At 53.3% G+C, this 129,836-nt stretch overlaps 1 protein-coding gene and 2 long non-coding RNA genes across 6 annotated transcripts; 1 reads left to right on the top strand and 2 right to left on the bottom strand.

Annotated features, from left to right (window-relative positions):
• Positions 1 to 16,129: 16,129 nt before the first annotated feature.
• On the bottom strand, positions 16,130 to 20,452 carry LOC144298843 (uncharacterized). The gene is made up of 4 exons (XR_013365720.1): positions 19,944 to 20,452; positions 18,911 to 18,977; positions 17,239 to 17,333; positions 16,130 to 16,484 (listed from the first exon to the last, which is right to left on the bottom strand). It is a non-coding gene; the product is annotated as an uncharacterized LOC144298843 (long non-coding RNA).
• Positions 20,453 to 60,320: 39,868 nt separating this feature from the next.
• CDH22 (cadherin 22) lies at positions 60,321 to 127,695 on the top strand. Of its 4 annotated transcripts, none has more exons than XM_077873435.1 (11): positions 60,321 to 60,590; positions 69,031 to 69,325; positions 82,488 to 82,607; positions 90,657 to 90,824; positions 94,358 to 94,551; positions 96,945 to 97,198; positions 106,042 to 106,178; positions 116,835 to 116,956; positions 117,073 to 117,190; positions 123,161 to 123,412; positions 126,361 to 127,695. In XM_077873435.1, exons 1-11 carry the CDS (start codon positions 60,336 to 60,338, stop codon positions 126,945 to 126,947), a joined length of 2,502 nt encoding a protein of 833 aa, XP_077729561.1. In that variant the 5' UTR covers positions 60,321 to 60,335; the 3' UTR covers positions 126,948 to 127,695. The 4 variants fall into 4 exon arrangements, with proteins under 4 accessions (XP_077729561.1, XP_077729563.1, XP_077729564.1 ...); XM_077873437.1 differs by lacking the exon at positions 126,361 to 127,695 and adding an exon at positions 123,528 to 124,493; XM_077873438.1 differs by lacking the exon at positions 126,361 to 127,695 and adding an exon at positions 123,511 to 124,493.
• LOC144298454 (uncharacterized) lies at positions 121,907 to 126,563 on the bottom strand. The gene is made up of 3 exons (XR_013365398.1): positions 126,383 to 126,563; positions 125,757 to 125,874; positions 121,907 to 123,326 (listed from the first exon to the last, which is right to left on the bottom strand). It is a non-coding gene; the product is annotated as an uncharacterized LOC144298454 (long non-coding RNA).
• Positions 127,696 to 129,836: the final 2,141 nt, after the last annotated feature.

Below are 129,836 nucleotides of genomic sequence, written 5' to 3'. Positions count from 1 at the left end.
GTGAGGTGTCCAGTGACCAGGTCAGAGAAGCCCTTGCCCTCACCAACTTTACAGGCTAGAGGGAGAGTGAGCGATGGACAAGGTAACCAATAAATGTCAGGGGCACCTGGGTGGCTCAGTGGGATGAGTGTCTGCCTTTGGCTCAGGTCATGATCTCGGGTCCTAGGATCAAGCCCCGCTTTGGTCTCCCTGTTCAGTGGGGAGACTGCTTCTCCTTCTCCCTCTGCTCCTCTCCCTGTTCGTGCTCTCTCTCACTTTCAAATAAATAAAATCTTAAAAAAAAAAAAAAGTCAGTGTCAGGAAGGGACAAGAGCTCAGAAGATAAACCAAAATGAAAAGCTAGAGAGTAATGGGAGAGTGGGGTGAGGGGATGCTACTTTACTTGAGTGATCAGGGAAGTCCTCTATAAGGAGGAACCTGAGCAGAAACCCCTTCCATAAACCTTGTGTGCACAGGGCAGGGCCAGGGTTTCCACTCACATCTGCACCAAAGTGTGTGTCCTTCCCCAAACTGTGGTGCCACTAAGAATGAGCATTCACAGGGGTGCCTGGCTGGCTCAGTTGGAAGAGCATGAGACTCTTGATCTTGGGGTCGTGAGTTCTAGCCCCATGTTGGATGTAGAGATTACTTAAATAAAAACTTTTTTAAAAATGAAAAAGAGGGCAGCCCGGGTGGCTCAGTGGTTTAGTGCCTCCTTCAGCCCAGGGTGTGATACTGGAGACCTGGGATAGAGTCCCACGTCGGGCTCCCTGCATGGAACCTGCTTCTCCCTCTGCCTGTGTCTCTGCCTCTCTCTGTGTCTCTCATGAATAAATAAATAAAATCTTAAAAAAAAGGGGGGGGGAGGAAAAGAGCATTCAGGGAGGAGTGAGGTGACAGGGAGAAGTCTGTAAAATAAAACAAGAAACCCTCACTCTGAGTGGGACATCAAAGTTGGAACCCGGCACCTGGGTGGGAAATAACCAATAACCAGGGATGGAGCAGGGATTTCTCAAATAGGGGAAACCAGAGGAGTAAAAGCCTGGAGGTGGGAGGGTGGGTTTCAGACAGAGGTTAACTGGCTCTGGGCAAAGACTTCAGGGAAGCTCTAATTTGCCGTGTTTGCCAATTTTCATGGTATAAATACTCTGGACATGGCCAAATTCAAGGGCTCGCAAAACTGGCTTGCAAAATTCCTGAAAAACCTAACAATTGGCTTTAATGAGCCAGTATGAGCCAGCTCCAGCCCAGCACTGTTTCAGGTATCAATAAGGAAGCTGGCCAGGCCGCATCCATGTGGGGGAAGAGCAAGAAATGGCTTGAAAAAGTGTGTGTGCAGCAGAGAATTCTGGACTCTGATAACTGGAAGGGCCCTTAGCCATTGTGAAATTAGCCCCTGCCAGTCCTCTTTTACTTTACAGAACAGAAAACCAAGGCCAAAAGAGAGCCAAGGGCTTGCCCAAAAACACAGAGAGAGAGTTGGGGCCAGAGCCAGGACTAGGAAGAAATCTCAGACTTTTCAGGGTAACCAGCTCCCTTTCCACTGCTTCTTACAGGGATATGATTGGTGACAGCCCAAACGGGGCCTGATAGCCAAGGATTCCACCATCCCTGTGGGGTGGGACGAAGACAGCAACTCCAGGTGCAAGGGGAGTACCCAGGTGGGAGAGCCTATGCCAGCTGGTGGGGTGATGGTTCAGCTGGGTTTTGAAGGATAAATAGGAGTTTTACAGCCAGCCGAAGGAAGAAAAGAGATATCCTAGGGGCAGGAACGGCATTATCAAAGCTCTGAGTGTGTGATAAGAAAAGTAAAAGCCGCTGGCATTACCAGGATGTGAAGTACAAAAAGGAAGGAGTAAGAGGTGAAGCTTGAGAGGCAATGCCCAGCCTCTCATGCCCAAGCAGTAATGGGGGGCTTTCAGGCCACTGCAGAGAAGCTATTTTTAGACGGGTCCCCTTTGTCTCCTCAGCACCAAGGGAATGAGCTGCTATGCGGAGGTCCGCTGCTGCCTCGGGGATGAGGGCCCGCAGGTGAGGGAGGGCTCAGGTTCTCTGGCTTCTGGGCCTTTCCCTACTGGTGCTCAGGCAGTCACCCCACAGCTCCCTGCTGATTCCCCTTCCCCTCCTGCTGGCTGCTCTTCTCCTGGCCAGGAATAGAACCTCACATCTGACAATCCTCAGCGGTGTTTAAATTTAATGGGCCTTCCTGCTTTTTTTCCTCCTCAGCACCTGGGCTGGGCGCTCTGCAGCAGCCCTGGGGAGAGGCAGGTGAATAATTCAGGGAGAGTCGGTGTTTGAAGTGTGGGGGTGGGGGTGGAGGTTGTGTGTGGTGGGGCTGTCTCACTTTCCCACCCCAGGGAAGGGGCTTCAGGAGGGATGGTTCAGGTGTTCAGGCCCTGTTCTCCCTGAAATGCAGCTTTAGGGCTTTCAGGAAAGCTCAGAGGCATCCTAGCTCCCTGTCCTCACAGCCACCTGCAGCGCTAGGCCGCAGGGCCAGGAGGCTTCCAGGGGCCGGCAGGATGGAGAAGGAGGAGGCCTGCCTTTCCCGGTGGGCTGCCCTGGCTTTGGATCTGGGTCCAGATAGAGAGGAGGGGGATACAGTGTGGAGGGGAAGGCAGAAGGTGGGGACCTCGTCCCAGGCTGAGGTTCCATGAGCAGGGGCAGGGTGTTGGGGAGCTGTCAGGGCTGGAGGTGCAGCCGGATAACTCCTGGTGTGACACTGGGCTGGGGGGGTGGGCTGGGGCTGTGTCTGCAGCCCCAGACATGCGGCAGCTCAGGTCCTAGATGCACAGCTCTCCTGGCCCAGGAGTTCCCTAAGCTCCAGGCTCCTTTTTCCACCTCAGCTCACTGCGCCCCTGCAAACAGCACCCTTTCAGTGTTCTGGCTTTGGCACCTTTCCAGTCATTTCCCTCGTCTCTCCCTTCCTCCCTCCTTCATTCACGAACAAGTATTTACTGAACATCTACTATGTGCTGAACCCACGGGATACAGCACCAAACAAAACCTACTCAGCCCTTAACCCCCCGGAGCTGTGCTGCCTCCTGGTGCCCACCCCCTTGCACAGGGGAGAGGGGAGAGGGACCCCAGGCTTGGTCCTTGCTCGGGGCACTTGTTCTGAGTCCTCTGGCGAGTCACTTCGCCCTCTGAACCTGGGTTTCCCCGGCTGGAGCACCTGGCTAATCCCACTTTGCCGACTGGCTGTTATTAATTACAGCAAACACTTATTCTAAGTGTCTTACACGGATCCGCTCCTGCAGTCTTCACCCAGCCCTTTGACTGGGTGGCTGGCGGCTACGAGGACGCTGGGACCTGGAGGGGTGAAGTCACCTGCCCAGAACGTCGGCGCTGCTGAGTGGGTGACGGGATTGGAACCCAGACAACCTGGCTGCGTGGTGCGCGGGAGGAGGTGTCTAAGCGCGGCGGGGGGAGGGGGGAGGAGGGCTGGGTGCGTGCGGCTGCCCTGCAGTTGTGCACCCCCCTCCCCGCCCCTCGGTGAGTCGCCCCGCCCCGCCCTGCGCCCTGCGGGGTGGGGGAGGGGGGAGCCGGCTCCGCAGACACGGAATGCGGGGAGCCCCTGGAGGGGGGCGGGAGCCCTCCAACCCCGTCCCGGTCCTCGGCCCTTCCCGGGAGGAGCTGGGGTGCACCCTGACCCCCCCAGCCGTCCCCCCAGCGGGCAGGCGGCCCCAGTCGCCGCGCTGACATTTCTTTGGTTGTTCATGTCACGGCCCTTCAGTCTGCGCAGTTTTACAAATGTGCTGGCGAGATGAAAGGCGCCGGGAACAGCGACTGGAGAGCAAGTTCGGAAAAGCTTTTAACTTCCAGCTCCCACAGACAAAGGGGAGGAGGAGGAGGGAAGGAGGGAGAGGAGGGGAGAATAGAGGGAGCAGAGTAGAAGGATGGAGCGAGGAAAGGGGAAGGAAGGAGGGAGGGAGGGAAGAGAGGAGGAAAGAGGGAGGAAAGGAGGGAAAGGAGGAAGGGAAGAGGGAAGGGAAGAAGGAAGAGAGGAAGGAAGGGAGGAAGGCAAGGAGGAGGAAGAAAGGAGGAAGAAAGGGAGGAGAAAAGGAAGGTGGGGAGGGAGGAGGAAGAAGGGAGGAAGGAAGGGAAAAGGGGGGAAGGGAAGGGAGAAGGGATGAGGGAGGGAAGGAAGGAAGGGTGGGGAGAAGAAGGTAGAATGGGGGAAGGGAGGGTGGGAGAGAGCAGGAGGGGAGGGGAGGGGAGGGAGGATGGGGACAGAGTCCCAGTAGGCCAGGCAAAGGGGAGCCAGAGGCTGAGCGCCAGAGGTGACCAGACAAAGGAAAGGGATAGAGAAAGACACACACACACACACACACACACAGCCTGGGCTAGGGGGAGAGGGGGAGAGGAAGGGGGTGAGAGGGAGAGGGGAAAGCCAGCCCGAGAGAAGAAGACAGGGACAGGCAGAAAGAGACAAATAAGGAGACTGAGAGAAAGAGGCAGAAAGACCCAGAAAGGAAGGCTTACGGAGAGGAGGAAACCGCGACAGCAGTGGAGGGTGTTGAGGAGACAGTGGCCTGTGTGTAAGAGACTACAGACAGATGTAAGGAGATGAACAGGGGGACAGAGACACAGGCTGAGGTGAGGACAGGGAACGGAGCAGGTGTAGACAAGGAGGGAAGAGGGAGGGAGAAGGCAGAGCCAGGAGCCTACAGCAGCCTGCCCCCCCCACCCCATCCAAGCCCTCCCCTGACACCTGCTCCAACTCCCCAGGTGCCCTGGGGCAGGCCCTGCTCTTAGGGCTTCAGACTAGAGCAGTTGTTCTCAACTGGGAGTGATTTTGCCCCCAGGGGACGTTTGACAATGCCAGGACACATTTCTGGTTGTCACAAGGGGGTCACACTACTGGCATCTAGTGGGTAGAGGCCAGAGATGCCACCGAACTTCCTCCTGGGTATACCACAGCCCCCACAACCAAGACTCCTTCTGACCCCAGATGCTAATGGTGCCGGTTCAGTGCAGACCCTGGCCCCAGCCTGCCTCCATTTGAACCTCAGCTCTGCCACAAACTACTTGTGTGAGCTTGGGCAACTTTTATAGTTTCTCCATGCCTTGGTTTCCCCAACTATCCATGTATAAGTTGGTTGCTATGAGAATCAAATGAAGTAATCAGTGTGAAACACTTGGCACAGGTCTGACACATGGCATGTGCTCTCTAGATGTTAACTACTGCTATTATCGGCTCATTTTCCCTGCACAGCAATGCCGAGGAGGTGACTTGTCCCACATCACACAGCCTGCGTGATGGCTGAGCCCAGTGCTCCTACACAGGCTCTTGCCGCCCCTGTCACACTACAGGAGACGTCCGGGCTCACCGTCTCCCAGCCCAGAGTGTACAACCTGATTTCACTGCTTGCCGGCTGTGTGACCTTAATGTTTCAACACCCTGTGCCTCAGTTTCCTCATTTGTAAAAGGGGGCTCGTCCTAGAATCTGTTGAGGGAACTTAAAAGCAAAATCACAGCCCACAGCAAGTGTTCAATAATGACTGACGTAGACCTCAACGTGTGCCCAGAGACTAGCATAGTGCCTGGCACAGGGTGGGCACTCAGAGACTTGTGCAGGAAGGAGGAATTAGAGAGAATGGTGGGAGTCTGAGAAGAGGAGCCTCTGAGAGAGGAAAAGCAGTGGGAGATCTAACAAAGAGTCACAGGGAGAAGAGAGGAGAGAGATCCAAGGGAAAGATGTGTGAGTAGTTCATCCTACAAACATTTATTGAGCATCTACTGTATGTATGCAGATGTGAAAGTCACGGGAGTCCCAGGCCAGAAACACGGGCCACCTGCGGACTGTGCATTAAGTAGGTGTGACTCCGGTGTGAACAACACACACCAGGCAGGGTCCTGGGGAGGAGGAGACAGGGAGGGAGGGCAGCTGGAGCAGATGGCCAGAGCGAGGCCAAAGTGGGTCCGAGGGGAGAGAGAGAATGGAAAGTGAGGAGAAGCTTCTGGAAGGGCCAGCCTCCAGTCTCAGAAAGCCTGAAAGAATGGAGGCTAAGAATAGAGAGGAGAGAGGAGGAGAGAGTAGAGGCGATGGAGGGCCTGACAAAGCAAGGCTGGGAGAGATCAAGGAAGGGGAATAAACCAAGAGACACGGAATGACGCGAGGAAACGAGCTGGCACGATGGAGAAGAAATCTCAAAATAAATAAAAGTGTGATGGAGCTTAGAGGGAGGGGCAGCCAGGGGACGAGGAGATTCCAGTCACCAGTCACCGGGGAGGAGAGGGAGGCGGGGAGAGGGACGGGGCTGGGGCTGGAGAGGAAAATTAGAGGGAGCGGGATGGGAGCAGGATGGGAGTGAGGTAGAGCCTGGTGGGGGAGGACCCACAGGGGCCCCAGCAGGTCCTGCTCCTTCTTTGCCCTGAACTTCAGCAGCTGATCAGACCTCGTTGTGTGTCTGGTTGGTGACAGCACGGCAGGACAGAGGTAGATGGTGGTCATGTCCCCTGTTACCCTGCGCCCACCTACCCCACAGCCCTCAGGAATCCCCCCAACTCAAGACAGAGGGTGCATCTATAGAAGTTGCTGGTCCCAGCGGACTTCATGCTGAAACAACCTCACACAGAGGACAGGGTGTGTGCGTGTGGAGGAGGGGGTCTCCTCGATTAGGCTGCGCCCTAGAGAGATGGGACTGAAGAGGAAGCCCGAGTAGCCGGGAGAAAAGAAGCTGGGGGGGGCAGGAAAGACCTCCGGCAGCGGCAGCTCGAATTTCAAGAGATGGGCAATCAGGCCTGCCCCGAGTTCCGGGGCAGTGGGGAAGGTGGGGGTGGTTATTGGGAGGCTCAGGGGGCCAAGGGGGCACTAAACTTAGGGCTGTCTTGCCTGCTTACTTCGTTGGTTGCAGGTAGGTCCAGCATGGCCCCCCTTCCCCCCGCCGCAGGAAAAGCCTCAGGGGTCCTCCTGGGAGACCCGACCTGGCACCTCCCTGGGGACAGGCCCCCGGCCTCTGTCCACGTCAAAGCACAGTGGTTGCATCTGAAACTGGCGGCTCTGTGCAGGGGCCTTTCCGGGCGGCCACTGGAGGAGCCTGCCCCCACCCTGCCTGCGCCCCCTCTCTCTGAAGCCGGGCTCCCGTAGCAGTGGGAGGGACATGGGGAACCCTAGACGCAGGAAAGTCAGGTGAGGGGGAAGGGTCGGGTCTCCCACCGGGACCTCCCGGGAGCTGCCTGGCGGGGAGGGAGACGGTCCCCCCTCCTGGGGGCGCTCCCTCCGCGCGGATCCGGCGCCGAACGAAGGAGGGGCGCCGCCCCCCCGGGGTTTCCTGCGTCTGGGCCGCCCCGGCGCGGGCGAGGCCGGCCCCTCTCGGCGGGGGAGGGGCGCGATCGGGGCGGGGGGGCGCGGGCGGGGGGCGCGGCTCGCGGGCTGCGGGGTCCGGGCCCGGTGGCCGCCTGCGGCGCGGCGCGGCGCTCCTGCCCGGCGGGCGCTGCATTCTCCGAGTCTCCACCAGAGGCTGCGGGAGGAAGGAAGGGATCCGTCCCTTGCACACTTCCCCCCTAGTCAGACACGCACACTCCCTCGCTCCCGCTCGCTCACTCCCTCGCTCCCTCGCTCTCTCGCTCACACACACGCGCGCACACGCCGCCGCGGCTCCCCCTCTCGCGCCCGCTCTCCCTCCGGCTCCTCCGGGCGGCCGCCGGGCTCCGGACTCGCCCGCCCGCCCGCCGCACGCAGCGTCCCGAGGCGGCAGGACCGGGGGCAGCCCCGGGCCGCTCCCCGAGGTAAGGGCGCAGGGGTGCCGCGGGAGGGGCGGCCGATCGCCGCCGGGGGGAGGCTGGCGGGCCGGGAGGGAGCCCCCTGGCCGGCGGGAGCGGCCCGGCAGGCGGCGCAGGGGGCGAGCCTCCCCGCCGCAGGGGGAGCCCGGGTGCCCGCGCCCGGCCCCCGCGCGCCCCCTCCTCTCGGCGGGGCGGGCGGGAGGGAGTTTCCCACGTCCAAACTTTCCCCGGCGCGGAGCCGAGCCGCCTGTCGGCCCGGAGCCCGCGGCCCTCCGCTCCCACCCCCGCCCCGCCCGCCGCGCGCCCGGAGCCGCCGGGACCCCCGCGGGCGGCAGGGGGGCGGCGCGGGGGGCCGAGCGCGCGCGTCCAGAGGGGCTGGGGCGGGGGCGCGCGGTCCCCCCGGGCGCCGGGCCCCAGGCGCTGCCCGCGCCCCCACCCCCTGCGGCCGGGGCTCGGCTCCGGGCCCCTCCCAGAGGCGGGGTCCGGGGCCGGGAAATACCGCACGGCGCGAGCGCGAGCGCGCGGTGTGTGTGTGCGAGGTCGTGCCGCGTCCGGGGCACCCGGAGGCCGACCCAAGGCGCGGCGACACGCACGGCTGCGGCCACCCCGTGGGGCGGGGCGAGCCGGCCCCCCCGCGCGACCCCGCTGCCCTCGGGCCGTCGGACCGGCCGGCGGACCCGCGCTGCCCCCTTCCCTCCCCGGGACCCGGCTCGGGGAACGCGTCCCCCTGCTCGGGACACGGATCCGGCCCGACGGCCTCACGTCCAAACGGAGCGCCACTGGGGACTGACCCCCGGGGGCCGGGCGCTGAAGGGCGAGTTGGGGATTTTGTGGGCGCGCTCGATGCCCGGCCACCGGCCACCGGCGATCGGCGCGGCCCGGACCCGAGACTTGACCTCCCCTCGTCCTCCTCTCTGGCACCGTCAGGCCCCTGCCCCAGCCGGGGGCGGCTGGAGACTTCCAGGCCGGCCGGGCTGCGACCGGAGGAGCTAACCCGGAGTCCCCCGAGGTCTCCCCAGCTGCAGGGCACCCCCTGGTGGCGGGCAAGGACGCCGCCGTTGAAGCCGCCCGAAGGCTTCCTACCCTCGCGCTGCTGGGAGGGTTCCTGCTTCCCAGTCGGCCCTCCCAGCCCTTTAGGCCTGGCGGAGGTTGCGCGTGGCAACTCCGTTCTCTTTGGGTCTGATTCCAGCTCTGTCTGGGTCCCTGGGGCTGGCCAAGGTGCACAGGACAGGCCGAGGCCCATTCGAAGGCTCAGCCTGCTGCCAGCCCTCCCGTGGGCCCCTCCAGCCGGGTTCTGGATCTTAGCCTCTTTCCCCTCTAGTCAGTGCCCCTGCGCATATCAGCATGACCATGGCCTTGGAACCCATAGGCTCCCCACTAACCATCGTGCCCCTCCGTTCCTCATTAGTGCTTGTCTGTGAGTGCCCCCAATCCTACTTACTCCTATTCTACAGCCCTATTTAGAATTTGGCCTCTAACACCTATACTGACATCCTTTGGTCCTTGCTCATCTATGACCATATCTCTTCCACTCATCTTCCATCCTGCGTGCCCCAGTTTCTCTCTGTAGCAGTCACCTGTTCCCTAACCCCCTGCCTGCGCCAGCTACTCTCCACTCCACCCCTACTCCTCTTCCTTTCCGGGTGTCTGGGACGCTCCTCTTCCACTCCTCCTGGCAGGGAAGGCCACTGTCAACATTTGAGCACTGCTTCCTGAGGGTGTCTGTGTGCCCTTCTGGGACCATCTCTGCCAGCGCCTCCGGGGAATGTACTTTGCAAAGCCAGCCAGGTCTCTCTCAGCCAAGGGGCAGCTGAAGGGCCCTCTTAGCTGACTCCTGGAGAAGAGAAACCCCTTCTGCCATCACAGTGTGATCCTGCCATCACACTGGGGTTAGGTTGGGAACTTCTTGCTTCCTCATTCTTTATGACTGTAAGCACCCCCCACCCTGGGCTCTCCTCTTTCCCATTTTAAGGTCTGGCAAACAGAGGCCTGGGTCACACAGTAAGCTCCAATTGGAGCCAGAGTGGGTACCCAGGAGCCGTGACTTCCAGCCCTCACCAGCTCTCCTTATATGTTGGGCAGGTCTGCAGGACTGGGCTGGGCTGGGGTTGGGGAGAAGTGGGGCAGTTTCTTGCCTTCGAATTGCAAGCAGAACAAGAAGATATCTTGCTTAAAAACAAGAGGTAAAAAAAAAAAAAAAAAAAAAAGCAAGAGGTATTTAAGTTAGACCCGCAGTGCTCCTGGGCCAGTACCCAGGGAAAGCTGTCAGAGTGCCTTTGGTGGAGAAGCCTAAGGAACAGACATGGAGGACACAGCCCAGCCCCTAAAGATGTGTGTGGCCCTGTGCCAGTCACAGCCTTTCTATGAAGTGTGTGATCTCAAGCGTTTCTGGTGGTCTGGAATAATTGTGCCTAGAGGCAGGACTTCCACTCCCCTGGCCACTTCTTTGCTTTTCCAGAAGCCTCTGCAGGAGCACTGGAATCGCAAAGCTGTCAGAGGGGGGTGGGCAGGGACCCCAGGAGGGCCTATCTCCTCCCAGTAAGCAAAGTTTGGAGCAGCTACTTTATTTAGGAGTCAGCCAATTAAATTTCCTGTCCTCTCTCTGTTCTCCCCCCCCCCCCTTTTTTTTTCTTCCATCAGGAAGCTCCATTCGGAAATGCAGCCTCAGGTATTCTGAGAGAGAGAATGATTCCTGTTTATATAACTCGGGCAGCAGCCGGCTCTCAGCTCGGCCTGGGAGGGGGTGGGGGCTGAGGATGGAGTCAGGCGCTTCTTCGGGGAAGAGGAGACCCTAAGGAGGTTGCTTGAGCTGGGGGCTTCCCCATCCTGCCTGGGAATTGGCCCAAAGAGGGCGCTAGGGGTCAGGGACGAGCCTGGAAATCCACTCCCATCAGGCTGAAAGAAGACCCAGGCCTCAGGCCAGACAGGAGAGAGAAGCCTTGTGCTCCCAGTGAGGGTGGGCATACCCTCCACCTCCCTGGAGGCCTCAGAGCGCCCTTAAGATGGAGCTCTTGAGTAGAGGCCTCTGCTTCCTGGAACCTTGTGTTTTGATAAAAGCCTCTCTAAAGAAGGCCTTGTGTGGTTTGTTGTTGTTGTTTTTCACTGTCCGGACAGTCTCCTGCCTCAACTTTTTCATCAGGGCAGTGGGTATAATCAGACTTTGTCTTTTCTCCTATGGAGGAGGCAAGAACTAACAAGAAGCTTGTCTGTAGAATGGTCCAAGCTCTACATATCTGCCAGAAGGAAGGTTTTCTCATTGAGGATGGTGCAGAGTGGCTGCTGGGAAATGGATACAGGACAGAGTGGTTGGAGGTACAGCTGTCATGTACAGTTGGGCAGGTTGCTGAGTGTCCGAAGGCACTCAAAGCAGGAGGAGAAAAGAGGCTGAAATCCATCGTAAGCTCTACTCAACAAATCAGGGGCTGTAAAGGCAGACTGGGTCCTCCTGGAGAAAGGAACACTTTCCCTAATTTGCAAGGCAGTCTTCATATACTAACCAGCCTTGGGGCTGTAAGGCTACAGGCCTCGCAAGGAAGTTGCCTTTCTTTAATTCCCACTAAGGTGGCCCAGCTGGAGGTTAAGCGGCTCACTCCTCTCACACTCAGTGCTCACGATTCTCCCACTGGCGGGGACACACCTTTCTCAATGTGTGAGTCTGGGTCGGAACATTTGCAGGGCAGGGACCTGGGCAATTCCTTTACCCGCTCTGTTCCTTTCATGCCTGGCCAGCAGGCCCCTTCCTGCCATCACACTGGGGTTAGGCTGGGAACTTCTTGCTTCCTCATCAGACTCACAAGCCTTCGTCATCCATTGGCTACCAGCTCCCTCTGTGTGTATATAAATAACTGACTGAGAACATGGCCTTGGGAATCAGGCCAGCCTGGATTGGTGACTTTCTGGCTGTGTGACTTCAGGTAAATTACTTTGCCTCTCTGAGCCTGTTCCTTCTCTGTGAAATGGAAGGGGGGAAAAAAAAGCAATGCCTGTCTCATTGGATTGTGTGAAGAGTAAATGTGCAGGAGTACGTCTGGTGCCTAGCGTAGTGCCTGGCACACAGGATTCTCCAGATGAAGCAGTATTGTCACTATCATCCCTCCATTTGTATCCCTTGGTTCCCGTGGGGCCTACCGGTGATGTTCCTCTGGTTTTGTGTGTGACTTTGGCTGCCTGCACCCCTGCGGGAGGGTGTAGTTCTGTCAAAATCACCAGGATCGGTCTCTGACCTCAGGATCCTTCAAGGGACTGCCTGGTCCTTTCGTGCAGCCATCCTATCGGGATGGGGGCTAGATTCCCATAGATCCGTTGCACCCCGGTCTCTCCCTTCTCTCCCCTTCGGTCCGTCCCATGATCCCTGCTCTGACTCAGACCTCACTGACTTTGCCTAAACCGTGGTGGCAGCCTCCTCCCTGGCCTCCCCGCCTCTGATCTGCAATCCCTGCTGCAGCCAGAGCGATCTTTCTCTAACGCAGGTGGGATCGTGTCACTTGTTTGATTAAAACCCTTCCATGGCTCCCCATCGCCTACTGAATTAAGTCCAGCCTCTGCACCGTGACATTCAAGGTCCTTGTAATCCGTCTGCATCCTCCTTTATCTCCCACTGTGCCTCCAATCCGACACCACTCCCGCTTTCAGCCACACCTGCCCTTCTACCTGGACGCCCTTCCCTTGAAGATCTTTCAAAGCATTAAAAACCCAACTCAAACAGGACCTATTCTTTGCATCTACTTACCCGGCTGCCTGTCTGCCGTCCATCCATTCATTATCCAGTTAAAAATATATATTTGCACATACATGCTAGGTGTTTACTGTGTGCTAAGCATTGTACTAAAGCCTAGAGCTACAACGGTGAGCAAGGAGACAGGATCCCAGCTAACAGGAGCCCAGTGATCCCAGAAGGAAGACTGATAAACAATTCCCAGAAGCCACCAGAAGAGCCAGTTGTGGCTCCTGGGGGTTGGGGGGTGAACAGCTGATGCCTCCAGGAGGAAGCGGTGTTTAAGCAAGGACCTGCCTGTGTGTTAGCAGCTATCTAGGCAATGAAGGCCTGGAGAGAGGATGGAGGCAGGGAAAGTGGGCTGTGGGACCAAGAGATGAAAGGTACCAAGGCCCCGAGGTGAGGGGGATATCGGAGGAATGGCAAGTTCAGTTGCCTAAAGAGGAACAGAGTTTTGGGTGCAGGTGTGGGAGTTACAGGACATGAGACCATCAAGGTGGACAGCAGCCCAGTCCTCTGGGTATTGGAAACCACAGGGGAGACTGGACTTCATCTGGGAGCAGTGGGTGCACCGGAGGGTTTTCAGCAGGGGAGTGGCCCAGCGGGCTTTGCCTTCGGAAGCCTCGCCCTGCAGTTGGGCTGGGCCTGGGGAGCACAGCAGAGCCTGCAAGGGCTGGTGGAGTAGAATGGGCAGGGCTTGGAGACTTCCTGGATGTTGGGGAGCCGGGGAGCCCTTGTTTTGGATTTGGGAGGCTGTGTGGGTCCTGGGAGGAGGGGCTTTCAAGAAGAGGCAGAGGCCATGCAGCTGGGATGCTCAGTGGGGATCCCGATGGACACTGGTGCGGAAAAGACAGCGCCCATCCTGGGAGCTCTAGGCCGGGTGTAGATCATTAAACCCACAGGATGGATGAGATCACACAGGATAGGTCCATAGAATGACAAGAACCTCGAGGGGCCCTCACATTTCAAGGACAGGTGCACCCCGGGAAGCCTTTCTGACCCATCCGGGCATGCGTGACTGCCATCTATACTGAGCCCCATAGCAATTCCTTTAGATTTTCTTTTGCTCCCTCCTTTGTATTACCCACTAGATCTGTGGTTCTTGACCAGGGGCAATTTTGCCTCCTACGGGACATTTGGTAATGTCTAGAGACATTTCTGTTTGTCACAGCTGGATAGGAGGCTACGACTGGCATCTAGTGGGTGGGGACCAGGGATGCTGCTAAACGTCCTGCAGCACACAGGACAGCCTCCGCAGCAAAGAATTGTGCAGCCAAAAATGTTGAGGTTGAGAAACCCAGCCATAGATGAAAAGATCCCGAAGGTGGGCACTGGGCTTTTCCATTTGGGTCTACCAAGCGTCTAGCACGGCTTATGGCACAAGGCAAGCGCTCCCTACCCTCACTGATTTAAATGGGGGCTTGGGGAGGGGGGCCTCTGGCCACACAGCATGGCAGTCTGCAATACTTAAAGCCCAATCCTACCCCGGGCTGCTCGCTCATTCCCTCCCCAGCAGGCTGCACCAGCCCAAGATTCAGGCACTTGTAGAAGAGGGAAGGGTAGGCCAATGGAGAAAGCCTGCCAGAAAGCTGCAGAAGACCCCAGAGGTTGAGGACCCGCTGCTGTGAAGGGTTTTCTTTCTTTGTCTTGTTAACTTCTGTCATTTCTTTACCATCCAAGTAAATACATGTTCTTTAAAAAAAAAAAAAAAAAACAAACAGGCAAGTTCACAGAAAAACAAAATGAGAAAACATGACAACCTACTGATAGGAGCATGGACTCTGGAATCAGAGAAAGCCAAGTTTAGATCCTGACTCGGCCACTTACTAGCTGCGTGAGCCTCTGTTGCTTCATCTGTAAAATGGCTTTAATAAACCTACCTCACAGGACTGCAGGGAAGAGTAGAAGAGGTGATACAGACAAAGACTCAGTGCAATGCGGGGCTGCTAGTTGTCAGTACAGAGTGACTACATATGCATGTGTCAACTCTGTGTGTGTGTGTGTGTGTGTCTTTTTATATAAGAAAGCATTTTTAATTAGCCATAATCCCACCACCACTTGGCTAACATTTCAGTGCATATCCTCCTTGACATATATAGATTTTTAAAAAATAAAAATGGCATCTTGCTTTACACATATGCCTTTGTAACCTGCTTTTTTCACTCTATAATATATTGTGAATGTCTTGCCATTTCGATAAATATACATCTACATCATCATTTTTTAAGAGCTGCATGGTTCTCCATTGTATGGCTGGCCCATAATTCATTTAACCAGCCCCCACTGTTGGACACTTGGGTTGTTTCCAACACTTTGCCATTACAAACAATTCTGCGATGAACATCCTTGTACACACATCTTCACGTTCTTGTCCAGTGATTTCCTTGGGGACTACTTGGACATTTTTGGCAGAAGGCATGTGGCCCTGACCAGATTCCACAAGTAGAAGTCCTTGGGCCTGGTGAGGAGAGAGTTGGGGATCCTCGGGGAAGGGAGAGATGCTGGATGGCAGTGAGAGACTGGACTTCTCCATGAGCAAAGAAGGAGGTGCTCCACCCTACCTCTCTGTTGTTGCTGTGGTGCTTGCAGAGTAGGGGATGGGGGGTGGAGAGGTGGACTCGTGTGTGTGTGTGTGTGTGTGTGTGTGTGTGTGTGTGTGTGTGTGATGGGCAGAGTGACAGACACCAGGCAGGCAGAGAACATGAGGTGGATGGGCCCAGGCAGGCTGATGGATGGGGAGCCGAGGCAGATGGATCCAGGTCAGTGGGCAGACAGGATGATGGGCAGTGATGAGCTGGACAGATTCAGGTGACCACGTGGAGGACTGTAGCCTCCCAGTGAGGCCCACGGGAACCCGGGGCTGCAGTGGCGTATTCAGGGAAAACAGGGGAGTTCAGGGACAAGTAGGCAGGCCCTGAGGCCAAGAGGCTCTCAGGGCTTCTATCTTCTGTCAGCCAAGCAGCTGTATTTAGGATTATACATTTGAGAGGTGAAAGGGCCTTTAGGAGCGGATGGACCCAACCCCATTAGGTAGATTGGAAATGAGGCCCAGAGGAAATGGGGACTTGCCCAGTGTCCTACAGTGTCGCAGTGGCAGACTGAGTCCTTGCCCCCTCATTTCATCTACCATCATTTTCCTTTTTTTTCACATGAGCCCCTCACCTGGGCTTGCAGGGCTGGGGACTAGGGCAGCAGGGGAGAAGATGACAGTGGGGAGAGGGACTGGGAAGTCAGAGTGCCCCCATCATGAATGTCTGTCCAACCCCCTGCCAGAGTTCCCTGTGTATCACACTGGTGTGCCCTGGTGGGAGCACCTACCCAGCAGTGGGACCGCCCCATCCCATCCCTCCTCTGCCACGTACTGACCTTAGAAAAATTGCCCAACCATGGGCCTCAGTTTCCTCATCTGTACCTACCTCTTAGGTTCATTAAGAGCACCGAATGAATTACTGGAAGTGAAGCCCTTAGAATTAAGTGCCTAGCGCATAGTGAGCGCTCTATACCCATTAACTACTAATATGATGCTATTTTAACTTTTTTTCTCCCTTTGAATTCTGTATGGGTTTGTGTGCACCTGCATGCTCAGAAGCAGGCTGTATCTCCTTGAGGGCAAAGCTTGTATCTTTCTCATCCTGCATCCTCCCCCTCCCTCATTAGGGGCCCTTAAACCAGTTGAGCACATAGTAGATGCTCCACAAATGTGTCTTGATGAAGTGGCTTGTTTCATTGTATCTGGTTGAAGGGATTGGGGAAGGTTTCATTGGGGAGGCAGCACTTGAGCTGTGTGTTGAAGTCTAAGATGGCATCACCACAGGTGGAGGTGGCAGGGAGGGCACTCCAAGTGGTAGGGACGGATGAGCAAAGGAGGGGAAGCTTGGTGAATGTTCGGGTCACAGCCAGGCTACATAATACAGAGGACATAAGGGAGAGGGATGAGAGGGGGCCCGAAAGGGGAGGTTCAGCTGAATTTGGAAGTGTGGAGCTCCAGGCAGTAGGAGTCATTGAAGGTTGTTGACTGGAGTTGAGCTGTAGAAGATCATGCCGATGGTGTTGTCTCAGGGTCAGCTTGAAGGAACGAGAAAGGAATGCAGGGCACAGGCTGCTGAAGTTGTCCAGGAGATAAGTTGGGGGCTTAAATGAGGTTACAGAGAACTAGGGCCAACGGGAAAAGGAAATAGGACCCAACCAGATCTGTTTGGTTGTGGGAGATGACAGAGAAGTGAAATACGACTAGGTCTCAGGCCTGGGTGTCTGAGAGAACTGGGATACCATTAATCAAGTTAAGGAGTCTATACTTGGGAGATATGGGGAAAAGCTGAGATGCCAACTGAGATTATTCATCCATCCAACATCCTGTCTAAGCCATCCTTTCTTCCATTTATCCATCCCATTCTTCCTTCCACCCACCCATCTGTCCATCCATCCATCCATCCATCCACCCACCTGTTTATCCATCCATCCATCCTTCCACTCACCTGTCCATCCATCCATCCATCCATCCATCCATCCATCCATCCATCCATCCATCCAAGCATCATCCTTTTGCCCACCCACCTCCATTTAAACATCCATCTGTCCATCGGTCATCCACCTCCACCCTGCATCTATCTACCTGTCATCCACTGCCACTACTAACACTTGTCTTTTCATCTCTTTGTTATTCATCCATCAATCCACCAAGTCATTCATCCATCCAAGATATGCTTCTTGTGAGCCTCCAGTATGCCAGGCTGGTAAAACCCTGCCACAAGCACCTGGAGATTCCTGGTAATAAATATAGTAATCAGAAAGGCCAATGGAGGGACTGGGATTCGTTTACCTAAAGGAGAGAAATTTGAGAGGAGACTTTACATCTCTGAAGCTATGACAGATGCCCTGATAAAAGGTGGCCTGCAGATCAGCTGTATTCTATTCCTAGGACAGAACAGAGGAAATTGGCGGCACTTGCAGCTGGAGGGATTAAAGTTAGCTTGGAGGGAGAACTACCTTACTGATCATTGCTGGTGTCTGAAGTGCCTACTGATAATGTGCAGGGGCTGCAGCACGGTACGAAATCCATATGGGTGAGTTACAGGGAATAGGTGCCAGCTGGGCATTTAGGGCATAGTGAAGAAGGACTCAGGGCTCAGCCTGGTGGGTGTGTGGAGAAGCAGAGGACCAAGGTGAGGGGGTTTTGGGGGAAGGGGCCTATGTGGGCCAAGGAGACAACTGGAGCTAGGATGAGCCCGGATAGAATAGGGTACTTAGCTGTTGGGTTGGGAGGAAAGAGTTGCATTTAATACAACACTCAGAAGGGCGGGGGGTGGGGGGGTGGGGTGGGGGGGGTGGGGACTCTTACGCAGTCCCCATACCTCCCAGTGCCTCTGCTCCATTGTTTTAGCCCTAGGTCCTCTCACTGAACCCATGTCATCTCTTCTGAGTGTCGGTCCTGGAAGACCCTGTCACTCTCTTCACAAATCCCAGGGCCCCCTGCTGAGCCCCTGGCCCGTATTCCCTCCTCCAGAGTCCCCACTCTCTGAGCCGCATCTCCTTGTGGAGACTCTCCTCCCAAATTGCCAGCGGAGCTCATGCTCCCCTTTACAACCCCATGCCCCACCTGGAGCCCCCAATTCTCTCCCTGAGCACCGTGCCCTCCTGAAGACCAAAGTCCCTCTCTGAGCACCCCGCCACTTGACTTAGCTGCTGGCCCTGTTCCTAACAAGATCCTGGCTCTTTTTTGAACACTCATCTTTTTCCTGAGCCCTGTTTCCTCAGGGGGCCCTCCGCCCCCTTTGCAGAGCCCTGATGCCACCCCCATCCCCAGGACCCAGACCTCCTTTCAGGCACTGCCAGTGGCACATAGTGACTCCTGCTCTGAAGCCACCCCTGGGGCTCTACACCAACCCCGTCAGCCGTCAGCCGTCAAGACCCTCCCACAGCCTCCATGGTACCCTGGGGGGCTTTGGGGAGGGAGGGGCTCATAGGACCCCCAGTGGGCTGGACTGGGGTGGGGGCGGAGACCAGCAGCTTTGGCAGCCAGGCTCTGCTGGTGGGCCCGGAGAATCTGGAGACTCGCAGCGACTCACTCTCGCAGCTTCTGGGTTAGGAAAACAATCACAAATTAGAGAAAATGCTCTGGGAAATTGCTCTGCTGCGCGAGAGGGAGGCAGCCTCGGGAGGGAGGCAAAGAGGCTCCTAAGCCAGCAATGGCTCCCTGCGGCCTCACCCATCCACTCCAAACCATCTGCTTGGCATTTGAGGCCCCATCCCATCATCCGACATGGTCACCCACCGAGCTCTGACACACACCTGCTCCAGCTAAGCCACAGCTCCAAGGTCCCAATTCCACCTGCGGGCCTTTGTTCACCTGGGCTGAGCTCTGCCTTCTCTCCAGTCTGAATGCCCCCTTCCAGCCCTTCATGAGCCCTTGTCCCTTGTCTCTCTGATAGTCCCTCGAGGACAGGAACTATCACTTGCACTAGAGGCAGACAGAGCTGGGCACCAGTCCTCACCTGATACACATTAGCTGGGTGCCTTTGAGCAAGTCTCTTTTCATGTTCTGAGCCTCGGTTTCTTCATCTGTAAAATGGGGAGAGTGAGACCTCCCTTGCCGGACTGTGATGGGAGTCCGTGAGGTCACAGGTACTGCTCAAGGTGGGTACCAAGGTAATGAAGGTGCCCTGAATCCAGAGCCTGACAGGTCAGATCTTTGGGCCAGCATTTAGCTATGAATGTCCACGTATCAACATCCCTAATCGCCTGCTCGGACTCAGCTGCCTTCCATTCCCCTACTGAGAAGATACAAAAAGAGGGCTCATGAGCTTCAGGACTGCCAAGTGGGGCGGGGGCGGGCGGGGTTCCTGATAGAAGACGAAGCTGTAAAAAAAAAAAAAAAAAAAATGGACGAAGCAGTAAATGTTGAACAGTTACGAGACTTCTGGCCATTGGGCAAGACTCAGGTCAGGCCATCTTCAATCAGGAGGAATTAGGATGGTAGCTGAGAGCATGGATTCTCAAACCAGACTGTCTGGGTTTGGGTCCCTCCACTGCCCGCCCTAGTGGCCAGACCTTGCACGAGTGACTTAACCTTCTCAGGTTCCCCATCTGGAAAATGGGGACAGTAATCACAGTAACTGCTTCACAGGATTCTGGTGAAGAGTAAATGAACTAGTATTTGTACAACACTTACAACAGTGCCGGGCATCTCAGGAAGGCCTATAAAGCAATTCGTTTAATAAAAATGATGCTGGGGATGCAGGGACATAGGAGTGGGCAGCAGGGGAGCTTAAGCCAGATAGGAAATGGGCTTTCAGACTTGAGTTTTTGCAGAGCTAGAGCCCAGCCAGCTGCCTGTCAGATTGGGCTCTGAGTAAGGAGAACATGGGCTGTTCTCGAAGGAGCAAGGCTTTTTCTGGAGACACTCAAGTGCCTCATTTGGAGCAGCAAGGGCCCAGGGACACTGCACACAGAGGCAGGCTCTGCAGAGGGCAGCAGGGAACGGGGCTGAGGCCCTTGGCTGTACCTCTGAGCCCCCCCAGAATTCACCTGCCCTTTCTTCTGGCCCGATGCTGGTGATGCTGGTTCCTGACCAGACTACCCTTCTTGTCAGTGAAACGTGAGGCCCATTGCTGTCTCTCCTTGATGAAGACACTCTGCCAGCGGATCTCAGAGAAGCTCCCCCTGCTGCCTCCGCTGTCTGGCTGAGCCAGGACTGGAGGGGTGTCCTAGAGCCCCCTCCTCCACCACAGCCCGGTCCAGAGCATCTGCTCTGGGCCAGGCCTGTGCTGGGCTCTGGGGGCGCGGGGGGCCACCATGGGCCAAACCCAGTCCTCATCCTTGAGGAATTTGGGAGAAGCAGCCAACTCCTGGGCTTCCTCTTCTTGGCCTCAGTTTCCCTATTGAACTTTTTCCTTTTTGCAGAGTGGTCCTCTTTCCTGCTCCTCTCTTTCCGTCCTTCTTCCAAGGCTCCTCCCCAAGCAGAGGAGGGAAGGGCCCCGTGGAGGAGAGAGAGTTTGTACAACTGGGGGCATGGCTGGAACTTCTGATTGGCTGGCCAGGCCCATTCTTTTTCCCTAGTTGCCATGGCAGCCATTTCCTGGGGTTGTCAGTGATGAAACTCATAATATTGTTTTCAAATAATCCGTGTAATTGAAATAACAATTGAGCTGTTAACTCGTCTCTCACACCCGGGCTAGGACACAGCCGCCTCTCCTACACCCTCCTCCCCAGCCCGGGAAGCTCCTGCCCCTCCCACCTCTTCGCTGAGGCTTCAGCCCCTTCCCAGAGAAGGAGGAAAGAGGAGGTCGCTTCCCCCTGGAATCCTAGAAACTCAGGCCCCCAGCGCTGAACTGGAACCCAGACATCAGAAACACACTCCTTTTGTCCCCACCCCCACCCCCACTCAGGGACAGACGAGGTAGGGACTGTGACCAGGGTCACACAGGAAGGAAGCAGCCAAATAAGGACACGAAGTTCTGTTTTTCAGCGGAAGTTGGCCTTGATTGATGGGTGGCTTTGAGGGACTGGCATAAAACCACAGAGCTGTCCCTTCTAAGGACTTGATCTGGTACGAACATCCTTATCCCATTTTCCAGGTGAACAAACTGAGCCCTGCGAAGTTAAGCTTAATACAGGTGTTCTAGTAACTTTTCAGAAAATACCTGTTGAATGGATGGATCCCAAAGGGCACCTGCCATGTCTCTCCCTCTGTCAGCCCCTGCTCCCCCCCAAACCAGGAACAGACACATGCTTTCTTCAGTCAGAGAACTTCCTGGAAGAGGGGGTTGAGGCAATCTGGGGACATGTGTCTTAGAGGAAGAGGAGGAGAGATTCCTGGAGGAGAGAAGGGAGGGAGGGAATTACTGCCCCCGCCCCCCCATCCTCCCTCCTCACCCCCACCCCCACCCCCAGCTTAGGTCTGAGGCTGTGTCTTCAGAGCATAAATGTGAAGAATGCAGGTCCCTGCCTCGTCCTCAGCCTGGAATGGACCAAAAAGTAGAAGCAAAGCTTTTTCTAGGATCACTGTGCACACACGGGATACAGGTCTGCACAGCCAGCTCCCTGTCGCAGCAGCTCCACTGAGGATAAAAGCATTTTTTAAATAGCGTCTGGTCGCTGTCCAAGGCCCTCGCTGGGTCCGCAGACTGTGGGGGTGGTGGGGGCGGCAGGCACTTGCTGGGAGTGGGGGTGGGGGCAGTCTTCTGAACGTGAGACTGGGTGACAGCAAGAGGTTGGCTTCCTTCCCTGGATTCTAGTGTTGGAACCGCGAAGGGTCTTGGCAACCATCTACTCCTGCCATTCATTCATTCTTATTTATTCAACATTTAGTGAGCACCTACTCTGTGCCAGGCACTGTGTGGGCCATGAGGATATAAGGATTAGGGACACCCAGTCTCTATTTTCAAGGACTCTTTCATTCTAGAAGGGAATACACACACACACACACACACACACACACACACACACACACACTCACAGTCACACACTCGCATGCATGCACCCCTAACAGCTGCCAGTGCCGCAGAGGGTTAGCAGGGGGTAAGTACTAAGGAGGTTAGCACTCTGCTTGCAAAAATAAGAAAGATCTCTTGGAGCAAATGACTTGGGCTCAGTCTTTTTTTTTTTTTTATTAAGTCTTTATTTGTTTATTTGAGAACATGCACGAGCGGGAGGGAGGGGCAGAGGGAGAAGTAGGCTCCCCATGGAGCAGGGAGCCTGACTTGGGGGCTCAATCCCAGGACTCCAGGATCATGACCTGACCCAAAGGCAGACCCTTCACTGACTGAGCCACCCAGGGACCCCTCAGTCTTGAAGGATAAGTAGGGGTTCTCCAGGTGGATAGTGGGGTGAACAGTATTTCAGCAGAGACAGCATAAGCAAAGGCAAGGAACTATTCACAGCTGGGAGAAGTTCTGTTGGCTCAACTCTTGGCTGCCTTTGAGGAAACTGGATTCTGAAGAGGGGCAGTGACTTGCCCCAAGGGCCACCTTGCTTTGGGGCACAGCAAAGACTAAAACACAGCATACTTTACTTTGTCAGAAAACCCAAACATCAGAGCTAGGTGGGGCTTTGAAAGACTCTAGTTCAAACTTCGCATTTTTCAGATGGGGAAATAGGCGTCAGGGATGTCCCAGAGTAAGGATGTGACCGAGCTGGGACGTGAAAGCTGGTCTATCTGATATCAAAGGTGGAGCGATCTTTCCCGAACCAAAGCTGGGAGCATGGCAAGTGCCATCTCAGTTCAGCTAGACGGCAGAGGGCTCGGACAAGGACAGGCTGCCCCCGTGGGACGTGTGCAAGAGGCAGGACAGGCAGCCTGCGCCGGCTTCCGTCCCACTGTTGGCACCAACACTTGCACAGGAGGAGCGGGAGTCCAGCAGGAGAGCTTGGCTGCAAGACCTTTCTCTTGGCTGAGTGGACCTGAGCCTGCTTGCAGTCCTGCCCCTGATTCTCTGAGTGACCTTGCATAAGACATCACCCCTCTTCAGGTCTTCAGTTTCCATGCTCATCTGTGTCAGAGGAGGATCTTCCTTGCCGACTCCCTGGGGCAGTTGTCCTTAATAGTAGTGGTGGGGGTGGGGTGGGGTTGGAGGGGAACCCTGGGGGACATTTGGCAGTGTCTGGACACAGTTCGGGTTGTCACAGCTGAGGGACAAGGATGCTACTGGCATCTAGTGGGTAGAGGCCAGGGATGCCGCTGAGCATCCTAGAAAGTGCAGGACAGACCTCACCACAGAATTATCCAGTCCAAAATGTCAGTACTGCGGAGGTGGAGAAGCCCTGCAGCTTGAGCCTTGCTCATGACTATCAGATGAGGCCACGAGAGAGGGCACTGAGGGCTGTGCAGGGCTGCACCCCAAGCTGTAACGCAGAGAAGCAGAAGTGGCCTTGATGTCAGGCAGACCTGGCTGTGTTGAGAGGTACTTAACTTCTCCAGGGCTTCACCAAGGGCTTCATCACTGGAACAGGGGCAGTGATAATGGTACCTGTCCCAGGAGGCAGTTGAGAGGGTGCAATGAGGTCACATATGCAGATGGCAGAGGAAGACAGCAACACAGCAAGTCAGGGGGCCCCCCACCCCGAGCCCCTCCGCTGCAACACAAGCCCTGAGCCTTTGAGCACAAACTCCAGAGCCAGCCCTGCCACTCAGAGCTGTGGGATCTTAGGCACCGTCACCTCTCTGTGCTTCAACTTCTCATCTGTGCAATGGGGATTACAGCAGTAGCTACCATACAGGCTCGGAAGGCAGATGAAAAACGAATTAACAGACAGAAGACGCTTTGAGTGGCACAGAGGAAGCGCTATGCAGTGTCAGCCACCATTGCACCTCTTTCTGTTGTTGCTGTTACACAGGTTCTGTCTGGAACAAGGAAGGCGCTGGTATGAGCTGCAGGACCCGGCTGAGGTCCTGTGCCACCCTGCCTGGCTGCAGACCCCCCTCCCAACAGCTCCCACCTTGCTTGTGCATGATTTCCAGGATCCTGTCTCCACCCCCAGAGCCGGGCAGAGCTGAGAGAAGCTGCATCCACGGGGAGGGGCACATGTGGGCACCTGTACCTCCCTCTGAACTCAGGCCCATCACACCAGCCGTCAGCCTGAACACTCACACCTGAGTCCTGGCTCCCGTCCTGCCCCACCGCCCCCCAACCACCACCCACTACTCCCCATTCAGAGCCTGGCCAGCCCTTCAGAGAACAGACAAACTCTCTCAACAGGCTTCCTCTGCTTCAGCACTATTGACATGTGGGGCTGGATTGTCCTTTGTTGCAGGGACATCTCTGTGCATTGCAGGATATTTAACGGCATCCCTGGTCTCCACTCGTCGAATACCAATAGCTCCCTTCCTCCTCCAGTCGCAAAAATGAGTGCAGGCATTGCCAAGTGTCCCCTGGGTGGCCAGATCACCCCTGGTGGAAAACCACTGTTCTAGAACTTTGCTATAAAATAAGAGTTTCTGTCTTATAGTGTCCTGGCAGAGAAAACTTCTAAAACCTAATGAATGTCCTCAATTTGGGTCCCTGATGTCACCTTCAGCTTTATCCCATTTTCTGACCAAACTTCCAATCCTTGACCCATTCCCCAAACCAGCTGGTGACAGGCAGCAGCCCTGACTCCCATATTCTCAGCCCTACCCAGAATCCTTGAATCTTAACCTCAAATCTAAAACTTCAACTTGTTCCCAACCTCAAACCTTAACTCAGATCCTAATCCTAAACCTTTGACCTGTTTCAAAACTTGAGATTCCTTAACCTCAAACAGAATTCTCAATCCAAAGGTTAACCTCAATAGGAAACCCGCACTTCCAGATCCTTCTAGAACGAGCTCCTAATCTGGTCCCTGTCCCTCTGGTGCCTAGAGGGTCTCTGGCTCAAGCTTCCAGCCTCCTCTCTCCAAAGTAGCCCTAGGTCCTGGGGGAGAGGCAGGATGGGCTACAGGAATAAGAGGCTCCAGGAGGCAACTCTGCCTGTCTCACAATGCCTCCCTTAAAGCACCCCAGGCAACCCACCTGGAAGTTCTATTATTTATCCATTGGTTTATTCAGACATTCAATGGGCACCCACTCTGGGCAGGCTTTGCCTTGGACACCAGAAAAAACATGGCAAATTGGACCCTTTTTGCTGCCTACTGTTTACTGGGGGAGACAGAGAAGTAGACAAGCAAGTAGACAGATAGTTAAAAGCAATGACTCCAGCATCATTGGAGAAATAGCCACTGAGCACCTATGCTCTGCCAAGCACTGTCCTAAGCACTGGTGATACAGCACTGAGCACAAAAGGCCAAGCCTCTACACATAGAGCTCTTGAAGGGCAAGGAGGCAGAGCAGATATAAGGAAAGTGTAAAATACCAAACGGCATTACGTTCTCGGTGGGGGAAAGCAGGGTGAGGGGATGGGAAAGACAAGGGATGGAAGAGCTGTTCTATCTCAGGGTATCAGGGAAAGCCTCACAGGGCTCAGCCAACTGAGCCAAACTTTGAAGGAAGGGGGAGAGAGAGCCAGGCAGATATCAGGATCAAGGGTGTTCCAGGTAAGAGGACCAGCAGGTGCAAAGGCCCTGAGGTGGGAACATGTCTGCTATATTCAGAGAACAGCCAGCTCCTATGTGGCCGGAGTAGGGGGCAGGGATGGTAGGAGGGAGTTAGAGAAGCCACAAGAGGCCCAATCATGTCAGATCTTATGGACCATTTTACTCTGAGTAAGACAAGAAGTCGAATTTAAGAGGAGGAGTGTTAGGATCTGATTTATGTGATGACACCATGACCGAGAACAGTCTGTAAGGGGCCAAGGCAGAAGCAGGCGGACCAGGGAAGTGGCAGTCGCAGCAACTCAGGTGAGAGATAGGTGATGGTGGCTTGGACCAGGCTGTTAACAATGAAGGTGATGAGAATGGCCAGATTCTGGATCTATTTTGAGGGAGAGCCGGCGGGATTTGCTGATGGATTGGATGCTGGGTGTGAGATGGCGTGAAGTCAGGAAGGACTCCCAGGCTTTTGGCAGAGGCAGCCAGAATAATGGAGTTGCCAGATACCGAAAAGGGGGAAGCTGGACAAGGAGCCGTTTGGAATTTATTTTATCTCATTACTATTTGTGTGTATGTCGGGGGTAGAAATTTTGGACTCAATGAGTTTGAAGTGCATCCGGCAGGTGGAGGTAGGAGCGGGGTTGCGGGGAGCGACCGCGGTTGGACCCACTCTCTTGGAAGCCAACAGCAGACTGATGGCCTTTCAAGGCGTGGGGTTGCCTGCGGTCCCCTCGGGAGCGGGTGTGGACAGAAAAGAGGAATGACCCAACGCCTCAGCTCTGCAACCCTCCAACATATGGAGAGAGACCAGGTGGAGGTGGTCAAGGTGAAGGAGCCCCGAGGTCAGTGCAGCGCAGGGAGCTGGGAGCGCTGTGTGAGGTACCTTACCTTGGCTGTCTTTGTCACACTTTTTTTTTTTTTTAAGATTTTATTTATTTATTCATGAGAGACACACAGAGAGAGAGGCAGAGACACAGGCAGAGGGAGAAGCAGGCTCCATGCAGGGAGCCCAACATGGGACTCGATTCCGGGTCTCCAGGATCAGACCTTGGGCCGAAGGCGGCGCTAAACCGCTGAGCCACCCAGGCTGCCCTGTCACACTTCTTCATGAAGTTGTGCGCTCGTACAGAGAACTTGATACAGAGAAGGGAGAGGCCGAATCTGGGATAGCCAGGGAAGGCTTCATGTATTGGCAGTGAGGTCAGGACCCAGCTGTGAGTGATTAATTAAAAATCCCCCATTGGGAGACATCTGGGTGGCTCAGTTGGTTGAGTGTCTGCCTCCAGGTCAGGTCGGGACCCTGTGACCCCAGGGTCCTGGGATGGAGCCCGGTGGCTGGTGGTGGGCTCCCTGCTCGGTGGGGAGCCTGCTTCTCCCTCTCCCTCTGCCCCTTACCCTGTTTGTGCTCACTTTTTCTCTAATGAATTAAAAAAAAAAAAAAATCCCGCATCAGACAAGACTGGGAAAGTGCATTCCAGGGAGAAGGAACAGCATGTGCAAAAGCAGAGGCCTACAGCCACCAGGACGTGTAAACTGAGCTCATGGTCGCTGACCCTCCAAACTTGCTCTCTTTGTGCCCCCACATCAACAATGGGCCACCTTGGAGGCCTCCCTGACAGGTGCCTCCCACGGTGTCCTGGGGATGCAGCCTCATGTATGTCTCCAGGGGCAGCTTCCCCTCTCTCACCCTCACTGCCCCCACCCTGGTCCGGGCTACCATGATCACTCACTTGGACAGTGGCCTCTTCTCCTGTCTCCCTGTTTCCTTCTTGGCCACCCCAGAGGGGCCCTCACTGGGTGAGGTGGGGGGCAGCCGGAACAGCGTCCTGGTTGAGTTTGAAAACAGAAAAAGGGGATCCCTGGGTGGCGCAGCGGTTTAACGCCTGCCTTTGACCCAGGGCGCGATCCTGGAGACCCGGGATCGAATCCCACGTCGGGCTCCCGGTGCATGGAGCCTGTTTCTCCCTCTGCCTGTGTCTCTGCCTCTCTCTCTCTCTCTCTCTCTCTCTCTCTCTCTGTGTGTGTGTGTGTGTGACTATCATAAATAAATAAAAATTAACAACAAAAAAAAGAAAACAGATAACAGTTCATGCCAGTCTTCTGCTTCAGGAGCTTTTCATCACTTATCATTGCTCTCAGGACAAAACATAAAGTGTACCCCAGCCCAAGAGGTCCTACGTGCTGTGACCACCCCCCCACCAACCTACTTCTCCTGACCCACCACCTCCTGCTGCCTGTCGACTTTCTCACCTGGGCATCCAGGCAGCCTCAGGCCATGGGCCCATGCCAAGCCCTCCACCTGACCTGACCCCTTGCTGTTCCCTCCACCTCCCCTCCCCATGCCCACTCCACTGCTTCAATTAGCACCCACTCATCCCTCCAATCTGAGAGAGTTGGGCTTCTGCCCCCTTTGCTCCCTGTACCTTTCTTTTGTACCCATCACTGTGCGGTTTACTGAAGTCGTGAATTAATGGTAATAATAGCTAATGGTTATTGAGTACTTCACGCTCAACGATAAGTGATAGTAAGTATATTACGTGTTTTCATATAGTTTTAGCTCTCTAATTCCTCACACAACCCTCCAAGGTAGCTCCTATTATTATTCCCATCCTACAGAGGAGGAAACCGAGGTTCGGAAGGGGTTCTGTGTGCAAAGTCACAGATAGGAGAGAGTCGAACTGGGATGTGGACCTAGATGGCCTGGCTGCAGAGTCCACGAATGTCTGTCTTTTCTGCTTGATGTTCAGCCCCACAAGATGAGGAGCTGTGTCTGTCTTGTTCATAGCTTCGTCCCCTGCATCCTTCAGAGGGCTCAATGAATGTTGAATGAATGAATGAATGAATGAATGAATGAGTAGGAGTTTGAGCAGGACTGGATTGGTGGTGTGGGAATGCGAGCAAAGAGGCTGGAGCAGGAGATAGGATGAAACGAGAGCAACCCCGAATGGCAGCCAGATGAGTCCAGAGTTGGCCTGGGGCCACGGGACCCATGGGGCTTTCTGGAGCAGAGGAGGGCGGAGCTCAGTTAAGTGTGTTAGAAAGACCCCGCTGCTGGCTGTTGTGCAGGAGGGCCAGAGGTGGGGTCCTTCTCTGCCCAGCAGCCAGGCAAGATTGGCACCTGCCCCCTCCCACTTGGCCTTATTAGCATTCTGAGTGTGGCTTGGGCTCCACAATTAACACAAAGGTACAGTCATTCATTCTGACTGGCGGACTCGGGGGATCAGCCGATCGGGGGCTGGCTGCGCGGGGCTTCTGCTGGGAAGGCATGTCACAGCACAGCGGCCACCGAAATGAAAAGCTATTAATAATGATCCTGGAACTTCACTCCCATCAGCTGTTTGTTTAAAGGTGTTCGGTACTTGGAGCCGCCTGATTTATGTGGGCAATAACGCGCCCCGGTCGGTCCGCACTTTTTAAAGCAGCGCTAATGGGGTGAGACCGAGACCTCGGGGGGATGCTGGGGAATAAGGCTTGAAGGCCAGGCCTGGTCAGGCTCAGACCTCGAAAGGGCCCAGCACTACCTCAAAAGGCCCTGCAGATGGCAAAAGGGAGAGAACCAAAAGAATGGGGGGGGGGATTCGGGTTCAGATCCAGCAGCCCCTCAGTTTCCCCATCTGCACTTTGAGTGAAAGAACACCTGCCTTGCAGGGGTGAGAGGAGGATCCAGGAGAAGCACACAGTAAGTGCTAAAGAATACCTTCAGTTTCTCCCCTCTGTCTTCTAATAGAAAACTGTCCCCACCACCTGCCCGGGCCTCTCCAGAAAGGAGAAGCATTCAGTCCACTTACATGTTTATCAAGGGTCCACAGGTGTATTTGACATTGAGATTTCACACAGCCTCACAACAACGGAGGAAGAGACAGTGTTGTGCCCATGTTAGCAATGAGAAAACTGAGGGAATGAGACAAATCTAAGGTGACCCAGCTCAGAGTCCACTATACTGTGAGTTCCATGTGGGCAGAGATTTTATGTTTTGTCCAGCACCTTGCAAATGCCTGGCACATAGTAGGAGCACAATATACGCTTGTTGTATTGAAAACACAAAGTGTCAGAAGCCTGAATCTTTGACTTGGAGGCTTCCTGGCCTTTCTACCATTTAATCTCATGCGTAGACGTAGTCAGAGGAGCTGGGTCCTATCTTCCCCTCTTGGGTAAATTACTTAATGGGGCCACTGGATCAAATGACTCTGGGGAGGAGTTTCCCAATCTTGGCACTGTTGACATCCTGGGTTGGATGATCCTCTGTTGTGGGGCCGTCCTGTGCACTGTAGGATGGTTAGCGGCATCTCTGGCCTCCACCCACTAGATGCTAGTAGCATCACCCTAGTTGGATGAGCAAACATGTGTCTAGACCTTGCAAATGTCCTGTGAGGGGCAAGATCACCCCTGCTTGACAACCACTGCTCTAGGAGTTCTCTCGAAACGAGGCACAAATTCTGAACAGCAGAGGTTTACCTTATGGTTAGAAGTACAGAGAGGAGACAAGACTTGAATGCACGACCTAGCCCATGACTGGAGGAGAAATGTCATATTGACATTTTCACAAAGTCGTGTCTTCCCACTTGGCCTGTGAAAGAGCAGTCTTCTTGCCAGAGCCAATCACCAGGCTGTTTCTGTCGATGGCGCTGACCTGGTCCACACACAGATCACTGGATATGTAAGGTTAAGCTTCCCAGAATGCACTGCAGCTAGAAGTGGGGCCTCTGGGTCCCTCCTAGGCTCAAAGGTGAGGGAGAAAGCTGAGGCTCTTGGAAATGAAGGCCAGGAGCCATCAGGCTGGAGTCCAGGGAGAGAGACAAGGGGAAGCTGGCAGCAGGTCAGGGGACAGCCACAGCCTAACAGAGACGAGGAGGCCGACAGGAGTGGCAGAGGAGAGTGAGGGGAAAAATTAGCCGGTGCCCATTCTAGAAGGACAGACACCAGGCCAGCCTTCCTTCTCCAGTAGGCCCCCTCCCACCGTCCCACCTGGGAAAGCCACCCCTGTTCTGCAGGGGACACTGTTTCTTCTGGCTCCAAGTCATCCCTTCTGAGAAGGGGACCCACCCAGGACTCATTACACAGCGGGGTAGACGCAGTGTGTGCCTCAGTGGGGGACACCGTGGGTTCCACCTGCAGTTTGGAACACACAGCCCTGTGGCCTTGGCCAAGTCACATGACCAAAGGCGCTATTCAAAGGATTTCACGGCCGTGACGGCACAGACACTAAGCAGGCAGAGCAGAACCCCTGGAAACAGCCAGGAGGATGGCTGAGCATCCTCAGCTCTGCCTCTGAGCCTCCCGTCTCCACCGGTACACCACGGTGACACTCGACCCTGGCATCCACCCCCTGGGGCTCTGGGAGGAGATGGAGATAAAGCACCCAGCGTAGCAACTTGCACACAGCGGGCAATCAATGAATGTTCCTTAGCTTCCCTAGAGGATCTAGAAGGTGCTGAGGTTTGAATTCCCTGCAGTGGGCCCTAGATCCTGGCAGTGCTTCTTCTGTCTTTCCAGGTGTTCAGGGAAGTTGTCTGATGAGTGCCCTGCCCCCCCCCACCACCTCCTCCCCCCAAACTCCCCTGCTCTGGGCCAGAGCCAGGGACCACAGAGGCTGATGGAGATGTGCCAGGTCCGAACACGGCAGCTGCAACCAGCGTACACTGAGCACCTACTCTGGAGAAGCCCCAAGCTGAGGCTGCCAGGGGTCTTCGTCCTGCCTTGGGGCGGGGTGGGGGAGGGGGGTGTGCACCTGGGACACCCGGCTGCCACCACGCATCCCAGGCAGATCTGGATCTGTCACTCCAGCCCAGCCCGGCCAGCCCCCTGTTGGTGCGTTCAGGCAGCTTGTCATTACCAGATCCATTTTCTTATCTCCTACCATATCTATTTTTCTGATTCTTACTTAACGAGCTCCCCTGAAAATAAGAAAATCATTGGAACAATTTCCTTAAGTGTGAAAGATTAGTCTGAAATCGGCATTAAGGGGACTAATTACCTTCATTCTCCCACCTTTCCGAGAGCCGTTTGTTAACTGCTTGGACTCATTCATCTGCTGCTCAGGGAAGTTAGACAACAGTTGCCGTGGAGGGCTTCTCCACTCGGCTTTCACTCACAGGGCGTGTGTGCGTGTGCATGTGTGTGAGAGAGAGACAGAAAAATGGGGAGCAGGGGTGGGAGGGGAGGAGTCCAGCTCAGCATTGGCACAAGTGGGGTAGGGGGCGCACGAGCCAGCAGCACAGGCCCTGAAAATCTCCCAGAGACTTAGGTTCTTTGCCAATAATTCACAGAATGCCTTTGGGGAATTCACTTTGTTTCTTTGGGCCTCAGTTTCCTCATCTGTAAAAATGAGTGTAATTTCTTGTCCTCCAGTAACAGCAATGTCTGGCTTTCACTGGCCAGGCACTGCTCAGGGGACCCCTCCCCATCTTAATCCTCACTGTGGCCCTGAGGGTAGCTGTTCTCATCAGCGCAGCGTACCCAGCAGAAAGTGGAGGACCAGAGAGGTTAGGTAACCTGCCCTTAATCACACAGACAGTGAGTTCAGAGCTGGAATTGGAACCTGAGTCTATCTGATTCTGGAGCTTGTGCCCTGTTGACTCTACCCAGATCCCAGACCTCCATCTGCTCCCAGAATCACACGCCCAGTGAAGTCTGAAGACCTGGGCTCCAACCTCAAACTCACACCAGCGGTGTGACTGGAGGCACATCCAAGCCTCTCTCTGAACCTCAGTCTTCTGCTCTGTAAAATGGACATGCTTATCACACTCCCTGCCACAGAAGGATGTGGCGTGCACTCTGTAAACTGAAATGTGGGACAAAAAAAGTAAAAGACGGCAATGGAGAGACTCATTTGAGGAAGGAGGACCCAGAGAGGGGCAAAGACTTGTCCAAGAGCATGCTCAGAGTATATGGAAGGTGGGGTCAAGAACCCAGGTTTCTGGACTCCCAGCTTCCCTATCCTGGGTCAGCCGCTCCTGCTCCTGTTCCCAGAGCTGAGAGGCCTCCTTCCAGAGCAGCATGAAGGCTTGTGACCAGGGAGCAAGTGGGCAAGTGGCGACACCCAGGGAGAGGCAGGGCTCCAGGGCCTGGGGTCCAGGCCGGTGCCTGGCGTGGGGGAGGGGCCACCCCCCTCCCGGGAGAGCTCATTGGGGGAGGCGGATAAGCTCTGAGAAGACGACGGGAACATCTTCCATTTTCCATTTAACCACCCGATATTGAATTATAAATAATTCATACACCTGCCAAACATTTGATTAAAAGAACCCAATTCGCACTGCATTTGTCAAGGGGTAAGAATTGCATTTGGTGTTTTTATTTTAATCTGTCCTTTAACTCTTTTACGAATATTTATTTATACTTGGCTGTCAGGTTTTATTCTATTTGCCCTGATTTTATTCTGGCTGTAGCTGGCATTTTTTCCTTTCCCTTTTTATTTTGTCACGTCTGCCTGGTAGTCATGCATCTGAGAGCCCAGAGGTAATAAATAAGGAAGCGAGACTCCCTCCCTGCTCCCTCCGTGCTCTCCTGCCCCACCCCTTCCCCGCCCACCCTTTACAGACCCCTGTCTCCCCAGAACTCTTCCCCACCTGGCCAGGGTGGAACCTGGCAAGTCCAGGGTGTCTTGGGCGCGTCGCACACACATCCAATCTCTTGTCTCCCGACCTCCGCCCATGCCCTCCTCCTGCCATCCTCCTTCCTCATTGCCAAACATAGAGTAGGTGCTCAATAATTATTTTTTAAATGAATAAATGAAGCGACATCATTAAAATCATCAGCATCCGTGTCTTTGGGGAACCAAAAGAAAATATTGTTATTCATCAAGTCTAATGCTAAGAGCAAGCTGTCACAGTGGACTTCAGAGCTCCACGAGCTCTAGACCCCAGCTCTGCCACCTAAGCAGCTGTGTGAATTTGGGTAGGATACTTCGATTGCCTAGGTCTGCAACCCTACCCCCACCCCCGGGTCTGTAAACTGCACATATATAAACAGCACCCACATCGAGATAGTGCGTGTGCCCAGCACATAGGACGCATTCGAAAGGTGGCAGGTGCTGTTTTTGCTGTACAGTCTCCCTCCCCCCACGCGGTCCATATTCCCACCGGCCTTTTCATGCTTTTCCCTTGAATCTGAAGTTTCGGGCATGTGTGATATTATCCTGAATGCCGGGTGTAGGTCAACAGACGTGTCTGTGACAAACAAGAGAAAGGAAGCTGGCCATTCCCTTTCGCTGGCTACCGCCTTTCGCAATAATGTGCTGTATTTGTTGGAGGGCTTACATGGGTCGGTTTTGTGAGTTGACATAAAAACTTGTTTCTGCCAAGTGATTCAGGTGAGCTGGGAATTTGCTTGAGACCTGTGTTGATGCTCCCTGAATACAAAGGGGCAGGGATGTTGTATGCCTAAGAAAAGGCTGTGACCATGACAATGAGATCAGGGTGTGTGTGTGTGATTTTTTTTTTTTTTTTTTTTTTTGGTTTACAGAACATTCTCATATACATCACGTGTTTTCTCTCAGTCTCCTTAAAATCTCAGCCTCTTTCAAAATCTAGTCCAGCCACCCACTCTTTCCTGGCTTCCCCCTGTCCCCCAGGTATTTCATAGGATGAGAAGGGACCTTGGGGCTCCTTCTGTTACCTGAACTGTTCACCGCAGCCTCGTCTCTGCCTCTGCGCTTGTCCATTCCAAAGCCACACTCCATACTGCGTGTTCTTTCTGAGATCAATCTCACCATGTCACTCTCTTGATTAAACCTTCAAAGGTTCCCCATTTTCCTCAAGGTAGAGTTCAAAATGGCCCTAGTAATCTAATCCCAGCAATCAGCTAGGGTCTGGGAGGACCCTTGCTTATGAGGACCAGTTAGATTGTGGTGACTTCCCCGGTTGTCACCGATAATCTAATCCCAGGAGAAGCCAAACCACAGGCTTCCCTGGGCACCTACTCATATGGAACACTGTGCCTGACACAGGGTTCCAGGGTAAATCAGGCCTCTCTCTGCTTAGAGTCGGGGAGGCCATGGGAAGAAGAAAAGAGCAGGAACTAACATTAGTGAGTGCTTATTACTATGTACACTTCGCACACAGCAGCCTAAAAACTCAGTATTACTTTGAAAGCAAGGAAGTGGCTGGCTCAAGAGCCAGGGTTCATTCAAATCCAGGTCTCTCTGAGACCGATATCCAAGACCTTTCCTTAGTACCTTACTGCCTCCCAGAAACTTGTGGGTAAGGGTCTCAAGAGAGAGAGGGTGGCTAACCATGTGGCTGAGGTCTTTGGGGCCGGCTCAGGTGGGGCTATAGGACTTTTGCCTGGAGGCTACAGGGATTTTGTCCCTGAGAGGGAACTTAAAGGTGGGATGTACCCCCACCATCGATATCCTAATGACCACAGTGGCCTGGAGACCATTGAAAAGGCATTTTCAGCCCCGAGCCTGGAGCAGTAGATAGCTGGGCCAACCTATAGAACCAGACAGCCTCAGGCTTGAATCCTCGCTCTGGCCCCACTCCACAGGTGCGAACTGGGACAAATGCTTCACCTCCCTGTGCCCCCGTTTTGTCCTCAATAGAGCAGGAATTATAATCCATCCATCTCAAGTCTTGTTGAGACGATGGAGTAAGGTCACGTGGGCCAAAATGCTCTGTCAACTAGAAAATGAATTACACATTCTCTGTGCACATATAATACAATCCTCCAAACAATTTAGTGAAATAGGCAGGCAGGGATTTTTAAAAATTTCTTTTCAAAAATTAATTTTAATTTTACAAGAAATGCACGAATAGATATCAGGGTCTTGCTGACAAAGCCGAGGACCCCTTTACCGCCACCTCCAACCTGGTCTCCTTCCCACCTTCTCGGGGGTCACTGCTATGATAAGCTTGGTGTGGGGATCCCTGGGTGGCGCAGCGGTTTGGCGCCTGCCTTTGGCCCGGGGCGCGATCCTGGAGACCCGGGATCGAATCCCACATCGGGCTCCCGGTGCGTGGAGCCTGCTTCTCCCTCTGCCTGTGTCTCTGCCTCTCTCTCTCTCACTGTGTGCCTATCATAAATAAATAAAAATTAAAAAAAAAAAAAAGCTTGGTGTGTAGCACTGCATCCTGTCTTGGTGCTTTAGTGTCCATGATCTGCACCCACAGAAAATAAGTAGCATTGTTTTGTATTTTTTAATATAAATGGATTCATACTAGATGTATCATCACTCTGCAACCTGCTTTTTTCTCTTCTACAATGTTTTTGAAAGCTATCAATGTTGATATATATAGCTCTGGCTTATCCCATTTAAGTGGCTATATTCCTTCGTATGAATATACTCCATTTTTATTTGTCCACTCCCTTACCAAGAGACATGTAGAATGTTTTCCCTTTTTCCCTTATCAGGAGCAATGTGTACGTAGTCACCCCATGCTGGTGTGTCTCTAGTATAGACTTCTGGGTTATGGGTTTCACACATTTTCAATTTTTATAGATCAAGGTGCAGCTTTTTTAAACAATAGTTCTCAGATAGTGAGCTTTTGCTATATTTTAGGATCTTCACGTGCATTGTCTTATTTAACCCTTGAAGTAAAACCACGTGGGAGCAACGATCACGTCCACTTCTCAGATGAGAAGGCTGAGACCCAGAGCCCTGTGGGATTTACCGACGCCTGTGGAGCTGGGTGGGACAGAGTGTGGACCAGGACCTGGCTGTCTTAGGGCAGGAGTATCTGGAAAAACAAAGCAGGCCATTCTGGAGCCAGAACCCACAAAACTCCAGGTGGCGGGCATCTTTTGGTGATAATTCGAGGTGTCCAGGTCATCCCTGGGCCAGGAGGCTCATCTTGTCAGCTGGGAGAACCACCTTGCCCTTCATGAGGTTTCCTGAATGCAGATGTTGGGGTTGAGGCATCAGGGACAGAGACCAACCAGCAAGCACACGGAGCCATGCAATCCTAGGATCCAGGAGCTGGACAGGCCTTTGAGGAGAAACTGAGGCCCAGTGGTGGGGGTGAGGAGGACTTGCTCTAGGTCACACTGCAAGCCAGGGGGTGAGCACCATCAGGAGGCTGCCTTGTCCAGTGGCCAGAGCACTTGACCAAAGAGGCCTGGAAGCGTGGCTTGGTGGTCAACACAAGAAGCAAGCTAGACACTGTCCCCAGAAAGCCACAACCAGATGGGAGAGAGCAGGAGGGGTGGCCTCAGGTTGTTGAGGCCTGGCTTCTGCTCCTGGCTTTGCTCTCCCCTCCACAGGCCACCTGGGACGGCAGAGGCATGTCGTCTCTCTGCCTGGGCTCGAGACACCTTGCCTCCTACAACTGTACTTAGTCTTCAGTACCCTGTCTCTACCTCCAGCAGCACTTAATAAGCTCCATGCTCCCTCTCTTGAAAGCCCCCCTCTCACCACACAGGCCTCCCCAGCTGTCCCTGGTCCAGCCCTCCCTCTCAGCCTCCCCCCTGCAGCCTGTTTCTCCCACTTGTTCCAGCCATGCCAATCATACACCTCTCACAGGGTCCCCGCAGGAGGTTGCTATACTGTGCTGCAGCCCCCATCCCTTCGCCACGCTGAGCCTCTTATGAACTTGAGACATCCAGCTGGACCTCCTCCCAAATCTCTCTCCCCTGATCTCACCCCACCCCACTCTGTCGGGATTTTCTTCCCACCTGTCTCTTGGCTCCTATTTATTTATTTATTTATTTATTTATAATTTTTTTATTTGAGAGAAAGAGAGCACACAGAAGGAGAGGGAGAAGCAGACTCCCTGCCCAGCAGAGACCCCCATGTGGGGCTCCATCCCAGGAGCCTGGGATCATGACCCAAGCTGAAGGTAGACGCTTAACCAACTGAGCCCCCCAGGTGCCCCTGGTGGCTCCTTTTGAGTCACCTTTGACATCACCTCATCCACCTGGTCCCTCATTTGTTAAAAACACCATTATGTTTTTTAAAAAATACAAAGAAGTATCTAGAGAAAAAAACATGCAGAAATGACTTTAAATCTCACCAACCGCCTATTCCCCCATTGGTGCTTTTTGAGAAATAGATGTGGCACTTGTATCACAGGTCTGGGAACATGTGTAGGATGGGAGTTCCTCCCCTACCCTGCCAGCTGCTCCCCAGAGGTAAACCCTGTTCGCACTTTCTCCGAATTCCTCCTAGAAAAACGTTTTGTTCATGCTGGAGTATGAACAGTATTCACATATGTTTGAATATTATTTACTGTGAAGGGATCATGCTAACACTGTTTTCTCCTCCTGCCACCCTTGAAATCTTGGGGCTTACCTGGCCTTTTGTTACTCCTCACTCTGGTCAGCAGCTGTCTCAGCTGCCATCAGTTGGTGTCTTTGTGGGCATAACACCCAAATCACTCACTACCATCTTTAAATTTCTTCTCTGAGGGGCACCTGGGTGGTTCAGTGGTAGGGAGCCTGCTTCTCCCTCTGCCTGTGTCTCTGCCTCTCTCTCTCTGTGCGTCTATCATAAATAAATAAATAACATCTTTTAAAAAAAGGCTCCATGCCGGGAGCCTGACGTAAGACCCGACGTGGGACTCAATCCCAGGTCTCCAGGATCACGCCCTGGGCTGAAGGCGGCGCTAAACCGCTGAGCCACCCAGGGATCCCTAAATAACATCTTTTAAGAAAAATAATTTCTTCTATGGATTCCGACCCATATATTCAGCAGTCCTGTTGGCATCTCCACTTGGCTGGTCCCCAGAACCTCACACTTTTTTGTGGGTGTAGCATCTTCTGTCACAAATCGGCTTCGCTCTTTCTTCCCCAGCCTCCACCCCTGTCTCCCCAAATGGCTCTACTTCTCATCCGAGCCAACAACCTGGAGACCACTCTGGAAAGCCTAATATCATCTGTGGAGTCTGAATCCCGGATGCACCATGTAGGTCACTGAGACTCCCCGTGGTTCAATGTCTCACGTACTGTGTGGATTAAGAGATAGTACCGGTCAGGGGCTCAGAGCCTTCCCTGGCACACAGTATCTGCTCAGCAAATGCTGGCTGTGGCAATTACTATTATCCATGAACCCTCCCTTTCCTGGCCACCTATGTTCACTAAGTCACCCTCAACAGGACTGGCACAAAGCCTCCTGCCCAGCCTCCGATTCCTCCAATCTGTTCTGCCCTTGGCAGCTGGAGTGATCCTTTCAGAAGTGTCACTGTCACTCTCCTGCTTAAACCCCCCAGTGATCCCTAACACATCCGAACCCCCAGGCTCTCTCTTGAGAGCATAAAGCACAGCACAGATTCCTCTGGAATGTCCCAGCTGTTTATGATCAGGGTCTTTTCCAATTGGCCCTGCTGAACTGACTGATCCATATTGTGACACCAGCGCACCTCCCCAGCCCCATTTCTCCCAGTTACAGATTATGTTTTCAACTGAAGCAAACTTCTCTCACGTCTCCAAACAGGACACGCCTTCTCTCTGGCCTCTAAGCTTTTTCACACATGCTGAAATCCTCTTCCCTGGGCCCTGAAATCCTCTTTCCCTCCTCCCCAATTGGCCCATTCATACTTATCCATTGGGTCCCTTGCCAAGAAGACCTGCCCTCATCCTGCCCCCAAAACAGCCTTTTGTCAAGTTTATCATATTCATGATTTCTTGGTGATGGGGCTAGGAGTTTCCTTCCATTACTGGTTTAAAATATTTTCTTGCTTCTGGTCTCTCTGCCACTAAAATGCAAGCCACCTAGGGCAGAGAGATTTGTTCCTCCAATGCACTGCTGTATGTTCAGCTCCTGGCACGGAGAGGGCATTCAGAAATCACGTATTAATTCATTTACTTGACAAATATTTATTGACCACCTTTCTGTGCCAGGTATTGTTCTATGCCCTAAGGGTACATCAGTGAATCAAACCAACAAGAATTCCTGTCCCAGTGAAGCATATATGCTAGGGAAGAGAGAGAGACAAACAATAAGCATAATAAATAAGTAAATTATAGGTTAGAAGGTGATAGAGCTATGAAAAAATAAGGGAAGCGTGCTTGGCAGAGCCTTAGTGAGAGGCTACAATTTTAGACGGAAAGCTTGGGTTACTTTTCACTGGAAAGATCATATTTGAACAAAGATATTAAAATGGTGAAGGAAGAAGCCCTGCAACTATCTAGAGGGGAACATGCCAGGCAGAGGGAACAGCCAGTGCAAAGGCTATCAGGTGGGAGCATGTCTGTTCCAAGGACAACCCAGAAGGCTCTCGGGCTTGAGCTGAGCGGGAGGGGACGGGATGGTAGGTCCCAATGGCTGCAGGTACAGATCGTATAGGACCTTGTAGAAACTCTGGCTTTTGTTCCCAGAGAGATGGGAGCCATTTTTTCCAAGAGCTTTCTCGAAGCATAATTTACACACTATCACATTCACTCATGGTAAGTGTTCAATCCAGTGAGTTTTGGAAAATTACAGAGTTGCACTACTCTTACTATCCAGTTTTCCATTTCTTTTACCCCAGCAAGACCCTTCATGCCCATCTGCAGTCAGTCTCCATCTCCACTGCCAGCCCCAGGCAACCACTGCTCTGTTTTCTGTCTCTATAGATTCACCTTTGCTGGACATTTCACGTAAACAAAGTCATGCGATATGTGGATTTTTTGCATCTGGCTTCTTTCATTGAGCATAATGGTTTTGAGATGCTTCTGTCCGTACTGTAGTATATACATACCCACAGTTTGTTCCTTTTTTGTTGCTTAATAGTGTTCCTTTGTGTGGATATACCACCCAGTTGTTCATCCATTCATCAGTTGGTAGGTTTTTTTTTTTTTTATTTTTTATTTTATTTATTCATGAGAGACACACAGAGAGAGGCAGAGACACAGGCAGAGGGAGGAGCAGGCTCCATGCAGGGAGTCCGAGATGGGAATGGATCCTGGGTCTCCAGGACCATGCCCTGGACTGAAGGCAGCGCTAAACCGCTGAGCCACCTGGGCTGCCCAGTTGGTAGGTTTTTAATTGTTTGCACTTTTTGGCTACTTTGAATCATGTTGCTATGAACATTTGCTTACAAGTCTTTGCGTGGACATTTATTTTCATTTCTCTTTAGGTAGATACCTAGGAGTGAAATTGCTGGATTGTATGGTAATTTATGTTTAACTTTTAAGAAACTACCAAATTATTTTCCAAATGGGCTGCTGATGAAGCATAGCCTACAGTAAAGCAAGGATGGAAGCCAAGAGACCGGTTGTTTAATTAATGTAATTAATTAAATAAACCCACTGGGTTCGAGGAGAAAGGAGTTCAGACTGTCATTGGGTTGGCACCAAAGACCCTCATGGAGGACCCAGGCCAAGAAACCCTTGACTGTAAACCCAGCCTTCCCAAACACAGATAGGCACAAGAAGACCTGTCCCACCCCTGCACGTCCCTCCGCGCTGCCCAATCCCCAGACACCTTCCACGCACCCAAAGCGTGGAAATCTCCAGTTTAGAGAGAGAATCAGCATCAGGCATGACTTTTCAAAGCTACAGAGCCCTCTCCCCCCAGGGAGATGACAAATTTTCTTTGCAATTAAAATTCCTTTGAAACTGGGACCAAGGAAAATTCAGAGGAGAGAGCTTTTTTAAACTGGGGGAGATACTCTTCTCAGCAATTACCATGTGTGCATTTTCACAAAAGCTGTTTCTCCTCCCTCCTTCTGCCAGGGCTCTGCTTCTGCTTTCACTTCGGGCCCAGGGGCTCTGCTTGGCCTTCACGACTTTCTCCTGGCTGGCCCATGCTTCTCTGCCCCTTCTTGGTTGCTGAATCCCTTACACATTCCAGCCTTCGCTTCAGGCCTTTACTTACAGTGCCACCTCCTGTGGGTCCTCCTTTCCTAAGCCAATGGCTAATCTACCATCAAGTTACACTTTGATGCTCACCCTGGTCCTATCCTCTACCCCCTGCCATTGTCCTTCCTGATCCCACAGAGATCCTTCCCCTCCTTGGAGCTCATAGCCCTGCCTCTTTGCACAGCTCACTGAGCTCTGATCATAGTGCTCTGTTGGTATCTTGGCCTGGGAGTGTGATGTCCTGTGCATTGGAAGAAGCAGGGATGTTGGAGACTTGGGTCCACTTCATCCATTCAATCAATACATATTCATTGAGCCGCTACAATGTGCCATGCACAGTGCTAAGCCCTAAAGATTAGCTTTTCTGGGTTTAGAAATAGGAGGCTAGGTTTTTTTTTTGACCAACCCTTCAGCTGAAAAGAGCTAAGAATGATAGATAAAATAGAAAAAACATCTTATTAAAGCATCAAAGCACTGACAAGTAAGCTCTTTGTAAGGAATTACCAGGAATTATTAGGTCAAAACTGAAGGGAAAACAGAAACCCAGAGAAGTTAGGAAGCATAGAATCTGCTTTTGTCCTGAGGGCATTTGCTGATCTCGGAAATTTTGAATTTGTTTTTTGATGATCTCACAGCATAAAGGGAATTGGAATTGAAATCAAAGTCCATGGCCTGCATAAGGTAGGCAGTCAAGTAGGCGATCCTTACGGAAATAAGCTGGGACTCCAGAGGGCTTCACCCTTGGGGTAAGGGTGAACCAAAGGTAGCCCAGCCTTGAGTCATGGATTGGCAGCCTCATCCAAACTACTTGGGTATTCCAGGGAACTTCAAGCCTTGGATTTTTGTTTAAAGCAATCCCAGAATGGTTGCACCACAGCCAAATGTAAATCCTTTTTAGAAAAAAAAAAATCTTCATCCTGAATTTGAAATTCTTCCTAAAGAAAAAAAAATCCAATTACGATGGCCAACACACAGTCAAAGATAACCAGACATGCCAGAAAACAATGCTAATGAGCTAAGCACTAGAGGTACAACATGAGCAAACAAATGATATTTCTTGCCTTGTGGGGCTTATAGTCCAACAAAACAGACAGACTTCAGGACTCTTTTCAAGGCCACTAACACCCTCTGAATTGCCCAGGGGAGTCTGTCACTTCTCCAACCTCAGTTTACCTTGCCTCTCAGCAGCTTTCAACATGGTGATCTTTAGTTCTACTCTTGGTTTCCATGACGCCACGTGCTCTTGGATGGCCTCCAACCTCACTGGCAGATACTTCTCAGTCTTTGTGCCTCCTTTCCTATCTCATCTCTGATCTTGGAGTGCCCCAGGGATCACTTCTGGGCCCACTTCCTGTGTCTCCCCAAGTGATTTCATTCATTTCCTCAGCATTAAATATTACTACATGCTGATGATCTCAGATTTATGTCCCCTCTCCTTGGAGCTCCAGACTGCTGCATCCAGCTGCCAGCGACACATCTCCACTTGCAGGTCTCATGAATGTATCAAACATACCTAAAAAGGAATCCTTATTTCCTTCCCCAACCTCCTCTCCCCTCAGTTGCTCCATCCTGGTCGGTGTCACACCATCCAGTGTCAAGCCAAAAATCTAAGAATCATCCTGAATCCCTGGTTTGAATTAGGGTGGTGATGGAGATGATTGCAAAGTGGTCAACTTGAGGAGTTATTTAAGATATAAAGTGAACCAGACTTCTTTTTTTTAAGATTTCTTTCTTTCTTTCTTTCTTTCTTTCTTTCTTTCTTTCTTTCTTTCTTTCTTTCTTTCTTTCTTCATGAGAGAGAGACATAGGTAGAGGGAGAAGCAGGCTCCCTGTAGGAACCCAATGTGGAATTCAATCCCAGGACCTTTTTTGTTGCTGTTGTTTTTAAGATTTAATCTACTTGAGCACATGTTATGCCAGGAGCCCATCAGACAGGGGTAAAGATAGGGCAAGAGAAGGGATAATCCATAGTGTACAGCTTCTCAGATGCCAGGGAGGTGTGAATGGACTCCAGAACCCAGACCAGGGAACTGGACTCTGCCAAGAGAGACATTTACACCACTGCAAAGGGCAGTAAAGATGGGGATAACCATGCTCCCTCATCTCTGAGATGGGGATATAGCAGAGCCCGCCTCGTGGGGCGTTGGGGTGGGCACTCTCTGAATGGATTTTTATAACGGGCCCACACTAGGGAGGTATGGCAGGTGGTAAAAGCTATACAAAGAGCCACTATTATTATCTTTCAGTCTCATGACTCTGAGAGATTTATTATTGCTCTTGCAAGTGGATAATAATAATCAAGCCTCACCTGCACTCGACTCTTTCCAGAGGATTACTTTTGTATTCATCATCTATTGGAGCCTTCCAACAAACCCGGAAAGATTTATTTTCCCCGTCTTACAGAGGAGAACACTGAGGCTCAGAGAGGTGAAGTAACTTGCCTGACGTCACACAGCTGGCAGCAGCAGAGTCAGGAGTGCAGGTCCAGCTCCTGCATTCTCTGTAAAGATGATGCAGACTTTGGGCCTCCCCACCTGCTTTGCGTCCCTGACAGTACAGCCCTGTGTGTCAGCTCCATTTTCTTCTATACTTGCTCTGTTCCCTGGAGATGGGGAATCCCTGAATCTGTAGCTTGAAACTCAGGAAGGAGGGGATTAAGTTCTGAACCAGGCGCTGGGCTTACGGGCTCAACTTGCTTCCTCGTGGCAGCCTGAGACGAGAGATTAGGGACAATGACCCTCTATCTGTCAGCTGCATCACTTGTCAGGAGAGAGAATAAAGTAAAATCTGCCTGAGCCCCTGCATCAGTGCTGCCTCTCTGTCACCCCAAACGAGGTCCTGTGCATGCTCTTGGGGGGGTGATTTGGCCAAATGGTTTGCAGACTGTAGCCCCAGCAGCCCCAACCTGTGAATGTAGAACCTGTGAGAAATATTCTTTTCCCACCCATCCCAGGCACGAGTCATAAAGAGTGTTCTCACCCACAAGTTAAGACCCAGCTCTTTACCAACATGCTCAGCCTGGTCTCAATTTACCTTTCCATCCTCTTCACCACCACCACCCTATTCCCCTTCACACTCTGAATATTGCTTCCTCCAAGACTTTGCTCAAGCAGGTCCCTCTGCCTGCCATCAGCTTTCCCCCTTAGCCTATGTGGTGAACCCATACTTATCCTTCCAGGAGCAGTTCAAATGTCACCTGTTGCGGGAAGCCCTACTTGAGTCCCTTAGATAAAAGCAAGCTTTTCTGGAGCACCTACTATGTGCTGGTCCTGAGTTAGGCTCTGGGATACAGAGATGCATCAGATCCTGGCCCTGCCACCAGTAGGAAGAAGTGATGATGCAGAAGGCCCCTGGGACATGAATGGGGAGTTGCAGAGGAAGTGGGAAGTGACAACCTCTAATGCACAGGCTTGGGACAGGGGAAGTGTTGACTTTAGGCCCCAGGCCCAAGAACCCGAGTGACAGGCAGTTTCCCTGGCAGATAAGCCATCCTTGCTTCTCGCCGGTATGCTAGCCTCTTCTGGGCACTTGTGTCTGCTCCCCCATTCACCAACAAGCCATGTGGAGTGGAGAGAGGCAGCGTGGAGCAGGGGAAGCACCTGGTTAGGAGCGTGGCTCTGACGTCAGGGTGCTTTGGGGACATTAGGCAAGTCACCTGACTTCTCCATGCTTCATCCTTCCACAAAATGGCAATAGAATAGTATCTGCCTCATAGCGTCGTTCAAGAATTAAGTGGATTATACATGTGAGATGCTCAGAATGGTGGTATCAAGCACTCAGTGGATGTTAGCTATTTTATTACTAGTTGTCATTTTAATTGGCAGAAGATTCGGGCCCATCATCAGCTCCCCCTGTGCATTAGGGAAATTCATCCCCTCTTTGAGCCTCTCTCCAGCAGGAAAAGGAGGAAGGACTGGGTTGCCAGCTCTGATATTCTGGGGTAGGAATAAAGGGAGGTAGTGATTGTAAGGCGGGGGGTGGTATAAGAAGAGACTCAGGGGCAGAGCTGAGGACTGAGCAGCCGGGGAGATCCCTAGGCAGTCTACAGTGTTGGTGAGCCACAAAAGATAAGTTAGCAGAAGGGAGTTAGCAGCTGGATCATGGAAGACGTTAAATGCCAAAACAATGCTTCTGAGGGGTGACAGGGCTTGATCAATTATTTGGAGACTGTGTCTAGTCATTAGAGAGATAATGGGCCCTCCAGAGAGGCAGTGATCTCCCCATCCCTGGAGGAAATGAGCAGGGACTGAGATCTAAGGGAATCAGACATCAGGTGGAGAAGCCAAGGTCTTAGAGGACCTGAAACCCCCTGAGAGATTCTACACCCCTCCAGGAGCAGCAGTTAGGGGAAGAGGTGGTGCCCCAGCCCTGGACTCGACCGCTTCCTTGGTGTGTGACCTTGGATCATGCTCGCTGGCCCCAGTTTGCCGGTCTATAAAACGGGGGGATGACAGTGTCTGCATCATGGTGGTGTGAGGATGTGCAGTGACAGCATCCATGTGCCTGTCACGGCTGAGGTTACTATGACCTCTCTGCCTCAGTCTCCGGGAGCCCCTTCCCACTATCTTGGCTTCTCTCTCCTCCATCCTAGGAGGAAGCGGCCGCACTGGAGTCTGGGGCTGACGAGGCTCCAGCCTGAAGCCTCCCTAAGGAGCTTGCCATGGTTACCAGCTGCCTGCAAGGAGAGGCCATAAATCCTGCACCCGGGGTGGTGGGAGGGAGGGCCCCACGTGTGGGGCAGGAAGGGGGGCAGCTAAGTGGAATTGAATCTTGTTTAAGGAGGAGGCCCACGCCTCCCCGGGCCTGTAATTTACTGCGAGGTTGACAAGATGAAAGCGGAATTTTCAGTGGCATAATCGCCGGGACCTCGGGGAACCACGGGAGATGAGCCACCAGGCAGGAGGTGGCGGCCAGGCTGTGAGCGAGCTCCAGGGCTCTGATCCCGCCGTGAACACGGCAGGCGGTGGACGCAAGGTAGCGGGGCTCAGAGCTGGGCCAAGGCCAGCTGGCTAAGCCCAGGGCTCAGGCCACGTTGTGTCTGCTGTCATCTCCAGAGCTGAGGCCAGGCCCCGGGTTTTTCGGCAGATTTGATGTAGCAGAACGTGCTGCCCCGGACGGCGGTGCCAGCAGCTACTGACAGCCCTCAGCTTAAGCCTCTTCCCGGGACTGCCCTCAGCCAAAGGGAGCTGTCTTGCTCAAGGTCACACCCTCTGGAGGGGTGGGCAGCCCATGTCCAGTGTCTGGTAGATGCATGGAATCTGGTAGATGCATGGAATCGAAGCCCGGCCCCTTCTCTCGACTGGGAGCATCGCTGCTCAGCGAGCCCATGAATCGTGGATCGGGCTGGGGCCTCCACTGGGACGACCTCATGATTCAACTTCCTCCTCACCACCAGCACCTCCCTCCTGCAGTGTTCCCCACAACTCTCCACAGTATACCTCCTGCAGGCCGATCTCTGCCCTGGAGCCTGTTTCCAGGGAGCCAGACCTGAGGCCTTCTGTCACGAGGAGGAAGCTTGTTTTATTTTATTTTATTTTATTTTATTTTATTTTATTTTATTTTATTTTATTTTATTTTTTATTTTATTTTTAAGATTTATTTATTTGAGAGAGAGAGTGCATGCAAGCGATTGTGGTGGGTGGGAAGGGTAGGCAGAGGGAGAGAAGCAGCCTCCCCGCTGAGCGTGGAACCCAATAACACATGGGGCTCAATCCCATGACCCTGAGATCATGACCTGAGCCCAAGAGTCAGATGCTTAACAGACTGAACCCCCAGGAGGCTTGTTTCAAAGCAGCATCTGTGTGTAGTGTTGGGATGAAGTCACAGAGACTTCTTTTCCAGATGGGGAAACTGAGGCCAGAGAAGGAAGAAACCTACCTGGGAACACTTGGCGTTAGGGGCAGAAGCTAGGACACTAGACTCCAAGCCCAGGAGTCCAACACCTCCATTTCACAGCAGGGAGGACTGAGGCCCAGAAGGTTGGAGGGTGTGACTCCCCATCTGTTACCAGGCGCAGGGGAGGGGCGGGGCAGGTAATCGAAGCAGTGTGCACGGCTTTGGAGTTGAACCCTTAGCCACGTGGTCGGGAACCACCTCTTCTTGTGCCTCTGTATTTCCATCAGTGACAGGAGAAGCTAAAGCCGGGCTCAGGAGGGTGCTGTGAGGATGGTCGAATGAATTAGCCATAGAGCTCGCGCTGGTTGTGTGTCGGGGGGTGAGGGGTGCCTTCACACACGTCTTGATGACTCACTACGGAGATGGTAGGTGCACCGTGCTTGATCTCCGTGGTGCCACTTCCTGGCCACCCAGCCCCGGGCTCCCAGGTCAGTGCCAGAATCTGCTGGGAGCTATCCCAGACCAAGGACAGGCTCAGACTTTCCTTGTTCAGGGCCCAGCTCCTCCACTTCCTGGCTGTCACCCAGAGCCAGCTACTTCACCTCTGTGCGCCCCAGCTTCTTCATCTGTAAAATAATAATCAGACCGTGGCACAGAGGAAACAAGGTAACTCGTGTAAAGTACTTAGCACAGTGGTCAGTCAGCCCAGCTTCTTCACATCTACCTCATCAAATATTCAAGTCCTGGCACTCAGAAAGCGCCCTCAAATGTTGCCTATTAGTATTATTATCATTGCTACTGCACCAGACGCTCTGGGGACACAGGGATGTATTTTGAGCAAGTCCCCCTCGTTACACTGCCAGCATGACCCTTGCCTTCTGACGACCCCTGGAAATCACAGTTTGACTTTTCATTGTAAAGAAGCCCAGAGAGGGCGAAGACTTGCCCAAAATCAGCTAGCGTGGCCGGATCAAAGCCAAGTTCCAGCCTGTCCACTCGCCTTCCAGTCTAGAGAGCTTTCTCTTGTACTGCAAAGGGACGGATTCCTTAATGTCATCTGCGGGTTGCAATAAAAATTAACTACCCTGAATATGTCATCATCAAAGCAGCTCCAAGACAGAGAAGGGATTAAGGGAGACAAACGAAATGTGTCAGAAGTGCTCCTGGGGTACGGAAGTGGGCTCTGTAGTGGCTCTTTGGAGGGCCCCCTACCCTACTGGGCACACACACACACACACACACACACACACACACAGCCGGTCTGCTGGTCGCCTCTGCTGTGGGGGTGAGACTCACTACGAGGCATAGGATGGGCACTACCTGAGACTGTGAGCTAGCAGAGCTGACGATGGGGCTTGGCCCTCGTCCGGCCCAGGCTCTCTGCCTGCCACTCTTCATACGTCCCACTGACAGATGCAGAGCCACATGGGGCCACCTCAGTTCTCACCCCAGACCAGAGGGTAGTGCTTTACCATCTGAATAGGGGCAAGAGGTGAGTCCTTCTCTACCAAGGCTGCTAACCCAGAGCAGCTGGATGCATCAGGGCAAAGGCTCTGCTACAGAGCCTGGTCTCTGCCCATAGGGATCCTCTGCAATAAATAAATGGTCATACGCTCAGGTCTGGGGGACCTTCCCTCCAGCTGGAGCCAATATCCCAGGCACTGTGTGCATGTGTGTGTGTGTGTGTGTGTGTGTGTGTGTGTGTGGTGGGGGCAGACCCAGAGGGAGCATCAAGCTGCTGCTCGGATGGCAGAGCTGGGATCAGGTGTGTGCATGATGTGAGCAAATGCAGACCATCAGGGTCATGCAGACGGACCATCAGGGAGGTAGAACAGGGGAGAAGGAGGTGGAAGGGAAAGGAGTTGCTGACCAGGAAGAGGGCAGGAGAAAGGAGGAAGGAAGAGGAAGAAGGAGCATGGCTGGAATGGAGGTAGGGAACAGGGTATGGCCATGCTGTGGAGTACTATACAGCCGTGAAAAGGGCAGGCTCGAGAACAAAGACAAATCTCAAAAACATAATGCTGAGAAAAAGAAGCAAAACACAAAAAGAGTAGGATTCCATCTACATCCAGCTCAGGCACAAGCAAAACGAAGCTGAGACTTTAGGAGGGCATAGGTGGGTGATAAACTCTACAGAAAGACAAGGAGCCAGGATAGAGGGACACAGGGGGTGGCCGCTAGGAAGGGATACAGCAGAGGCTCCTAAGGAGGGGGCTATTTTCAGTGTTTTGATGGACGGGTGGCTCCACAGGGCTCATTTTCTATTATTGATCACTTATTGACCACTGTGCTAAGTACTTTGCATGAGTTACTTTGATTATTTGTTAAACTCCGCATTTATGATTTGTACAATTTTTGGTAGAAATGTTGAATTTCACAATTTTCGCTGAAGACAAAAAGCTGACAAAGAGGAGGAGGGAGAGAGGAGGAGCGAACGGACGAGGCGGCTCCGGCATGAGAGGGAGAAGGGGTTCCTGGGGCCATGCTTGGCTGGCACCACAGCGGGGCCCTGTCCCCCATCCGGCCGCGTTTGTAAAATGGAATAAATATTGACACGGCCAGGATGGTATTCAATTTGTCCTGATCACTGGGCTGCGGTGAGTTCTGACAGGGCTCGGTGTAAAACAGCAGCTCGGGATGTAATTTCTACTGTCAACATGATGTACAGCGGACTCTGCCCGCGGCACCAGCAGGCGGGCAGGGCGGGGGCAGGGCAGGGAGACAGGTGCAGGCCGGGGGCATCTGGGGTGGAAGGTTCTGGGCAGGCCAGCCCTGGGTAGGCGAGCGGTGGCAGCCAAGGGGCATGTGTGTGTGTGTGCGTGTGTATGCATACGCGTGTGTGTTCGTCACTTGCGTGGGAGGTCGGGCCTTGAGAAGGGACCCAGGCACGGGGTGAACAGCATCAAGAGGCGTTGTCGGGAGGGACATGGTTCGTGCTTAGAGCCAAAGGCAAGCCTGTCCTTCCGGGCAGTCACCCAGCACCCTACCACGGCCTGTTTGGATTCCAGATCCACCACCAACGAGCTGTGTGACCTTGGACAAGTCCCTCAACCTCTCTGAACCACTGTCCCTTCTTCTGAAATTTTAAAGACAGCTGTGAGTTGTGAGAATTCAATCAGACCACTGACATAAAGTGCTCTGCATAGAACTAAGTGTTACCTCTTATTATTAGCTAATTGGATGGCACCACGCCTGGCACACAGTAAAAGCTCTATAAATGTTACCTATCATTATTCTCACTGACTCAGAATCGGCTCAATATATGCAACCTGCCTTTCTTTCTCCCTTCTCTTCCTTATATCCGCCAAGGCTCTTCCACCAAAGGAGCAAGGCTTGGGACAAAGCCTACTGGGTCCCCCTGCCCCCGCATCCTTACCAGAGGGAAGTGAGATTGTGAAGGGGTAACAGTAACTTCCTGTATGGAGCTACTGTGAGCAGTAAGTGGGGTGGAGCCCAAAGCGTTAGTAGGTGCTCGGCGGATGTCAGCTAAAACAAAACAAAAGCTAAGAGTTATTCTTGATGTCGCCAACCCCCCCCCACCCCCAGCTGCCACTTCATTCGCTACATCTGATCCATCTGGTCTGGTCCCTTTGCTTCCTAAATATTTCATATCTGCCACTTCTTCTCCACCCCAAGGTGGCCTCCCTGGTCTGAGCCATCACCACCGACTCTGGCCACGCTGCCACTGCCTTGCTCACTGGTCCCCTGCTTCCTGTCCTGCACATCCGCAGTTTGGTCTTTAAGCGGCAAACTCGGTGATCTTAAAAACACAAATTTGATCACATCTTCTGTGTTCTATGCCTTCCTGTTGTTCTTGAGCCAGAATCTAAACTCCTTAAGCTGCTGGTAAGCTGCCTCGCCCCCGACGCTGTGCTCCGGCCCCTGAGCTCTGAGGCCCTGGCTTTTTGCTGGTTCTGTTACCTGCAGTTTGTTCACTTGCTCCTCCTCTATGTTTCAGCTCAAAACCCCTTTCTCGGGGGATTGCCCGTCACCAACCCATCTGCCCCTAATGAGAGTGTGTCTCCTGTGAAGTGTGGGGGGTCTTTGTACTTTCTGGTTGTGGAACATTGTACATGTACCCATGAGATTATTGGGTTAACAAACATCTCTCCTTACACACACACACGCAACAGAAGGCCATGGCCATGGGACTTTGATTCACCCACGACTACATCCTTAGCCTCCAACGCAGCCTGGCCTATAGTAGGTGCTCGATAAATATTTGATGACTCAATAAACAGAAGCAGCAGAAGGAAACGGTGCCACCTGTCCTTCTGTTCATCTGTCCATCCGCTCATTCTTTTATCCATGCCCACACAGAGCAATAGTGGAGGCGCCCACAGCCAGCAGGTCAATCAAGGGAGAATTTGGTTCTGAGCCACGGCTCAGACGAATGAGCTCACAGGGGTCTGGGGGAGGAGGCACAGAGCAGAGGCCAACTGGGCTGGGTGTGGAGGGGTGGGCCAGGGTTGCACATAGGGCAACAAGGGAGAGGGCATTCCTAGCACAGGGAACAGCAGGAGCAAAGGGCCTGAGGCATGCAGGTTGGAAATAGTGGGTGGAGCCCTCTGCTTGAGAGATAGACATAGGAAAAGAGGCAATGGCCATGAGGTAGGGTGGGCAGGTCTGGATCTCCCAGGGCCTTGAGCAGCCACGTGTGTGGTGGCAGACAGTACAGGCTTTGGAGCTAACAGCCCCGGGTTCAAATCCCAGCTCCCCAACATACCAGACAACTTCTTTATGCCTCTGTTGGCTCATCTGGAAAATGAGGGCAAGTAACAGTACGTACCTGAAAGGATTGTGTGCAGCTTCATTGAGCATGAGAAACCCTTTGTTACTCCGGATGGTACCTAATGAATGGTAACTAACTCACTTTGTCTCAGAGAAGGTTTCAAACAGGGAACCTTCTAGACTGAACTGGGCTTCATGAGGGCATATTTGTGCTCCGCATAGACTGGGGGACAGACTGGGGGCCCTTGGAATAGCCTTTGCAGATGGGGTGACCATGTGAATGGGATGTGTATGGCCTCGGCTCTGCTCATCCCCTCTCCCCTCACCTCCCACCTCTGCCTCCCTAGGTAATGGGCCAGCTACCTGGCCCAGAAGCTTTGGTAGATCCTGACCCCCCCACACACAAACACACTCAGAGATGTAACCCCCACCCCACACCGGCAATACACTGCTGAGTTTAGAGGACATGGCATCACACCCACCCACAGCCCCAGAAATAGCCGATGGGCTCAGCCCACACACAGCAGACTCCCATCCAGTCCCTCCCTGCACACTCACTGCACCTCCAATGTACAGGGAGTTGTTCGAGGGCTGTTTTGGCCTGAAGGGAGAGCACTGAGCTGGTAGAAATAATTTCCCCCCAGGGAGAAGACAGCAGCCAAGCACAGAGAGCTCTGGGCTCAGGATCCAGTGGGCAGAGTGCCGCGGGGATTCGGAGAGGGCAGACAGGAGCCAGGCTGCAGGGCACGGCCCCCGCTGGCAAATCCCCCCCTCCTCCCAGGCACCAGCTTTGTACTACAGCAGGAGGCACCACCCTTACCCCGTACACACCTCACTCTTCTTGGAATGAGGTGTGCTCGTGGGCTCCAGGGCAGTTGTTAAGTGCATGAGTGAATAAATCAACAAGGAGACAAATATCTATGAACCCCTTTTACCTACTTGGTGCAAAACAGGGGTCCAGTAGTAGTTGTCAGGTGACCAGAAATAAGAACAACAGCCAGTATTCTCACATCAGCTAATATTTATTACCAAACATCATAGATCCCACCATGTGCATCATCCCATTGATTCTTCACATTGACCCTAGCCCCATTTCTCAGATGAGAAAACCGAGAGAGACATGGAGCAAATTTACCAAGGTCAAACATACAGGAATGGATGCGACTCAAACCCCTGACTTTGGACCCCATCATCTTAGTTTCCCTGAATCCCCAGAGATAGGGGCTAGGAAGATTATCAGGAGCTTTAGGGAGGAGGCAGAGATGAGGAGCTCCAGGCTACTCCATGAAGTCTCCCCCACTTTATGGTGCCTGGGGGTCGCTGTGCCCAGCCCCTCTTCTTGGTCTTGGCAGAGAGAGAAGGTAGGAAATGAATGTGGGATGGGTAGATAGGAAGCCCTTCCTCTGTCCCCAGGGAGACAGCCAGATGACAAAGGAGAGCCTGGAGCCACTGAGCTGGCAGTCATACAGCCTTGGCAGCAATGATACCAAGGCATTGAGAAATCAAGAAAGGACATGCCGGCCACTCAGCCTAGACACTGGAAGGACACAGTGTGGGCAGTGGCAGTGATGCCCAGAGCATAGACAAGGCCACAGCAAATCAGCAAGGCTGGCAGGTCCTCACTGAGAGGAAAAGAATGTTGCCCAAGCAAATTCTGTCTGAGGCAAGACTCTCCAGGGTCCCTCCCAGGGCCAGCTCTTGCGTGGCTCTGCCAGGAATGTGTGGGAAGGAACAGGGAGGGATGGAAGAAGCAATAGTCATGGTTTCTGTCCTCCAGAAGCTTGCTGTCACTGCTGACACCAAATCCCAGAGACGACTCAGCCAGACAGGTCCAAGGGAGTTCAGAGGAGAGAGAATGAGAGTCTGGAGGAAGTAGGGGCTAGAACTGGATCCTCAAGGCCCAAAGTGGGTAAAGTCAGTCGTTCAACATCACCAAAGCCACAGATTGTACCATCTTTCTTAGTAAGTCCCTAGAGCTTCTTGGAGGGTGGCTTCCTTCATTGTCCCAAAGTGGCTGCTGTAGCTCCAGCCATCCCCTCCTCACACAAGCAGAAAATGAAAAGTTTATCCTCAAGGCCTCTCTTTTTAAGGAGCAAAAAACAAGTCCCAGAAGCTCTCCAGCAGGTATCCCTTTATATCTCACTAGCCAGAGTTGTGTCACATGATACTTTCTAAAACAATCATTGGTGGGGACAGGGGAATGGTTCTCACTGGTTTAGACTAATCACTGTTCACAGGGGCTGGCTGAGCACATGGCCAAGCTTGGGAGCGAACACCGAAACAGAATTGAAACAAGAAAGAAGGACTAGGAAATGAACTGGCTATTAGCAGCAGGCCCATCTGTTTCCCATCCCTCTCTTTTATATATCGTGAAACCCAGCAGGCTGTGGGGTCAGGCTAGGGGCTAGGAGAGCAGGCAAAAGGAACCTTCAAAAAACCCCCAGAGGGGCTGTCACCCACCCCCACCTGTGTCTCTGCCGACCTGCCTCCCAATCTCTCCTGAACCCACTCCATTCGAGCCTGCGCGCCCACCATGCCACCAAACTGGCTTTGATCAAGGCTTCCAATGACCTCCATGTTGCTAAAGCCAGTGGGGAGTTCAAGGTCCACATCTGACTTGACCTGGCAGTAGGGTGACTCTAGACTGGGAGTAAAGAGGGGAGGGGGGACAGGGGTGCTTGGGTGGCTCAGTTGGTTAAGCATCTGCCTTGGGCTCAAGTCATGATCCCAGAGTCCTGGGATGGAGCCCTGCATTGGGCTCCCTGCTCAGTGGGGAGCCTGCTTCTCCCTCTCCCTCTGCTGCTCCCCCTGCAAGTCCTCTGTGTGTGTGTGTGTGTGTGTGTCAAATAAATAAAATCTTTTTAAAAATGTTTTTTTTTAAAAGGGGGGGACACTCTCAGCAGTGGTGCCAGGACAACAGATGTAAAGCAGGACTGTCATAGGCCAAGCTGGACAGAGGTCTCTCCCAGACAGCGCAGCCTGCACAGTTGATGACCCATTCCTTCTCACGCACTGTCCTCAGTGGGCTTTCAGGATAACTCCTCCCTCTTTGCCTCCCCTCCCCTGCCCTCCTCTTCCCTCCAGCTCAGGCTCCTTCATGGGCCCTCTTCATCTCCCTGATTTCCGCAATGAAGATGCTGGGCCTCTCCACCCAGGAGTGTGCTCACTCCTTCGTGGGCTTGTCCGGTCTCAGCCCTAAATACCATCCAAGTGCCCAGCTTCACACCTGCAGCGGGGCCCCCCCGCGGCCGAGCCCCTGGCGGTAGGGGCGCTGGTCTGCTCCCCATGCTACCGGGCGTCCAACAGGCTTTGAATATAACACGTGCAAGACTGCGTTCCCGCCCTCCCCACACCTGCTCTGCCCGCAGCTGCCTTCAGCTTGGTGAGAGGGAGCCCCGCCACTCCCCTTACTGAGGCGGCCCGATGGTCACACTTGGGTCCTCTTCCCCTGGCAGCCCATCTGGGACCCACGTTGTACCTGCGGCACGGCTCCACTTCTCCGCTCCTCTGCTGCTCCCCCATGGTCCAAGCCTCCTTCGCTTCTCCCCTGCATTGTTGAGCCAATCCCCCCAGACCCCTTCCAGGCCCAGCTTCCCTCTATTTTGAGCACAATAGCCACTGAGATCTTTTAAAATGTAAATTAGATCATGTCAATTCTGCTCAAACCCTCCCAGGGTAGGGGTCCCATCTCACAGTAAAAACCCAGAGGAGACGCTGCAGGCTCTGATGCCCACCTCTGTATTTTCTCTGACTCCGTCTCCCGCTGCTGACACCCCATCACTCCACTTCAGCAACTAGGGATTTCTTGCTAGTCCTCCTGCACGCCAAACATGCACTGACCTCAGGACCTTTGTGCTTGCTGTTCCCGCAGCCTGGAATGCTCTTCTCCCAGCTATGTGCACAGCCTTGCCTCCTGCCCTCGCTTTGGATCTCTGTTCAGATGTCACCTTAGCCGTGAGGCCTTCCCTGACCACCTTGTATAAATTATCATTTATAGTAGATGATTGGGAAACAGAGAGAGCGAGCTAATCCCCACCCCTACCAACCCCCCACACACGCTCTAGCACTTCCTATGCCCATTACCCTGCTTTGTTTTTCTCAACAGCATTTACCATGAACTGTCATGTTCTTTGTTTATTGTCTGTCCCCCACTAGACTTGCAAGGACAAGGACTCTACCCATTTCTTTTCATTGTGCCTAGAACAACACAGTGGAAATTCGCAAATATCTCTGGAATGAATGAATGTGCATGAGATACACGCATACACGACGACACCCGCAGATGCAGGCCCGCACGCACATAGGAATCACATACGAGTACGTGGTTGGGAGAGCACATGGATCACAGGAGCTGAGGCTGAAGAGTGGAGAGGGCAAAGCCAACATTTATTGAGCCAGACGAGGGCTTGACTTTTAATTCCATTTGGGATGGAACAGCTGTGCAGTAGGTTGAGACCTGGGGCTCAGAGAAAGCCACCAACACACTCAAGATCTCATGGGAAGGCCTGGCAGATTCGAATGCAGGCCCGAGGCTCCACAGCGGCCTCCCCTGAAGGCCTGGATGGGGTCCCATGGTTACACCCGCTCAGAAGACACAGCTGGAGTAGGAAAGGGAGGAAGGTGGGGGAGAGAGGAGGCCGGAGTGTCTGCAGCAGTCCTGGCAGGGCCACGCGGAGTGGTGGAAAATTGGCAGGTGGCCAGGAAACCTGGCCAAAGCGTCCATGAGTGGCCCCGGGAGGGTGATACCGAGGCCTGGGGAGGAGGAAGAGGTGGAGGCTCTGAGGGCCCCGCCCCTCAAACTGTAGCGCAGGACCTGCCCTGCACCAGGGTGCCTGGCCAAGGGACAGGCCCCGGGGCTGAGCCACAGCCACCCTTGTTCCGCCAAGCGCCCCCCTTGGCACGGAGTTACATCCACTGAGAGGGGCGACTTTTCCTGTTCCTTCAAAGATGCACTACACCAAGGGCAGTCCTGGGTTCGAGACCACACTCTGCCACTTTGGTCGATACCCTTGACTTTGCCCCTCTCTAAAGTGGGACTTGACCTCTGGCCTTTGTTCCAGGCAGTCCTTCCAGGGAGAGCTCCTTCTGCTCCTGCACACCCCCAATTCCACAAGTCCAGATCCTTCTTGCGCTTTAACTTCCAAGGCCACCTTCTCTACGATGCTGTCCCTCCTCTGTGCCCCACTGTGCTGCGCTTGGCCCTCTGGCGTTGAAGGACTTCCATCATAAAATTCCCTTATGGCCGGAGACCATTTCGGTCTCCTGTGGCTTTTATTGTATTAAATTCCTCTCAGTACTTCTCTGCACACACAGAATAAAATGGAAACTGCTTTCCCTGCTCCCAGTCCTGCTTGATCTGGCCCGTGCGCCCCAGTGCTGACTCCTCTTTAAGCCACCCTCTTGCTCTGCACCAGCCACAGTGGCCTCCTTACTGTTCCTCAGCTTAATCCGGCCTCTGGACCTTTGCCTGTACTGTTCATTCTACGTGGAAACCTTTCCTGCCAGGATCCTTCTCATCTTTCCAGATCAGCCAAATGTCACCTCCTCTGAGAGGCCCTCCCTGATAGCACATCTCTAATAAGACACCCACTCCAGCCCCTCCATCATGCTCTTCTTCCCCCTTTTCTTGTCTTATATTCCTTCTTAACACATATCACCCCCAGAAATTCTCTGGTAGGTTTATTTCCTTTATAACTAGAAGGTCAACCTCACGAGGACCAGGACTATTTTGCTTTGTTCGCAGTGCCCAGCACAGGGGCTGGCATTGGGGAGGTGTGGTAAATACTCGCTGAAAGAGTAAACGAATAACCATAAGAAATGTATCTCTCTCCTGATATAGAGCCGAGGAACTGATTGTATCTTGCTGTCTTCACAGAGAAACGATGTTGAAAGTATGCAGATTGAATGAATGAATGAATGCATTTCTGGCTCCCCACTTGTAGTAGATGCTAAGGTTTGACGAATGAATGAATGACAGAATCTTTGAAAAGGTGGCGTAAAGAAAGAAAGGGAAGGAGGGAGAGGGGAGGAAACAGAGCAGCAATGGGGTGCCTGCAAACACCGGGGATCGCCCACCCCCGCACCCCCACAGCTCTCCCCAGAGGTGGTCCCAGCCTCCCCCCAGTCCCACCCTCCCATCGGCCCCTCCCCTCTGCATCCCTGCAGGGCTGTGATGGGTCCTGGAACTGCCTGATGGAGTCAGGGGAACAGTTCCTGCCGAGCCCGCAGGGAAGTCATAAGCTCCAGGAAATGAAGGCTGCGGAGCGATGCCTCCTCCTCACCCATAACTCCAGCCTCATTACGACCAGCCCAGGCTGTAACGGGGGAGATCAGAGCCGAATCCCCAGAGGCAGCGGCACAGCTCCAGGACAGCAGAGCAGGGCCACAAGGGGAGGGGGCGTGTCCTCATCCCTTGGCTCTACTTTCATGCCTAGGCCCCACAGGGTGGGGTGAGACAGGGGGTGAGAAGAGGTTGAGACAGGGGTTGGGGGGGGGGCTGGGGATGCTCCTGCCAGGGTCACCGCATGACCTCCTGACCTCCATTAGTTCAGGCTGGGACCTGATGGGAAAGAGGGAACAGCACGTTCACCTGTTTGGGACTCCTCCCTCTCTTCCTGAGGGGCTGTGAGGTCTTCTCCTTCTCACTGCCCTGAGATGCAACTTTAACCTCCTCACGGTCCTCTCCTCCAACAGGTGACTCCCCACCCTGAACCCCTTCCGTAAGGAAGCTCCCTTTGCCCGTGCAGGGAAAGAACAGTGGGGAACCAAGCATGTGCAGAAGGAGTATAAAATAGCAACCTTCACAGTTGCTATGACATACAAGTCAGTTAAGGGCCATGCTGTGGAGCTGGGCCACAGGAGGTGGTCTGCATTTCTTCTGCCCCAAAGATTCCAGCCACCTTTGTTCCACAGGAGGACCTGGATGGGGCTGGGTCAATCCTTCTCGGATCCTCTGCCCAGCCACACACCTCATGTTTCCCTCCGGACTACCCCAACCAGCCAGACACCCCCTAGACTGCCTGCACACTCCTCTGCCACCATGCCCATCCCTTTCTCCCCTTGGGCTCAGAAGCCCCGCCTCCAAGAACAGCCTGGATTCCCTCCTACCACCTTCCCCTTCCAGACACTGGTGCCCACTCTCTTCCCTGAACCCTTCCTGGAGCCCTGCTCACACACCACCTGGCACCATTGTTGCCCACCCCACTAAACTGTGAGCTTATTTATTCTTTGTCCTAGCATCCCGACCAGACCGCCCAAGCCAATGATGCTCAGTGGAATTGAGCTGTTGAACTGAGCTGAAGTGGGCCTGGGGAGAGTGGAGGGGACTGAGCCCCTCACCTCCAGTCACTCTTGTCAGCGCCTGAAATTCCTCCATTAAAGCAGCAGTGCTGTCCCCTGTAAACACCCACATTAAGCCATTATTCATCATTATGGCTTGAGTAGGAGTTAGTCCCTCAGATCCTTTCTTGCTGAAAGCAGGATCTGATGGAGGTGAGGGAAGGAGAGATGGATTCATCTGGGGACGGCAGTGCTGGGCCAGGATGGGGAGAAGTGTCTCCCAGACTCTGCAAAAGGAGGGTTTTCCAGGGCAACGTGGAGGCACTATAGCAAGCTCAGAGGGGTTGTGGCCCTGCCCAAAGTCACTCAGGGCGCCTCCAAGCAAGGCCCCCTGGGACTCAGATGCCCCCCCCCCCCAAAGGGCCATGATCAGAGGGCCTTCCCTAGGCTCTATTTTTAATGGAATGACCTTTCACCTGCTTTCAGAAGGCAGGAATGTGGGTGGCAGGCTGGATGCTGGACTCTGTGCAGCAGGAGGCCTGGGTCCTGGGAGCCCTTGAAGACCTCTTCTAGAAGTGTCTGCTCCCTCTCCGAGGTGGAGAATTTCCAGGGGGTGGGCTGGGCTGGACCGATTGTCAGCCAGCATCAGGGGAAGCAGCTGATAAAGTCTGGGCTCCCCTGGGCACCGCGGAGAAGGAGCTGGGCCAGGGGCCGTGAGAAAGTGGGGGAGGCTGGGGGAGGACAGGTGCGTGATGGGAGCTGAAAGAAAGGATCCAGGGCTGGGGGGGGGGGTGCAGGGGAAGGAGGAGCAGAGCACTAAACCCGGGGGCCTAAGAAGTTAGGGACCCCTGGGGGTCACAGCAGGTGTTTAATTGTCGACTCCCCCGCCCAGCTCCCGAAGGTGCCTCTTCTGACGCTCTCTTGTTTCTCTCGCAGGCCCGGGGCGGGACGGCCCCCAGCCCTCCAGGGATCGGCGGGGCCCCGACCAGCACCCCTGTCTCTGCGCGGGGACCATGGCGCACACCGGCCTCGGCCTGGGGAGCCGCCGGGGCGCCGCCTGCTGATCCCGCGGCGGCGGCGGCGCGAGGGGGGCGCGGGCGGGGACCCCGGGGGCCGTCCATGCCCCGGGCGCGGCCGCGCCCCCGCCACCTGCAGCCGGGCGCCCCCGCCGCCGGGCGGCGCGCAGGGCGGAGGGCCTGTCCGGGTGCCCCGTCGGGGGCGGCGCCCCGGCGGCCGCGCTGAAGCCACCATGTGACCCGGGGCGCTCCGTCGTGCCTCCGAGCGCCCGCCGACGCCCCGCACCTCCGGTCCAGGCTCCCGGCCCCGGCCCCGGCCCCGGCCCCGGCCCGGCGCAGGCCAAGCATGAGGCCGCGGCCCGACGGGCGGGCGCTCCGGGCGGGGGCCGCGCTGTCGCCCGCGCTGCTGCTGCTGCTGCTGCTGCCGCCGCCGCCGCCGCTGCCGGGACCCCTGTGGGCGGCGGGCACCCCCGCGCCGGCTGCCCCCGGGGCTCGGCAGGACGGCGCGCCCGGCGCGGGCCGCGTGAAGCGCGGCTGGGTGTGGAACCAGTTCTTCGTGGTGGAGGAGTACACGGGCACCGAGCCCCTGTACGTGGGCAAGGTAAAGTGGGGCCCCGCACCCCTGCCCGCGCCCAGGACCCCGGAGGCCCCCAAGTCCCAGTCCCAGCCAGCAGGGTCCGCGCCCTGGGCTTGCCTCCTGGGCCCCACCCCCCTCCGGTCCCTCTCCCCCGTGCATCACAGAGCAGAGCGAGCTAGTAAGTAAACCCAGGCCGTCTTGTCGCTGGATGCATCTAGAATGTAGAAACAAGTTTGCAAATCTGATCATGTCACACGCACACTGTCCCCACCCTGCTTAAAATTCTTCAGTAGCTTCCCAGGCACTTGGGGTCAAGTCCAAATTTCATCGGTCTCCTACAAAGGTCTGGCTCCCCCTGCAGCCTCACCTCCTGCCCCACTCCTCTGAGTTTCACTCCCAGGGCTCTTCTGATGGTGGTCCTCTCAGCGCCCTGCGCTCTCCTGCCACCGCCCCTTCGCCTGGGTCATTTCCTCCCTCTGAATAGGTCGGTCCTGCTCGGTTTGCTGATTACTTTTTTTTTTTTTTAAGATTTTATTTATTTATGAGAGACACAGAGAGAGAGAGAGAGGCAGAGACACAGGCAGAGGGAGAAGCAGGCTCCGTGCAGGGAGCCTGATGTGAGACTTGATCCCAGGTATCCAGGATCAGGCCCTGGACTGAAGGCGGCGCTAAACCGCTGAGCCACCCTGGCTGCCCCTGTTGATTACTTTATCCTGACACTCAGGTCTCCACTCAAATGCCACATCTCCAGGGAAGCCAGCCTGATCATGCAGGCTTAGATTCCCCTGTATGTGGCCATCCCTCCCTGTCACGTGCCCTCCAAGGTCCCCATATCTTACCTTCATCACACTTCATTATGTATGTGTTTGTTTGATTATGCAATTAATGTATATATTTCCTATCAGACTGTGCTTGTTTTGCACACTGTTAAATCCAGCACCTAGAACACATTCTTCATAAACTGTTTGCAATTAAATGAACAAACGAATGAATGAATGAAAGCTACTTTCTAAACTCTCTGAGTAAATGCTGGTTAATTGTGGCTAAGGATCTGTGCCTTAGGGATATATGAAGCTGGGATATGGCTTTTGTTCAGCCATTCAATTCCTAGTGCCTCATGGGTATGAGGCTGGAGAGGCAAAGGCAAGTAAGATCCAGCCTCTGCCATTTGGGGGGCTCCCCAGAGTAGCAGAGATGCTCTGGTATGGAAAGCTTCACAGGTAGCACCTAGCACTGAGTAGGCACTCAATAAATGGTATCCATTGGCTGGCTTCATGGAGGAGAATACACCTGAATGGGGTTTTTGATGTATGAGTAGGAGATCGTTGGGCTGATGAGGAAGAGGGCATACATAGGCTGTGCAAAGACTTGGAGGCCTTAGGGAGCCTGGCTTAGTCAGAGACTTGTCAACAGTGGAGGTATTGAAGTGGACGGTGCTGGTAGGGCACAGTTCTCTGGTTTCTGCTGAGGCCAGTCAGCTTTCCAAACATGTTTGATAGCAGAGTCAAGGGAGGGGAGGGACCAACTCTGGAGTTTCCTGTGTGCTCAACAGGTCTGAGGATTGGGAGGCTGACCAACTGCTCAGGTCAGAAACTCAGGGCTGGAGGAGGGGAGGAAGGCATTGATGTAAATCTCTGGGTTTGTCTTGCAGGAAACCTAGATTTTCTCTGGTCTAGACACAGTAATCCCCGGTTCTTGGCTACTTTGCCCTCCATACCTGCCCTTGCTCAAGGTCACCTGGCAAACTAGTGACAGAGCCTAGGACAACGGACTCCCAGGCAGGGCAGTGAGATGGTGGGGCTGGCAGAATGAGGTGAGGGGATGGGGAAGGAGGGACCAGTTCCAGACCAGGTCTGGCGAGATTGGTGAGATAACTAAGAACGCAGGCTTGGGGGCCAGACACACCTAAGCTTCTGGCCTGCTTTTGCCAACCCATGAACTGTATTACCTTGAGCAAGTTGCATCACCTCTCTGAATCTGTCTTTTCGTCTGTAAAAGGGGGGCTAAGAGAGCCCACTTGATAGGGTCGTTGAAAGGATTAAGGAAGAAAACAGCGTATACAGTGTTCAGCCTGCAGCCTGGTTGGCTGTTCATTGTTGTTTTCTTATTATTCTCATACGAAGCACTTAATCCTTAAACTGCAAGGTAGAAATCATCGTTCCCTAGTGTGGCAAGGAAACCGAGATGGAGAGAGGGCAAAGCCCTAGAGTGGGCAAGAGATTTGGCCAGGACTTGAACCTGCGTGTGTTGGAGGCCCATCCCAGCCTCATCTCCAAACCTGTCCAAGGACATACAGGCCTGGGAGGTGGATTTGGGTCCAAGAAACCCCCAGAGAGACAGGGAAGGACTCGCACGCATCTGCCTAGATATCAGCTTCATGCTGGCAGGTACCTGAGCTCTGCTCTCTGCCCAGCAGCTGGAGTTCCGAGGCTTCCCCAGCCACCCAAGTCCTGAAAACACAAGAGAACCCATCACTGGTTCAGCGCTTTGCGCTGCATCCCGATAGTCCTTTGCATCTCAACAACATGACGGGAACCCTATCTCTATCTCCAGGAACCAGAGTCTGAGGCCTTAGTAAAGTCCATTCATTGTAAGACCGGGAAACTGAGGCTAGAGGCAGAGAATATCATTGCTAAGGTCACCCAGCAACACAGTGACAGAACCAATCCAAGAGATCAGATTTCTGGATACTAGCATGGGGCCCAATGCAATGTGACTGCCCTTGGCCATGAGCCAAGCATTGTGCCCAGGTCTTTCTTCTTGTGCCCACCTCTCCTAACATCCCCACTGCTGCCACGACCATGTTATCCTCCCCTCTGTCACCTTCACCCAGAGCCTCCCCATCTTAGTCCAGAGCCCTCCTCGTGCAGGGAAGAGAGAGAAGTTTCCATCTCTCTGCAAACATTTGCCCAGAGCACACTTTCTTTGGAAAAGTGGTATACAGTATGTGGTTCGAGGGGGCCAACTGGAGCCAGGCTGCTGGGCCCAAATCCCAGCTCTGCCCTTTATTATCTCTCTGATCTTGAGCACATTATTTAACCTCTCTGAACCTCAGGTTCCTTATCTGTTGAGTGAGGCTGTTCCTCTCCCCTCTTCAATGGGTTGTGTGGTGAGGAATCACTGAGTTCGCGCATGTCATGAGCCTAGAAGAGCCAGTGCCTGGCACCCGGCGTGTGCTGGGTGTTAGCTTTTATTATTATACTTTTATTATTCTAGGTCTGCCTGGTATTTCCACCAGCTTGAGCATCGCAGTGACTGTGAACCCCTGCCCCCAACCCTGAAAGGCTTCTCAAGCAACCGGATGTCCCGGTTTTTCCCCACCAACTGGTGGGGGGGAGGGGGAAGGGGTCGCTAAGCCCGCCCCTCACGCAGTATTCAATAGGAATATGAGGAGTATGAGCTTGGACTTTTTTTTTTTAATTTTTTATTTATTTATGATAGGCACACAGTGAGAGAGAGAGAGGCAGAGACACAGGCAGAGGGAGAAGCAGGCTCCATGCACCGGGAGCCTGACGTGGGATTTGATCCTGGGTCTCCAGGATCGCGCCCTGGGCCAAAGGCAGGCGCTAAACCGCTGCGCCACCCAGGGATCCCTGAGCTTGGACTTTTAAAAACCACCTGTCCCCTTTTCCAGCCAAACCTCACCTTTGTGCAGGCAGTTGTATGTGCACACACACACACACACACACACACATGCTCGTACCATGCTGTCTCGCTCTTTGCGGGAGAAAAGACTTCTCCACGGTTTCAGTGAATTCACTGCTTCCTGGTCCCCCGCCCCAGGGAGCCGCTCGGAGCATCCGTCCTTGTCGAATTCCAAAGGTAGCTTAGCAACAGCACCATCCGCCGAGTGAACCCCGGGCGCCCAACAGTAACCTATTTTACAAATGCCTTCTCCATCACTCACCGCCAGGCTCCTGTCGGCACCCACAGGAACCGCTGGGGCCCGTGGTTGTCACCAAGGCCCCACATCCGCGGCTCCCTCCGCTGTCCTGCTCCCTGGGCAGCCTGGCCCACCTCTTCCCCTAACCTGCCCACAACATCCACCCTCAAAGCAACCTCCCAGATTTCCATACAATCTGGGTACTTTGACTAATCCCTTTTCCGAACTATAATTTCCCTGGAGGCTTCTGTCAGCTGGATGTGGATTTTGTAGGATTTTTAATTTTTTTTTTAAAAGATAGAATTATGGGGTCAGCACTTATGACCAACTCCTGTGGGCGGTGAGATCTATTTTAGATATACAGCAGGATTAAAGTGGGGAGGAGAGCAGATTTAATTAAGTTGCTAATATTTAAAGAAAATTGATGAACTCCTGGTTTACGAGAAGCACAGGCATGAACAGACCCCTCATTCCAGGGGAGGCTCTTTATTTGATTTGCTTTCCGTTTAAATCCTGGACTCGTTTTATTTGCGTAGCCGTGCTGTCCGTTTAATTGTCTTTAATAAGGAAAACGTACCTCTGCTCGCATTTAATTTTGATTTAATTAGGAGGAAGTAATTAATGGCCTCGTAAATCCCATTTTTCAGTTCCCCCCGGGATGAGAAGCCATCACTCTTGTGTTTTTCACATTGTTTATGATCTAGGGCTGGGGCTTGGGGGGGGATCTCCCCTGGGGGGGGGATCTCCCCTGGGGCTGTCCGCACTTGATGGCAGGTGGAAGAACCCAGGAGGTGGAATCAAGCCTCGGGGTTGCCCCTTGCTGGCTGTGTGACTTTAGGGAGGATGTAGGCCCTCTCTGATCTTCAGCATGTCGACCTGTGCAGTCGGGAGAGAATACCTCTGATTCACAAGATCATGATGAGATGTCAGTGAGGTTGTGGTAAAAGGTCTAGCAGTGTGTCTGGTGACTTCCCTAGTCTAGCTCATGTGTACCTGGGATTTAACAGTGACCAGATCCTCCAGAAATCCCAGAAGGTTAGTGGGAAATTGTGGTAACTGTCATATATTTCATTCTTCATTTATTTGGTTTGGTGCCATGCCTTGTGCTATGTGCTGGGTAGAAGGAAACGAACAGTCATATGCTTGGTCCTCAAGGAGCTCACATCTCACACCCTCACCTGCATATATTCTTACACACATGCACACACTCAGCTCTCTCACTTTCCCCCATATTTTCTCTGCAGGCCTGGTCAGGACATCTATGTGTGCCAGGCATGGGGAGTTTAGACAGGCATGAGTCAGTTAGTTGGCACCCCTGACGCCTAGAACAGCTGGGGAGAGAGTTGTGCCACACTGAGGTATTACAGGGGAGTGCAGAGCAGAGAGGAGTGTGCATGGAGCTGGGCGAAGGCTCTTCAACCAAATGGGGGAGGGTGGGGAGGAGGACACCTGAGAGGACTGCCTGAAAGAGGAAACAAGCCAAGTTTAAAAGACAAAGTACTAGATGATGATCCCCCTGTCTCTCCAATGGGTCAGGACTTTAGTCTATGGTGGTGTGTCAGGAGATAGGGGATGAAGTGGGTGACCCTCAGTCCCTCCTGAGCTCAGGATGGGAAAAGGAGAGAGAACTAATCTGCATTGAACACCTACTAAGTGCCAGGAGCTTCCACACGTTATCTTATGAATTGTTGGAATGCACGGGAGTCACATTGTGTCCTTTACAGATGAGGAGACTGAGCCTCAGAGAGGGGTAGTCTCTGGTCAGGGCCATGTGACGGGCCAGTGGCGAAACCTAAGCTGGCACCCAGCTGTCCTCAAACACAAAGTCCTTTTCTAAGTTTCAGTGAAGTGGAGACTCAGGCAGAAGAGGCCAGTACAAGGCGGAAGGTGTGTCCAGGCTAACAGATCTGCAGAGGCTGCAGAGGGACAGACTGGACTTTCGGAGTCAAACAGACATAGGTCGGGTTCAGTGTCCTCACCTGGAAGAGGGGGATACGACGGTGGGCACTCCAACATTAAATTAGATTTCTGCAGGGGCCCGCAACACAGCTGGCACGTGGTAGGCACTCCATAAACAAGACCACTGTCCTCCAGCCTCCACTCACAGCTGAGAGTCTTGAGAAATGTCCTTCAAGGGGTAGAGACACAGGCACACCCTCTTCGATCCGGAGCCAGGACCCATGCAGGCAGGGCAGGCAGTGCAGGCAGCCCTGGCCCAGCCCAAACCCACAGCTCCCAGCTCTCAGCTCCTGCCCCCGTCGCTCAGCCCTGTCTGACTCTGCAGTCCCCAGAGAGCAGCCTCTGGGCCACCGCATGAGCAGCGTGTCATTCTTCACGGAAGAAGAACATTGGTGACATCACCACTGGTGGCTCCACCCCCTCCTCCCCACTCCTCACTCGTGAGCAATCCCTGTCCAGGGTCTGAGCTCACATGTAAGTAAGGTCTGCAGAGACATGATAGAGTCCCACGGGACAGAAAGAGAGGGCAACAAGGTCTACAGAAGATTCGGGTCATTACAAACAGGATCTCATTGAGTCCTCACCACACCTGTGCTAGGGAGGGCTTGATCTGATTTTTCAGGTGGGAAAACAGAGAGGAGGAATGGACCAAGCCTATGGCCAGAACATTACTGAGTGCTGGGATCAGGAGATTGGCTTCCCCGGGGCACCCGGGTGTCTTAGGTGGTTAAGCATCGGCCTTGGGCTCAGGTCATGATCCTAGAGTCCTGGGATTGAGCCCATGTGGGGCTCCCTGCTTACTAAGAGCCTGTGTCTCCCTCTCCCTCTGCCCCTCCCCACTTGTGTTCGCTCTCTCACTCTCTCTCAAATAAATAAAAATTTTAAAATATATATTTAAAAAAAAAGGAGATTGGCTTCCTGAACTTACCCGTGCGACACAGCAAAGGGCTTACCCTCTCTGCATTTCCATTTTCTCATCTGAGAAATGGGAAGAACAGTGTTTCATAGGGCAGAGATGAAAACTAATAGGATTACAGCTGTGAAGCATTCCCCCACGTGGTATCTGTTCCACCACACAGCTCAGCAGTGCTGGCTGACTAAATAACCAGAGGACAGGTCTGATTGGAAAGTGGATGGAGGCACTTGAAGGGACAAGTTCACCCTCGCCACGTGCCCTGGACAAAGGTGGAGGGAAAGCATAAACAGCAAACAGGAGAGACAGGTCTCTTCATCCCCTGCACTGCCAATGATTCAGGGCTGACGTCCTGAGATAATTTTATTGGGGGCATTAAACTGAGTTATGAGGTTTTTACAATCCAGCCACTTATGAGAAATCTATTAACAGTAACTGGACAGGAAGAAGGCTTCTCAGTGGAGCCCAGAACGGGCATTAATTGGGGCAATCTATAACAGGACGGGGACCCGGGAAGGTTCCACCAGACGCCTCCATTTACTCCCCGCAATTTCTGCTGAGAATCAGCAGACTCGCCAAAAAGAGAGAGATGCCCATTAATCGGCTAATGAAATATGAAAATGTTTATGGGCCATTCAATCTTCCAAATGGCACTTCTATAATCCACCTTTCAGACACAGAGTTCCACCAGCAGAATTTATACCCGGGCTTCTTCTGCGTGGCAAGGGGTGGGCTTTCATCCCCCTTCGTGACGACTTCATTGGCACCTGTTGTCCTGCCGAGTGGGCTGGGGTACGTGGCATCCTGGCCTGAAAGGGGCCTTAGGGAATCTGTCACTCACACTCCATCTCTACAGAAGCTTAGAGCAGAGTAGGGACCCACCCAAGGTCACCAGCTTCATCGGATGCATTTCCCTCTGCTTAGAGCTGCCTTGTGGGCATTGGAGGATCAGGACCTAGGGGTTTCTATTTGGGTAACAAGCTTGCTACCGGTTTCTTCCCTAAGAGATCTCAGTTCAGTGAAAACAGCCTGGGATTTGGAGCCTGACGGTGCCTGGATTAAATCCCAGTTATATATAGCTAACATTTAGTAAATAATATAATAGCAACGATAGCTACCATTTATTGGACACTTATTACGTCTCGGGCAGGGCTGATTTTCAGCTAGTACATACGAGTATGGTTGTGGCGGTCATTAAGAAAGTGAAAAAGCTCCCCACCTGCGCTAAATGGTCTCCCTCCTCTCCCTCACCCCCGTTCCCTCCGTCTGCCCCCTGTACCTCTCCATGATCCAATAGCCAGAGGGTCCTGCCTTGGCCAGCCAGGGCCCTGCTGCAGTACCACTGTATGGCAATGCCCCCGCCAGGCTGGCTGACAAATATCATGTGTCCCGTGGTGCCAGGCAGGTGCTAGTGCCTTCTGTGGACTTGAAAAAAATTTTTAAAGAAGTCTGAACAGATAAGTATGGAAATGGCTTTGCACGGTGCCAGGCATGGAGTAGATTCTCCTTCAATATGCATTCTCTTCCTTCTTTGCTCCCTTCACCCCCTGTCCCAACTACATGCTGAGCTCAGAGTCCTGGGGGGCTAAAGGGGCGATGGACCTATATCTCAGAGTGGGAGTCAGATTCAGCCATCTGGAACCTTGATAGAGGTGCAGACTCCCGAGGCCTCAACCCGGACCCACTGAACTTCCTCCCTGCCTCCCCAGATCCACTCAGACTCCGACGAGGGTGACGGAGCCATCAAGTACACCATCTCGGGCGAGGGCGCTGGGACCATCTTCCTCATTGATGAGCTGACCGGAGACATCCATGCCATGGAGCGCCTGGACCGTGAGCAGAAAACTTTCTACACGCTGAGGGCTCAGGCTCGGGATCGTGCCACCAACCGCCTGCTGGAGCCCGAGTCAGAGTTCATCATCAAGGTGCAAGACATTAACGACAGTGAACCCCGCTTCCTGCACGGCCCCTACATCGGGAGCGTTGCCGAGCTCTCACCTACAGGTGTGCGTCGGGCTCCGGGGGCACCAGGCTGAGCCAGGGGCCAGGATATGGGGAGCTGCTGGGTTCTGGGGGAGTCTGCTTTGGGGACCGACTGATGATCTGGGAGAGTTGAGGCTGTTGCCCTAGCAGGGGGTACAGTACGGGCATGAGCCCAGGTGCCCACATGGGCTCAGGCAATAGTGATGGCACAGCCACAGCTGCACATCTGGCACACACATGACCTCAGGCACGTACATGAACAGCCTACAAGTTCAGCTGACCACTTGTACACAGCCCCACACAAGCACGGCTCTGCGCAGACCTCGCCCAGCCCTTGGCCACAGACCCCCACAGGCGCTGGCATAATTGAAGGTGGGTGCTCTAGAACTGGGAACAAGCAAAGCGGAACACAGCTGGAACAAGGCTGAACCACACGACCAGACAGCCTCACACCCCACAGAACCATGTACAACACCACTCAGCAAACAGCCCCTCACACAGATGGAACTTATGCACAGACACAGCCACCTACGTAGACATGGGCAGAAGCCACAAACAGACATGACCCTCCCCGGGCCAGGCTCCATCAGTGTCGCCACAGCAGCAGGTGCGACAGCATCCAGACAGCTTCATGCCCTGCCCACCAGAGACCCCAGCCACACCCAGCCCCAGCCCCCTGGGGACACAGGTTCACAGAAATGACTGAGCCCCAGACAGTGGTTCAGCGGCACCTACCCGGGTATGGCTGCTAATGTGCAGGGGCGCTGGGAACGCACAGTGATACGTGTAAAATGGGGGCCCACACACCAGAACCCCCATGTGCGAGGAGAGCTCAGGCAAAGGCTCATCTTCACATAGCAGCGGGACACTGTAGCTAAAGGTTGGATAAATATGCCTGTTCCCACGGTGGGGCGCCCTTAGCCCGGGGCTTCTGGGAGAAGCCAGAGTCTTGGGCAAGGGGCACAGCCATCTTCTTACCCACTGGGTTAGCCCAAGCACCTGCACACCAGGCTGGGCAGAGAGCAGTGGCCCTCAGTCCTAGACACCTCATTCCATCCCTGCCGCACTGTGGTCATGGCCTCCAAGCTGCCCCTCTCTGGACCTTCCAGTTCTGCTGATGCATGTCAGAGGCAGGGGTGTCTGAGTTTGTGGGAGAGGGTGCTGTCAGCCCCCGCCTCCCCAGATTGGGCTAAATCTGGCAGATTGGTGGGTAGAGGCAGCAGCCAGCAATGAAAGAGAGGGAAGTGCACCAGAGATAAGGGTGGACACAGAGGGACAGTGGGAGGACACGGAACAGTGAGGGCAGGGGCAGGGAGGTGGGTGCAAACTGGTGTGCACGCACACAGGGGTGCACGTGTGCCTGATGGGTGTATGCATTTGCACATGTGTGTGCATGTACATGGCTGGTCAAATGGCACTTTAAGGCCTGTGCATGCGTATGCCATGCTATGTGTCTTTTTTTTTGAGCATATTAATTTATTGATTTGACAAGTGTGTATGAGGACCTACTATGTGCTGGGCCCTGGGAACAGAGTGTCAAGGAGGCTGCAAGCCTCTCTTTCACGGAGGGAACCTTTCAGCTGAGGAAGATAGGCAGTAAGGAAAGTCCAGATCATTGGACTGGGAAGGCTTCTCTGAGATGATATTGAAGCAGAGACCTGAAGAAAGTGAAGGATGGGTCCTGGGAGGAAGAGCATTCCAGGCAGAGGGAACAGTCCATGCAAAAGCCACAAGGAGAAGTGGAAAGGCAATCAGATTGTGTAGCCCTGTGGACCACAGTCAGGACTTTGACTTTTATGCTGAGAAAGCTGGGAAGTCAGTAGAGAGGCTTGTTCAGCAGAGTGACATGATATGACTTAGTTTTAACAGGATCCCATGCTGTTCTATGACGATCAAATGGTGGTGGGATTGGGGCATGGGGCAAGGACAGAAGCAGAGGAGTATATTGTAATTACCTCGGCGGGAAATGATGGTGGCTTGGAACAAGGTGGGACCAGTAAGGGTACTGAGAAGAGGTCGGCTTTGGGATATATTTTGAGAAGAAGCTGAAAGCATTTGCTAATGAATGGGATGTGGGGTGTGAAAGAGAGACAATTCAGGGATTTTGACCTGGGCAATTAAATAGATGGGATTTCCATTTGCTGAGATGGGAGGATCAGCGGGAGGGGCAGATCTCGGGGACTGAGTGAGGGACATCGGGAGTTTGGTTGCTGTAGTGCTAATGTTGGAAGTACTTATTAGACAGCCAAGTGGAGATCTTACAAAAGGCACTTCAACATACAGGTTCACTGGAGAGAGCATCAGAAGTTGTCAGTAGCAAAGACCCACAGACTTTCAGAGCCCAGTGATTACTTAGAAATCAGTTTTGCAAATGGGGTAAACTGAGGCTCAGTGAGGCCATGACGTGTCCAGGGTCACCTAGCAAGTCAGGGGCACCTCAAGCCCCTGATATCCCCGGTCCAGCAGCCCCTACTCACTGACTCAAATCACAGCCCTGCCTCTCTCTTCATCCCAAATGGACCTGCACATTTCCACATGGAAGAGGCCAGAGAGGTAACACGAGGTGAGGCAGGAGGTGAAAGCAGGAGCCACCCCCAAAGGACTTGAGGGAAGCATGGGAGCTGGGAAGGGCTTTGGCAAGGGAGCCATGTGGGCAGACATGGAATTTAGGAAGCTCCCTCTGCTACAGTTTGGAAGATAGGTGGGGACAGGGGACTCCAGAGGGAGGCATCCACCAGGTGCTCATCCATCACTCCACTCCCAACTTCAACTGTGAGCGGTGGGGGGACTGGTGGTAGCATCCCCATTGAACAGATATGAACACTGAGGCTGGGAGGGGAGAAATGGGCCTACTGTCACATAGCAAGTCAGTGCCTGAGCCAGCCAAGAGTTGCCTCCCAGGCTGTTGGGAATGGCAAGAGTGCTTGTGTCACACTTGGGGGGACTGAGGCCAAGAGAAAGGCAAGGACACATTCAAGATCACCCAGATTGTAGGAAGCAGAGCCAGCCCCGGGTTCATGAGTATCAGCCTGAAGAGCCCCTGCCCTGCCTCCCCTCCCCCTCCCAGCCCACGGACTCTGACATTCTGCTCAGGAAAGAGTCTGGCATTGGATTCAACGCAGACAAGCCAAGGAACCCGGGAGGGAGAAGGAGGAAACAGAAATTAAATTAGTTTATTTCATTTAAGCAACTTTTTGAAGAGGAAGCAAATCTGACACCGGGGTGCTCGTGGAGACTCCAGGCAGCTTTGAAAATCAGACACAATTACTGAGCCTCCTGATCTGGGCTGAGGAGGGCGGGGCTGACAAGCGGCACCAGGGTCTGGGCAGCTTCGAAGATCAGAGGGAGCAGGGACACAGCTTGGGACATGAAAGACAGCACTGCTCGCAAATTAAACCACTCACAGCTTAAAAAGGAAGGGAAGTGTGCCGGGGGCCTCCAATGAGCCGCACTTCTGAGGAGGGGCACACCAGCCAAGCTGAGCCTAATGCAGCAAAGTAGGTCCTGTAGCTGACAGTCAGGAGGCCTGGCTCCCTACATGACCTTGGGGAGGTCCCTGCCTCTCTCTGGGCACCAAGTTCCCTTCTAAGTATTGAGGGGCTTCATTCATGCAACAGATGTTTATTGAGTGCCTACTCTGTGCCAGGCACTGTTCCAGGCATTGGGGATTCTTAGGAAGCCTACGTCCAGAGCAGAGAGAGAGAGACAGGAAAGAGATGAACAAGCCAGTATATTAGAGGTCCTGTGGTATATAAATGCTGTGAAACCAAGGGAATTTGGCATTATACTGAGGGAGTGCTATTTTAAATAGAGGAATCAGGGTGGGCCTTTCTTTATAAAGGAGGACATTGAAAAAAAATAAAAAATAAAATAAATAAAAAAAAATAAAAAAAAAAATAAAGGAGGACATTGGAACAAAGATCTGAAGGAACCAAGGAGCTATGTGAAACAGTTTTTTCTTTTTTTAAGATTTTATTTATTTATTCATGAGAGACTCACAGAGAGAGACAGAGATATAGACAGAGGGAGAAGCAGGGTCCTCACAAAGAGTCCGATGTGGGACTCGATCCCCAGACCCGTAATCATGCCGAGTCAAAGGCAGATGCTCAACCCCTGAGCCACCCAGGCATCCCTGAAACAGTAGTTTTCATACTGTATTGTGTATCCACATTACTTGGAGGGCTTGTTAAAATACAGACTGATGCCCCTTCTCCCCCAGGGTTTCTGAATCAGTAGGTCCGGCCACTAGAAATATTTGTATTTTTAATAAATTCCAAAGTGACGCTGTTATTGCTGGCTCAGGAACCACACTTGGAGAACCACTAAGCTGAAGGAAGAATGCACAGGCAGAGGAAACAGCAAGTGCAAAGGTCCTGAGGCATAGTGTGTTTGTCATGTTTGAGAATAGCAGGGGGTCAGTATGGGTGGAGAGAAGAGTAAGTGAAGGGAGGAGCATGTCCAATGAGATCAAAGGAGGTACTGGAAACCGGATCCTGTAGGACGTTGTAGCCATTTTAAAGATGAATGATGTGATCCAACTTAAACTTTTAAAGGCTGGCCTCTTGGCCACCATGTCGAAAATGGGCTGTAAGGGACAAGGTTGGAAGTAGGGAGATTAGTGAGGAGGCAGGTCGCGGGCAAAAGGTGATGGGGACTCAGATCAGGTGAGAAGGTGAGAAGATATGGGATTCTGGATGCATGTTGAAGACAGTGCCAACTGGGTTTGTGAGGGATTGGATATGGGGAGTGAGATAGAGGTAAGCCAAGGGTAATGATGTGTTTAGCCTGAGCAACTGGACGAATGGAGCTGCTAAGATGAGGAATGCTCTGAGAAGAGCAAGATTAAAGCACAAACTCAAGACTTCACTCTTGAGCATGTTAAGATTGAGATGTCTACTAAAAAATCCAAGTGGAATTGTCAAGGGGACAGTTGGGTCTCTGAGTCTGGAGGTCAGGAGCATGATCAGGGTCAGAGATACAATATTGGACGTCATCAGCAGAGAGAAGGAACTTAAAGCCTGAGGCTAGGTGAAATCAACAAGAGTGAGTTTTGAGAGAAAAGGCTTGGACTAGACAATCTCTTAATGTTGGGGACACCAGACCCCTTCCCACAAGTGTCACAACCTGACCAGTGGACAGCAAGATTTCGTAGGGCTTTCGTGCCCAGTTCGACTCCACCTACTTATGAATGCCAGCTATGTATAAGATGGTATGCTTGGCACTGTTGAGGATACAGAAATGAGAAGTTCAATCCAACACACATCTATTAGCCACTACTTTATTCCGGGCACTGCAGGGGATGTAAAGATAAGTAATTGAATTAAATCCACAAATGTTTATTAGCACCCATTATGTACAAGGCCTCCAGTGTACTTGGCTCTGTAGGGGTTGCAAAGATGAGTCACCTAACTTAGCAAACATTTATTAGCACCTACTTTATCTATGTATATAGCCCCAAGGGGATAGAAAAATAAGCAGTTGCTTTCAATTCAATAAACATTAGTGCCTACTGTGTACATGACACTTTGCTAGGTATGTGGGGATGCAAAGATGAGCAAGACCCTCGCCTGACCTCAGAGTGGTGGCCCATCAGTTTCATCTCTGGGGTCAATTGATCTCTGATCAATTGATAGTGACTGTAGGGTTGGTTGAGACAGTCTGAGGCCCCATTCAAGCTCAGGAGAAAGCACCACAAACGATTAGTGATGTCTGCTGTGAGCAAAGGCAGGAGAATGGGGCAGTTTTGGGCATAGGATTGGCATTGTTGGACCATGGGATTGGGGTTCAACAAGATGTGGACATGGGCAGGAGCTCTACCAGAGCTGGGTTCCCATGTATTCTAGTTCCTTAGTGAGCAGCATCTTTAATAGATGGAAAGGCTGTTTTGTAATACAGGCCGCACTTCTTGGGACATTTACTAAATAACAGCTGTCAGCCAACACTGCTTTCACGGATCTATTTCCCTTTATTCTCAACAATCCTGGGAAATAAGCAGGGCAGGTATTACTGTCTTCATTTAACCAATGAGGAAATAAATGCAGAGAGAGATAAAGTAACTTGCCTGGGTTTCCAGAGTAAGAGCTAGAGCCAGAACTGGACCCAGAACCTGGAAGTAGAATCCAAGCCACTTGCTTCGGCTCTAGTGGGAAACAGCCATGCCCAGGGACTTTACAGCTTGCAAAGCACTTTCACATCCCTGATCTCATTTCATCCCCACCAGGAGCACTCGGGCCAAGCGTTAACATGCCCATTTTATAGCTGAAGAAATTGAGGCTCACAAGGGGAAGGAAATAAGATTGGAAGAGCACACTATCTGATTGCTGAGTCCAGTGCTTGGCGGGGGACAGTGGCAGGGAGGAAAGGAGGAAGGCAGGAGGCAGTGTGTTCCCCAAGGGCCTCATTTGGGGAGGGCAGCAACAAGCTGGGAGCCTCTGATTGTCCTATCTGCAGCCAGAGAGAGTGTGGCTCAGCAGCCCTCAGGCCCAAGCCAGGAATCAATCGCTGGCCTCTGCAGAGACAACTTCTAAAGATGTTTTTAATTAAAGTCCAGGAAGATCTATATGTGCAATATCTCCTTGCCTAGCAACGGCACTGGCTCTCACCATCCAGGATTGGGGGGAACAGGACCGGAGATTTCTGGTGGGGAGAGGTGATGAGGAGGAGCAGAGAGGCCCTGGCCCTCAGGAGTCATCCCCATGGCCCTGGGAACCTGGACAGCAAAGAGCGTATCCGTGCCTTTCTTTGTCGTTTCCATCAACAAATTATTCAACAAACATGAGCACCTACTCTATGCTGGGCCCTGCGTCTACACGGCAGTGGGTACAAAGGTGACAAAGCCACCATCCTGCCCTCAAGGGTCCAGCACACAGTGGGTGCTTCATTTGTGTTGGGTGACTGAATGGAACTGAATTATGATAAAAAAAAAAAAAAGTTTGCTTTCTACAACAAGCAGAGGGATGCTATTGCAGATACTTACAATGTTGCTGTCCCAAACAAACAGGATGACCAGACTACTTACTGGAGGGTTCCACTTAAATGCGTAAAGGACAGAAGAGCATAAATTTCTCAAATTGGGATGGTAGGAAAGCCCTCTCTTGGGGGAGGGGGGTACAGATTAGATCCCCACATGCATTCATGGGTGAGTCCATGCCTGGAATCTATGAGGCGAAAGAGAGGGGACAGTGTCCCAGAGGTCACTGGAGGCTCTGGAGAAGCGTGTTTGCAACATAGGGCACCCTCATCCCATTGAACCAAAATTGTTTCTTCTCCTTTTCCCCCCTCCCACTCTCTCCCACTCTCCTCTTGCTTAATATGTATCTCTGCCTGTCTCTGTTTCTATAGAAGTCTACTTTCTGACTTTATCTGTGCATTTCTGCCTTTTTCTGTCACATTCTGTGTTCCATTTTCTCCGTCTCTATGTATCTCTGCCTCTCTGATGCTCATCTCTCTGTCTCTGTCCTGATTTCTTCCCGAAGTTCTGGGTATCTGTTATCCCACTTTCTCCCTGCTCATCTCTCTGAGTCTCTGTCCCTCTGCCCCTTGTCTCTCTGTCTCTGACCCACTTTCTAGCTTCATCTCCGCGTGCCATCTTCTCTGTCACTTATCTCTGGGCCTGCCTCCTACCCCTCTCCCCCACCTTTTCCTCCCCTGCTGGCACATTCCTGCCTCTCCTGCATATCATTAGGCTGCCCTGGCCGGGCAGCCGGAAGCTGTGAAGGCCAGCCCCGTGAGCCAGCATTATAAGTGATGATCAAAGAGGGAGTTGGGAGGGAGAGTTTGAGAAGGGGTTTGTTTCCCCGTGTTATCTGAACGTTCCCAGGGATTCGACAAGTGGTTTTTAATTTTTAATAGAAAGCATTCCGTGCAGTTCTGGCAGCAGCAGGGGGTGGGACTCATTTTTTATAAATGTTTGAGAAGCTAAATGTGAGCTGAGGGTTTCCCCAGGCCCAGCAGGGCAGCAAAGGGAGGTAGGGAAGAGGCAGGATGGTAATAATTACAAACATCTTCATAATAATGACACTTGGTCACCTCGTTCGTTTGTTTGTTAGTTCTTTTGTGGGAAGACTCTGTTCTTTTCCAAACTGCTTCATCTCTTTCATCTCATTAAAGGGCCTCCCTCCTCCAGGGAGGCAAGGAGGATGACGTGTTATCTCCATTTTACAGAAGGGGAACTGAGGCCCAGTCAGGTCCATTTTCCCACAGCCAACACAGCCCAGGAGAGGGCTGGGATGACTTCAATCCTGGAGCTCCCTCCATGCAGCACCACCTCCCTCCTGAGTCAATGGGAGCTCCCCCTGGGGGCTCTAGAGCCCAAGTCTGGGCTGCAGTTGGACCTCACAGATAACAAAGATAAGAGACAAGAAAGGAAAGAATTCTGGCTTGGGGGCCAGGCCATGGGTTCCATTTCTGGCTCCATGGCAAAACATGTCAGAGCCACCCAGATAAACCAGAGATGAAGGGTGGCCATGCCCCCTCCCTCCTGATACTGGTGCCCAGGCATCTCCTACTCCAGGCCAAGCACACAGTCCCAGAGACCTTCTGCCCATTCAGCGCTGCCTTCACAGCTTCCAGCTGCCCGACTAGGGCAGCCTAATGATATGCAGGAGAGGCAGGAATGTGCCAGCAGGGGAGGAGGAAGTGGGGGAGAAGGGTAGGAGGCAGGCCCAGAGATAAGTGACAGAGAAGATGGCATGGGGAGATGAGGTAGAAAGTGGGTCAGAGACAGAGAGACAAGGGGCAGAAGGACAGAGACTCAGAGAGATAAGCAGGGAGAAAAGTCAGAGACAAGAGAGGAATAAACTCTTGAGAGCTGCTACATATCCAGCTTTATCAGCCAAATAAATCCATCATTTCTAGTCCTCAGAGCATCTCTGGGAGGCAGAGGGGCCCCCTCTAGACCAAAGGTGAGGAAAGAGGTCAACAGGGAGAAAGACTTGACCAAGGGCACAGAGTGAAGAAGTGGTAGAATTTGAACCCAAGACTCTCTGATGCCAAAGCCCACCTCATCTCATCTCCTCGCAGGAGAATCTGATGTCTCATGCTGATTTTGCCTGGGAGGAGCTTTGCTGACTTGGTGGCATGTGTTGTCCTTGTTTCTTCCTTCCTGATGTCAGTCTCAGTATAGGCACAGTGAATCCAGGAGGGTGACATGATGGCCGCACAGACCTGGGTTTCAATCTTCCCCTACCACTTACTAATGATAGAATCTGGGGGATGTCACTGAGCCTCTGCCTCTGCTCAATGACTCAGTTTCCTCATCAGTTCAATGAGGGGTTTGGTCTAGAACATCAGTTCTTAGCTTGGGATGCACTTTAGAATCACTGTGGGAGCTTTTAAAAATACCCCTGCCTGTGTTCCATCCCAGGAGAGTCCTAGAGAATTGGTCTGGGGTGGGGCTCAGCATCAGTTTTATTTTAAAGCTCCTAAGAGATTCTAATGTGCAGCCAGGGTAAGAAACACTGGTTTCTGTGCTCTCCAAGGACCAACCTTTCCACATCTAACATTCCATGTGGAGCTCTGCTCTGAGATCTTGTTTATCCAAGAATCATTTAGGCAACGTTTCCTATGCCAGCCTGGCTAGAGGCCCTTAACCCCTCGTAGATGAAGAGTTGGCTGACAGCACCACGGACAGCGACCAGTTCATCCTAGCTAATCCCAACCCTGCTTCTAGAAGTCTGAGCTTGACCAGCTGTGGGCAGGGAGAATCCTGAATGCAAGGAACTCCTTGCCACTCCCCTCCTCATCCTTCCCTCCCCTTTCTCCACTCTTCCCTCTCTTACTTGCCTGTCTCCTACTCCTACTGACCTCCCTCCTCCTACTTTATAAGGCCAGGCACGAATGGGGGTTGACATCAGATCATCCTGGGTTTGAATCCTGCCATTCCTGCTTCCTTGCCAAGTGAACTCAGTTCTGAACATGGAAAACTATTTGAGTTCTCACAGTGATCCTGAGAGTTTGGCAGTAATATTACCTTCATTTCACAAGTGAGGAGACTGAAGCACAAAGGGCTTCCTTACTTAACTCCACTCAGCCTCATTTCTTCATCTGTAAAGTGGAAATCTTAATAGAGCTTACTTCAAGACTATTTTATAAATTCCATGAGGTAACATACATAAAGTACTTCTCATAGGATCTAGCACAAAGGAGTTATTCAATAAACATAATCTATCATGACCATTGAATAATGATATGTGATAAAGGGCTTCATCTTTATTTATTCACATTTTTCACCCTTCACCATGCATAGCAGTTTCCTCATCTGTAAAATGGGAATGATGCAGGATTGTACTGTGTTGGTCCGTATCAGCTCACAATAGGCAGATATTGATTTTCTGTTTTGTGAGCCACTTGGTATCACATTGGTAGCTTGAAATTGGCCATGGTGAGAGTCTCTACACCATGGAAATCAACAAACACTACAAGGCAAGGCATTCTTCCTCACCCGTCTAGCCTTTGGAGCCGATGGTTACACATGTACCAGTACACCACTGCATCTACATCATGGAGTTGCTCTGAGAACTAAAGGTGGGAGTGGATGTGATAGTCATTATAAAAATACAAGCTGCTGAATGGAGGGGGGATGACCCCGAGGTGATTCCGTAACAGCCACAAGCGCAGAACCCTTTTATCTGCCCATTCTGGGGAGCTGCTGACTTGTGAAGAAGGTAGGAGGGGGTCTGGAGCCTGGGGAGCCAGTGGTGAATCACTGACCCTTCACCATCCCCACGTGTAGGCATTAACTGTAATGGCTGCAATAAAGAATCCTGGATTGGGGAAATGATTCCATCATCCCCGCAGGAGTCCCTGGGATGCAGCCAGGGAGAGAGAAGGGGGGCAGCCATGTCCCTGGGGCGTCACTCAGCCCGACATTGTGCCTTGCCCAAGGGGTGGGGGGAACAAATAGAGGGGAGTGACAGGGAGACCCTCTCTCATAACAGTTACAACAACCACTATTTATTGAGCACCCACCATGAGCCTGATGCTTTATATATCTTCTCCCTTTTCAGCATGTCTGTGAGGGAGGCATGATTGTTCTATTGTATAGGGGCATGCCGTGCCTCCCAAGACAACAACAACCTGCATTTATTGAATTCTTAGCATGGGCTAGGCACTGTCCTCGGTGCTGAACAAGGAAGGCTATTTGAATTCTCAAAACAATCCCCGGAGTTTGGTAGTTACCATCATCTTCATTTCGCAAATAAGAAAAGTGAGGCACAAGGAGGCTTGTGACATGTTCAAGGTAAAACTGCTAGTAGGTGGCAGAGTCATCCCTGATTGTGATTCAGTACACGGGGCCACTCTGCCTGTGCTGACTATCACCCAGCAGGGTTTGAGCTCAGAGTCCTGGGTTCAAATTCTACCACTTCCTCTCTCTGTGCTCTTGGTCAAGTCTTCTTACCTGTTTGACCTGTTTCCTTGCCTGTAACTTAGAGGGGCCCACTCTGCTTCTTGGAAATACAATGAGGATTAGAGATGATGGGTTTAAGTGCTTGGTGAAGCTGGGCATGTAGTGGGTGCTCAAAAGGAGTTTCTTTCTTTCTCCTCTCTCTGTATAATAGGAGGCACCTTGGGGTTATGTCCTTGGCCATGAGTAGGAGACCCTAGGCACCATGCATCAAGAGGGAGGGGGCATGCTCAAATCCCTTCTTTGGATTCTATGGGCAACCCTGACATGGTTGACGTGGAGCAGGAGCTGCCAAAGAGAGGCGCATTGCAGGGCCAGTTTAGGAGGCTCAGGCTGGGAGGGGGGGCATGGAGAGCGAAATGAGAAATGCAAAAGAGTGAAAAATAAATACATGTGTCTGTCTGGAATGATCAAGGGCCCCAGGCTGGAGGCGGGAGAGGCGGGCGGCAGGCTGGGCTTAGCAGAATTGCTGCAGTAGCATTTCTAGAGCCTCACTCATTAGCCAAGCTGTGAATGGGCCTTCCCTCCCAGCATGCCACTCTCCTGGCCCAGAGAGTCCAACCCAGCCCCAGGAGGGCCCCACCCAGAACCTCAGGGGGTCCAGGCCCCATCCCCTCACCAGCAGGGCACTCAAAAGAAGGCATCTATCTCCTTGAAGTGATGTCTGAGTCTCATCCCCCTAGGTCATATCCTGAGCCCTAACTGATTCCCTCTTGGGTCTTATACCTCACCCACTCCTTTCTGGAAAGGTTCAGATGGACCAGAAGGCTTTGCCTGCTTCTCCACCCCACCCCTCCCCCACCCCACCCTCACCCTCATCCTGTCCAGCCTCACGTCCCAAGCCCTGATTTCGTCAAATTGAACATGATGTCAAATTAGAGGCATCTCTGGGACAGGCCGAGAGAAGCTCCCAGTTTAATGAGGCAGCGTCGAAAATCAATAACTTAATTGCCGCTGTTTGATGGACTTTTATCCAATTTATACTCTCCCCAGCAGCCTACGTGCAGAGCGTGCGGAGCATGTGGAGAAGTGTGTGTGTGTGTGTCTGTGTGTGTGCATGTGTGTCTGGGGGTGGGGGACTGTCTGGACACCCGGAGGAAGAGCAAGGAGGGCGCCAGGGCCCACAGCCAACTACTTCCCAAAAGGAAAGCTGGTCCAGCCATCCTCTGGCCCCAGATCCAAAAGACACTGCCTCAGTGAACTTGGTTATCTTTCTGGGCTGCCCAATCCCCATCCTGTTGGTGGGGAGGGTAAGGAGGGAGGGAAGAAAAACAGAATTCCCTTGAGGAATCAAGAGGGGTTGGGGGTGGGGTAGAAGGACCCCTGCTTTGGGAGTCAGGTGACTGGTTTCCAGTCCTGGCTCTAAGTTTGAAAGTAATGACCTTAACTGATGAAGATCACCATTGGCATTGCCCACTGAGGTTGAGCCCCGTCTGCACTGAGAATTTAAAGTGCGTTCCCTCAACCTCAAGGACCAAAGACTGGGATTATTCCCTATTTGCTAAAGAGGAAACAGATTCAGAGAGGCTGCCTTCCCTTGCCAGAGTCCTGCAGCTAGGAGCCACCAAAGGGAGATTTGAACCCAGGTCTGACTCTAGTGGTCATGCTTGTACCACAGGAAGGCCCCAGATCAGGAAGCGGGACTGAGGATGGGGACTGTGAGGGGACTAGCTTCCGGGACCTCCAGCTTGGATCTCCTCCCCCTGCTTCCCTGGGGTGGGGAGGACAAGCACAGCAGCCCCAGGTGACTCCCCGTCTCGCTTGGTCCCCCGGGCCCAGGCACGTCGGTGATGCAGGTGATGGCCTCGGATGCGGATGACCCCACGTACGGCAGCAGCGCTCGGCTGGTGTACAGCGTGCTGGATGGCGAGCACCACTTCACCGTGGACCCCAAGACCGGTGAGGGGCGGGGCGGGGCGGGGCCGGGGGGCGCGGAGGGGCGGGGCCAGAGGATGGACTGAGGTCCGCTCTCAGCCTTCTGACTGGACAGCGCGGAGGCATCTAGCCTGTTGCAGGGTTGCAGGGCGGGAGGGGCGGCCAGGCAGAAAGAGGGAACCGCTGAGGAACAGAAAAGGAAGGGGCGTGGGGAGGGGGGCACTTGCAAGACTCGCAGAGAAACAAAGAGGCAGGATGCCTCCGCCATGGGTGCCCTGAAAGGACTTCCGAGGTCGCAACTAAGCGGCCCTCTTGTCCTTGGAGCTAAATTGAGGCAAGTGTGTCTGGAGCCCTTTGAGGTCGGCCGTAAGTGTCGTTTGGAGGGTCAGGTGGTGAAGGGCACCTTTCAGCAGTTGTGAAAGCTCGGCTCAAAGGGCAGTTGTCAAGGATCTGATGGAAAGACAGAGACAGAGACCATTAGGGAAGGATGGCTTCTTGGCTTCTTCCCCTCCCCCAACGCCATCAAACACAGTCCCTATTTCACTTTCTCTGAACTTAGAACCTGATTATGTCCCTGAGGGGCCCTGCCCGAGCGGCAGGGAGGGCAGAGCAGGAGACAGGCTCAGAGAAGTGAAGTGCTTCACTGAGGTTGCGCAGCTGGGCGCAGCTGCTGATGCCAAGGGCGGTGTTCTCCCCCTCCCCCCGATGGGAGGGGCAGGGCAGGAGTGAAGGGGAGAGGGGAGACCGCACACCACAGGATGTTTATCAGATGCTATCATGGGACTCACAGTCCTGTGAGGGTTGGGGCGAAGGGAAGATGCATGGGCAGTTAGGATGCAAGGTTCTGGGAGGCGGAAGCAGCTGATCTCCAAAGGATGAGAAGGTGTTGGCCAGACTGGGATTCAGAGACGGGCACTCCAGGCAGAGGGCATGGTGCAGGCAAAACTAGGAGGGAAAGAACTGCCTGAGGCATGAGGGGAATTGTAAGCAGCTCAGGACTGGGGAAGCAGGCCGGCTCAGATGTGATATGGACTGGCTGGCAGGGGCCCTACTGGGCCTAGTAGAAGCGAGCCTTAAGACCTTGGATTTTATTCTAAGGGTAATGGGAAAGGGTGTGTGTGTGTGTGTGTGTGTGTGTGTGTGTGTGTGATCTAGGTTTTGGGTTTTCATTTGTGTATTTGTTTTTGGGGGGTGGGGAGTTAAGGATTCCAGGCTATGAGCATAGTTACAATTGTATTATTTTACACATAATATCTTTGTCATTTTTTTCTCCTTGCAAAAGTAATACATTTTAGGAAACACTCTAACATTAAAGAAATGTGAAGGAAGGAAGGAAGGAAGGAAGGAAGGAAGGAAGGAAGGAAGGAAGAAAGAAAGAAAGAAAGAAAGAAAGAAAGAAAGAAAGAAAGAAAGAAAGGTGCTTCCCACCCTCATCCCCTAATTGCAGCCCCAAAGGTAGCCACTTGATGTATATATCCTATGAGACCTTGGACTCATTCACTTAAAAAAATATTGTTTTTTTAATAGATAACACATTTCAAGATTCAAAATTTTAAAAGTAGTCAAAATAGACATTTAGTGGAAATTCTTCACCCCTTCCAGTCCCCCAGCCACCCAGTCTGGGTCCCCACGGCAACCAATGTAATTTTCTTGGGTATCTTTCCAGAGCTATTCTATGCATGTACAAGAAAATAGGTACATGTATTTGTTTTATTTTTTTTTACAGAAATGGTAGCTATAAACACACACTATACACACTGCTTGCCTTTTTCACTTAACAATACATCTTGAAGATTATTCTATATCAGTACATAAAGAGCTTCCTCATTCTTTTATTTAACAGCTGTTGTGGATACACTAAAATTTATTTCACCAGTCCCCTATTGATGGACACTTACGCTGTTTCCAATCTTTTGCTACAACGAACAATGCTACAGTGAATAACCTCATACATATATCATTTTGTGCTTGTGTGAGTGTATCTGCAGGATAATTTTCGGGAAGTAGAAAAGCTGGGTCAAAGACCACATGCATTTGGAATTCGGATAGATAATACCGAAATGTACGAGATTACACTCCCGAGAGCCACATAGGAAGGCGCCTGTTTCCCCTCCTCCTCACCAGCACTCTGGGTTCATTGATGACTTTTAGGCAGGGAAGTGACATGCTCAGGTTTTCATTTTAACAAGATCCCTCGGGCTGCTCTCTCTAGCATGGCTCAGAGGCAGGAATTGAATTCAGGGAGATTCCGTAGCTTGGGATGCCCAGCAGAGAGCCCCAAAGGACAAACACCAAGGCCTGCGCCTTTTCTCGGCCTCCCACCCAGACTCCTTAACCTGATCTATCTAGTTAGGGAGCCAGAGATGACACAGGATTGATGGTGAAGATTAATAGAGATGCCGAGGAGGGAGAAGGAGGGATGACAGTGAGATCCTGCCAAGGGCAAACCTTGGGCACCTGGATGGATGTAGGGGAGTAGATTGAGGAACGAATCTGGGGATTCCCAGCTTTGGGGCCTGGGATGGGAAGGGGCACCGTGTACAGAAACAGAAGGAGGAATATGGATTAGAAAAAGTAGGAGCAGAAGAATTAGTGAATGTGTCCTGGGATCTGATGCAGAGCTAATTAATTCCATTTTTAACCATAGTGGCTTTAAGAGGAGAGAGGAGAAGAAAGAAACATCTAGAACATCTAGTAGGCCATCTGAAATATGGGCCCAGAGCTCCCTGAATACTGGGGCTCTTTAAGCTTTGGTTTCCCATGTGTACAAGAAGGATAGTAATTCCCATCTCACATGATTGTTGTGAAGATCCAATGGGAGAGTCCCTTCCTTCACTCAACAATTCTTTAGTGAGTGCCTGCTATGTGCCTGGCTCTGTTCTAGGCTCTAAGCATATGGCAGGAGGCAAATCCAAGGCCCTACCCTCATGGAGCTTTAATTCAAGTAGGGAATATGGAAAATAAGCATATGCATTTATAGCATAATGAGTGCTAGGAAGACACAGAAAGCAGGGTGAGGGGATAGATTTAGGTGAAGGAATCAGGACAGGCCTTTCTGGGGAGGTGACCTCGGGCAGAGATATGGATGAAGGAAGGGTATGAGTCCCTTGGTCGGTATCTAGAAAGGAATGTGCAGGCCAAGGGAAGAGCAAGCATATGGAGTGCTCAGCACAATACCTGGTACCTACTGGTAAACCAAGGGGCTGCTATCACTACCAAAGCCTTCATTCATTCAGCCTGAGGAGGGGGCCCTTAGAGTCAATCCTCTTTCAGAAAGGGAGAAAGAGACAGAAATAAGGGAGGGGTCAGGACTGAGTCTGGGAGGTGGTGGGGGTGAGCAGATGGAGGACCAGATTCCAAGAAAGTGAGGAGGACGGCCAGGTTCTAAGAAAGAGCATCCCCCGCTGCAGAGAATCAGGAAGAGGGTGGCAAGTGGGAGGGCTTGGAGAGCCCAGGAGGGCGGGAACGGTTCCCAAGAGGCCAGTGAGTGGGCACCGAGCGAGGCAGGAGAAGAAGCGCAAATCAAGTCCTTGTCCTAGGGTCTTCCACGTTCTTAGTCCTAGAAGGTCTTGTCCGACATTTCCCAGGAAGGACCAGATTTTTTCCTCCCCTTGCCTTCAGCCCCACTGCAGGAGCCGCCCTGGTGCCATTCCCAGCCCCAGCTCCATTTCCCCAGCCAGGAATATTCCGCTGATGCAGGTCTATATTTAGCAGATGCTGCGAGGTACAGTCTGTTCTTGCTGTGCAGATAGCAGGGAGCAGAGCCGGAACGGGCCCTGAGAGGAAGGTGTGAGGGAAAGGAGGAGGCGGGGCGCCATGAGGCCGAGTGCCAGAGGAGGAATTAACTTGTGTGTTTTAAAGGCCAGGCCTGCCAGCAAGCCCCCCACAGGGGCGACAGGGTTGGCATTTGCGGGCTAATGAGGCATCATTTGGGCTCCAGGGCCCCTTCTGCAGAATTTGGAGGGGACAGCGGGGGGTGGCGAGGACAACAGCTGAAACTAGGGTGATGGGCGAGGATGGGGCTGCAGGGAGCCGTGGCCAGGTTCTAATTTCCAGCCCCTGCCCACCCCCACCCCCAGAAGAATAGAAAGAGTTTCTCAGAGGCTCCAAGTTATCTGCTGAAAATTCTCAACTGGACCAGAGACGTCTGTTTTCCTGGGATGAATGAAACAAATCTTTGCCGAGCACCTTCAAAGTGCCAGATCCTGGGGTCAGGATGATACACTAGATCTGGTTTCTGCCCCACAGGGGGCTTTTGTTCTAACAGAGAAGCCAGAAACAAATAGATAATGACACCCTGCCTGTGAGAGGAGAGACAGAGGGTCTGTGGCAGTAGGTCAGACAGTTCAAATGTTTATTGAACGCCTACTATGTTCCAGACTCTAAGATGATGAACAAGGTCAGTACGAATCTCTGCCCTCACGGAGCTTATTAGTCAGGTACCCAATCCAGGTCTTGGGATGGGGGGGATCATCATGGCATCCCCAGAATGTGAGACCTGCCACTGGAAACTTTGTCTCTTTTAATTCTCTTAAAAGCCTTCCAACTGGGTAGCCCCATTTTATAGAATAGGAAACTGAGTCTCAGAGGCACTCAAGAACTTGCCCGAGGTCAGATAGCATATAAATGGTGGAAAGTAGACTTGAACCAGTCTGACCCCAAAGCCCCTCCTTTCTGCACGGCCTCATATCTGACTCTGTGACCCCTACACATAGTATGTCCTCAGTAAACATCTAACAAATGAGTGAATGAAGGGATCTGCAGAGCCAGAGGTTTCAAGAACAACTGCATGGACTGATTGGGGAATTTTACCCCAGAGCAGGAGCAAGGCACCAGCCCCGAGGGTGCTCCTCCCAGCGTGGGGAGGTGGGGTAGGGAGCAGAATGTAGCAGGTAAGGAAATATACCATCAGTTCCTCCCACCCCTCTAGGTAAAGGGACTTTGCCACTGTTCCTATTAAAAGGTGAAGTCTTGAGGAGTGCCTGGCTGGCTGAGTTGGTAGAGCTTGGGACTCTTGCTCTCAAGGTCATGAGTTCAAGCCTTGAGCCTACTTTAAAAAAAGTAGAGAGAAAAAGAGAGGGGGAGAGGGGTGTGGAGTCTTGAATCTGCCAAGTTCCAGATTAGGCCTTAAGAGACCTTGTAGCCTTCACACTTCTCTCCCAGGACCACCATCTAAGGAAACTAGCCCAGCCTGCTGAAGACACGAGAAGCTCCAGCTGACAGCCAGGACCACCTGCCAGACATATGCGTGAGGCCACGTTGGGCATTCTGGCCAGCTGAGCCTCTCATGAAATGTGGCTGCATAAGTGAGTCCGGGAGAGAAACAGGCCGGAGAACATGATTTCTCCATCAATTATCTACTGCTGCATGACAAACTGCCCCCAAACATGGTGACTTAAAACAGCAACAGTTTATTATTTGTCATAATTCTGTGGCTTAGCTTCCGTTCTTTTCAGTTCTTTTGCTGGGATCACTCGTGTGGCAGCAGTCAGCTGGCAGATCAGCTAGGACAGCTGGCGTGGCTGGGCCCCCTCCCTCTGGGTGGCCTTTCATCTTGGGGCTTTTTCTCAGCACGGGGGTCTTGGAGTTCCAGGAGGACAGGCCCCAGAACACAAGGGCTTATCAAGCGTCTGCTTTTGTCATGCTTGCTGATGTCCCATGGGCCAAAGCAAGTTGTATGACCGAGGCCAGAGCCAGTGTGAGAGGGGGTGACCCGAGTGTGCCTATCAACAGGTGTGCTTTATTGGGAGCTGTCATCATCCCAGCCTATCCCTAGGTGTCATCCCAGGGCCAGGGCCAGGGGTGGCATGGAATCTGGGTACCCACCTCCTAGCCTCCCAGGGATGGCATCTGACCATCTACAAGGCTTCCTGACCAGTTGCCAAATGGAAAGACTTTAGTGTCCCTGCTTCCTCCAGAGCTAGAAGTGGCAGGGACAACAAGGAGGCAGCCACATGAGTATGGCTCCTCAGCCAGAGCCCCACTCCAAGCCCTACTCATGAGTGCTTGGTGCACAAGCTCACAGGTGCACAGTCACCCCAAATCCCAGCACCACCTCTGCATTCTGTGCAGTCCTGGATGCCAAGTGCATGCACATGGCTTAGCACGCAGTAAGGCTCCGCTGGTTGGCTCCCCTCTCTGCCTTTCCGACTGCTTCACTCAGGGAGCCCCTGTCTCTGGCCTGGTGGCCACTCCACCGTCGGTCTGTTTGTCTGCCCTCTCCTTTCCTCCCTCTACCATCTTCTTCCCCCTTTCCCATCCCCTGTCCCCTGGGTGTCCCTGCCGATGGTGAGAAGGGCCGTTTGCTTTGTCTCTGGTATTCTCTGTCTTCCTTTCTCACCTCCGTTCTTTCTTTCCCCTCTTGTTCTGTCTCTGGCTCTCTGGCTCTCTGTTCTCTCTCCCTGGCCCCTTCTGAGTGTGCATTTCCCTCTGGCTTGGCCACTCCCTTCTCTGGCTCTCTGTTCCCTCTCCTCTCCCTTCTCTGTCCCCAGGGCCTGTCTCTCTGGTCTCTCCCCTCCTGCCTCTCTTTATCTCTCTTGTCCCTGGCCTCCATTTCTTCTGTCTCCCCTGCTGGCCAGCGGACAGACCAGCAGAGCAGCAGCGTGTTGAGTGTTGCTCACCACCAGAAGCCCCCCAGTCCCCGTGTTGGGGTGCAGCCCTTGGGGCAGGTCAAGGAGGACCTACTCTGGCCAGAATTAGGGCTGGTGGGGAGCGCACTGCTACTGGCAGCTGGTGGGGAGCATTATCCCACCCAAAGGCCAAGGTTGAGAATTCCTGTTCTGTGGGGAGATATTGCAATTGTCCCATTTTCCAGATAAGGAAACTAAGGTTCAGAAGAAGGGATCTGTTCAAGATCACATGCCCCAAAAATGGCAGAACTCAGATTTATCCCAATTTCATCTGCTTCCAAGGCTCCTCTGCCCTTGCGAAGACATTCTTGGTAAAGGAGGGGTCAGCGGAGAGCCTATGGGGTCTTGGAGGCCACCGGTAGAGAGTCTGTACAACTCTTGATTAGATAGACCACACATTTTCTGTATATCTCCATGTGATCCCACAAAAACAGGGCCATCTCCTAGCTGCCTGACCCCCGGCTCCCCCAGCTACACATACAAATACACACATAAATGCACACACTGCAGCCTCTCCCCTCGTTCTTGCATCTTTATTGGAGTCTGGGGGCTGTTTGGGGACATCAGGAGTCAGAGATTGGGTTTTATGGGGCGCATCATGGGGCTGCTGGTGCATGACTCCACCTGGCGTGCAGGCCCCCGGCACCACCTGTCACCACCTGGTACTCGGCAGGTTGGAGTGAGTGGCGGGGGAGGCTCTGAATGCCTCATCGACTCTCCCCTCCACCTTGGTCCCCCACTGGCAGGGAGACAAAAAGCTCGGCCTTCTGCTCCTCTGCTTCTCGGCAGAATTAATCTTGCGGTCACCCCCATTCCTGCTGCCCCTGCCCCTCTTGCATCAACAACAGCTTGAAAGGTTGTCTGATCAGTGATTAGCTGGTGCCTGGACAGAGAATCTAGGGCTGGGCCAGCACATGGGGCCCCAAGGACTGGGAAATGACTCCACCAGAGGGGGGAGGGGGACGTGTGACAATAAGAGTGTGCACTCGTAGCTGTGAGTGTGCATATGTGTGAGTGTGTATGTGATCTCGTGTGTTCTTATGTATTTACTACCTAAGTGTGTGAGACATACCTGGTGTATGTATACAGTGGAGTGTGACTCCAACGTGAGTGTGCATGAGTATGGGTGTGAGTCCAGCTCACCATGTTAACACTCCCCACACTGCTGCTCCGTGCTGGCTCTGCTGAGTGCCACTGACAGAGATGAAAGGGCATATCTCTATAAGCAGGTGTGAGTTATCGTGAGTTATCTGTGCGAGCACGTGGGTGAGTGTGCGTGAGTGTGTGGTGGCTGCTGAGGCTGCACCTGTACTGTTCAGCCACCTGCTTGTCTTCTGCGTTCCCCTCCCGAACTTGCCTGAGCCTGGCCTCTGCCTGGGGAGGGGTCTCTGTACCAGCCACAGCTTTTGGGAGCATCCCCGGCCTCACTGTCATTCACCCACAGGCGTGATCCGGACAGCCGTGCCTGACCTCGACCGCGAGAGCCAGGAGCGCTACGAGGTGGTGATCCAGGCCACAGACATGGCGGGCCAGCTGGGCGGCCTCTCTGGCTCCACCACCGTCACTATCGTGGTCACCGATGTCAATGACAACCCACCTCGTTTCCCGCAGAGTGAGTGATGCCCTTTCCAGAAGGAGATGGCTGCATCTGTGTCCATCTGATAGACCCCCCAGCACCCTCCCATCGGGCTTCCATGGGGCGTATTATGGGTGTCCAGCCACCCACCGACCTCATGCTTCCCTTTAAGCTCCCACTGAAAAGGGACTTGAATCTGCCTGTCTATCCACCCAAGTCACGCATTTACCCGCAGTGCCCTTCCAATCCCGTTTCTTGCAGAGAAGTTCCTCAAAGTTGTCTGATTTCCCACACGGCCAAGTAACACTGTTACCTTCCTGCTTCCTATGGACCTACTCCAACCCCTCACTGGCCCTCAGCACATACCCCACTCCTGCATATTATCCCAGACGACCTGCCTGGTGACCCAAGCTTGCAAAGGGAAGGGGTGGGGGAGAGACCCAGGGATCTAGGCAGAGGTTTTGGCCAGATCCAGGCCAAGGCCCACCCATGCTGCAGGAAGAAGCTGAGGTCTGGCGTAATGGGTCTGTCCCTACAATAAGCCTGGAGGGCAGGTTTCCGTGCCTCTGGATTATGTCTTTCCACTCTCTGCCTCTCCTGGCACAACAGGGGATGAAAGAGGGGGCGGTTCTCTAGCTGAGTCCCCCACCTCCCCATCAGCCAGCCCCTCTGTCCAGTCTTGGCCCGAGAGCTACGCCGGCAAAGCTGCCCAAGCTGGCAGAGACTAAATACCGCAGCGAGCGGGGCTGATCCCTATCGGGGAGTCATTACTCGAGGTCTGCTGCTCTCACATTAGGCCCGCCACAGGGGACTGACCCCCGCGAGATAAGGGAATCCAATCCCTTAGCTGAGAGCGCACCATCACCGGGGCCTAGGGCCTCAGCCTGGACTCAGAGTGGGGTGAGTGGAGCCGCCAGCCAGCTGTCTCCAGGGAGCCCAGGCACAGAACCCCTCCCCACCGCCACCAGCTGATGGGGAAGCTTCCAGGCGCCGTGTGGAGGTGTGGGGACCACCCACTCTTTTGCCCAGTTGTGTGAGGCTCTGTGCCAGCTCTGAGCTGGAAGCAGTGAGGCAGAGCAGAGAAGAGGGACCCCGGGCCCCAGGAACACTCTTGTTTATCCATAAATACATTCCTTCTCTCTTTATTTTTAACGTTTCTTTACTGTGAAATATGCACACAAACAGAAGGGTGTAAGATATAAACGTCCAGTCTGGCAACTAATTATAAAACGAACACTCCTATAGACCACACTCCCAGACCCCAGAAGCCTCCATGTGCCTTTTGATCGCCGCCTCCTTGCTTTAGAGTCCATTGACCCATATACGCATCACCTAACATCATAGCTTAATTTCACCTGGTTTTTTTTAGCCTTATATGAGCAGAATTATATCATATAAACTATTTGTGTCTTGCTTTCTTTCTTTCTTAAAATTATGTTTATGAAATCATATGTGGTTGCTTGTCACTGTAGTGTATTCATTTTCGTTGCTGTACAGCATCCTATCATTTATCTACTACATGTTGATGGTCGTTTGGTTTGTTTCCAGTTTGAGGCTATGATGAAGGACACTGCTCTGAACGTTGCTGAACCTTGTAAAACATCTCCCAGTGCCGATTTGCATGCATTTCTCCGGTGTGTAGACATAGGAACAGAATAGCTGGCTCATGGGATAGACTCCTCTTCAGCTTTACTAAATAAAGCCAAACTGCTCTCCCCACCGCCCCCCAAACCCCCTGTGAAAAAAATGCACGTGTCCATTGTAGCACATTCTCACCAACACTTGCTATTGTCAGACTCTTTAATTTGTGTTAAGCCAGCGAGTGTGGACCCATGCATCTTTTCATTCATTCACTCCTTAGTCACTCACACATTTCATTTATGTGACAGTCTGGTGTTCTTCCAGGTTCGGAGAATGTCTGATGAATAAGGGATGTGGTTCCTGCCTTCCAGGAGCTCACACCCTGGACGGACGAGAGGGGAGAGAGCAGGAGGAGAAAAAGCAGAAAGTAGTAGGGAAATGCAGGAATCCTTACAGTGGGATGAGCTCGGAGGTCCTGGGGCACAAGACCAGAGCCTGGAGGTGGGTCTGAGAAGGCTCCCTGGAGGAGGGAACGGCTCAGTGAGACTAAAGGAAGGGCAGGAATTGGGGAAGGGCACAGCAGAAAGGAGAATAGAGAGAGGGATTAGAAGATGAGGAATTAGAAGAACCTCAGACAGGGTGAAGCTGGGGTCAGGGAGAAGGAGGCTGAGGCTGCAGGAGTCCACAGGGGCCAGGCAGCGAGCGTCCTGTAAGGCAGGCCAGAGGGCTTGTATGGCCTCATCACAGGGCAACGGGGAGCTGTGGAGGGGACTCCATTCGGGGGAGTGGCACAGTCAGGATGTTATAGAGAGAGCCCCTCCGGCTGCCGTGTGAGAATGCATCGGAGGCCGCCACTCCACATGAGGGGTGACCAGACCTTGGGGACGCCAAGAGGCCCATCCTCAGCTCCACAGGCCCTGCTTCTCCTGCACTGGCCCATCATTTAGCGAATCACCCTCATCTCAACCTTGACTCTGGGAAGAGGGCAGGGGACCATTGTGTCCCATCTGACCTCCTTCCCTTATGTTTTTGCTCTGCTTCCCTGCTGTAGCCACAATGGCCATCTTGCCATTCTTCAGACATACCGGGCATTGCGCCCACCTCAAGGCCTTTGCCCCTGCTGTTCCCTCTGTCTGGAATGCTCTTTCCCACCAATCTGCTTGGCCTACTCCCTCACCTCCCTCAGACTTTGACAAAAATGTCACCTTCCCAGTGAAGCATTTCTTGTTTACCCTATTTAAAACTTCACACATACCCTCATCAGCATTCCCCATTCTCCTTCCCCTACTTTATTTTTCCCCAAAGTCCCTATCACCATTTGATAGACTGACTACATGTTCCACTGATGTGATTGTTTGTGTCTTTCTCTGCCTGTTGAGAGGAAAGCACTGTGAGAACTGGGGTTTGGGTCTATCCTGCTTGTTGCTGGAATCCCAGTGCCTGAACTGCATCTGGGGACATCATAACCGCTTAACAAATACATGGAAATGAAAGAATCAATACCATTCACATCCAGAGCAACAGGAAGTCGGCATGAAGCTCCACTATTTTACCATAATTGGTTGCATTTATTGAGTAGCTACCAAGTGCTAGGCACTGTACTAGGTGCTTTCCATGCCTCATCATCTCAGTTAATTGGGAAAATGACAATGCCATTAGGAAGGCACTATTTCCATTCTACAGATGAGGACACCAAGGCTCAGGATTACACAGCTGGGACTGACTCTGGAGCCTGAGTCTCCTCTGTACCCCTCATGGGGAGATGGGGAAACTGAAGCCCAGAACACAGCCGGCACTTTTCCCATTAGTTAGCAAATCAACCCAGGGTCAGAATTAGGACCCTCCTCTTTGTACCGCCCACTTGGGAGCCCCTTGCAGACACTCCCCTGCTGGAGCCTATCTGGGCCCCCCTCTCCTCTCTGATAAAGCTGGTGAGAGTTGGGGTAGGGGCTGCCCCCCACCCCTGTTCACAGCTGTGTCCCCTACAGAGATGTACCAGTTCAGCATCCAGGAGTCGGCCCCCATCGGCACTGCTGTGGGACGAGTGAAGGCCGAGGACTCAGACGTAGGCGAGAACACAGATATGACTTACCACCTCAAGGAGGATAGTGGCGGCGGCGGCCACGTGTTCAAGGTCACCACGGACAGCGACACCCAGGAGGCCATCATTGTGGTGCAGAAGGTGTGGTTTCCCCAGGAGGGACAGGGGCGGCAGACCCAGGGTGGCAGGGACAGGGACGCCCCAGAGCAGCTGCAGAGCCCCACTCTACCCCACTCCAGGGATTGGGTCTCTCCAGGGACCCGGGACCAAGCTGGGAAGAAGCCATGCTATCAGTCCCATTTTTACAAATGAGAAAATGAGGCACAGAAAGGGTAAGTGATGAGTGCAGGTTGCACAGCCCATTGGGAGAGCCCAGATTCAAACCAGATTTGGATCTGTGCTCTCAAGCACTGTGCTGGCTCTCAGGAACCAGAACAAACCCAGCAGTCCCTAGGGGAAGGGGATGGAGGGCAAATAAAAAGCAAAAGATCCACCTGCCAGGACTTGGTCGTGGGCTTGGCAGTTCAGGGCTACGCAGGCCTTTGAGACCATCACCCCAGCCCTGCTCTCCCACAGGAGGTCAATCCCCTGCACTGGCCTGCAAATGATGGGAGGCCTCTGTACACCTCCAGGATGGGATGCTCACTCCCTGCCATTGTGCAGCTATGTCTCCTGCCATTCAGCCAGAATAAGTCTCCCCAAATCAGCTCCCATCAGCCTGGGCCTTGCCTTCTGGGACCCACAGCAACATCTGCCCCCCTCCAGCCCTTCATTCACTCAATCCTCACATAATGACCTGCTCTCTAGCTGGACCAGAAGGTTTGAAAAGAGAGAAAACTCCCAGTTATTGTTGTTTTTTAAGATTTTGTTTATTTATTCATGAGAGACAAAGAGGCAGAGACATAGGCAGAGGGAGAAACAGGCTCTCTCTGGTGAGCCCGATGCAGGACTCAATCCCAGGACCTTGGGATCACAACCTGAGCCGAAGGCAGATGCTCAACTGCTGTAGATTAAAATATAATAGCTATTACTTATAAAGTGTATACTACATGCTAGGCACCCTTCAACTGCTTTTCATGTATTAACTTAATCGATCCCTACAACAGCCCTCTGAGGTACCATCATTGCCCATTTTATAGATGAGAAACTGAGGCCATGGAAATTCAACAATTCGCATCCAATGTCATGCATCTTGCAGAACAGAGTAGGGTTATGAGTCTGGGGCAGTCTGGCTCCAGAATCTACCCTTTTAGGCATTGACATGTCTTTCAGTTTTCTGAGATCCATTTGTCCTCTCTGGAAGATAAGCCCATTTCACAGATGGGGCCCAGCATCACAGAGCAGCAGAATCATGCTCCAAGCCCAGCCTCTGCATTTGCTCTCCTCTCCAGGCTGCCCCTGCCTCCCTGCTTCCATCTCATGCCCCTCCCAGCCACCCCAGTGGCGCCTGAGGTGTCTCGGTGGAGGCGAGCTGGCTCGGGGAGCAGAGCCTATGCCTGATTGATGACCTGGCTCCAGAGCCCATCGCTCACTCACAGGCCGGGCTCCGGCCTGCCTCCCTGCATCTTGATTTTTCCCAGGCAACAGGATGGAGGAAGGAGGTGGCCGTGTTTGCTGCTCAAGAAGGTGGGGGTGGGAGATTCTGAGACAAAAGGCAGGGGTCTCTACGCACAGGGCAGGTCTCTAGCAAGGTCACCTTGGCCACTCAGATAGCTCCCCTCACTGGACAGAGGCGCCTGAGCCCACCACTGCTGGTTCCCTTTGCTATGAGGAGTTGTCTCTAGAAGGCCGGAGCCAACACACAGCCAAGGAGCTCATTCATCAGAAGGTCACCCATTAGCACTCCCTGATGAGAAGCCAGGCTCAGCATGGGTTTAGCCAGATTTCCAAGGAAAGCTCTAAGGCAGCCTGGCTTATCAGGCTCAACTCAACATTAGTTGCTGCCGCCTACGGACCACTGAGAAATGTCTCCTTAACCCTCACAACCCGAGGCCCAGAGAGGCTGAATAGATTACCCACACACACACAGCTAGTCAGCACAGATCCAGTGCGCTTTCCTCCTCTGGGGTTAAAGGCCAGGACTTGAGAGCAGCACTGTCTGGATTTGAACCCTGCCTCTGCCAGTACCTGACTGCTAAGTGACCTTGGGCGAAAGTACAAATTTTCCTCCTGTATAATATGAGATAATCACAATACAGGCCTCTTAGTGATGTTAAGATTAGATGAGTTAATGTATCTAAAGCACTGGCGCACAGTAAGTGCTCCGTGAATTAATAAATGCATGAAATGCCCCCACGTACTGCGCTGGGGGCGGTGTGTCAGCGCCCTTTAGCCCTAATGCACCGTGTTCCCTTGGCAGGACTAACTCCCTCGCAGTCTCCCTTGGTCCACCTGCAACCGGGAGGGTTGGTCTGGGTCTCCCAACGGCCAGGTCCCGGGCGCCCCAACGCAGAGTGAGCGTGACCTGGGGTCTCCCGCCCCCTGTGGGCCCACCCGGCCCACTCACCCACCCGCCCTCTGCCCCCTCCCCGCAGCGCCTGGACTTCGAGTCCCAGCCGGTGCACACCGTGGTGCTGGAGGCCCTCAACAAGTTCGTGGACCCCCGCTTCGCTGACCTGGGCACGTTCCGCGACCAGGCGATCGTGCGCGTGGCCGTGACCGACGTGGACGAGCCCCCCGAGTTCCGGCCGCCCTCCGGCCTCCTGGAGGTGCAGGAGGACGCGCAGGTGGGCTCCCTGGTCGGCGTGGTGACGGCGCGGGACCCCGACGCCGCCAACCGGCCCGTCCGGTGAGACCCCCGCCCGGGGCCACGCCTGCTGCCTGCTAACCCGCCCCCGCCCCCGCGGCCAGACTGCGGGCAGAGGGGGAGGGGCGGGGGGATGGACACGGAGGCGCGGCTCCGAGACAAAGGAAACAGAGTCAGGGGACTCCGGACAAGGAGGGAGACCCAGGTCTGCCAGACGGAGCAGGGGGAACAGGGCTCAGCCCCCGGTCCTCCTCTGCCCACGCTGGCGCCCTCGTGCCCTCAGCCTGTCCATCCCTAGGCCTCTGACCCCCAATTTCACTCTCTCGCCCACCCCGACGTCTCAGCAGCTGCTCACCGCATTCCGAACTGAGCTCCAGGTGGCTCCACCCCCAAACGAGGACCCTAGTCTTCCAGTTGTTCAAATCTAAAATATTGGAGACACCCTGCCTCCTGTCTCTCTCCCACACCTCCCTCCAGTCTATCAGCGAATCCAGAATCCAAGCACCTCTCTCCACTCACCCTGCGACCCTCGACCCTCGGGGTGCAGGCCACCATCTTCTCTGACCCTGATTCCTGCACTGCCCCCAACCCCCACTGACCTCCCAGTTTCTGCCCCACCCCTCTTTAATCTAGAACTGACCCCAGGGCCTGGCTGATCCAGTCTAAACAGAAATCAGAGCATGGCCCTCCTCGGCTCAGAGCCCGCCAGAGGCATCTGGCTCAGAATAAAAGACCAAGCTCCCACGGTGGCCCCCAGGCCCATGAGATCTGGCCTCACTGTAGCCTCAGACCGTCCCTCCTTTCTAGTTCACTCTGCTCAGCCACACTGTCCTCACTGCTCTGCAGGTGCTCCAAGCTCACTCCACCTCAGGGCCTTTGCAACTGCTGTTCCCTGCCCCTCCCCTCCCTAATATCCCTGCCTTTGTTCCTCTCCATTCCTCCAGTCCTTTGCTCAAGAATCACCTCAGTGAGACCTTCCTGAACCACTTTTTCTAAAACTTCAACTCCAACCCAACCCCCAGCCCCAACCCTTCACATCCTCTTTCCTCAAGTTACTCTGTGCTCAGTAGCCTTCGTCACCATCTCACACACTACCACTACCTCATTTTCCGACTACTTTGTGTGTCTCTCGCTACAAGATAAGCCACTTGAGGGCAGGGAATTCTGTGCGCTTATCCCTTTACCTTCAGGGCGTAACAATGCCCTGCACGCATAGACATTAGCTGACTGCCCTGGGGAGTGAATGAAATGTAAAGGCAGAGGAAAGAGAGAGAGACTCAGACGCAGGGGGACAGATCCACAATGAGAGGAGGAGGTCAGAGAGAGGGGGTAGCCAGTGGAAAGAGGGTGAGAGGAACTAAAAGAGGCAGAGGACCTACCTGACAATGTGGAGACGGAGGAGATTTGCTGGGAGAGCCAGAAAGGGAAAGAAAGAGAAACAGACGTGGAGAGAGAGAAGGGTGGGCAGGGAGGGAGGCAGATGGGCAGAGGGGAGGGGATGCTGCAGTTCTGTCCCTGTCCCTGGAGGGGTTTGGGGACTGTAGCGGGGTGGGAGGTCCCAGACTGTGGCCCAAGTTGGAATAAGGTCAGGTAGAAGAGAAGGGAAGAAGGGTTGTAGCAGAAATGATCCAGAGGGGGTCAGGGACGGGGGCATGGCCATTGCTGGATGGACGGGAAGGAGATTCCTAAGCTCCTGCTTTCTCTCCGAAACCCCTGTACGTAATCAGTAAGTAATCCCAGAACCAGCTGTGTGCCAGGCTCTGTGCTGAGCATTGAAGAAAGGGAGAAGGGAAGTTAATTTGAGGATCTCTTTTTTACAGTTCCAGGTGGGTAACATTCCCCTCATCATCTAGGTGGATGGTTCTCTGAGTTGTACAGTGCACAGCCTGAGCAATCTTACATGGGTGAGAACAGAGAGATGCCATCCTGCCTAACTCCCTACGGACTCCCAGACTAGGAGTTACCCTCAAGGGTCTTAAAAGACTTCCTGGAGGAGGCAGGAAATGAATTGAGCTGGTACCTGGGTATGGTCAGGTGTAAATACGAGGTGAAGGACATTCCAGGCAGAGGAACAGCTTGTGCAGACATATGGAGGCAGAGGTAGATGTGCCTGGGGACGAGCAGACCCTGATGGCTACAGTGGACTGAGGGAGATGAGACAGCAAAAATGAAGTCCAACGGGCCTCAAGGGCAGGCCAAGTTGCTCAGACTCAGGCCGGAGGGCTGGAGGGCCTGGGGCTGCCTCTGTCCTCCTCACAGCCTAAACCGTCTTGCCTGCCGCCTCTGAGCTCCTCCGCTGCCTGTCTGCTCAGGCTGTCAGGCAGTCCGGGAGCAGCCCCCTAGCCTGGGCTCTCTGCTCACTCTGGGATTATCACCCTGTGTGTGAGGAAGCCAATGCCCAGAGAGGGGAGGAGGCCCCCAGAGAGGGGAGGAGGCGACCCTGGGCTCTCTCTGGCAGTGGAGAGCCAAAGGTAGGAGCTGAGTCCTTGCCTCCAGGCTAGTGCTCCCCCATCTGCCCGCCTCCCCTCCCCTGCAATGTCGCTTTCACAGCCCATCTCAGTCTTCTCCCTCCTCCCTCTGTTGACTTCCCTTCCCACCGGCTTTTATCTGCACTGAAAGGGCCAACTTTGAAACCAGCTTCTCACCTCCTTTCATCTCTCTTGGCTGGCCCCTACCCTGGGGCTCCTCAGATGTGGAGGCAGTGAGGAGCTTGAGACAGGGCCAATTTACCACCACAAACATTTACCCAACTCCTCCTCGTGCCAGGCCCTGAGCCAGGCCCCGGGATGAGGAGATGACTCAGCCAAAGACAGAACTGGGGATGAGCACAAAGGGACAGCCTCAAAGAGGCCAGGGAGGGGCAGGGAGGGGCCGCTGAGGCCGCTGAGGCCGAAGGGCTCCTCACCAGGCACATGTGCTGCCCGGAGCCTAGTTTGTATCCAGGCTCCCGAGTTCTATAGTTGTGGACTCAGTCACCACCTACCCATGGAGTCCAGGGGGGAACGTGATAAGACCTCATCCCTGCCCACAGAGAGTTGGCCTTCTCCTGGGAGAGGAAAAGTCAACGAGCAGTAAAACATTTGTAGACACAAATAATTGCTGATAAGAGCTATGAGGGAGATAAAGAGGGCAATAGGATAAGGAGGATGGGGGCCACAGGGGCTACTATGGAATGAGTAGTCAAGGAGAATCATTCTGAGACCAGAATGATAAAGTGAGACCCAACCTGCAAAGATGTGAGGAAGAGGACTCCAGGTAGAGGGAACAGCAAGTGCAAAGGTCCTGAGGCATGGGGCAACTTGGTGTGATCCCGGAGATGAAGAAGTAAAGTGGTATCCTGGGAGATTTTGCCTAACACACTAGGCACCTGGGAAATACAGAGATGCAGATATACAGAGCAGTTTTTCTGAGTTCCTGCACTGGGGAGAGTGGAAAGTGCCTCATCTTGTTGCATACCCAGTTTACAGATCGAAGACACTGAGGGTCAGAGAGAAGTGACTCTCCCAGTGTTATTCAGCTTGAAAGGGGAGGAGTGCTTTAACCCATTATTGTCTGCTTGAGTTCAGCCTCGTGTTATTTTATCCCTGCTTCTTACTCTCTGTGGCTAGGTGTCCTCCCCTGTGCATAAGGCACAGAGATGAATCAGACATAGGCCCACAGGAAGGCTAGGCCTCCATGTGAAGGCTTCTAGTGACATGTTTAAGTCTGAGGGGTCTTGGGGTGAGGCCAGGGCTTGGGGAGCACGGAGCTCCATGGAGGGGCAAGTGCTCAGTGCAGGGGTACATGGAAGGGAATGAGCCCAGGCTTCCCCAGGTGGCCCCTGAGCAAGGCTGAAGAGGTGAGGTTGGAAGGGGGAGAGGATGCTCCTGGCTGGAGTGATGCTGGGGGCCGGGAAGCAGGAACAGAGGCATGGAAGTTAGTTGAGCAGCAGGATGGTGCCCTGGATGAGCTCATGTCAGGGTGGGCAGAGATGAGGACAGAGTGGCACTTGGGCCAGGCTGGGAAGGACCTTGAATGTCAGGTGGAGAAGTGAGACTCTATACTTAGGCAATGGGGAGCCTTGGAAGCTTTGCAGGGAGGGAGGAGAGTGCTCAGGACAGGCCCATCTCTGGGTTAGGCAGCCTTGCAGATAGTCAGGCTCTTGATCAGCCCTGCATAGCTCTACACCCTGGTGAGTCTTCTTCAAACATCAGAACCAGCAAAAGCCCACACTGGACCAGAGGGAGCAAATACCTCATTTCCTCCCAGCACTCCACAGTGAGGCGCAGCAGAAAGGACATGGGCTCTGGAATCAAAGACCTGGGTCAGAATCCCAGCTCAGTTGTAGAACCATGGGAAAAATCACTGGACCCACTGCAAGCCTCAGTTTTCCTGTCTCTAAAATGGGCATCGTGATGGTACCCGCCGCATTCATTTATTCAAAAAATAGGTATTAAATGTCTACTGTGTTCTACTAGGTTCTGTGTTCAGTGCTCCCAGGGCTGGAGCAGAGGCTTGTTTGGCACATCATAGGCCCTCAGGAAATGGACAGTACTCTTTTCCTTTATGGCCTGGACACTCATTTCTGCCCTTCATTCTTCGATCAGCACTAACTACATACAAATTCCCAAGTATCATGCTTGGGCTTTAAGTGTGTGTCTTAAGGGGGAGGAGGGGCAGGTGCAGGAGAAAGTCACAGACTGGGGAGGGCCAGGTGAGCAGAGAGGAATCCCTGGGGGTGGGTAGGGGAGCCCCTTCTGCATCTGAAGAGATTCTCTGTCTAGTAGCTCTGGTAGGGGCTGCAGCATTCAGCCTGCTGTGCACATATGTACCTGGACCCTGGGAAGCCTGCACACACACGAGCCTGCTGCCTCTTATGTTTATCGTGCCTGTGTGCATGCTGTTTGCACACATTTGTGTGGGGGAAAACCATGCTACGTAATGCACGCCCAGGCCAGGAAGTAGTACCCTCCCCACATCCCCCACCTAACCCTGGCCACAGCAGCATTTTGTGCTGTTGGAGTGTGTGCTTTGTGTCTGCAGCTGTGCCTGTCTGGCCCTTAGGAGGGTGCCCTTAGACACGAGGTCCTGCGCAGATGTGGGCTGGGAATGGGGCTCTGCCACTAATTGGCCCTTGTGACCCAGGGTGAGGCAGGCACCTGGCTTCTCTTAGCCTAGTTTCCTCATCTATGAAATGGGGGTGATAACAGTGCCTGGGAAGATTGGAGGAGCTCATGCATGTTAAAGCCCTTCTGCAGGCCTGGCACAAACCTAAGCTAATCCATAGGTCATGTGGCAGGTACCCAGTGCTGCTAGAAGTGTTTTACCAGAGGCTATTGTCTGACCCTCACAGCCACTCAATAAGGTATTGTTCTTGTCTTCATTTTTAAGAGGAGGAGGAAACGGAGGAACCAAGATTAAGTGATTTACCCAAGGTCACACAGCTAGGTTTCAAACCTAGGCAGATGGCCACCAGTTCCACACTCCTGACCACCATTCCAGGGCCTCCCTTGCACGGTGCACAGGCACACACACACACACAACACACTAGCTAACACCTACCCATGCTCTCTCGATCCACTCCTCCTCCCACACCTGCTCTGGTTCAGCTCTCTGCCATCCAGGTCCCGGCTGACTGAATGAGGAGCAGGACCTTCTTCTAGACCCACAGCTGCCTCCCACCCTTCTCAGCCTGCTGGCGATACCCCGATACTCCCGGTCCGAATATAGGCCCTCCCACCCTCGGGGAACACTGACCACACACTAGTTGGAGGGACTCCTGTGTACCCATTGCTAGACGGTTCTGAATAATAATTAGAATAACAATCGTTCTCTCTCATGGAGTAATCTTCCAGGAGCTCAGCTAGGCACCTTATCCCGAAGCTAGGCATTTAATCCTCCCAGCAACTTGCAAGGTAGGATTATCATCTCCATTTTGCTCCAAATTAAAGTTCAAAGATTGAAGTGACTTGTAAGGGGCATCGTGGACTTGGATCCACACCCAGGGCTAAGCAGCTGCCTCTTGAGCCTTAGCTTTTCCAACAGCAAAGCCATATCACACACACACAGACACACATGCACACCGCTCATATATTCAGGACACACACACACACACACACACACACACACACTTTCCACCCACAACACAGACCAGACATACAACTCGTGTACATACACGTGAGGTCCATAAGCCCCCCCCTCTCCCGCCACCCCCCCCCCCATATTTGCGAGGCCTCGGCAGAGCTCCTTGCCTCATGCCGAGCCCCTCCAGCCCTCCCTCCCACTCACTGGCTGGCTTCCTGAGCTGGAACAAAACCACCTGGGCTCAGCCAGCCACACTGACCTGCAGCCCCAAGTCTTTTGCCGGTTAATGGCAGGTCTCTCCCGCCCGCCCCATGGCCTTGGGAACAGCTGCCTCCACTTAGATTCCACCCTCCCCCTTCCCCTCCAGGAGGGAACAAAAGAGAAAAATGGGAAGGAGAGAAAAGAGGAGGGAGATCTAAGCAGGAATGGGAGAAGCGGGAGAAGCGAGAAGGCGGTAGGCATCCTCCCAGCAGCCCTGCCTCCTGCCCAGTCCTGACCCCAGTGGTCAGGAGCCCTGGGCGGTGTCAGGCCCTGGCTCTCTCCTGGACTCTGTTCTCCCACCAGTAAAATCAGAAGGAGGTTCCTCCCAGCTGAGCTGACGCTCAGAGTCTGGTTCTACCTCCTCTGGACCCAAACATCTGACAAGGCCAGCCTGGGGGCAAACAGGACCTGAGGTTCCGTGCTTTGCAGCGTTGGGTGGTGCAGTGAGCTAAAAAGAACTCTGGGTGGAGAGTCCTAAATTTGGGTACAAATTCCAATTCTGTGACAGTCCCTGTGCAATTTTGAGCAGGGTCATCACTAACCCACACGGCATCTTTGCATAAATAAAAAGATCCCTTTTTGAGAAGATACCCCCTCTGCTAGGACACATGGCTTGGCAAGTGGAACGCTGGTTAGACTTTAACCCCACTTCGCTCCTTTGTGCAGGACACAACCTGCTCAACCATACTTGGCAGTCAAAGCTTGGCAAGTTTCCTCTCTGAGCCTCAGTGTTCTTATCTGCAAAACTGGGGAGATCCCATCAGCTTCATAGGATGCCAGGCAGGGACCTCATCTGTTTCATTTGCCCTTTTGTCCCCAGGACCTAGCACAGAGCAGCACAGAGAAGGCACTCAGTTAATGTCTAGGCATAAAGGAATGCATGCGGGGATGGCTAAGGGAAAAGCAGACTATAAACTATTAAGTGCTGTACTAGCGGAAGGAAGTATATCATCTTGGGTTTGAAGTTCCCCCATATACTTTCACCCAGGTCAGGAGGACTCAGGAGGGTCAGGGGCAAGGAGGATGTGGGCTTGGCAGCTCAGGGATGGGAAGGAGAGTTGATGGGGTCTTGGGAGACGGGCTGTAAATGCCTACTATACCATAGTACGGCCCTTTATAGTTTGTCACAGCCTTCACCACCTTCACCTGGACCCCAGTAACCATGAAAATAAGGGATGTCACCTGTGCCTATGCCCCGTCTTATGAATTAGTTCCTCTAACCCATAGCAGAGTGAGGTGAGTATAGATCACCCCCTTTTCCAGATAAGCAGAGGCCAGGGAGCTCCAGTGACTTGTCCAGGGTCACACAGGGAGAGGCGGTAGCCTAGGATTCAAACGCAGCAGCGCGCTGACTACGCAAAGGCCCCGGGCAGTCCCAGTGAGTGTCATCATTCCCATTCAACAGATGGGGGAACTGAGGCCCCGGGGAAGTTGTAATGCAGCTAAGCCCCACTAGGGGGTCGCTTCGGGGCTTTGAGCCTCCCGCAGGGGGCGTTTCTGGTGCCCTCGCCTCCTTGGGCCTCAGTTTCCCCCTCTGGGAGTTGCGGAGAGGGTCCCCTTCCTCCGTGTGGGAGGGGCCGGATGGCTCAGGGTGAGCCCCGCCCGGCCAAGCGTCTTTGTCCTCGCCGCACAATGCGCCCTTGCTTGGCGTTCGAGGCCTTTGTGGGCCGCGCAGCCCCGCGGCGCCCCCGCCCGCGTTATCAGCGCAGGGAAGCGGCGGCCGGAGCCGCGGGGCCTCCCTGGGCCGCCGCCCGAGACATGTGTTGGACACAGGCCTTTCAGGCCCGGAGCCGCCGCACAAAGGCCCGGGAAGGAGGCGGAACAAAGGGCTTTTTCACGCGGCAACTGAAAAGCCGCAGATTAGCTCGCGCGTGCTGCGCAGGCGGGGAGGGGCCGCGGCCGTCCCCGAGCCCTCGGCCGCGCTGGCTCCGCCCGTGGCCCGGCTGCGGCCTGCGCGCCCCCCGCCTCCCTCCCGCTCCGGTTCCCCTCGCCCCCCGGGACCCGGCCCAGCCCCGAATCGCGCGCCCCGCCGCCGCACTCCACCTGCTTCTCGGGGCTGCGCGGTGGGCACCGGCTGCCCTTCTCGGGAGGATTCCTGCCCGCCCTTCTCCGAACGATCCTTTGCACCTCTGTTCCCCCACCCGTGCCGACCCCCCCCTTCCCAAGCCCCGTGCTAGGGTCGCCTCTTAGGAAAGAGAAGAATCGGATATACAGTGACGGCTAGCTCCGTGCCAGGGACTTTGCCCACTTCCAGCCCTCACAACCGAGGGGTGCAAATGACTAGCCCCATTACCCAGCTGAGGAAACCGAGGCTCAGAAAGGTTGAGGGCGGCCCGGGGTCGCACAGCAGGTACCGGTGCGGCAGAGATGCAAACCCAGATCCCTTTCCACCCCTCCTCTCCTGGAAGGGGGTTCTCTGCTCCTGGCGTCTCCCAGGCAGGTGGTCCCTCTTTTAGAGGCGGGGGTGGGGGGCGGGGCGGGGGGGTGGAGGTAGTGGACCTGGGCTTGGGCTCCACCTGGCGCCAGGGCGCCTTCAATCAGCCCCGCCCTGCCTCCCTCAGGTATGCCATCGACCGCGACTCGGATTTGGACCAGATCTTTGATATCGATGCGGACACGGGCGCCATCGTGACGGGCAAGGGGCTGGACCGCGAGACGGCCGGCTGGCACAACATCACGGTGCTGGCCATGGAGGCGGGTGAGCCGGGGGCGGGGCGAATGTCGGGGGCGGGGCGAAGGCCGAGGGGGCGGGGCGAAGAGGAAGAAGCCGGCACAGGTGGCCAGGTGGCCGGGTTGCGGGAGGCAGAAGCCCGGGAGTTGGAGCAAAGAACCTGGGCAGGATCCCAAGCCAAAAGGCGAGAGCTGGTCGTGAAGCTGGCTTTCTTCCCTCAGCATTTATTGAGCACCCACTGCATACGAAGCCCTGTTTTTAGCAGCTGAGGATGCCGCCTTGAACAAGACAAAAAAGCTCCTGTCTTTGTGGAGGAGCGCTAGACTGTCAGCAAACAGGTGTACACATGTCAGAGGATGTGAAATGCTAGTGATAATAAACCAGGGAAGAAGAAGAAAGCCAGAGAAGGGGTTTGGAAAGACAAGGGTGTTGTTCCTCTTAGGAGGCCTCTCTGAGAAGGAGACGTTTCAACAGAGACCTTGGGAAAGTGAGAGAGTCATGCCCATGTGTGAGGGAAGAGTGTTCTAAACAGAGAACAGCCAGTGCAAAGGCCCTGAGGTGGTAGTTTGTCCAGCATATTGGTGGAATAGCGAGGAAACCAGCGTGGTTGGCAAGGGGCAGAGTGATCAGCCATTGCAAGTTCTTTGGGCGTTACTCTGAATACGGTTGGAATCACAGGACAGGGGCGCCATTTGAACTGAGGAGGGACAGGATACCTCTGGCTGCTGCATGAGAATAGGCCATTTGGGGGGTGAGGGGAGAAGCAGGGGCTCAAGTGGAAGTTAAGTGTGACAGTGGCAGGAAAATGAGACAGTGGCCTGGTGCAGGGCGATAGGTGACATGTGGTCAGCTTTGGGAGACGGGCTGAAAATGGCACCCTGGGACTTTCTGATGGAATGACAGGCATGGAGAGAAGAGATGGAGAGGGGTCCGGGACTACTTCAAGGAGCTTGACCTGGCTTTCTGGAAGAGTGTGTGTGTGTGTGTGTGTGTGTGCACGTGCGTGTGCCCACAGGCAGTTTGGTGCCACTGGCACAGTGTGAGCTGCAAGAGAAAGGGGGGGCGGCCTGTGTATGGGGTCCAGATAAGTAAGGCCATGGAGGTGAGGAACTAAGACCACAGGGGTTCACAGAGTCCCAGAAGAGGGGAGAGGGCTGTTCCAGGACTCCTCCAAAACCAGAGCAATACTGCCTGGACCTGGTCTCCAAGCCCTCCACCCCCGCACCACCCCCCAACAGCTCTCAAGGTCCAGGAGCCAACAGAGCTGCCAGTAAGCAGCCATGACAACAGAGAGACTCGAAGAGCCTCTGAGCCTCTGAGCCTCCGAGCCTCCGGTGGGTGGGTGGGTGACTTTCAAACTTGCCCCTGCACACACTCCTGCACTCCGCACTTCGGGCCCCAAGCCCCTCCTGGCTCTGTGAGCCCCCTGACAGCCTTACCACTCTTCCCCCTGCTGGTGCCCTCCCACTTTGCAGGCCCCACCGGCCCGTGGGCCAAGGAAGTCCCTAGGCTGAAGTTCCCTTCGTCTCTTTCAACTTCAGTTTAAAAGAAAATACAAAGCTGGCTCAAACCTCAGTGCCTGCTGCTCTGGAGCCTTTGAATCCACTCCTCCACCGCATGAAAGGAAGGTAACAAAGGTGGCTGGAGAGGAAGTGGCGGCTGGACTGGGGGGGAGGAGAGCTCCCCCTCCTTACCTCCCTGAACTTGCTCCCTGGGCAGCCAGGGGGACTGGCCTGGCTGCTGGGCAGAGCCGCCGCCTCTCTCTGCCCACAGATACATCTCCCCCCACAGCCTGTCACACTGCCTGACGTCCCACTCTTGAGTTAAGCATTGTGCTGCTGCCCAGTGGGTCTCTTTTCAGCGAGCAGCCAGAGTGGCATACAAAGCCTGTAATGCTGCCATTTCACAGAAGAAAGAATGTGGAGGGGACTCTCCCACAAACATTTTACAGTGTTTGCCTCATACGTATTCTGGGCTAGATGCTTCCTAGTGTGGACTTTTATTGAAGTATGATCAGTAACTGATCAGCACCCACTTTGCTGATGGGAAGATCGAGGTTCAGAGAGGAAACTTGCCCGAGGATGTGCGGTGGCCGAGCTGGGATTTGGAGCAAGTCTGCCTGGTTCCTTCCTGGGCATTACCACCTAGCTCCCTTTTCCTGATACTCTCAGCAATCTGAGCCCCGCCCCTCTCCCACCCACCGGTGCCTAGCAACCGGCCATGGGGATGATGAGGCTCAGAAAGGAGACTGATCACTGGGCTAGAGACAACCCCCCCCTCCGCTCCCCCCGCCCTCCGAGCTGCAATCAACAACCCCTGCCCAACCCTCACCAGGTATTAATCAATGAGAAAATGAATGGCTCCCACTTCACAGACCTAGTGGGAGGATTCAATAGGATCATGCATGGAAAGAACTTGCCTAGTACTTAATAAGTGCTCAATTAGTGGTATCTATTGATCCTGACTCTGTGCACTTGACTTAAGAACCTACTCTGCGCAAGGCATTTTACAGTGTGATGCGCTCGCTCGTTGTACCTTCCCACCTAAGAGGTGCCGGTTCTGGCCTCATCCCCACTGTATGGATGAGAGGTGAAGTCATTTGTCCAGATTCCCAGCCCCAGCCTGTCTGACTCCGAAGCCCGGCTCTCACCTGGATGCCCCTCGAGTCATGTTTCTTTGGTGCCAGGCACCAGTCCAGGAGTGTCACAAATAATACACCCACTCCAGCTTCCCACCATCTCTGTGAGACAAGGGCAAAATTATGATCCCCAGTTTACAGACGAGGAAATAAAGGCTCAGGGAGGAACAGCGATGGTTCCAAGATCACAGAGCAAATCCAGGCAGGGCTAGGGTTCCACCCCCAGACCTTCTGCTTCCCAGCAGCCAACCTGAGCTCCAAGTGTAATGCCAGTGGGTCTGCCTGCCCGTGACCTCCTGCTGAAGCATCCCTTTGGCTTCCTCAGAAACAGGGGATGCCAGTGGGGTCACAGTGGCCCCACCTGCTCCAGGAGAAACAGAGGATGCCGGTGGGGTCACGGTGGCCCCACCTGCTCCAGGAGAAACAGAGGATGCTGGTGGGGTCATGGTGGCCCCACCTGCTCCGGGCGTAACAAACACGAGGTGACAAGAATCAGAGGGGAAATATTTATACACAGTGGCGGAGCTCGGTGAGCACCTTTGAGAAGGCTGCACTCAGTCGGGAGCCGCCGCTGTCATACTGGATTACCTCAAAGACTCTGGAGCCACTTAGTATGCCGGCTCCCCTCTCCCCGAACTTCTGAGTCATCCATTCTGCCCATGCAGACGCTCCTTCCACTGACATTATCTTTAACGTTTTGTAATCATGAAATATTAATGACCGATATTGAATTTAAAGTACAATTTGTGTCTGAATCCTTCGGTGGAAAGGGCAGTTGTAAAGGGACAGTCCTCAAAGAGCTGGGGGTACAGACTGGAAGGCCAGTGCTGGGTTGGGGGTGCCAGGGGCTGCATCCTGCCCCCTCCTCCAGGGTCGTCTGGCCCTAATCTGGTCTGGAGGGGGCATTCTCTAGCTGCCAGAAACAGCAAAGAGTTAACCAGATTAGCGAGAAGCTTCCCCATCTGGGTCACCCCAGGCCAAATACATCTTACAGCACCCCGTTTTTTTCTGCATACCATGGAGCGTGCATTATGATTTATATATGCATTTGTGCGAGTATTTAATTAATCTGTTTTCCCCCAGGAAGCTGTACCTTCCAAGAGGGTGGGGGCTCATCTGCACCTGCACTATACATATGGGGCCTTGCACTTAGTAGGCGTGTGTAAATATTTACTGAATGAATGGATAAAGTTACTGACCCACCCAGTTAGGAAAGCAGGACGGCATGGGGGGCGGAGAACTGGTGCCAGTTGCACAGTTCCCGGCTGTGTGAGCTTGGTCAGGTCACTCCCCCTCTCATTGCCTTATTTTTCTCATCTCTAAAATGACACTGTGTTAGGTGGCTGTAAAGATCGTAATTTAAAAGATAATAATTTTACCATATCTTTACAATAATAGCAGCTTCTATTTATCTGCGGCTTCCAATGTGCCAGACATCATACTGAAAGCTTTCTACATGGCATGTACGTTAGAATCTGTGTATGTGAAGTGCCTAGCATGGTTCCTGACACGGTATGAGCTATTCATAGCCAGAGAAAGAATCCGAGGAGAGAACGAATGTCAGAGACGATAGACTCCAGCCCTTACCCTCACCCCCACTCCCACTTCATAGCTGGGGAGACAGCCCAAGGAAGGAAGGCACCCTGGCCACATCCAGCAGTAGGGCCTTATGACTCTCAGTCCAGTGCTCCTTAGGAGGACAATAGGAATGGGGGTGAGGGCTTGCAGTGGGGTGAGAGATAGAGTACTCAGTTGCTACAAGGATAACCCCCCCCCCCCCATATCTACCCTCAGTTAGTGTTTTCTGAGGGCCTCTCGCCACTGCCCAGTCCAGGCTGGGTGCTGGGATCTGGTGGTGAACAAGGATTGGCCACCGACCTCGGAGCTCACGGGTGGGTGGGGGAGAGACATGTCAACAATCAAGAACAACACAGAGTGGATGGGGACAGTGGGCACACAGGAGGAGCAGGGAGGGACTTGCCCAACCAGAGGGAAGAAAGCTAAAAATCCTTCCCAGAGGAGGAGACATCTGAGTTGGGTCTCAAAGGCTGAGGAAAGGGGGTTTGGACGCTCTAAGCGGAAAGACCCAGAAGCTCAGCAGTCCACTGGCCATTCTGAGAACGGGGAGACTGAGTGTGGCTGGAGGCTGGGGCTGGGGGACGGCTGGAGCAGGCGAGGTGAGGTGAGCATGCAGAAGTTCACTGGGCTTCTACAGGAAGGGCCTTGAATGTCCTCTGAGGAGTCAGGCATCTCGCGGAGACAACGGGGAGCCAATGCAGGTCTTTAAGCAGAAGAGTGACTTGGTCAGATGTGCGGTCCCAATGTTCACTCGGGCTCATGGGTGAACAGAGGGTGCTGGCCTGGAGCAGGAGGACACATAGGAGGCTGTTGGGAAGACCCAGGCTTAGATATGAGCTGGGGGTGGGCAGGAAAAATCACCAGGGAAGTGGAGTGTGGTGTCGTCTGGGGAAGAGGCTTGGCACAGCCCTGCATGGAAGGGGCTGCTTCGAGAGGCACTGAACTCCCCATCACCAGAGGTGTGTAAATCAGGCCTGGGCTCCTCTTGGTAACTCCCGGAATCCTTTGCCACCTGAGGACCTAACAGATGCCGACCGGAATAAAAGTTTTTGTCATGTCCCTGGAGTCTCCAGAGGACAGCCCAGAACATCAGGACCAGCTCAGCCCTAGGAAGGAAAATTTTCTCCCACCCCACCCCCTTTCTAGAGCCCCTGATTCACCCCGAAGTCCTCCCTTACCTTTTGGAGAACTACACATCCTCTCCCGCCCCCCCCACCCCCGCAACAAGGTCAAAGCCTCCAATCTCCACTGGGTAGATCTCCACTGAGTAGCTCAAGAGATAAAGTCGAGAGAGAGAGAGAGAGAGAGAGAGAGAGAGAGAGAGAGAGAGAGAGAGAAAGGTGCCCAAACCTCTCTCTCCTGCTAAAGGTGAGTGAGGACAGGGCAGGGGGTGCAAGGAGTCTACTTTCAACAGCCCTGACACCCCTCTCCTGGAACACCCCCACTTGCTCACCCAGCCCCCTCCCCGGCCTGCCTGCTTGTCTTGGCCAGCGGGTAATTGGGATGATAAATCTTCCTGCCCAGCTGGCCAGCTCTAATCAGAGCCTGGTGTTTGGATGCAATTTAATTCTCTCGGGAGGGGGAGGGGCTGGGGGAGCTTGGGAAGGGGGTCTGGCTCTGCTGCCCACCCCCCACTGAAGTGAGTGGGAAGACGATGCCTTCTAGACGCTCCCCCAAGCTCTGTCCCTCCCCCCACCCTCCTTCCTTCCCCGCTCCATTCCCTGCCAGTCCCTCTCTCCTTCCCCCACTTCTCCCACTCTTGAAACCTCCCTTGCCCCTCCTTGTCCCTGGGCTTCTCTCTCTCTCTCTCTCTCTCTCTCTCTCTCTCCATTTGTTTTACTGATGAGAAAACCTTAGTCCAAAGAGAGGCAAGAACAGGGTCACAGCTTGACTCCTTCCCAGATGGAGGGGCCCTGGAGGGGGTGTGAGTCTCACAACCCGTCCATCCCAGGAGGTCTTGGTCTCTTCCTGGGGCCTCCCCAGTATCCCAGCATAGTCACGGATGCCACGGACAATGACATCCATTCATTCGACCATCTTTTAAGCAGCACCTACTATGTGCCACCACAGAGCAGTAAACAAAATAGAAATCCTGCTTACTTTCTAGTGGGGGAGACAGGTGATGAGCAAGTAAGTACAAATATAGGGGGTTAGGAAGTGTCACGGAGAGAAAGTAGGGAAGGCCGGGATGGCAGGGGGCACATTTAAAGAAGTCATCAGGGGAGGTCTCTCTGAGAAGGCATCTGGGCGCAGATCTGAAGGAGAGAACAGAGCAAAACTTGGAGCAGAGCTGAAGAGAGGGGTGAGGGTCAAGGCCAGGGAGAGGACTGGAAGCCTGCGGCCATGTAGGATTTGGGCTTATATTCTGATGGCCCAGAACTAAGGCAATCAGGGAAAGCTTCCAAGAGGAAGCAGAGACATTTGTTTAGGACATGGGGCAAGTGGGACTCCAACAGCTAAAGATGGCAAGAAAGGCAGTACCATCTGATGATTAGAAACTCCCCCTTTGGAACCAGAGCCAGGCACAAGTCCCAGATTGATCGGTCGTCCCCAACGAGACCTTGGGCAAGTTCGCTACCTCTCTGAACGGTTTCCTCCTCAGTAAAATGTCAATAGCACTCGTCTCTACCTCCCACCATGGCTGACAGGGTGAAATGGGGCAGTGCAGACCCTGGCCCACAGCACATGCTCTGTGTGTGTTTGCTGCTGTCTTTCTGGGAAGGAGCACATTCCTAGGAGGACCCTTAACAGAGTCACCAGGCCAGCCCCATGTCCTTGTCCCTTCCCAGTAGCCCCCAGCCATCCAAACCCAGTTTGGTTCAGATTCCAGGTGTGTACTTGCTGAGGGCTGGGGTCTTCCTTGGAAGGGATCCAAAGTCTCATTATCTGCAGCCTTCTGTGCTCCTCCAGGGTGTCTGCACGTGCTGTTCCCATTCCCTGGGGCACACTTTCCCTCCCATCCCCTTCACCTGCTTACTTCCTAGTTGGATCTCAGCCTAAAGGTCACTTTTTCCAGGGAAAACATCCCTGCACCCACCCGTTCCTGAACCTTTATCTCTTAGCTCTTATCAGTCTGGAGTACTGTCTGTCCCTGCCACTAGACTGAGAGACCATGTTGATCTTGTTCATTGTAATGTCCTTGGCATAAAGGAGGTACTCAATTCATAATTGTCAGCAAAACCCAGAAGTCTCAGCTCCAAACGGCTCAGTCTGATCCCATCCGTTATACATCAGGGACTTCTCCAAGGCTCAGAGAGGGTAGGAGACCTGTCCACAGTGCACAGCAGTTCTCCTGCCCCCATCCCAGTCTCTTCCTGAGGCACCTACTGAATGGCCCAGCCTCCTCAGCCCCACAGGCCCCCAGGGCTTCACCTGCCACCTTCCCCGATTCCTAGTGAGTTAGCTCAGAGAGGGAGCACCAGGCTGGAGCACATTTAATTTTCATCTAGGAACCAGTTAAGGCTGCAGGCCTGCTCAGCTCCGGGCTGTCAATCAGCCTTCCTCAAGGCTGCATCAATTAGTTTAAAAATATTGAATGCAATTTTGCCTGACACAACATATTGCAGCTACTGCAAAATATAATTTATTTTAGAAGAAGAAATAATTAAACTAATTTGCATGTCAGTCAGCTGAACTGAGATGCCAAGAGGGGGGTTGGGACCCATGAAGGACCCAGCCCCCTGGGGGAGGGCACCTGCTGCTGGGCGTTGGGGGAGTCAGCTTGGACCTGGGTCTGAGAAGTAGTCGGTACTGGATGGACAGATATCCAGGGGCAGAAGGGCCTACTGGCCTTGGATCTAGACCAAAGCAATGGCCTTAGAGGCAGGAGAACCAGGAGCCAACCTAGCTCTATGCTGACTTGCCTGTGGCTCTGGGCAAGGCCCTGGCCCTCTCTGGGCCTCGGTTTTCTCATTTATGAAATGGGTTTAACAAGGCCTCCTTTACGGGTTGTTTTGAGGATCAAATGAGGTCATAGATAAGAAAGTTTGTTATCAGTTGAAAAGTCCTGCACAGAAGTGAAGATTAATTAATTGATGGAGTCTTTGTTTACTCCCAGAAACATGTAAGGTGGTAAAATTATGAATTAATTATTAGCAATGATCACAAATGCTGCTAAGTGTGATCAGGAGGGGTTTAGAGGAAGTCCACCAGAAGTAAGATAATAGGTCGGACTCCCTCACCTGCTAGTCACCCCGGAGCAGTGGTTGGCAACCCTTGCCACACATTAGATTCCTACAGCCATTTAAAAACCTCAGCTTGGGCATCATTGTGTTTAAAAGGCTTCCCCAGCGATTGTAATATATAGCCAGGCTGGAGCTGCTGTGATGTCATGGGCACACAGGCTCTGGGGGTTCTAGGCCAGCCTTAAATTCGGGGGTCCCCGGGATCAGTTCTGCAAGTGAGCACTTGGCTCACCCTTCACTACTCACTCAGCTGCCCCACCTCTGAGACCTGGGATCCACAGCCTCACCAAAAGGTTCGGGGCTTTCCCAAGAGGTGACCTGTGACATTTTAAAAGAGGAGGTAGGGTGGCACCTGGGTAGCTCAGTCAGTTAAGCATCTGACTCTTGGTTTCAGCTCCGGTCATGATCTCCGGGTTGTGAGGTCGAGCCCCATGTTAGATTCTGCACTGGGTGGGGAACCTGCTTAAGATCCTCTCTCCCACTCCCTCTGCTCCTTCCCTCTAAAAATAGGAAATAAAATAATGAAAGAGGAGGCAGGACAACAACAAAAAGGTAATTATGTGAGGTGAAGGATGTGTTAAGTAACCTTATTGTGGAAAACATTTCACAATATGTGTCTAAAATCATCACATTGTGAATCTTAAATTTACACAATGTTGTCAATTCTATCTCAATAAAGATAGAAATTAGAAAAAAAAAAGGAGGTAGAAGAGGCCCAGCAGATGGTAAAGGAATGGCTCAACTGTGGGGGTCTCACCAGGAGTGGACCCAGCCCCCCAAGAGTGTCTCAGCCTCGGAGGAGCTGGCCCTGCTCTGGGGTCGCCCTTCTGCATGCCACACAGGCCCCTGTGCCCCTCCCTCTGCTCAGCAAGGAAAGAGGTGCCTGGTCCTGGCAGCGGGCCTCACCCTCCCCACCCCCCTCCTCCCAAATGCACCCACCTTCTGCCTGTTTAAGTTCTCCGGCAACACGCTCTTAAAAATAACGGCTTGCCCGGCATTCCCAGTCACGACTCCAATCTCCCGCCCTCAGAAAAGCCCCCTCTAATCACTGAAGCAGCAGATCTGGGTGAGCCGAGAAGATAAGGTGCCCCCGGCTAAGGGGAGCTCCAGAGAGGGGTCGAGGTCTGTGTTAATTAAGGACTCGCCCCCCTCTTTCCCTGACCCCCGGAGGTGGCTGCACCTGCCTCCCCATCCCATTTCTCTTTATCAACACAGGAGCAGCTGCAGTCAGCCCGCAGTGGCCTGAGTTCAGAGAAAGAGGCGGCGACCAGCCCCACTCCCCCCAGAACTCATAGGGTTCCTGGCTGCTTGGAAGCTCCCAGACTGCACCCTAAAGAGGCCCCTGCCAGCGGGGCTAGAGACCCAGTTGCCAGCTGACTAGTTCTTTCAAGTTTCTCATGCTTTGTTTCTCTTCTGCAATGTGGGGATATAAATTGAACCAAAGCACGGGATTTCCACATGGATACCTGAAATGATGGATGTGGGGATGCTCCGGGTGCGTTCTGTGCACACGGTGGTGATGGGATGTTGAAGATGAGATGTTGGTTGATGGCAGTGGTGATGACAGTGTCGCTAGAGGTGGGAGTAGGGGTGCCAATGTGATGGTGCCATGGGTGTTTATGGCGGGGGTAACTGTAGAAAGGGTGGGGCTGGTAATGGTGATGGTGGTGGAGATAGTGATCGCATGGATGGTGATGATGGTGGTGGTAAGGGCGCTGATAGTTATGGCCTTGGTGTTTGTGATCATAGAGATGAGGTGGTGGTGCCTTGGATAGGGTGGTGGTGATGCACTCATTTTGATGGTGATGGTCATGATGGTAATGGTCTAATGGTGAAGCTAACAGGTTGGTGACAGTGAGAGTGGTAAAGTTGGTGATGGTGGTACTGGTAATTATGTTGGTAGAGGTGCAAGGATAATGTTAATGAGGGTAGTGGTTAGAGTACTGGTGACAGTGATGGTGAAAGTAGCAGTGGTAGGGATGGTGGTGATGATGGTGTTGGGTGGCACTGCGGATTATAGTGGTGGAGGTTGTGATGGTGATGGTGATAGTGACACTAGCAGTGATGATGACAGTAATGAGCGAATGGTGGTGATGGTGACAGCAGTGGTGGTGGTGACCTATTCATGACCAATGTCCTCAGTCCTGATCCTATTACCTGCTGGATCAATCCACAGATCTCTCAGTGTGACCCCACTGCCTCATCTTGTCCTCCTGGCAGATGGGGGGTTGTCTCGATCTCACACTTGATACCGCTCACCCTGCTCCTGTGCTCTCACTGCAGACAATCATGCCCAGCTCTCCCGGGCATCCCTCAGGATCCGAATCCTGGATGTGAACGACAATCCCCCAGAGCTGGCCACCCCCTACGAGGCAGCTGTGTGTGAGGACGCCAAGCCAGGACAGGTACACGAAGGGGCTGGGGACTGGGATTGTTGCCAGGACTGGCCAGGACACCCTCTACCTGGGTTTAGAGTGGGTTCGGCCTCACATCAGCTCCCTGCTCTGTCCTCACCCTTTAGCTTATCCAGACCATCAGCGTTGTGGACAGAGATGAGCCTCAGGGTGGGCACCGTTTCTATTTCCGCCTGGTGCCTGAAGCTCCCAGCAACCCTCACTTCTCCCTGCTTGACATCCAAGGTGAGTTTTCTCTGAACCACCAAACCTAGGAGGCATGGAGGGAGGGCCTCGCCTCCCTTCCCCTTCCCACATTACAGGTGGAGAGACCAGGCACCCCCAGAGGGTCAGCGTTGGGCTCAAGATCAAACAGAAAATCAAGCTAAAGGTGCTCCCTAGCCCACTGGCCAAACTCTGAAGAACAGGCCGGGGGCGGGTTGGCAGAGTGGGGAGGGGTCGCCCCAAGAGAAGAGAATGGAAAGATACAGAGAAAGAACAGATGAGGAGTGGGTGGGCCAGAGTCCTGGATGGAAAGAGCCCCTGGTCTAACTGAAGATTGAAATAAGCCACGTGCACTCACTCCCACCCTTCAATTTAAAAAGTGCTGTATCCCACTCATGTTTCCCTTTGCGTCCTCACAGCCGCCCTGGGAGGTGGTTTTCTTGCCCCTCCCCCTATTTTGCCTGTGATAAAACAGAGACTTTAAGAGAAAAGGGGCCCACCCAGGGCCATACAGGGAGTCCCTGTCTCCGATCCAGAGTGCTTCCTGCTTTAGCTCATTTGCCACCTTGAAAGTGACCACCCTGCCCAGCCTTACTGATCCCGCTGTATGCCCCTGCAAATTCCTCAAGAAGCCCAAGTCTGACCCTTTGAGGACTGAACTGGAGGTGGGGGTGGGGGAGTGGTCAGTGGACTGGGCGTGAGGGGCCTGGATCCCAGCCCAGGCTCAGCTGGGGACTCTCTGTGCAATGCTGGCAAGATTTGCACCTCCTAAGCCTCTGTTTTGTCATCTGTAAATTGGAGCTGAAAGTGCCTAGCCACCTGGCTAGGGAGCCCCAGCAAGATGAGGGCTGCTGGGGTATATTATTAGTACCTAGAACATGTAGTTTCCTGTATTCAGCAATTATTTATTGAAACATAGTGCCCAAAATGCAGTGGCAAAAAAAGCCAATATCCCTGCCCTCGTGGAGGTGACATTCTGGTGAGGGGAGGTAGAGATTAAACAAGTGATAATATGTTGAAGATGCTAAGTGGCTGGAGGATGAATAATGCAATTTCCACAGGAGTCTGGACTTGGTTTTGTTCAGTGCTGGGCCATGGGTGCCTACAGCAGTGCCTGGCACATAGTGGGTATTAAACAAAACACGGGAAAATAAAGCAGAGTAAGAGTAGGAGCTTTTTAAAATAAGAGGGTCTGGGAAACCCTCTCTGAAGGAATCAATAGTGAGTACTAATATAAAGGAATTTAGGGAGTGAGGCATGCTGATAACTGGATAAAGACTGTTCCAAGTGGAGTGAACAGCAAGTGCAAAGGCCCTGAGGTGAGAGCAGGCCTGGGATGTTCAAGGAACAGAAAGCCTGCCTGGTTGGAGTGAGTGGATGCCAGGACTAGGAGATCAAGTCATGTTGGTTCTTTCTGACCCTGGAACAGGTCTGGGATCACCCCCAATGCCTTTACAACCCTTCCCTCTAAAAGGAGGGACCTCAGTGGCCTGTGAAGCCAGATTCTCTGTATTTCCAAGAGTCATACTAAAAATATTCCACAACCAGTGCAGTTCAGATAACCAACCGAAAGGGACACTGACCAAAAATAACCTGGAGCAGGACCCTGGAGCCCTACTGTACTACCTTAGTGGCTTGATTGTGTCAAAGTTAGGGGTGGGCATGGGGGAAAGACAGAGACAGCAGGGGGACTTGGGGCATGCAGAGTCAGAGCTGTTGAAACCTTTTTGGAAGTATTTCAGTATTTTAACAACTGGTAGTGCCTTGCCTGATCATTATTCCAGCGGTATCCTGAGTTGGCCCCAGGAGACACAAATAGCCCTGGCTTGACCTCGCCAAGTTCACAAGTCTTTCCAATCCAAGGAGCCTGAAGTTCTTTCCCAACTGCCCCTCTTTGACGGGGAGCCGCCAAACGCTCCCATCCAGTGTGACCACCTGGTGCAAGCTCCAGGAGCAAGAGTGGCAGCCGTATGCTGAGCTCAGCACAGCCGTGGAAGGGCTCCTCCACTGGCTCTCTAGCCCCTTCCCACGGCCTGCCAAGCCCCCTCCTCCTCACCGTATAAATATCCTGGGTGACAAACAGCTACCCCAACCCATCTGTTTCTTTGTACACATTTGTAGCCAGTTTGGAAACCTGATTTATAAATATTGCTTTTGCAGCCAGGGATTGACACTGATGTATGTCAGGCCAGATGGATGGGTACAATGCTGGGCGCAGATCCTGCCTGGAAGGGTGGGGTAAGGGTCTGGAGTGACCAGCGGCTTCCCCAGGTGAAGCCAGCTGCTGCCGAGGAAGGCAACTCAGGAAGTTCAGGGTTGATGCCCAGGGATTCCCTTTTGTTGGGCGGAGGAGTGGCAGGGACCAGAGCTCTCAGAACATATGGCTCCATGGCCAAAGACAGCAACCCTGAGAAACAAACATCTCCTCTCCTCTCCCCTGTTCTTGCTTAGGAATTTGAGGCTGAGCCAGAACCAGCTACTCATTTTTCAAATCTATCTACTTCTCTATGCCTCTACTACCACTATCCTCTCACACCTAAAACACATAATATCTTCCTAACTGATCTTCCATGTCCACTCTTGTGTTTTAGATTAGAAACTCCCTTGCCTAGAATGTAGGCTTAGCAAAGGCAGGGGCCATGTCTGTCTTGTTCGTTGCCATCTCCTCAGGTGCTAGGATAGTCCTGACATAGAGAGGGTGCTCAATTAGTATTTGCTGTGGAATGAATGGATGGCATGTTGCTCAGTCTCTTCTTTTCTTAAAACCCACCAATCAATGGCCTCTCGTTAAGAAAATAACCCTAATTCCTGACTATGGCCTCTAAGACTTTCCATGATGAGCTCCTGACCCCCACCCCCAGCTTGACCTTGACTCACTCTAGCTATCACCTTCATCCCTCCAGTCACAAAGGACTGCTTTAGTTCCTTGAGAAAATTATGCTTCCAATCTCAAGGCCTTTGCATAGGGTGCCCCCTTTCCTTGAACTCACCACTTGGGTCTCAGCAATAATATCACTTCTTTCAAGAAAATCTCCCCTTACCTCTCAGACTACTTAAGTAGAGTCCTCTGTTAGGCACTCTTCCTGTACTTTTCCTTCTTAGCACTCACCCCATGGTTTGTAATTATAGACTAAATTGTGGGTTTACTCAATTAACATTTGTCTCTCACATTAGAATATAAGTTCATATCCAGGACTGTGATTGGTTTAGCTCTCCATTGTTTTCTCCCAGGGACTAGGACACAGTAATTACTCAATAAAGACTTATTGGATGGATAAATGATGGACGGATGATGGATAGGTGGGTGGGTGGATGGATGGATGGATGGATGAATGGATGGATGATGGGTGAATGGATGGGTGGAAGATGGATGGGTGGATGGGGGGTGGATGATGGATGGATGGATGGATGGATGGATGGAGGGATGGACGGATGGATGGTTGAATTGATGGATGATGGATGGATGGATAGATGGGTGAATGGAGGACAGATGGATGGGTGGATGGAGGATGGATGTGTGGATGGATGATGGATAAATGGATGGATGATGGATGTATAGATGGATGGGTGGATGGAAGATAGATGGATAAATGGATGGGTGGATGGAGGATGGATGGATGGGTGAGTGAGGATGGATGGATGGATGGATGGATAGGTGGGTGGATGGAGGATAGATGGATTTGTGGGTGGAAGATGGATGGGTGGATGGAGGATGGATAGATAGAGGATGGATGGATGGGTGGATAGGTGGATAGATGGATGGGTGGATGGAGAATGGATGGATGGGTGGATAGAGGATGGATGGATAAATGGGTGATTTGATGGGTGGATGGGAAAGATAGCTATGTCACCAATTCACTGGATAAATTCAGACAAATCACTTCTCTCTGAACCTCAACTTCCACGTGCATAAAATGTAAATAATGTCATAACTCTCAGTGGTTAGGACAATTAAACATTACTATCTATTTAAAACATCCACACAGTCCTTGATACATCAAAAGCATGCAGTCAATGCAGAGGAGCCCCACATCATTCCCTTGTTCTTATCTTGCTCTCAACTTCATTCCTCCCCTCAGGAAGGCAGATATTTTCACAGCTCGGGTTGATATCCCCTTTGATAGGCCAGCTGCAGTTGAAGCCAGAGCTTGAGAAGCTGACCCGGGGACGACCAGTTACCCCAAAAGTTGTGGTTCATTCAAGTGCCAGTCTTTAAATCTGGCTCAGTGCCAGGACAGAGACAGGCACACGCTAACCTAACACAATGTGACAAGTGCTTTAACAGAAGTGTGCATGGCACCTGCATAGTCAGAGCAGGGAGGGGGAGCCATAAATCCTTCCTTCCCAGGGAAGCGGAGAAAGGAGGCCACAGAAAGGAGGTGACATTTAGCTGGAGCATGACAGATGAGGAATTTGCCCAGGTAAGAAGGTGGAAAGGGTATTCCAGCTAGCAAGGGACATGGCGAGTAGAAGCAGGGCAGTTTACACAGAGAGCAGGCCAGTGGTGCAGCACAGGGACCATGGGGGTAGGGCATGGACAAAAAGAATAGCCAGGACTTATGGAGAATTTCTATGTGCTGGGACTGATTCTAAGGGCTATGCATGAATTTCACCACATAACCCTCACACGTATGTCCTACGATTTGCCTCAGTTATAGATGAGAAAACTGAGGTCCGGAGAAGCTAAGTGAGGTCCCAAGCTAGTAAATGATAGACTCGGCATTATTTTCTAAATATTTTAATGGAAATTTTCAAATGTGTGTAAAAGTAGATAGAATAATGTCACAAAACCTCATGATACCATCACATGAGCTAAAACCCATGAGCAGTCTTGTTTGAGCTGGACCTCTAGTTCACTTCACAGATGTGTTCAAGGTCACAAGTCAGCTCTTTCCTCCTGCATCGTGTCCATGATTGGGGGAAGCCAGGACTAAGGAATGAATTGGAGTAACTGGGACCCCAGAGCTGGGGAGGGGACCCAGAATGCCAAAGCTGGAGGTCAGAGAGACTAGCCGGAAGGAAGGCTGTGAGGGCAGGAGAAGGACTCTGGAGGGAAGCCCGGGCTCCCCACAGGGAGGCAGGGCCCCTTGTGTGGAGCTGGCTGTGAGGGGTGGGGGCAGCAGCCAGCCGGGCCCCGAGTCTGTGCCACCACATTGACAGGCATCAAAATGGTGGAGGTTCAGGGATGGCCTGACCTATACAAGAGAGGCAGGAAGGGCGGGGGAAGTGGGCACCGCCTAGCACATAAGCCCATGCCCTGAGACCAGAGTCCCACTGAGGCCTGCCTGGCATTCCCAGCAACTGGCTGAAGTGGTGTAATGAGCATGACTTGTGTTAGTTCACTGTCCTCTCTGGTCACACGTGTAGGAAGAAGACCCTGGTGCGCCAGGGTCCCCTCATCAGGCCCCAGGGACTATGCCCTCAGCCCTCCAGGATCAGTCTCTTAAGAAAGCTCCCTCAGCCAGAGCCAGGTGCCACAGAAGACATTCTCAGTCTTCTCTGTGACCCAGGACTTGTCAGGACACAGTAAGCCACAACCCAAGGACCCCAGGACCCCAGGGTCAGGGAACACTGGGTGGCTGGGGTGGAAGAAAAACAGGCTGTTGAGATGTATCAGGGAAAAAAATTAACATAGCCCCAGACAGGACCTTGGCCCAGCTGGGGACAGAATCTTGAAAAAGCTGGGGACAGGACCTTGGCGCAGCTGGGGACAAAACCTTGGAATAGCTGAAAACAGAATCTTGAGACAGCTGGGAGTAGAATCTTGTGACAGCTAAGGACGGAACGATGGGCTACATGGCTGGGAACAGGATTGTCAGGCAGGTGGGGGCAGAATTTGGGGAGATCGAGGAGTAGATCCACGGGTCCCCTGGGAGGCAGGAGCTTGGGGCAGAGGGAGACAAATCCCAAGGTGGCAGCAGGAGGTGGCCAGGCCAGGGGAGGCTGACCCGGGACCCCAAGTCACACGCCACTCCCTTTTTTCCGGAGCAGACAACACAGCAGCGGTGCACACTCAGCACTTGGGCTTCAACCGGCAGGAGCAGGACGTGTTCTTCTTGCCCATCCTGGTGGTGGACAGCGGGCCGCCCACGCTGAGCAGCACGGGCACGCTCACCATCCGCATCTGTGGCTGTGACAGCTCTGGCGCCATCCAGTCCTGCAACACCACAGCCTTTGTCATGGCTGCTTCCCTCAGCCCGGGCGCCCTCATCGCCCTCTTGGTCTGTGTCCTCATCCTGGTCGGTGAGTCCACCCAGAGCCCCGCCCCTGCTTCTCTGGCCTCCACCCCAGGAGGAGTGGAGGAGTTTGCTTCCTAGTAACCCCCTGCCCCCGGGTCTCAGCTTCCCTCTCTCACAAGGAAGGGTGGCCCCAATGATGTCCAAGCCCCAAGGTGCAGCTCCTGTGACAAGTCTTCTAAGGATGGAGCAGCCCCACCACCAACTCCACAAAGTGTCAACCCCTACCTGAGACTATTTGCATGCCGGCCATCCTCTCTACACAGCCCAAACTCTCCCCAGTTTTTAAAAATAAGCATATTATTAAAAATTCTCTCATGTCCACTGTCCTTTTTATTATCTATGTAGGACTTTTAGTAAAATCCTTTTAGTAAAAAGGGGCTGTTGTGAACCTCACAACCATGTGGCCGGGTGTATCATCCCCATTTTCCGGAGGAATAAAGTGAGGCTCGCAGGTTAAGTGGCTTGCATAAGGGTACATAGTGTTCTGACTTGAAATCAGGCCTCCTCACCTTGTGTTCCCTTTAACTACGCCACCTGCTATGAAGCTCAACTGGGCAAAACCCAAGGAGAGCTGGGGCAAAAATCTTAAGACTTTTGAAGAGACGAAATCTACTCTGGTAGCAATCCCAGCAGCATCCAGTTGAGCCTACAAAGCGTCACCAGTGAAGAGGTCAAGTTCTAGATGCTGAGCTGGATTCCAGTGGCCATAATGCCACCTCCCACTGCCTCACCTCAGCTCCAACTGCCGGACTTCAGCAACCAGCCAGAGCTCCAAGAACCCAAGTGTGGTCCAGATTGTGGCTAACAGCTCTGCTCTGTTCCCTGGGAGATGTCAGCCGCCTGCCCGCTGGCGCTGGTGCGGTGGCCGCTACCCACCCCACCGAGAACCTGCCAGTGTTGCTGCACCTCCTCGGGTCCCTGCGGTGGCCCTGGGCAGGCAGGCTCCTCCTGGCTGGGAGGCCCCAGCCCCCCTTCTCTCCCCTCCCCAGCCCATGGCTCAGAAACCCTTTTTCCAGAGGGTGCACTTTACAGCGGTTTCATTTTCCGAGGCAGTGCAAACAAATTTCTGCCTAATTGCCCACAAACGAAGAAAGTGCACATCAGTGCTCTAAAGGTGACGGGCGGAATCGCTGATCAGGCCTGGCACATCTGTTGCCCGCCGCCCGCACTCCCCACCATCTGCTCTCTCGGGCATCCCCCTCCACAGCTCCCAGCCTCCACTCCGAAAGCTGTCCATCCATCTTTCCCACTTCTGACACCTTCCCTCCCTCCGGACCTGTTCCCAGGCCCCACCCACTTCCCTGTCATGTGCCACCTTGTTAGGTCACCGGCTGGAACCCGGCCCCTTGGCCCCAGCAGCTGGCTCTGGCCACTGGCCCCGCCAGAGCTGTTAGGAGCAGCGAGAAGAATCCCGTGCCTGGCACGGTACCCAGCACGTGTCTCTCCATCCACCCACTCACCTACCCATTTAATTCTCTCAATGGTTCATCAGCTCCTTATTTATCCATCCAGCGAGTCCCCTCCATGTACTAGACTATTGCAGGCACTGGGATCCATCCATGAAAAGAAAAAAAAAAAACCCACAAAAGCTCTGAGTAACTGGAAAGTTGGGGCTGCCGTCACAGACACGGAGGAGACTGAGGGCAGGGAAGGGGGAAGGTTATTTCAAGTGCTAAGTGTGAGATTCTCTTGGTTGGCCCAGAGGACTTGCTGAGGAGCAAGCTGGACGTACAGGTAGATTTACAGGGAGAAGTAAGTCCGAGTGGGAGGCTAGGATGTGGGAGCGGTCAGCCCCAAAATGGACCACAAGAGAGCACCCACGGAGGGGTGTGAATACGGGGCCAAGGACCCCATCCAGAGACATCTGATTTTAAGAGGTCAGACAGGCAAGGGGAGGTTTGCTTAGAAGGCGGAGAATGAGTGATCAGTGTAGTGGGAGAAGGAGAGAACGTGGAGTCCTGCAAGTCAAGTGCAGAAAGCACAAGAAGGAGCGATCCTCTCATTCTTCATCCTTACACTCACTACTTCTCCATCCACCTCTTCAGTCAGTCATTCGCTCAACAACATGCTTCAAGGGCTTACTGCCTGCCAGGCACCAAGCTAGGGGCACACGCCCTGGGGCCCCAAGGAGAGTTTAGAGTGTGTGTTTGGGGGTGGGGGAAGCTGTGGTTCTCAAACCTGAGTGCCTGGGCCTCACTTGGAGGCTTCATCAAGACAGCCTGCCAGTAAGATCTAGGACAGGATCCGAGAAGTCACATTTCTAGCAAGTTCCCAGGAGATGCTCCTGCTGCTGGTGGTCCAGCAACTGCACTCTGAGAACCGGAGAGACAGAGGGAGGGACTCCTCACCAGGGGAGCTTGGAGGTGAAGGCTCGGAACCTGGCCTGGAGCTCTCAGGGTGGGGGCTTTTGCAGAGGACATCTTGACCCGAGACTCAAGGGGTCTCAAATGCAGGTGCTCGGGACTTCTGGAATAGACAGAGGAGGGTAAGGCGGAAAGAGAGGTCAGGTTGGAAACATCTTTCATTCCCCTGCCCCATCTGCCCCTCAGCTGCCCCCTTTACACACACACACACCCCGGGCTCCCAGGAACCTAGAGACCTCTCAGGTTGGATCTCTTCATAGAGTTGAGGATGGAGACCTCAGAGGTTGGATCCAGCCCCCCACACCCATTGAAATCTCTTAACACTGCCATCTGTGCCATCACCCCAGCCTGGTGGTGCAGCCTCGATTTGCACACCTCCCGAGATGGGTAGCTCACTACCTATCCATATAGCCAGTACAGTCTGACTGTAAGAAGCGTCTTCTTGCACAGAAATCTAGGAAATTCGCACCAGCGGTTAGGCTGGGCCGGCTCCCCTGTGTGTGAAGGATGGTGGTGGTGATGGTGGGGGGGGGGTCCCCGGAATGCCCCTGGGCCCGGCCCTCACGTGCCCCTTCTGTCTCCCGCGCAGTGCTGGTGCTGCTGATCCTCACCCTCAGGCGCCACCACAAGAGCCACCTGAGCTCGGACGAGGACGAGGACATGCGGGACAATGTCATCAAATACAACGACGAGGGCGGCGGCGAGCAGGACACGGAGGCCTACGACATGTCGGCGCTGCGGAGCCTCTACGACTTCGGCGGCGAGCTCAAGGGCGGCGACGGCGGCGGGGGCGCGGGCGGGGGCGCGGGCGGGGGCGCGGGCGGGGGCGCGGGCGGGGGCGCGGGCACCCCCCCGCAGGCCCACCTGCCGTCCGAGCGCCACTCGCTCCCGCAGGGGCCGCCGAGCCCCGAGCCAGACTTCTCGGTGTTCAGGGACTTCATCAGCCGCAAGGTGGCGCTGGCGGACGGGGACCTGTCGGTGCCGCCCTACGACGCCTTCCAGACCTACGCCTTCGAGGGCGCGGACTCGCCGGCCGCCTCGCTCAGCTCGCTGCACAGCGGCTCGTCGGGCTCCGAGCAGGACTTCGCCTATCTCAGCGGCTGGGGCCCGCGCTTCCGGCCCCTGGCCGCGCTCTACGCCGGCCACCGCGCGGACGACGAGGCCCCGGCCTCCTAGCCCCTCCGCGCCGCCCGCCCCGCCCCGCCCCGCCCCGGGGCCCCAGGACGGAGCGCTTCCCCGGCTCGCCCCTCCCCTAGCCCCCCTACCCTCCCAGGGCGGCCGGACGGACGGGAGCGGGGACTTGGGAGACGGCCTCCTGGACGGCCCGCCCGGGGGAGGGGTGGGGAGGGGAGGGGAGGGGGTGCAGCTTTGGCCCAGACGTGCGGGGGGGTCACCACCATCGTCATTAAAACTGCAGCGAGACAGGGCACTGTGTGGCTCTGGGGTCAGAAGGGGAGATGGGGCGGGTCACTCACTCCTGGCTGGGGGGGGGAACCCCGGAGGGAGGATGCTGCTGAGGTGCCCCCCTCCCGGGTCTCCCCCATCGGAGTCAAGAGAGAAGGAGGGCTGTTCATTTACTAAGCGCCTACTGTGTGCTGGGACACTGTACAGAGACCATCTTAGTCGTCGCGAAAACATGAGGTGGGACCCTGCAGTAACAGATGGAGACGGCCACCCAGAGAAGTGGCTGTGGCCTGTCCAAGGACACCTAGCCAGAACGACGCGCCTCTGGCACTTCCTTCCAGGCTGCCTGGCCTTGGGCAAGTTACCTCACTTCCCTGGGCCTCAGTTCCCTCGTGTGTCACATGAGGCTAATAACAGAACCTACCTCGATGAGTTGTGAGGGTAAGAAGTGGTCATAGGTGTCACGTGGTTAGGACAGTGCCTGGCACATAGTAGGTGTTCAATAAATGTTAGCCTTTGATACTATTGTTATCTTTGTCGTTATTAGAAGCCCCACCCCCACCCCACCCCGTGACTGTCTTCCTGCCATGCTATGCTCTCCCCCCTTCTCCCAACATCTCCAAGGGAGAAGGAAGTGGTTCCAATTGTCGGCTCTGCTCCTACCCAAAGTAGGGGATAGGGACATTCCCAGTGACTGTGGAGCCTTCCGGAATGTCAGGTGGAACTGGGAGAGGACCCCTGGCAGGAGTGCCAAGAGAGGACAAGCTGAGAGGCTCAAGGACTCCGGTGAGGTGGGAGAGTTGGCAGGGGATGGAGGAGCCAAAGCCACTGGGTGTGATGGGCACCTTATCTGTTTGGTCCGGGAGCCCATCAGTCTCCCCACCCATGACCCCTAAGTTAAAAACTTTGGGCTAAGTTGTCTTTAAGAGCCTCCAGTTCTAAAACCATATGATTACAAGATGTAGATTATTTGTCCTCCCAGCCCACCCCCAAGTGATTCATTCATTCAGCGTTAATCAGCTATAAATTCCAGTTCCTACTAGCTGGGCAGCCCTCATCAAAGTCTTCAACTGCTGAAGCCTCAGTTTACTCATCTGTGAAATGGGGCTAATGGTAGGTAGTCCCTCCCTTAAAGAGTTGTTAAGAGGCTTAAAGGAGATTATGCATGTTAAGCTCTGATCCCAGTGCCTTCCTGACACATTGGAAATGCTCAGTGGATGCTCATTAGCATTATTATTATTTTTTTAACTCATCCAGGGAATATTCATTGATTCCCTTCACATTTGCCAAGGTTCCCTGTGACAGATCCAGAGATGGTCATTATGCCCTGAGTGCCTTACCTGTATTATTTCATCTAAGCTAGATACTGTCAGCCCCGCTTCACAGGTGAGGAAACAGGTCCTGAAGGTAGTAACGCACCCAAGGTTATGCAGGTCAGAAGTACTTCCTGCCTTCCTGCAAAGGGCCCACTGGACCAGGCATGGTGGGCAGAAGCAGCCAATGTAATGCCCTTGATAAGAGTTGTAGCAGAACTAACAGGGCAAGGTCCTGAAAACACTGAAGGAAGATTGAATAATTTGTGGAGGGCTTCTCAGAGGAGGTGACTCCAGCTGTATCTTAAAGAATGAGATGTATGAGATGTCTGAGCAAGCAAGAGTATTCCAAGCAGAGAGAAAGGCATCTGCAAAGGCAGGAGGAGGGGAGAGGCCAGAAGCATGTGATGGCTTCAGGGACTACGTGTAGTCCTAGGGGCTGGATCACTGGGTGGAGGGATGGCGAGCCCTGAGGCAAGGAAGGCTGGTTGGAGGCAGGCAGGGAAGGAACTCAAAGGCCAGGCTGAGGAACTGGATGTTTCCCTGCACTTGAGCATGTCTCCTGAAAGTAGATATATGGGCTGAGTGAGGTAGTCCTAAATTGGGTGACATTGGGACCCTCATCCCATGTAGGACACTTGGCCCATGGTTCCTGTATCTATCTCCTCTACAAGTGGGCATGGTAACTCAGGGACCCAGGAGGAGACATGTAATCCCCTCCCTCACTGTGTCTGTTCAGCTGCCATATACAGAATCCCAGCAACATTTCTCAGATTGGTTTTTGCTCTCTCCATTGCAGAGGAGAAACTGAGACCCAGAGGAGTAAAGTGATTGGCTCAAGGTCCCCCAGCTGGTATAGGACAGAGCTGGGACAACACAGGACCCCTAATTCCAAGTCTTTGTTCTTTCCTTGTGTCCTGGTTGCCCTGACAGATTCTGACCCTGCCAGGAAGGAGGTTACGTTCAGGTTACATGTCCAGAACGATGTAGACACACACGGAGTCACAAGCATCCTTGAACATCTTCCAAATCCCACACGTGGGAATAACCTTCCCAAGGTCACCCAGGATCCTGCCAGAAATAAAGAACATTATTCATCGAGATTCACGTTCTGAGCCTCTGGCTCTACCATTTACCAGCTGTGTGACTTTGGATATGTTATTTACCCTCCCCATGCTTTGCAGACTCAGACCACCTACTCCATAGGGTTGTAGTGAGGATAGAATGCAGGAATGGCCGCTGATACCTGGTACTTATTGGGCATCTCTCATGTGCCAGGCCCTGCTCAAAGCATGTCACGTGAACTAATCCATCTAATCCCATAACCACCCAATAAGTAGCCTTTGTT

Source organism: Canis aureus, chromosome 26, assembly GCF_053574225.1.
Source record: "Canis aureus isolate CA01 chromosome 26, VMU_Caureus_v.1.0, whole genome shotgun sequence".
Lineage (NCBI taxonomy): Eukaryota > Metazoa > Chordata > Mammalia > Carnivora > Canidae > Canis > Canis aureus.
This window is presented reverse-complemented; position numbering and strand designations above follow the sequence as displayed.

Coding starts and splice junctions, on each gene's coding strand:
- CDH22 (XM_077873435.1), top strand. CDS start 60,336: ATGAGGCCGCGGCCCGACGGGCGGGCGCTCCGGGCGGGGGCCGCGCTG. Junction 69,326..82,487: donor TGCCGAGCTCTCACCTACAG/GTGTGCGTCGGG, acceptor CCCCGGGCCCAG/GCACGTCGGTGATGCAGGTG. Junction 123,413..126,360: donor CTGTGTCCTCATCCTGGTCG/GTGAGTCCACCC, acceptor TCTCCCGCGCAG/TGCTGGTGCTGCTGATCCTC.